The 144179-nt window shown below is 45.6% G+C and overlaps 3 protein-coding genes, 4 non-coding genes and 1 pseudogene across 7 annotated transcripts; 5 read left to right on the top strand and 3 right to left on the bottom strand.

Moving 5' to 3' along the window:
• The first annotated feature begins 21042 nt into the window (after positions 1-21042).
• trnar-ccu (transfer RNA arginine (anticodon CCU)) lies at positions 21043-21114 on the top strand. The gene has a single exon. It is a non-coding gene; the product is annotated as a tRNA-Arg (tRNA).
• Positions 21115-34591: 13477 nt separating this feature from the next.
• trnai-uau (transfer RNA isoleucine (anticodon UAU)) lies at positions 34592-34676 on the top strand. Its single transcript has one exon. It is a non-coding gene; the product is annotated as a tRNA-Ile (tRNA).
• Positions 34677-43027: 8351 nt separating this feature from the next.
• On the bottom strand, positions 43028-43417 carry LOC137364045 (histone H2A-like). The gene has a single exon (XM_068027509.1). It carries the CDS (start codon positions 43415-43417, stop codon positions 43028-43030), a length of 390 nt encoding a protein of 129 aa, XP_067883610.1.
• Positions 43418-43487: 70 nt separating this feature from the next.
• Positions 43488-43570, top strand: trnal-cag (transfer RNA leucine (anticodon CAG)). Its single transcript has one exon. It is a non-coding gene; the product is annotated as a tRNA-Leu (tRNA).
• Positions 43571-50644: 7074 nt separating this feature from the next.
• On the top strand, positions 50645-51034 carry LOC137364046 (histone H2A.J-like). Its single transcript, XM_068027510.1, has one exon. The coding sequence runs from the start codon at positions 50645-50647 to the stop codon at positions 51032-51034; it is 390 nt and encodes a 129-aa protein (XP_067883611.1).
• A 15421-nt stretch (positions 51035-66455) lies between these two features.
• On the top strand, positions 66456-66599 carry LOC137364057 (U2 spliceosomal RNA; annotated as a pseudogene).
• Positions 66600-100134: 33535 nt separating this feature from the next.
• Positions 100135-100515, bottom strand: LOC137364047 (histone H2AX-like; the record flags this gene model as incomplete). Its single annotated transcript, XM_068027511.1, has 1 exon — positions 100135-100515. A coding segment is annotated over exon 1 (381 nt), but the record flags the coding sequence as incomplete, so codon positions are not given.
• A 3967-nt stretch (positions 100516-104482) lies between these two features.
• On the bottom strand, positions 104483-104556 carry trnat-ugu (transfer RNA threonine (anticodon UGU)). Its single transcript has one exon. It is a non-coding gene; the product is annotated as a tRNA-Thr (tRNA).
• Positions 104557-144179: the final 39623 nt, after the last annotated feature.

Below are 144179 nucleotides of genomic sequence, written 5' to 3'. Positions count from 1 at the left end.
ACATGACTGATTAATTAATGTGTGAAAGATCCTGGGTTCAAATCCTGGACAAGCCCTTCTTCTTTGGTATTTTTAGTTTCAGGTCATTGATTGGTTTCAGCCTTGCAGAAGGCGGAATTGATTTCCATATGGAGCCTGCTTGAGGACCAGAGAGCTGGATTCAAAGAGCTTGATTAACTAAATGTGCAGATAGCCAAGTGGGAATATAAAGTTGTTGCAGTAATTGTGACCTGACTCCAAAAACAACAGGACTGGGTTCTGGACTGGAATGGAATGGAATTCTTCAGTGTTTCTGTTGTTTGGCTTGCATTGACTCATCGATTTTCTTGTTTTTCACTTTGTCGATGCCTTTGAATAATTGTGGATCCTTCTTCAGAGTGTCTTCTTTCACCAAGTAGTTCTGACCTCTGATGATGATGATCGTAATGAGCTTCAATTCGCTGATAGTTTGGAACTGAACAGATTTCCTTGGCTTGAGTCGACAACATGGAACTCAGTCTGACATGTGGACCCATGGGAGGATTTGAATGCCACCCCTGCGTTGAAGAATACAGTTGCATCCTTCCAATAAGAGACCGAGGAGAAGTGACAGTTCAGTCAGTCAAACATTAAACTTTTAATTTCAGGGTGGTGAGTTTGAGTGCCATTTTGTTTTTCCCTTTTTTAAGGCTTCATTAGCAGAGAGTACAAGGAGTGTTTGAAATGAAATTCAGCAAAAGTATGAGAAAGTCTCACTTTGATTCGGGACTCTTATCTCTCTGCAGCATCTCGCTGTGAAAGATTGAACTTCATCTCATTTCATTCCCAGCTCGGGGTCAGTGCGGCTCAATGGGACTTCTGGCTGTCTCCTGCTTCACAATCGATCAGTGCTGAGAAAGCAATGGGGAATATTATTCACGACTCTGTAACCAGAGGACACCGATTTAAGGTGAATGGCAAAAGAACCAAAGGCAACATGAGGAAAAACTTCTTTTGCACAGCGAGTGGTTAAGATCTGAAATGCACTGCTTGAGAGTGTGATGGAGGCTGATTCAACCATGGCTTTCAAAATGGTATAAGATAATTATCTGAAGTGAAAAAAATTGCATGTTTTCATGGAATACATGAGTCTGTGGCATGAGCTGAGTTGCTCGTGCAGAGAAGCAGCACAAGCACAATGAGCTGAATGGCTTCCATTTGTTCTGTAACTATTGTATGATCTATGATTCTTTTCAGAGTGAAATCAACAGTCACATACAAGAAGCTGACAGGTACAATATAAACCCCACACTAACATACCAGCGAATGCTCGGGACAGAGTAAAACCAACTCAGTCCCAGACTAGAAACTGACAGGTGCACTGTAAACTTCGCATTACCAGACAAGAAATTGACAGATACAGTGTGAAACCCACAGTCACGTAGCAGCAGTTGGCAGGTAACGTGTAAAAATCTTTCTTTCATATCCCAACTGCAAGGTACAAAGGAAATTAGGTACAAGCCCAGGCTCACACTTCAAAGACTGAGAGATACAAAGCAAAACACATACTCACCTACAAGTACAGAGACGAAGACACACTCAGAGGAGGTGCAGATTAAAGACACATGCATGCAACAGAAACTGATAGGGATAAAATCAAACCCTTTCTCACTACTCAGAAACTGATAGATCTAGACAAAAGCTGATGCTCACATGCAAGTTGTGGAAAGATATGTGGTGAAACTCACATAGCAATAGCAGTAACATACAGGTACTGAATAATACCCACAGTCACAGACCAAAAACTGAAATATACTGAGTTAAACACCAGTTTCTCACACCAGAAACTCATGGCTCCAAAGTGAAGCTGACTCTCTCCTCCCAGGCATTGACAGGTGCAAAAGAAAACACTCACGACGATTCCGGGTCATGAAATGTACGCAACAAAACCGATCAGCTGAAAGAATAGCATTAATGACAGGTGTGGTACCCAGAATGCTTAGCGGCCTAGAATTCGCCCGATCTGTGACAGGAGCGGGGCGCGCAGGCGCAGTAGAGACAGCTTTGTCAGCAGCTGGAGCTGCGGGTTCGGAGTTGGAGCGGGATATTCACAAAGTGCGAGAAGACTTTGTGGGCTCACACAGCTGGAGCAGGGCCTCAGGGCCACAATAACATGGAACAATCCCATCTGTATCCCTGCGGATGGCGGTGGTGAAGCTTTTCCCGGTGAGGCTTCCCGAAACCGCGTCGATAAATGGATAAGAATTGGAGACTGGGCAGGGAGCGTCTCTAAATGAATAAAATTTGGGTTCCAGTCAGGGAGCGTCTATAAATGGATAAGAATTGGGGACTGGGGGGCAGCGAGCGTCTCCAAATGAATAAAATTTGGGGACTGGTCAGGGAGCGTCTTTAAATGAATAAGAATTGGGGACTGGGCAGGGAGTGTCCATAATTGAATAAGAATTGGAGACTGGGCAGGGAGCGTTTCTAAATGAATAAGATTTGGGGACTGGGCAAGGAGCGTCGATAAATGCTTAAGAATTGGGGACTGGTTAGGGAGCGTTTTTTTATTCGTTCGTGGGATGTGGGCGTCACTGGCTCGATCTCAGCTCAAGTAATGCGTCCAGTTCTGGGCACCAGGCTTTAGAAAGGACATCAAAGCTTCTGACACAGTTCAGAGGAGATTTACTGGAATGATACCAGAGATGAGGTGTTTCAGTTCTCTGGACAGGCTGGTGAAGCTGGGATTGTTCTCTCCAAAGTAGAGAAGGTTAAGGGAAGATTTAATAGAGGTGTTCAGAATCATGAAGGATTTTCATAGGGGAGAGAGGGAGAAACTGTTTCCACTGACCTGGGGGTCAGTAACCAGAGGACACAGATTTAAAATAATTGGCCAAAAATGTCAAGGGGAGGTGAGGAGAGATCTTTTTACCCAGTAACTGATTCGGATTTGGAATCAATTGTCTGACAGGGTGGTGGAAACAGATTCAATTATAACTTTCATAAAGGAATTGGACAAATATTTCAAAGTGAAATTCTCCAGGATTATGGGGAAATATGTAGGGGGTTGGACTAATTGCATCTTCTTGTCAGAGAGTCAGCAGAGGCACAATGGGGCCGAATGGCCTCCTTCTGTGCTGTATGATTCTACGAACATAAGAACTGGGAGCAGGAGTCGGCAAGTCAGCCCCTCGAGCCTGCTCTGCCATTCAATACAATCATGGCTGATCTCATCACGGCAGTTCTTGTTTCTTGCCAGTAGATGTCACTTCACTCCAATACAGTGAAGTTTACAAATCTGAGAAAGAAACAACAGGAAAGAATTGTTCACATTATAGTGAATGTGTGGGATTTAGAAATACTAGGAGTAGAGACGAGTTATTACTTGTCTGCTCGATCCCCATTGCCCTGTAAATTATTTCCTTCAAGTGCCCATCCAAATTCCTTTTGTAATCATCGATTGTCTCCATTATCACCGCCCTCGTGGGCAGCGAGTTACAGATCATCATCAATCACTGTGTAAAAAGGTTCATCAACACATTCCCCCTGTATCTCCTGTCCAAAACCTTCAGTCTGCGTCCCGTAGTCCTTGTACCAATAGTTAACGGGAACAATGTTTCCTTGCCAACTTATTTAAAACTGTCATAGCCTAAAACACATCTATCAATTCTCCCCTCACTCTCCTTTGAGACAGGCAGAACAACCCCAACTTTTCCAACCTAACCTTGTAACTAAAATCCTCCATCCCTGGATCCATTCTGGTGAATTTCCTCTGCATCCTCTCAAGGATCCTCACATTCTTTCTGAAGTGTGGTAAGCAAAACTGGAAGCAACACGCCAACTGGGGCCTAACCAGAGCTTTATAATGGTTCAGCATAACTTCCCTGCTTTGTAATCAATGCCTCTATTTATAAAGCCCAAGATCCCATATGCTTTGCTAACCACTCTCGCAATATGTCTTGCCACCTTCAAAGATTGATGCACATGAACCCCAAGTCCCTCTATTCCAACACACTCTTTAGAACTGTGCCATTAAGTAAATATTGCCTCTCCCTATTCCTTATGCCAAAATACATCACCTCACACTTGTCACTATTAAATTCCATCTGCCACCTGTCTGCCCATTCTGCTAGACTATCATTGTCCTGTTGCACGCAGTTCATATCATCCTCACTGTTTGCCGCTCCTCCACGTTTGGTGTCATCGGCATATTTTGAGATTCTGCTCTGTATTCCAAGATCCAAGATGCTTTAGCAAAAAATGCAGTGGTTCTTGCACTGACCCTTGGGGAACACTACTGTCGACGATCCTCCAGTCTGACAAAGAATCATTTCATCAGACTCGCTGTTTTCTGTCCTTAAACCAATTTTCTATCCAATTGGACACTGACCCTCCTACACCACGAACCTCAATTTTGGAAACCATCCTTTTATGTGGTACCTTGTCAAACTCTTTCGTAAAATCCATACAAACAACATCCACTGCATTCCCTTCATCAAGCTGCTCTGTTAGTTCATCAAAAAATGCAGTTAGATTAGTCAAGCATGAACTCCCATTTATAAATCCATGCTCACTCTCCTTAATTAACTCAAACCTCTCCAAGTGACTGTTGATTTTTTACCCTGATTATTCTTTCTAAAACCTTACCCACCACTGCTGTTAACCTAACTGGCCTGCAGTTAGCCGGACTGACCTTACACCCTTTCTTGAATGAGGGCGTCGCATTTGCCACTGTTTACTCCTGGCACCTCCCCCGTATCCAGGGAAGATTGGAAGATTATAGCAAACACTTCCTTTATCCGCATCCGCATTTCCTTTCGCAACCTGGGATGCAAGCCTTCCAGACCAGGTGATTTATCTACCCTAAGCACAGCCAGCCTTTTTAGTACCTCCCTCTCTCAATTTGTACCCTATCCATTGCCTCTACTCTCTTCACTTCGACTGATATTTTGTCAAATTCCACTTCCTTAGTGATCACTGATACAAAGTACTCATTAAGTAGATTAACATTGCTCTGCAGCTCGAAACATACATTATCCTCTTTGTCCCTAATAGGCCCTACTCAGCCTCTTGCGACCCACTGATCATTTACATGCTGCTCGAAGATTTTTGGGTTTCCTTTCATGTTGACTGCCAGTCTATTCTCATAGAAATAGAGAATAAGCAAATATAGAAGACATAAGTATTTCCCATCCTTGATGAGGTGGAACTTTTTTATGCTGTGGGTAGTAATGTCTTGGCCCACGAGTGTGATGAAAGCAGAGACAATCAATGATTTGAAAAGGAAATTAGATGGATACTTGAAGGAAAGAAACTTGCAGGAGGAAAGGGATCGAGCTGGTGAGTGGAACTGACTAGATTGCTCCGGGGAGAGCCAGCATGGACGTGATAGGCCAAACGACCACCTTCTATGCTGTAAATGACTCTGTGTTGTTTCTCAAATTCAATCCACTGGTGCTTGGTAAATAATTTCAAAGTAAGTTGTACAACCGGAAAATCAGAACCAAGGCAAGGGACGTATAAGGAAGCAAAATTGCTGAAACCCGGGATTGTTAGATCTTCAGTCTAATGCTCGCCCAACTGAGCTATTTCAGCCCTAAATTAACAGTGGTTTGGTGTCCTTGTTTTGGAAGAAAATACATACATTCAAGTTTTCCAAAAAATTAAAGAACACAACATGTCAGTCATATTCCCCATTGCTTTCTCAGTACTGATGGATTGTGAAGCGGGAGACAGCCAGAAGTGCCACTGAGCCACACAGACCCCGAGCTGAGAATGAAATGAGATCAAATTCAATCTTTCATAGTGAGATGCTGCTGAGAGGTAAGAGTCCTGAATCAAAGCGAGACTTGCTCATTTCAAACACTCCCTGTACTCTCTGCTCATGAAGCCTTAAAAAGGGGAAAAACAGAATGGCACTCAAACTCACAACCCTGCCATTAAAAGTCTCATGTTCGACTGACAGAACTGTCACTTCTACTCGGTCTCTTATTGGATGGATGCAACTCCAACCCAGGGGTGGCACTCAAATCCTCCCATGTGTCCACATGTCAGACTGAGTTCCATGTTGTAGACTCAAGCCAAGGAAATCTGCTCAGTTCCAAAACTATCAGCGAATTGAAGCTGATTACAATCAACATCATCAGAGGTCAGAACTACCTGGTGAAAGAAGACACTCTGAAGAAGAATCCACAATTATTCAAAGGCATCGACAAAGTGAAAAACAAGAAAATCGATGAGTCAATGCAAGCCAAACAACAGAAACACTGAAGAATTCCATTCCATTCCAGTCCAGAACCCAGTCCTGTTGTTTTTGGAGACAGGTCTCAATTACTGCAACAACTTTATATTCCCAGTTGGTTATCTGTACATTTAGTTAATTACAATTTTGTCGACAAGCTCTTTGAATCCAGTTGTCTGGTCCTCAAGCCAGCTCCGATTGGAAGTCAATTCCACCTTCTGCAAGGCTGAAACCAATAGATAAACTTTATCTAAAAAAGGCCAGCAGATCCGGGCTTATCCGGGACTTGAACCCGGGATTTCTCGCACGTTCATTAACCATAGACCCAAAGCGAGAATCACACCACTGGACCAACGAGCCACCGACAGGTCAGGTTTTATTAGCTGCTGTTGAATTTCACTGGCACCCCCCCAGCCAATCATCCATTTTTTTTCAGATCAAAGCAGCATCCTGCAAATGCTGAAATAAAAACAGAAAGTGCTGGAAATGCTCAGCAGCTCTGGCAGCATCTGTTCTGAGAGAAACACAGTTAACGTTTCAGGGCGCTTGCCTTTTGTTTCAACCATCCTTTCAGACTGCTTCTGTCCATCCAATCTCACTTTCTATTCTATCCACATTCTAACCATTCACTACGTTCATACATTTTTCATGAATTCCTCATTTCTTTTATTAATGACAATTTTGTATTTCTGGCCTTTGCTTCAGACACCACCACAAGTGGAATCATGTCTCCATCTACCCAATCAAACCACTTCGCTGTATCCTCACATTGCAATGTTTCTTTCACCCTGACAGACTGTGGAGTTCCTGCTGCTTGATTGCAGTTCTTGCTTCCCGCCAGTAGATGTCACCTCACTCCAATACAGTGAAGTTTACAAATCTGAGAGAGACACAACAGGAAATAATTGTTCACATTGTAGTGAATGTGTGGGATTTAGAAATACTAGGAGTGGAGACGAGTTATTATTGCACTCTGCTATTACATCGTTTATAATGGACTCCAGCATTTTCCCCACGACTGATGTCAGGCTAACCGGTATATAATTGGCTGTTTTCTTTCTGCCTCTTTTTTTAAATAATGGAGTTACATTAACTACCGTCCAATCCATTGGAACTGTTCCAGAGTCGATAGAATTTTGAAAAAAGACCAGAAATGCATCTGCTATTTCAAGGGCCACATCCTTAAGTACCCTGGGATGTAGATTATCAGGCCCTGGGGATTTATCGGCCTTCAATCCGATCAATTTCCCAAACATTCCGTACAAATACTGATTTCATACAGATCCTCCGTCTCACTAGACCCTATGTTCCCCAACGTTTCTGGGAGATAATTTGTATCCTCCTTTGTGAAGACAGATCCAAAGTGTGTATTTAATTGGTCTACCATTTCTTTGTTTCCCATTATAAATTCCCCTGTTTCTGACTGTAAGGGGCCCACATTTGTCTTCACTAATCTTTTTCTCTACACATATCTATAGAAGCTTTTACAGTCAGTTTTTATGTTCTCTGCTAGCTTACTCTCATACTCTATTTCCCCCTTCTTAATCAATCCTTTTGTCCTCCTCTGCTAAATTCCAAACTGCTCACAATCTTCAGGTTTGCTGCTTGTTCTGACCATTTTATATTTCTCCTCCTTGGATCTAATGCTTTCCTTAATTTCTTTTGTAAGCCACAGTTGAGCCACCCTTCCTGTTTTACTTTTGCACAGACAGGAATGAACGATTGTTGTAATTCATCCATGCGCTCTTTAAATGCTAGCCATTGCCTATCCACTGTCAACCCTTTCAGTAACGTTCCCCAATCTATCATAGCCAAATCCCGCCTCATACCTTCATAGTTTCCTTTGTTTAGATTCAGGACACAAGTCTCGGAATCAACTCTCTCACTCTCCATCTTAATGAAGAATTTTATCATATTATGGGCGCACTTCCCCAAGGGACCCCACACAACAAGATTGTTAACTAATCCTTTCTCATTACACAATACCCAGTCCAGGATGGCCTGTTCTCCAGAGGTGTTATGCACCTCTATCAATTCTCCACTCAATCTGCTTTGATATAGGCAGAATAATCCTCGCTTTTCCAACCTAACCTTGTAACTAAAATCCCCCATCCCTGGATCCATTCTGGTATATCGCCTCTGCATCCTCTCAAGGACCCTCACAATCTTTCTAAAGTCTGCTGAGCAGAACTGGAAGCAACACTCCAATTGGGGCCTAACCAGAGTGTTATAATGGTTCAGCATAACTTCCCTGCTTTTGTACTCAACGCCTCTATTTATAAAGACCAAGATCCCATATGCTTTGCGAACCACTCTCGCAATATGTCTTGCCACCTTCAAAGATTGATGCACATGAACCCCAAGTCCCTCTATTCCAGCACACTCTTTAGAACTGTGCCATTAAGTATATATTGCCTCTCCCTATTTCTTCTGCCAAAATGCATCACCTCACACTTGTCACTATTAAATTCCATCTGCCACCTGTCTGCCCATTCTGCGAGCCTATCACTGTCCTGTTGCACGCAGTTCATATCATCCTCACTGTTTGCCACTCCTCCAAGTTTCTTGTCATCGGCATATTTTGAGATTCTACTCTGTATTCCAAGATCCAAGTCACTTACCTTTCGCAAAAAAAGCAGTTGTTCTCGCACTGACCCTTGGGGAACACCACTGTCGACGATCCTCCGGTCTGACCAAGAACCATTGAATATGACTCGCTGTTTTCAGTCTTTCAAACAATTTACTATTCAAATGGACACTGACCCTCCTAATCCATGAACCTCAATTTTGTTGACAACCCTTTTATGTGGTACTTTATAAAATGCTTTCGTAACATCCATATAAACAACATCCACTGCATTCCCTTCATCAGCATTCTCAGATAGTTTATCAACAAATACAGTTAGATTCGTCAAGCATGAACTCCCATTTATAAATCCATGCCCACTCTCTTGAATTAACTCAAACCGCTCCAAAGGACTTGATTTTTTTCCCTGACCTGTTGGTCTCGTGCTGATAGCAAGCTCACCATCCAGCATGTATTTGGTAATGTGACCGTCATCCATTTGGCCCAATCAACAGAGTCACCGCTGACTCAAGAGGGCAAACATGCTGTGGATCCCTGCACGCTGGTGTACTTCCGCATTCGACACTCTGTCCTGCCAGGAGATGCCCAGTATCCATTTGAGGCAGTGGAGGTGGAAGCTGTTCAGCCGTTTCTTTTGGCTTGTATAAGTTGTTGATGCTTCTCTACTCTAAATGAGGGTGCTGAGAACACAAGCCTGGTACACGTGGAGCTTTGTATTTTCGGTCAATTTGCTGTCGGTTCACACTTGTCTTCCCAACTTTGACATGACAGCTGCAGCATTGGCAATCCTGGTGCTGATTTCAGCATCAAGGAACAGATTGCTGGTGATTGTTGATTGAAGGTATGTGAAGCTGTTGACAACCTCCAAAGTGAGGTTATCGATGTTGATGGAAAGTGGAGTCTCTACGTCCTGGCCCATAACTTTCATCTTCCTGATGCTGATCGTCAGTCCAAACTCTTTGCAGGCCAGGGAGAACCGATCTACAAGCTGCTGTGACTGAACTTCATTATGGGATGTCAGCACAGCATCATCAGCAAACAGCAACTCACAGACTAGGAATTTACCCACTTTGGTCTTGGCGCACAGTCTTGCCAAGTTGAACGGCTTGTCGTCAGCTCTGATGTGCAGGTGCACACCCCCATCTGAGTCATTGAAAGTGTACAATAGCAGCATGGAGAAGAATATGCCAATTATAAAGGATGTGATAACTGGACAGTTCGAAAATGATGATATGATTGGGCAGAGTCAACATAGATTTATGAAAAGGAAAACAGGTTTGAAAAACCTTTTGAGTTTTTTGAGGATGTTACCTATGGAACAGATAAAGGAGAACCAGCGGATGTGTGGTATTTGTATTTTCCTTTGGTAAGGTCCCACACAGGAGGTGAGTAAACAAAATTAGAGCACATAGGCTTGGGGATAATATACTGATATGGATTGAGAATTGGTTAACAGACCGAAAACAGAGAGTAGGGATAACGGGTCCTTCTCAGGATGGCAGGCTGTTACTATTGGGGTACTGCAAGGATCAGTGTTGGAGCCACAGCTGTTAACAACCTATATAAATGATTTGGATGTGGGGATTAAATGTAATATTTCCAAGTTTGCAGATGACACAAAGCTCGGTGAAGTGTGAGTTGTGAGGAGGATGCAGAGAGGCTTCCAGGGGACCTGGAGAGGCTAAGTGAATGGGCAAGAACATGGAATATAATGTGAATAAGTGTTAAGTTATCCACTTTGCTAGAATAAACAGAAAGACAGAGTATTTCTTAAATGGTGAGAGGTTGGGAAGTGTCGATGTCCAAAGGGACCTGGGTGTCCTTGTTCTTGAGACACTAAAAGCTCTTGTGCAGGTGCAGCAATCAATTAGGAAGGCAAATGGTATGTTGTACCCACACGAGGGGTCATGAGTACAGGAGTAAAGATGTCTTGCTGCAATTGGATAGAGCCTTGGTGAATCCGCACTGGAGTATTGTGTACAGTTTAGTCCCCTCATCTGATGAAAGATACACTTGCCATAGAGGGGGTGAAACAGAGGGTCAACAGACTAATCTTTTTTTTGCATTTATTTCATTTCATCTCAGTTTGTTCAGTTTGCTTACCTAGTGTTTTTTTTTCAGGTTTGTACTTTCTGCTGCTCAATATTCAGCCCGTTAACACCTAATCTGTACTAATGCTTTGTCTTTCAACACACCATTAACATATTGTTTGCCTTTGCGGCGTGACCTTTTGGTCAGCTATGTGGCCTTGTCGAATCTACACCTTCTCCTTTGTTATCTCTTGCCCCACCCCCACCTCACTTGCTTATCACCTGTGACTTTTCTAATGTATGTCAGTTCCGAAGAAGGGTCACTGACCTGAAACGTTTACTCTGCTTCTCTTTTCACAGATGCTGCCAGACCTGCTGAGTGGTTCCAGCATTTCTTGTTTTCATGTCACCAGACTAATCCCTGGGATGGTGGGATTGTCTTCTGAGGAAACTGGGCCTGTATTCCTTAACGTTTCGAAGAATGAGAGGTGATCTGATTGAAACTGACAAAATTCTTACAGGGCGTGACAGTGTGGATGTAGACAGGATGTTTGCCCTGGTTGGTGAGTCTAAAACCAAAGGACATCATCTCAGAATAAGGAGTAGGCCATTTAAAACTGAGATGGGTGGAATTTCTTCACTCAGACGGTGGTGAATCATTAGAATACTGTGCCCCAGAGGGCTGCGGCAGTTCAATCATTGAGCATGTTCAAGACAGAAATTGATAGAAATCTTGATACTCATGACATCAAGGGATATGGGGAGAGCATGGGAAAGGGGCTTTGAGGTCGGTGATCAGCCATGATCGAATTGAATGACACAGCAGGCTCGACGGGCTGAATAGCTAACTCCTATGTTCCTCTGTTCCAAAGAGAGTTGGCGCCAGCGTGCAGCCCTGCTTATCTTGAAAGCGTCTGATGTTGCTCCATTGTAACTGATGGAACTGTGCATGTTCTCGTGGAAAGAAGAGATGATGCCCAAGAGGTCAGGAGGGCAGCCCATGTTCCATCGCAGTTTGAAGAGGCCGTCTCTGCTGACAAGATCAAAGGCCTTAGTGATGTTGATAAAAATGCGCGAGGCTCTGTGGCAGAATGGATAGCGTGTTGGACTTCTAATTAATGACGATGAAGATATTTAAAGATTGTGGGTTTAAGTCCCACCGGAGTCAGATTTTGGATCAGAAACAGAGGAGCACATCGGAACAACAAATGAAGAAATGCGCCAAAAGCACAAACTCGGAGACAGAGCGAGAGAGAGAGGAGAACGGCAGGAGCAGAGCAGGGCGAAAAAAATCGAGGAGTGACCTCACAATGGAGAGTGAGAGCAGGGAAACAGAGAGCCGCTGGGGTGAGTATACAGGATTTGGTTCTTTCTTCGGTGCAGTGGAAGGAGCTGTTTGTTGAGGATCTGGTAAGCTGTGACATCACAGGCAAGCAGGTAGTTGATTGGTTTGGAAGAACCGACCTGCTTGATGCGCATCTGGTCAGTGATTAAAGTCCATTTCGGACCTAACGCTTAAAATAGTAAACAAACTAGTGGTAAGTTTAATAAAATATGCAATAAAATGAATAATTGAATAAAATATTTAAGTAGTTAATTGAAACACGTTAAGGATGACAGGACAGGTGAAGTGTCACAGCTGCAGCATGTGGGAGCTCCTGGATGCCAGTGTGATCCAGGGCAAACACATCTGCAGTAAGTGTTTGCGGCTCAAAGAGGGAGAAAAAAGGAATGTAGTGGTAGTAGGGGACAGTATAGTAAGGTGGATTGACTCTGTTCTCTGCAGCAAAAGCAAGAGTCCAGACGGCTGTGTTGCCTGCCGGTGCCAGGATTCAGGACATCTGCTCAGGGCTGGAGTGAAACATACAATGGGAGGGGGAGGATCCAGTCATCGTGGTCCATGTCGGTACCAACGACATAGGCAGGACAAGGATAGACGTTCTGCTAAGTCAGTATGAGGAACTAGGCTCCATATTAAGAAGCAGAACCTCAAAGTTAATCATCTCTGGATTATTACCAGAGCCAAGTGCAAATTGGCAGAGGACAAATAAGATTAGAGAAAGTAATTTGCGGCTGAAAGACTGGTGTGGTAGTAGTGGGTTCTGGTTCGTGGGGCATTGGCACCAGTACTGGGGAAAGAGGTGGCTGTACCGTTGGGACGGTCTACATCTGAACCGTGCTGGTGCCGGTGTTCCAGTAAGCCACATAACGAGGGACGTAGAGACGGTTTTAAACTGAATAGTGGGGGCAAGGGATCAAATTTGGGAAGATATGGTGAATCAAGGAGGAGAGACAAGGCAAGAGAGAAAGGTATAAATATGGGAAATGATAAACAGACTGGGACAGGAAGGGACAGATTGTACAAATCTAAGAGTAAATCGACAGATAAGGCTGAAGGTGAAGAAAATAACAAAAAGGACAAAACTAAATGTTCTGTATCTGAATGCATGGAGCATTCGAAACAAAACCGATGAACTGAGAGCACAAATAGAATAAATAAGTACGATCTGATAGTCATTACAGAGACATGGCTGCAGGGCGACATAGATTGGGATGTGAATATTGGAGGTGACATGGCATTTTGGAAGGACAGGAAGCTAGGAAAAGGTGGCGGGGTAGCTCTGTTAATTAATGATGGTATTAGCGCAATAGAGAGGGATGACCTGAGTTCTGGAGATCAGGATGCAGAAGCAGTTTGTGTAGAGATGAGAAATCAAAAATGCACGAAGTCACTTGTGGGAGTGGTGCACAGGCCACCTAACATTAACCACACTGTCGGATGGGATATCAAGGAAGAAATAGTGGCAGCTTGTCAGAAAGGTACTGTGATAATTATGGGGGATTTTAATCTACATATAGACTGGAAAATTCAGATGGGCAGAGGCAGCCTGGATGAGGAGTACATAGAATGTTCTTGGGATAATTTCTTGGAACAATACATTCTGGAGCCAACCAGAGAGCAGGCTATACTAGACCTGGCATTGTGCAACGAGATAGGATTAATTAATGACCTCATAGTTCAGGTGCCCCTAGGTAGTAGCAATTATAATATGATTGAATTTTACATTCCGTTTGAGGGAGAGGAGAGTGGGTCCCAGACTAGTATTTTAAATTTAAATAAGGGCAATTATAAGGTCATGAAAGCAGAGCTAGCTAAAGTGAACTGGCAAATTAGGTTAAGGGATAAGTCAATAGAGATGCAGTGGCAGACATTTCAGGGGATATTTCAGAATACACAGAATAGATACATTTCAACGAGAAAGAAAAGTTCCAAAGGTGGGACTCAACCATCCATGGTTCACGAAAACAGTTAAAGAAACTACCAAACTTAAAGAAAAAGCCTATAATTGTGCAAAGGTGGGAGCCAGGTCAGAAGATTGGACAGAATATAAAAAAACAGCAAAGAATTACTAAAAGATTGATAAGGAAGGTAAAATTAGAGTATGAGAGAAAGCTCGCAAGAAATTTCAAGACAACTAGTAAGAGTTTCGATAGATATTTTAAAAAGAAAAGAGTTAACAAAGCGACTGTTGGTCCTGGGGAATTAATAATGGATAATTAAGAGATGGCAGATGAATTGAACAGATACTTGGCATCGGTCTTCACTATTGAGGATACAAATAACATCCCAGTATTAGCCGTATATCAGGAAATTGAAGGGAGGGAGGAACTCAGGAAAATTACAATCACCAGGGAAGTGGTACTAAACAAATTGTTGGAGCTGCGGGTTGACAAGTCGCCAGGTCCTGAATTGGCTAGTGAGATAGTTGATGCGCTGGTTTTAATATTCCAAAATTCCCTAGATTCGGGAAGGTTCCGTTAGATTGGAAAAGAGTGAATGTAACTCATTTATTCAAAAAGGGAGGGAGACAGAAAGCAGGAAATGACAGGCCAGTTAGCTTAACATTTGTCTTAGGGAAAATGTTTGGAGCTATTACAGAGGATGTTATAGCAGGGCATTTAGAAAAAATTAAGGTAATCAGGCAGAGTCAACATGGTTTTTTGAAAGGGAAATCATGTTTAACCAATTTATTGGAGTTCTTTGAGGGAGTTACATGTGCTGTGGATAAAGGGGAACCAATGGATGCATTGTATTTCGATTTCCGGAAGGATAAGGTGCCATATCAAAGGTTATTGCAGAAAATAAAAGCTCATGGTGTCGGGGGTAACATATTGGCATGGATAGAAGATTGGCTAGCTGACAGGAAACAGAGAGTCAGCATAAATCGGTCATTTTCTGGTTGGCAAGAAGTAACGAGTGGTGTGCCACAGGGATCTGTGCTGGGGCCTCAACTTTTTACAATTTATATAAATGACGGAGATGAAGGGACTGAAGGTATTGTTGCTAAATTTGCTGATCACAAATATAGGTAGGAATGTAAGTTGTGAAAAGGACATAAGGGGGCTACAAAGGGATATAGATAGGTTAAGTGATTGGGCAAAGACCTGGCAAATGGTGTATAATGTGGGAAAGTCGGAAATTGGCCACTGTGGCAGGAAGAATAAAAAAGCATATTATCTAAATGGTGAGAGATTGCAGAGCTCTGAGATGCAGAGGGATCTGGGTGTCCGAGGGCATAAATTGCAAAAGGTTAGTATGCAGGTCCAGCACGTAATTAGGAAAGCTAATAGAATGTTATCATTTATCACCATGGGAATTGAATACAATAGTAGGGAGGTTATGCTTCAGCTATACAGGACATTGGTGAGACCTATTCTGCAGTACTGAGTACAGTACTGGTCTCCTTATTTGCGGAAGGATGTAAATGCATTGGAGGTAGCACAGAGAAAGTTTACTGGACTAATACATGGAATGGGTGGGCTGTCTTACGAGGAAAGATTGGACAAGCTAGGCTTGTCTCCGCCAGAGTTTAGAAGAGAAAGAGGCGACATGATTTGTTATTTAATTTATGAATTAACAAATTAGCTATCCTCCAGTCTTCCAGTACCTCACCCGTGGCTAACGATGATACAAAAATCTCTGCCAGTGCCCCAGCAATCTCCTCCCTTGCTTCCCATAGCATCCTCGGATACATCAGATCAGGCCCTGGGGATTTATCCACCTTAATGCGCTTCAAAACCTCCAACACCTCCTCCTTTGTAATGTTGATATGCTGCAGGATATCGCTGTTCCCTCCCTTGAACTCACTAGCTTCCATGACCTTCTCCACCGTAAATACAGACGAGAAATATTCATTTAAGACATCGCCCATTTCGCGTGGCTTCACACATAGATTGCCACACTGATCCTTAAGGGGACCTACTCTCTCCCTAGCTACCCTTTTACTCTTAATATACGTATAGAATCTTTTAGGATTCTCCTTTATCTGCCAGGGAAATCTCATGGCCCCTTTTCGCCCTCCTAATTTCCTTCTTAAGTGTACTCCTACATCCCCTATACTTCTCGAGGGACTCGCTCGATCCCAGCTGCCTATACCTGACGTATGCCTCCTTCTTTGTCCTGACCAGACCCTCAAAATCCCTCGTCAGCCAAGGTTCCCTCAACTTGCCAGACTTGCCCTTCCATCTAACAGGAACATGCTGGCCCTGAACTCTTCCTATCTCACTTTTAAAAGCCTCCCACTTGCCAGACGTCCCTTGACCTGTAAACAGCCTCTCCCATTCATCTTTTGAGAGTTCCTGTCTGATGCCATGGAAATTAACGTTCCCCCAATTTAGGACTTCAACCTGAGGACCAGTCCTTTCCTTTTTCATAACTATCTTGAAGCTAATAGAGATATGGTCACGGGTCCCAAAGTGCTCCCCCACTGACACATCAACCACCTGCCCATCCTCATTTCCTAAGAGGAGGTCGAGTGTAGCCCCTTCTCTAGTAGGGCCATCCGCATACAGCTTCAGAAAACTATCCTGGACACACTTAACAAATTCTTCCCCATGTGATCCCTCAGCACTAAGGCAGTCCCAGTCAATATTAGGGAAGTTAAAATCACCTACTATTACAACCCTATAATTCCTACACCTATCTGTGATTTCCCTACATATATGCTCCTCCACTTCCCTCTGACTATTGGGGGGCCTATAGTATAATCCCATCAAAGTGATCACCCCTTTCTTATTTCTCAGTTCTACCAGTATGGCCTCACTGGACATTCACCCCGGGATATCCTCTCTCAGTACTGATGTCCTCCCTAATCAATAGTGCAACTCCCCCTCCTATCTAACCTCCACCTCTGTCACGCTGGAAGGATTGGTACCCCGGAACATTGAGCTGCCAGTCCTGCCCATCCCTCAACCACGTTTCCGTAATAGCTACAATATCACAATCCCATGTACCGATCCATGCTCTGAGTTCATCTGCCTTACCTGGAAGGATACTTGCATTAAAGTAAATGCAGTTTAGCCTACCAGACCTTCCACGCTCCCTGCTCCTGCCTGGCCTGCCTACTGGACTTGCTTGCTTTAACCTCTCCATTTGCCTCAACTATCTCATTGGAGAAACTAATACTTTGGGTCCCACCCCCGCTGCAAGACTAGCTTAAACCCTCCCGTGTATTACTATAGAATCTCCCTCCAAGGATATTGGTCCCCTTCCAGTTCAGATGCAACCCGTCCCTCTTGTACAGGTCACCTCTGCACCAGAAGAGATCCCAATGATCCAAGTACCTGAAGCCCTCCCGCCTTCGCCAGTCTTCAGCAACGCATTCATTTGCCTAATCCTCCTATTCCTACCCGCACTAGCACATGTCACAGGGAGTAATCCTGAGATTACAACTCGAGAGGTCCTGCTTTTTAACCTTCTGCCAAACTGCCTATATTCACTTTGCAGAGCTTCATCTCTCTTCCAGCCTATGTCGTTCGTACCAATGTGGACCACGATCTCTGGCTGCTCAGCCTCCCCTTTCAGAATGTCCTGCAGCTGCTCTGAAACATCCTTGACCCTAGTATTAGGGAGGCAACATACCATCCTGGAGTCACGTTTGAGGCCACAGAAACGCCTATCTGCACCCCTTATGATAGAATCCCCTATCACAATAGCTCTTCCACTCCTTTTCCTCCCCTGCTGTGCAGCAGAGCCCTCCGTGGTGCCACGGACCGCTTTTCCCCTGGGAGGTCTTCCCCCCAACAGTAACCAAAGCAGTGTATCTGTTTGAGAGGGGGATGGCCACAGGGTACTCCTGCACTACCTGCCTGCTCCTACTATTCCATCTGGTGGTCACCCATCCCTTTTCTGCCTGTGCATCCATTACCTGCGGTGCGACCACCTCACTAAACATGCTATCCATGACATCTTCAGCTTCGCGGACGCTCCACAGTGAATCCACCCGCAGCTCCAGCTCCATAATGCGAGTAGCCAGCAGCTGCAGCTGGATACACTTCCTGCACACATGGTCGTCATGGAGACTGGGAGGGTTCCTGAATCCCCACATAGCGCAGGAGGAGCATATCATGGGGCTGAGTTCTCCTGCTATGACTTACCCTTAGATTAATTAGTTACTCCCTTAATTAAAAAATACTAATGACACTAGGGGCCTTCTTCTACCCACTACAATCTAAAGTCCTTCATAAGCAACACTGAATTAAAAAAACACATTAGTAGTACTCAACTTATCACCAGAGGTTTTATTTTCAACTAAAAAACTTTGCCCTTTTCTTCAAGATATTGAACAACACGAACAGCAGTGCCTCACCAACCAATCAACTTGCAGCTCTCCTCTGACGTCACAGTTGGCTTCTTTTTTTTCAAAATTCCAGCACACTGGAAGAGCTCCACCCCGCTCCAGGAAGATAAGAGACTGGGCCTCGATCCTCCGATTGGATTTATAGGCTCTGCTCTCAATGTTCTCCTCATATCGGTCCATAAAGGTCTGCTCCGCTCCTCTCCGCTCCCGGAAGGTAATTCACCAGCTTTTGCAGAAAAGTAGGTCTTAAGCTGTTGCAGTCCCTGTTAGAAAGATAGTCTAAGTTATTCTGAAGCCATCTTCCAATGTCATCTACATGTAAGCAGGATTTTAAAGGATAAGATGCAGTTTTTAAAAGTCACTTCAATCTTGCTCAAGAGTCTTTACAAAGAAGCCAAGTAAATCTTGATAAAAAGTCATATACATTTCGAGATCTTTTAAAAGCACTTCAATCTTTTTAATAAAAAGTCTGATGTAAATTTAAGAACTCTGCTGAGGCCATGCTAAAAACTTACATCCAATTAAGAAATAAAATACAACATTTAAAATGTCCGAACTCCTTTCTGAAAGTTGACCACTGCTGCTGCTGGTGTCTTCCTGGAATAGTGGAGCTGTTGTGTCAACAGAAAAGTCCTTCCCGAGCAGCCCTGAGCCTGTTCGTACCGGCTTTAATCCAACCCAGGTAAAAATCAGGGTACATTGTGGGCAATGAGCCCAAATTGCTGAACTGCAGGTCCCTGTCACTTTAAAGAGTGGGCTGGTGCGATTATGATCAGAGGCTCCTTCGAAGCACATTTCTCACCACGACAACTTCCAGATGCTGGTGTTAGTGTGTGCATGTACCGGCAGTTGCAGTGCTGTTCAGAATCTCAATAGCAGTGAAAGTCTCAGAGTTCACCGCTATTGGGGCTGTAAAATCCAGGCCAATATCTCACAGTCCTGTTAGATTTGCTCTCCCTCTGTACAAAATCAAACTCTACACATTGTCTTTCACTCACTCCTGTTTCCAGCCCTGATGGTGCAGAAATCCCCTCTCAAAGGTACACAATCCAGTTGATTTCTGATCAAATACCTCCTTCCTCCTTCAATAGAGGAAACAGAGACATGAACAGGAGTCAGGTGCAAGAAAGTTTCACCAACAGAGCAAAGAAAGGCACCAACAAAAGTCACACCTACTTTCCAAATCATTTCACTGGAATATTCTTTCACTTGTTTTGTCGGATGACTGCAATAAATATGAAAATGAGCACCATGAGGTTTGTGTTCACTAGTCACTTGTTCTCCTGTGTTTGTCTGTCAGGTTTGTAATTCAATTTGTATTGGATATTGAAGAGAATCTCTTTTCAAGATGATTGCTCATCGTACTGTGTTTAAAGCAACCAACTTGAAAAATGGCAGAAAATGAATGTTTCAATACCTGTGTGACCAGATTCTTCCAATGCTTTTCAACAGCTAGATTGATGATGCTTGTAATCTGTATCCTGTGGAGAATGGGAGAGGAGAATAAAAACATGGTGCATGAACAGGACAGACTGTGTAAAATGGGAGCACAGAAATACTGCCACCTCATTGAAAGTTAATGAGATTTATTCGAAGTCAGATACCTGTCCACAATGAACAAGTGAATACATTAATTGTCCACTTTCAATCTAAATGGGACTGAGGTTCCAACAGAGAAGTTTTCTGGAAAATACCTGCTGCAGTTTTAAAATTGATGAACTGGAACATCTTATACTAACTTTCAAATAACTGTCGTGATTGTATAGTTCTCATACTGGAGAGAAGGAGTTGTTTATAAATATAAGCAGAAAGACACATTTGTGGATTGGTGAATGAGCTTTAACTTTCTGAAATGTATTTGCCCATTGGTTGCAGGTCACTGGAAATTCTTTTTTACATTTCAATTGTAGCAGCAGCAGTTAGCAGCAAAATGTCTGATTAATCAGAGTAGTGGGTCTGGGAAACACTTAAACAGCCGAGACCCAGTATAGCAGAACTCCAAGTAATAGTTTAAATAAGGCACTGAACTGACAGAGCGGGAAAGGCCTGCTCAGGTCAGGAAAAAAAAACCCGACCCGAACCCAACAGAACCACATTGGACCCGAGCCAGACCCGGCCCGAGTATCTCCATTTATTCCCACGCCCAAACTAACCCGAGCCTTACCCGACCACCAGAATGTTCACTTTACCTACCTCCCTATTCCGAATCTGCAGGAAGCTGCAGCATGAGCGCAATGACATCATCGAGATGCTCCCTTGCTCACTGAGCAGACTCAGAGTTTCCCTCCTTGATGACCCGGACTCCCAGCTTAGGTTAGCTTTTCAACTTTTGACACTTATTAAACTCAACTTCCCAGCAGAGTTAAATGTAATACTCGAACCTGGCCCGACCTGACCCGAGCCCAAAAGCCAGACCCGGACGAGCGATCCGACACGACCCGAACCCGACACGTCGGGTCCCGTCGGGTTCAGGTCGGGGAGCAGGCCTTTGCAGAGCGGAGGTCAGATGAGGATTGAATTAATTTCAATCACTGAGTCTAAACAAGAAGTAAATCTGCCAGGAATGGAAGAGCGCGCTTTACCTGTGAGCTTGTGGCGCAATGGTAGCGCGTCTGACTCCTGATCAGAAGGTTGTGTGTTCAAATCACATCAGGCTCAGTTATGTTTTACAGCAGCTCAAGTTCCTGGATTTTATTTCAGAAGAGAGTTCGTTCTCTTGGAATGTTCGTTCATAGTAGAATTTCAAGATCAACTTTAATAGATTAAAGTCCTGATTTCTGGTTCCGTCCCATTTCCATGCTCAGTTCTTATTTCACACTGTTTTATATCAGAACAATGTTTCAGGGATGTGATGTGTCCATTGTTTGTACAATCGCTCTGTCATCCAGTGTGAGAAATAAAACCCAAACCGCCCAGCATGCGGCTCAAACCCATACCTGGCTCTTTCTATAGGCCGCTTAGTTCAGTTGGTTAGGACGCAGTGTTGATAACAACAAGGCTGTGGATTTGATCCCCATGTGCGCTGTCACATGGTCAGTCATTAATTTGACACATTTTTGTAACACTTAAAATCCAGCTTTCAGATGCAAACAAGTTTACATAAAATGTCAAATGGAATTTATTTCGAATAACATCCATTGCATCTTTGTCACTGGTCTGGAGTAACACAGAATTCTTTCCAATTATCTTCCGTTTGCTGATAAACATTGAACTCGTGGCCTGTTCTCGTGAATGGTCAAGAGCAGCAAAAACAGACAGAGCGAGTCTGACCGCCCAGAGATGTGGAAAAGGCTTCAGTTTGGGACATATGCAGCAAATCAAATGTTCACCCGGCCCCGAAAGATTCAAAAACTGGGGAAAAGGACACAAGGAGATAGAGAATAAGCTAAAGCAGACAATGTAAATATTTCCCATCCTTGATATCTCTGTATTCCAATCCAACCTTCAGAGTTGGGTAAATAATTTCAGTGTAAATTGTGCAGCTCAGGAGTCAAAACCAAAGGGCAATGCAGAATAAAGGATAACTGCCAAAACCCCAGATTGAACCAGGGATCTTCAGTCTAACACACTCCCAACTGAGCTATTTCAGTCTCACAAGCTTGGGATGAAAAGTGGCAAGTAACATTCGCAACACACAAGTGCCAGGCAATGACCATCTCCAACAAGAGAGAATCTAACTATCTCCCCTTGACATTCAATAGCCTTACAATCACTGAATCCCCCACCATCAACATCATGGAGGTTACCATGGGTAGCCATACAAATAACGTGACTACAAGAGCAGGTCAGAGACTTGGAATCCTGAGGTGAGTAATTACAGTGCAGCTGTTGGCTCCACCCCAGGGGCTGTATTTGTTCTGTAAACCATGAAGCAGCTTCCTCTAAAATGCCAACTTTATCAATAAATCCTCTTACAAAAGTCCCAAAGTGTGATATATTCCTCTCACTCATCCATGACTCCTGTCTCCCCAAAGCCTGTCCACCATCTGCAATTCACAAGTCAAGAGTGTGATGGAATACTCTCCACTTGCCTGGATGGGTGCAATTCCAACTCAAGAATCTCAACACCGTCCAGGACAAAGCAGCCCACTTGATTGGCACCCCATCTACAAACATTCACTCCCTCCACCATCGGCACACAGTGGCAGCAGTGTGTACCGTCTACAAGATGCACTGCAGCAATGCACCAAGACTCCTTCGACAGCACCTTCCAAACCCAGCGACGTTTACCACCGAGAAGGGCAAGGGCAGCAAATGCAGGGGATACCACCACCTGCAAGTTCCCCTCCAAGCCACACATCATTCTGACTTGGAACTATATCGCCGTTCCTTCACTGTCGCTGGGTCAAAATCCTGGAACTCCCTTCCTCACAGCACTGTGGGTGTACCTACCCCACATGGACTGCAGCGGTTCAAGAAAGCAGCTCACCACCACCTTCTCATGGGCAGTACATGTTGGCCTAGCCAGCGATGCCCACATCGCATGAATGAATGAATAAAAAAGTGAAGTATCCCTTGTGTCATTGTTTTGGTAGAAAATATAACCCTGGTGGAATTGTCCCTCCCAATCACACCTCACTTCATAGAACATAGAAAATGGAGAAAATTGATGGCACAGAATGAGACCATTTAGCAATCGTGTCTGTGCCAGCTGAAAAAGAGCGATCCAGCCCAATCCCACTTTCCAGGTCTTGGGAATGGGATCTGAACATTATGTGAAAGTTCTGTTGAAGTATTGGTGAGCTGATATACCAGGGGAGATTCACACTGTTAGACACAGTGTGAAATACATTCAAGTACTTATAAAACATTACAACATGTGAGTAATATTCCCCATTGATTTCTCAGCACTGATGGATTGTGAAGTGGGAGACAGCCAGAAGTCCCAGTGATCCACACTGACCCTGAACCGAGAATGAAATGAGAAAAAGTTCAATCTTCAGCAGTGAGATGCTGCAGAGAGGTAAGAGTCCTTGAATCAAGGAGGGACTTTCTCATACTGCTGTTGAATCTCATTTCAAACACTCCTTGAACACTCTGCCGAGGAATTCAGAGCTGGATAACGCCTGTAAAATCAGCCTAAAAAGGAAATAGAAAACACCCACCGTGGGCTCAAACTCAAAAACTTGAGATTCAGAGTTTCATGCTTTCATCGACCGAGCTCACCTGGCCTGAGACAGTGTCCCCGTCCAGTCTGTTATTGGACGGTGCAGCTGTTGGCTCCACCCCAGGGGCTGAATTTGTTCTGTAAACCATGAACCAGCTTCCTCTCAAATCCCAGGTTCATCAATAAATCCTCTTACAAAAGCCCCAAAGTGTGATATATTCCTCTTACTCATCCAGAATAAAAGCTACATCTTTTGCTCTTTTTACCTTCCGAACATTGACTTCTATTTTACTCAGCATTTATTTCTCTCTCCTTTTTATGTTGTGCATTTCCTAATAAACATTTCATTTCAATTATATATGAGGGATGAAATGAACAGAAGAGATTTTCTGCAATGGTACCGGAGTGTGGGACAGAGCGAGTGGTTCGGATCTGGAATACACTGCCTGAGAGTGTGCTGGAGGCAGATTCAATCGTGGCTTTCAAAAGGGAACTGGATAAACACCTGAAAAGAGACAATTTGCAGGGTTGCAATGAAAGGGCAGAGGAGTGGAATTAGCTGATCTGCTCTTGCAAAGAGCTGTCATGGACATGATGGACTGAATGGTCTCCTTCTGTACTGTAACCATTTGATTCCTTGATTCTAACTCTGTCAAAGTTGTTCTGAACTTGCACTGCTCCAAGGAGCACAACCCCAGCTTTTCCAGTGTCTGCACATAATTGAAGTTATGAGGAACCATGGGGAACCCACTGTAAACCTTCCTCCAGACAGAAATACAACTGTTCACCACCACACTGTGAACCAGCTGTTCACATGATTTGGATGTGGGGACCAAATGTAGTATTTCCAAGTTTGCAGATGACACAAAACTAGGTGGGAATGTGTGTTGTGAGGAAGATGTAAAGCGGCTTCAGGGGAATTTGGACAGACTTAGTGAGTGGACAAGAAAGTGGCACATGAAATATAATGTGTAAAAATGTGAGGTTATCCACTTTGGTAGGAGAAACAGATGTGCAGATTATTTGTTAAATGGTAAGAGTGTGAATGTACAAAGGGGCCTGGGTGACCTTGTCAATAAGTGACTGAAAGCTAACATGCAGGTGCAGCAAGCAAGTAGGAAGGCTAATGATATGTTAGCCTCCATCACAAGAGGATTTGAGTACAGGAGTAGTGAAGTCTTGCTTCAATTGTATATAACCTTGGTTGGTCTGCAGTTTGGAATACTGTGTGAAGTTTTGTTCCCCTTACCTTAGGAAGGATATCATTGCCATCGAGGGAATGCAACGAAGGTTCACCAGACTTGTTCCCGGGATGGCGGGACTGTCAAATGAAGAGAGATTGGGGAAACTGGGCCTGTATTCTCTCAAGTTTTGAAGAATGAGAGGTGATCTCATTGAAACTTACAAAATATTGAAAGGGATAGACAGGTAGATGAAGCTCAGATGTTTCCCCCGGTTGAGGAGTCTAGAAAGAGGGGACACAATTTCAACGTCAGGGGAAAACCACTTTGGACAGCGATGAGGAGAAATTTCTTTACTCAGAGGGTTGTGAATCTTTGGAATTCTCTACCCCAGAGAGCTGTGGAAGCTCAGTCATTGAGTATGTTTAAAGCAGAGATTGACAGATTTCTAAATACAAATGACATAGGGCATATGGAGATAGTGTGGGAAAAAGACATTGAAGTGGATTATCAGTCATCATCATATTGAATGGCAGGGTGGGCTCGACGGGCTGAATGGCCTACTCCTGCTCCTATGTTCCTATCAGTCTGCAAACTTCATATGCATGCTGTCATTGTCCCTTTTATTCCATGGGCTTCAGTTTTACTGGCAGTCTAGTATGTGACATCATCAAGAAGGTTTTCAATAAGTTAAATAAGGAGAAATTGTTTCCAGTGGCAAAAGGGTCAGTAACCAGAGGATGTATTTATCAGGTGATTGAGAAAGGAACCAGAGGCGAAATGAGGAATCATTTTTTATACAGTGATGTGTTGTGATCTGGAATGCACTGTCTGATCAGGACTTGAAAGCAGATTCAGTAGTAACTTTGAAAAGCAATTGGGATAAATACTGGAAGGAAAAATGTACAGATTACAGGAGACAGCACTGACACAATGGACCAAATGGTCTCCTTCTTTGGGTATCATTCTTTGGTTTTATGAACATAATGTTGATACAATTCGCTGAGTTGGAAGGGAAGTGAACCCAGATTCCGGGTATTCTAAACACCAGACCCAAACCAAATGAACAAGCCCGTTGTTTAATCTTTGTTTTTCACACCAGCTTCTCCTCGCTCTTTCTGTGTTTCCTGCCTGGTCTGTTCCTCTGACCTTCATTCCTGACACTCTATTGAGAATGGCCAACTCACTGCGCCTCTCACTCACACCGTCACTCCACCCCTTCACCCACTTCCAAACCTCTCTGTTCAACAGTACCTCACATCTGCTCCTCTGCTCCATTAATATAACAGGAAAACATTTTCAAACAGACATTTCCAGACAGTGAACGTGCCAGTAAGACAAGGTAAAGATCAGATTCATTCACTTTAAACACAGAGAGAGCAGCTCTCCCTGTTCAGTCGAAGGAGCAGATGTAGTTTCTCTCCCATTAGTCTTAGAGACATGGGCCAGAATTTTAAGGGACCGTTGGAGACGGGAATGGAGGCCGGGGAGGGGGAGGGGGGTGTATAAAATAGGGATGGAAGACGTTGGACCGGATTTTTCTGTCGGCGGCTGACGTGGAGGGCAGAATTCGCACATCCACACCGCAAGAAGGCATTTAACGTATGTATGAGTCCAATTGTCAGCAATTTTATTCACTGGATCCAATTGAACTAATAGCACACGGGAGCCACGGGGCTTCAGAGCCTCGCCTGGTTAAAGGAGGTGACTGGGAGGTGGGAGCTGAGTGTTGGCTTCACTGGGAAGCTATCGGGTGAGGCAGCAAAACTTGGCAGCAAGGGTAGAGGGGGAAAGGGCATCGGAAAACACTGTCAGGAGTGGGGGCCAACGTGCCAGCTGTGCAGGGTGAGCCACACCAGGGTGTCATTGTGGCAGTGCCACTTCATTGAGGGTGACAAGTGAGGTAAATGTGGCTGGGTGTTGTTGACTGTGAAGGCCTTGCACTCAGGGAAGGGCAACCTGTCATGGGACTCATTCGAGGCTCTCATTGGATTCGAGGCTCCCATTGAGGAGGAGGCGGAGGAGTTGAGAGGAATGGACGGAGGCGCAGGCACCAGCAGGGGCACCACAGCAGCTTCGGGGCCCACAGGAAGGCCAGCCTCGAACAGGAGGCTGGAGAAGGAGGCAGAGGAACACGTCAGCCGAGTTTCAACTACCTGCAGATGTCCGAGTGACAGTGTCTCCGCAGACTGCGCCTCTCCACGGAGGTCGTCACTGATCTCTCTGCCATGATGCAGCTGTGCCCCATGCGACTTGGTGGGCACCTGATGCCAGTGTCACTGAAGGTCACCGTGCCACTGAACTTCTTCACCACCAGATCATTGCGGGGAACAACTGGAGATATGTGTGGAATCTCATTGTCTGTAGTGAATCAGTGCATCAAGGAGGTCACCAATGTCCTATTCAGGAGGGCCGGTGATTATGTGCACATTAATCCAAACAGTCAAGCTGAGAGATCTATCGGATTCGGGGCCATCGCTGGATTCCACCAGGTGGAGGGTGTCATTGACTGCAGCCATGTGACCATCAAGGCTCCTGCAGACCAGCCAGCAGCCTGCAACAGGAAGGGCTTCCACTTGCTTAGTGTGCAATTGTTCTGCGACCACTGCAAATGGATCCCATAGGTGTGTGCACAAATCCTGGGAAGCAGCCACAACGCCTGAATGCCAAGGCACTCCCAGGTGCCAGAACCTTTCCGCGGCCCCATCCGCTTTCAGAGATGGATCCTTGGAGACAAGGGTTACCCACTGAGGACATGACTACTGACGTCTGTGAGGAACCCACGCACGGATGCAGAGGAGAGGTACAACACCTGCTGCGGGTCAACCCGAGCGACCATCAAGGAGGCCATTGGTCTCCTGAAGATGAGATTCAGGTGCCTAGATCGATCCAGTGGAGCCCTTCAGTATGTCCCGGCGACGGGCTCGCATATCGTGGTGGTTTGCTGTGCACAGCACAATCTGGCATTACAGAGGGGTGAGGTGTTGACTGGTGAGGATATTGTGGAGTGTGATGTCTCCTCTGATGATGAGGATGTGGAGGAGGTTGCTGCCCAAGCAGTGCCAGATGAAGAACCTCAGGCACAGCAGGAAAAGGGCCATGAGATACACACAAGGGAGACATGAGACACCCTTATACATTCAAGTTTCCTTTGAGCCTTACCACCTTCTGGAACCACAGCAATAAAGTCTTAGCTTGAAGCAGCCCTGTTGTCGCCTCCTTCCTTCTGCACTGCAGCGTCCAGGTACACATCGCACAGTGACAAGGCCGAAGCATTGGGAACTCAGGGCTTGGTCACTCACTTCCAGCCCCTTGGGAGGAAGGGTTTAAATGAAGTCCCAAAAGGCATCAACAATAGGAAGGAGACATAGTGAGAGGACATCATTTCTTTCTTCCGTGTGACAGCAAACACAACCCTATTCATCTGGAATGTACATTCACCCGTGAACCCAAGTGAATCTAGGTGCTCTTCTTAAATCTTTTCTGGGTGCTCCGACGTGGTGCTCCCCCTGCTCTGGCAGCTGAGATGGAGACAGGCTGCTGACCTTGCTGCCCCATGGCTTGGGATGACATTGGTGGTGGTCCTCTTGCTGCCTGAGGCTTGGAGGGACCCGACACACTGAGGGCCTCCTGCACAGGTACAGGGACCCCACTCTGTCATCGAGGGTGATGGAGGCAGGCACTGGCATCACTGGTGTCACTGGCAGAGGGGCTTTAGAGCTACTGTCCACACCAGGAGCACCCAGAGAGGAGACCCCAGATGTAGCAGCCAGCTGCTCCTCCCCAGTTGTAAGACACACTTGTACCTCCCTGCTGACCTGAGAGGGACGTGGACCTGGTGGAGAGTTCAGCTGCCTCGTCCCCCCTCTCGCCTTGTCACCACTGGATGGAGCTCATGGACAAAGTGATGGAGTGCTAGTCTGCGCACATCTCCGGCAGCCACTGATTGGTCGGCTGGATCTGGCTCTCCATCAGAGTCACCAATCTCTCAAGGAAGGAAGCCAGACACACCCCCATAGGAGACAGTACAGCATGCAAGGCCTGGATGGACTCCTCCATCATCCGAGCTTGGTTACACATAACCTCCGGCAACTCTGCCAGATGTTGCTTGACCTCTTGCTACAGCTGCAGCATTTCCCGTGTTGCCGGTGACACCAGAGGCACGTCATCAGCCTGGGACTCAGCATGGGCCTGGCCTCCCACAGACTCCCAACTGCTAGTGGCCTCGGCTGTCACAGCCTCCGTCAGCTGCCCGGGCCTGTCTGTGACGTGCTCACCAGCTTGTGTGCCCAAATCTAACAGCGAGTGGATACCCACCGACGGAGGGTTTCTGTGCTGGTGGAGGGTGCAGGGGAATGATGTGACGGTGCACCCTCTGAGGCTCCCACCTCCTCCTCAGAGGTGTCCGGCTGTCCCCCAGTCTCTCCAGCTCTTCACGCTTGTCGTTCATCCCAGCCTGTATGAGCAAACAGTGACATTGAAGGGTTAGGGTCTGCCCATCATGACATTCCAACCACCTCTACTGTGCAGCTCCATTGATGCAGTGGTGAACAGCTGTGCAGTGTGGTTCCTTTGCAGCGGATGCTCCCTTGTGCCCCAGGAGATGTTCTGTCACTCTCTTGGGTAGGTGTCCCTGTCTCTCCATCAGCTATGGAGCAGCTGCCTTGCTGCCCGGCCTGTTCCATGGCCTCCTCCTCCATCGGGATGAGGACGCGGAGATAGGGCACTCCACCGCCAGTCTTGACACGCTCATTCCGATTGTGGGCTCTCTTCTCCTGCAGCCACTATGATGAACAAAGTTCGTCTCCCATCGGGGACAAGCCCAACATCTCTGATGGTGATTGTCCAGCAGTCCATGATGGGGACACACGTATTCCTCCTGCATGTGACCCCCTCTCGAGGGACTGTGTGAGTTTATACAATGACTGACGTGCAACCCCCACCGAGATGCAGCCAAGCCTCAGGCGGGATGTCCTGCTCCCCTTCCCCAATACACATGACTGGGTGGTCACTCCCTTTCCACCAAACACTCCCTCTCACTCTGCCACACGCAACGTCCAAAGGGTCCAAAGTGTTTGGAGTTCTCACCTGAGCAGCCTGGATCAGGTCATTGACCCGCTTCCTGCACTGGATCCATGTCCTGCGGGTGAACCCACAGCTGCTGACTTCACCTACTATCTCCAGCCATCTTTACTTGGTCAGGTGGGCAGGTCTTCACCTCACATCCCTGGGAAAGAGGATCTTCCACCTTTCTCTTGCCACCTGGAGGCGAACCTGCAGGAAGGCATCGCTAAACTGTGGGACCATGGTCACTGCAGGCTCGAATTCAGCTCCTTACCTATCAGGCGGCAGATACAGCAGAACAGATCCTGGGGCATCAGAGGCAGCAGAACGGATCCTGGGGCAGCAGAATGGGTCCTGGGGCAGCAGAACGGATCCTGGGGCAGTAGAGGCAGCAGAACGGATCTTGGGGCAGCAGAATGGGTCCTGGGACAGCAGAACGGATCCTGGGGCAGCAGAGGCAGCAGAACGGATCCTGGGGCAGCAGAATGTGTCCTGGGACAGCAGAACGGGTCCTGGGGCAGGAGAGGCAGCAAAACGGGTCCTGGGGCAGCAGAACGGGTCCTGGGGCAGCAGAGGCAGCAGAACGGGTCCTGGGACAGCAGAGGCAGCAGAACGGGTCCTGGGACAGCAGAGGGCTCTCAGGAAGACACTCCTTTAAACCAGGCAGCAGTGAATGCAGGCCTGGCAGCCCTTTCAATATGGTGCCAGCACCTGCCGTTGTGTCAGATGCCGGTGCCATCGGTGCCTCGTTCCCTGCCTCTGGTCCTTGTTTTCATGGGCCCCACGCCTCCCCTTCATTAATTGGTCGGCTGCTCCTTGATCGGGGTCGGTCGGCCACATTTCACTCGTGTGGTGATGACACCCGCTTCCGGTGTCTCTGCCGAGAGCCGCAGCGTTAGTTTAAACTTCAGCCCATGGGGTCAAGAGTGGAAAATCTCCCCTCTGATTCTCTCTACCTAAACTGATGTAGACACCAAATTAGAACTGATGAAACCAGGGATTGTATCCTGGTTCTTCAATCTAGTGTTCTCCCAACTGAGCTATTCCATCCTCACTGTGAACTCATCTTCATTGGAGACAAATATAACTCCAGGCGGAATTTTCCCACCCGTTCATTCCTCACTTCAGGGGAATGGGACCCGACCAGATCGCGGAACTCAGATTATGTTAATGTTCTGCTCTTGATATCTTAATATTATCTTGCGTTTGAGCCACTTTTAATCAGGTTCACGGACAAATTCTTCCATCATCCCTTCTCCCACATTCTCTCTCTCATTCATTCATTCTTTATTCCTCACAGTCCAGAAAGAGTTAAGAATCAGAGCTCACTCCCAAACCCTCTGCACACAGACCTCTGTCTGTTACCCTGTTTGATCCAAGAGAGCAGTCAATAATTTATACTCTTTAGAAACACAGAAAGCTGCCTCAGAGTGTTGGACAGAGTTAAATACACTGAAGTCTTTTGAAAAAAGTTCATCTTAAGGGTTGTTACTGAGCCCACAGAGCAGGACGGGCCCAGGCTCCAGCCCCAGCCCCAGCCTGTGCTGTGTTAGCTGATGCCACCTGGTGTGATACTGGGTCACATGGAGCAGGAAAGTGCCTGGTTGTATTCATGGCCTGTGTTGAGTTAACTGATCCCACTCAGTGTGGTCGGTGCCACACAGAACAGAATGGGCCCAGGCTCCTTCCTCAGCCTGAGGAATGATAGTTCTTCTCACACGTTGTTGTACAGAGCCCCACACAGAACAGGGAAATCTCAGGCTCCATCCCCGGCCTGTGGTATTTTACTTCATCGCACCTGGTATGGTATGGAGTCCCCAGAGAAGGAAAGATCCAGCTTCCGTCTCCGGCCTGTGCTGAATTAGCTGATCTGACCTGGTTGGCACTGAACCGCAATCAGGGAAGGATGGGCCGAGGCTCCATGGCCTGTGGTGTGTTAGTTATTCTCATTTGGTGAGGTACTGAGCACGGTATAGAGCAGGAAGGGCCTGTGCTCAGTGAGCTGATCTCACCTTGTGTGGTCCTGAGACCCACTCACAAAGCAGGACGGGCCTAGGCCTCATCCCCGGCCTGTGTTCAATTAGCAGATCTCTGCCAAAAGATTTTGATAAGGTTCCACACAAGAGGCTTCTCTATCGGATTAAAGTCCCTGGTATCAGTGGTAATATATTGATCTGGATTGGGAACTGACTGGCAGGACGTAGGCAGAAAGTAGTTCCAGATGGATCTGGATCTGTTTGGAGACCAGTTACCAGTGGTATCTCGCAGGGATCGGTGTTGGGACTGTTGCTCTTTACTATTTTTATTAATGATCTGGATGTAGGTGTAGGGGGCACCATCTGTAAATTTCCAGATGATTTGAAGATCTTTGCGAGTGTTCAGACTGTAGACGATACTCGACTGTTTCAGGCTGATCTTAATGTGTTGGGAGATTGGGTTCATGACTGGTAAATGATGTTTAATTTGGGTAAGTGCAGTGTTATTCATGTGGACAGGGCGAATGCTCAACATTCATACACCCTTCAGGGAAAAACATTAAAGTAGGTGGAAAAAAGAAAATAATTTTGAGCAGAGATCTGGATGTTCCAGTGCACAGATCTCTAAAGGTACAGCAGCAATGCTGTGAAGTGATAGTTGGAGCAAATAGAGGGTTGGGCTGCATTCAGAGGACAATTGAGTATAAAATGAGGCATATTCTTTCATGGGATGTGAGCGACACTGGCAAGTCCAGAATTTGTTACCCATCCCTAATTGTCCTTGACAAGGTGGCGGTGAGCTGCCTTCTTGAATTGCTGCACTCCATGTGGTGTAGGTTCACCCACAGTGCTGTTAGGAAGGGAGATCCAGGATTTTGACCCAGCATCAGTGAAGGAACAGCGATATATTTGCAGATCAGATGGTGTGTGACTTGGAGGGGAGCTTGCACATGGTGGTGTTTCCATGCATCTGCAGCCCTTGTCCTTCAAGGTGGTGGAGGTCTTCGGTTTGGAAGGTGCTGTCTGCGGAGCATTGGTGAGTTGCAGCAGTGCATCTGGTAGATGGTACACACTACTGCCACCGTGCATCAGTGGTGAAGGGAGTGAATGTTTAAGGTGGTAAATGGGGTGATAATCAAGGTGGCTGCTTTGTCCTGAATGGTGTTGAGTTTCTAGAGTATTGTTGGAGCTGCACTCATCTTGGCTTGTGCCTTGTAGATGGTTGACAAGTTTTGGAGAGTCAAAAATCACAATATTATTACAGTGCAGAAGGAGGCCATTCGGTCCATTGTGTCTGCATAGAATCATAGAACATAGAAAGTTTACAGCACAGGCAGGCCAAAAAACGAGCCACCCAGCTGAATCTTATTGTCCAGCATTTGGACCGTAGCCCTGCAGGTTCAGGTACTTGAGGTGCACATCCAGACTCCTTTTAAATGAGTTGAGGGTTTCTGCCTCAGCTACCCTTGCAGGCAGTGAGTTCCAGACTCCCACAGCCCTTTGGGTTAAAAAACCTTTCCTCATCTCCCCTCTAATTGTTCAACACATCACTTTAAATCTATGCCGCCTAGTCACTGACCTCCCTACTAAGGTAAATAGACTCTTCCCATCCATTCTAACCAGACACCTCACAATTTTGTACATTTCAATCAAATCTCCCCTCAGCCTCTTCTATTCCAAGGAGAACAACCCCAGTCTATCCAATCTTTCCTCATAGCTGCATTTTTCCAGTCCTGGCAACATCCTCGTAAATCTCCTCTGTAACCTCTCCAGTGCAATTACATCCTTTCTGGAATGAGGTGACCAGAACTGCACACAGAACTCAAGTTGTGGCCTAACTAATGATTTATACAGTTCCAGCATAACCTCCCTGCTCTTATATTCCATACATCGGCTAATAAAGAAAAGGATTCCATAAGCCTTCTTATCCAACTTATCAACCTGTCCTGCTACTTTCAGGGATCTGTGGACGTTCACTTCAATGTCCCTCACTTCATCTACACCTCTCAGCATTCACCCATTAATTGTGTATTCCTTTGCTGTGTTTGACCTCACCAAAGGCATCACCTCACACTTCTCCAAGTTGAATTCCATTTGCCACTTTTCTGCCCACCTGACCAGTCCATTTCTCCAGCTCTCCTAATGAGCAGCTGACCTAGTGCCTTGAGCTGAGTTACTCATCACAGAAGTCCCACTATCTGATTTACCCTTGTCGCCAGAGTATGTATATGAATAGTCCAGTTAAGCTTTTGTCAATGGTAACCCCCAGGATGTTGATGGTGGGGGGATTCAGCGATGGTAATGCTGTTGATCGTCAAAGGGAGATGGTTACATTCTCTCTTGTTGGAGATGGTCATTGCCTGGTACTTATGTGGTGTGAATGTTACTTGCCACTTTGCAGCCCAAGTCTGAATGTTGTCCAGGTCTTGCTGCTTCTGGACACGGACTCCTTCGGTACCTGAGATGTACCGAATTTGTCCTTTTATGAAACCTTGGTCAGGACTCACTTGGAATATTGCATCCAGTCTTGGTCTCCTCACATGATGGGTGATATTGAGGCTTTGGAAAGGGTACAGAGGAGAGACATTCGACGAATTCCCTGTATAAGACATCTTGGTTATCAAGTTAAACTAAAAGAGTTGGGACCCTACACCTCAGAGAAACCTAGACTGAGGGGTGATCCGATTGAGGTTCATAAATAATGAAGGGTCCAATTTAGCATGGGAGAGGAGTCATAACTTTCTCTTGTGAAAGGCCAGATGGCACCCGGATCACATTAAATTTCATTTTCAGTGTTGGGTCAATGTGCCAGGATGGCCGAGTGGTTAAGGCGTTGGATTTATGATCCAATAGACATGCGTCTGCGTGGGTTCAAGCCCCCAACTACTGGTATCTGTGCTTACAAAAGGTTGCTTATTTTTTCCCTTACTTTTGCCTTGCACCATCATCTCGTCTGTCATTTGATCACTCTTGCCTTCCAACTGATCACAGCTTCCTCTGATTTGATCTGCCCCAGCACCGTTCACTGGCTCTGCGCTTGCTTATAAACTTGTAAATCTTTAACTTAATCTCCTCTGTAAGATGACAATGACCTTCTCATCCTTCCTGGATTGTGGTTCCTCACAGGATCCGATGCCTCTCCGACTCCCCTCCAGTTAACTGAAGGCCCTGAGCCTTGGTCTCGCTTTATACGCCAGCTGGTAGTTGATTCTTTGCAGGTCTGCCACCGCTCAGGAGAAGCTCAAGACCCAGATCAAGCAAAGTATCAAGAGGAATGTGAGCAAAGGCTCCCTGGTGCGAAGCAAGGGACAGGGAGCCTCCGGCTCCTTCAAAATCAGCAAGAAGGAAAACCCAGGGAAAAGTGGGAAAGAAGGTGAAGAAACCAGTAGACAAGAAATCTTCAGTGAAGAAACCAGCAGACAAGAAATCTTTAGTGAAGAAACCAGCAGACAAGAAAGTGACAACAAAGAGAGTCACAGCCAAGAAAACGAGCAGCAAGGCGGCGGCAACGCCAAATAAAGCGGTGAAGAAAGCAACGCTTCAGAAAAAGTCTCCTGCGAAGAAGGTCAAAAAAGGCAAGAGTGCGGCGGGCGGAAAGGCGCTGAAGAAAGTGCAGACATGGAAGAGCAAGGTCAAGCCGAAAGCAGCGAAGGCTCAGAAAGCAGGGTCTGGAAAGAAGTGAAAGAGCACGGGAAACTTGTAAACATCTGAACACAAAGGCTCTTCTCAGAGACACCCACATTTCTCAGGAAAGAGCTGATCCCCTGATCAAATGATCCCTGTCCCGGCACCGCCTGCAGATTCCACATGGAAATGATTTGGAGTAAATCCAGGATCCCTGGTGACTCGCTGACATCCCCTACACCCAGCCCTTTCCCCACTCTCTGTAATAAAACAGAGGGATATACGGCCCTCACTCTAACTGGGGATGTGTTCGGTGCAGTCTCAGTTCACAAATTCAGGGGGAGAGTTTGTAAGACAGTAACACTGGTGGAGAAAACCCACCTCACAACTCAAACCCCAACACATGAGTTTCTCCAATGCAGCTGGAGTCGGGTGACAACAGGAGCTGGGATAGGCTGTGATTGGGAATGTTAGGAATGGATTTGCTCATGGAGAAATGTACCTGGAATCTCAGAATATTATAGTTCCTTATTTCCCCAGATGACACATTCTGCAGTGAGAGTGAAAAGTCTCTTCACTGCTTCACATTTACTCATTGTTTGGTTCTAGATGAATAATGAGTCAGAGAGTAATGACAGGATCTGAAACTTCTTTTTTTTATTTTACAAAATATACTTTATTCATAAAAATCTGTAAAAACTACATTGCCAAACAGTTTCCAAACAGCACCAAAAAAGACAAACATTGCAAGGGAGATCAGTTTCCTTCAATACTGTCATGAGTTTCTTCCCAACCCTTCCGTTTCACAATTGTCATGTCAATTACAGTTTTACATTTACAGCAACTGAGAATATTAACGATACAGTTCGAGGAGTTTCCCATGGGTCCAGCCCCTCAGTCCAGCTTGGTGGGGGAACCTTACACTGTGGTCTTTCCCCATTGAGCCTTTGCTGCGGCTGCCCCAAGCTTTAGTGCTTCCCTCAGCACGTAGTCCTGGACCTTGGAATGTGCCAGTCTGCAACATTCGGTGGTGGACAACTCTTTGCGCTGGAAGACCAGCAAGTTTCGGGCAGACCAAAGGGCGTCTTTCACTGAATTGATAGTCCTCCAGCAGCAGTTGATGTTTGTCTCGGTGTGCGCCCCTGGGAACAGCCCGCAGAGCACAGACTCCTGTGTTACAGAGCTGCTTGGGATGAACCTTGACAAAAACCACTGCATCTCTTTCCACACCTGCTTTGCAATGGCACATTCCAGGAGGAGGTGGACGACCGTCTCTTCCCCACCACAGCCAACGCGGGGGCACTGGGCGGATGGGGCGAGACTTCTTGTGTGCATGAAGGATCTGACGGGGAGGGCCCTTCTCACCACCAGCCGAGCTACGTCTTGGTGCTTGTTTGAAAGTTCTGCTGATGAGGCATTCCGCCAAATGACTTTGATGGTCTGCTCGGGAAACCATCTGACAGGATCCACCGTTTCCTTTCCCATAGGGCCTTGAGGACATTCCGTGCAGACCACTGCCTGATGGACCAGTGGTCAAAGGTGTTTTCCCGCAGAAACTACTCCACGAAGGATCGGTCGGACGGCACCGCCCAACTGCATGGATCGTTCCGCGGCAATGTGACCAGGCCCATCCTTCGCAACACCGGGGACAGATAGAACCTCAGCACGTAGTGACACTTGGAGTTTGCGTACTGGGGATCTACACACAGCTTGATGCAGCCGCACACGAAGGTGGTCATCAGGATGAGGGCCACGTTGGGTACATTTTTCCCGCCCTTGTCCAGAGATTTGAACATCGTGTCCCTCCGGACCCGGTCCATTTTAGATCCCCAGACGAAGCGGAAAATGGCTTGGGTGACTGCCACGGCGCAGGAGTGGGGTATGGGCCAGACTTGCGCCATGTAGAGCAACAACGAGAGCGCCTCGCACCTGATGACCAGGTTCTTACCCACAATGGAGAGAGATCGCTGCCCCCACATGCCCAACATTTGTCGTACCTTGGCTACTCGCTCCTCCCATGTTTTGCTGCACGCCCCGGCCCTTCCGAACCATATCCCCAGCACCTTCAGGTAATCTGACTTGACGGTGAAGGGGACAAAGGATCGGTCAGCCCAGTTGCCAAAGAACATGGCCTCGCTCTTGCCGTGGTTAACTTTGACTCCCGAGGCCAGTTCGAACTGGTCGCAGATGCTCATCAGTCTGCGCACGGACAGCGGATCGAGCAGAAGACGGCGACGTCATTCATGTACAGGGAGGTTTTGACCTGAGTGCCTCCGCTGCCTGGGATTGTCACCCCTCTTATGCTCGCATCCTTCCGAATAGACTCAGCAAAGGGTTCAATACAGCAAACAAACAAGACCGGGGAGATAGGACAGCCCTGTCTGACTCCAGATTTAATCGGGAAACTTTCAGATTCCCACCCGTTGATTGAGACTGCGCTACTGATGTTTGTGTAGAGCAGTTGGATCCAATTGCAGATTCCCTCCCCAAACCCCAATTTGGAAAGCACGTCCATCATGTTGGTGTGCGATATCCTGTCAAAAGCCTTCTCCTGGTCCAGGCTGATGAGGCAGGTGTCCACCCTCCTGTCCCGTACGTAGGCGATCGTATCCCTGAGTAGCGCCAGACTATCAGAGATCTTCCTGCCGGGTACAGTACAGGTCTGATCGGGGTGAATCACCAACTCCAGAGCAGACCTGACTCGACTGGCTATGACTTTGGACAGAATCTTGTGATCAACATTAAGCAGTGAGATGGGCCGCCAATTTCTGATTTCTGCCCTCTCCCCCTTCTGCTTGTAAATGAGGGTGATGATGCCTTTTCTCATGGATTCTGACATGCTGCCAGCCAGGAGCATACTCTCGTATACTTCCAGCAGGTCCTGGCCGACCCAGTCCCACAGGGCCGAGTACAACTCGACCGGTAAGCCGTCGCTCCTGGAAGTTTTACTCGTCTCGAAAGACGCGACGGCCTTTGTCAGCTCGTCCAGAGTTAGCGGCTTGTCCAGTCCCTCCCTCCTGCTGTCATCTGAGACATCTGTGATAGATGACAAGAAGGACTGGGAGGCTCTGCTGTCTGTGGGCTTCGCGTCAGACAGCCCAGCATCAAAGGATTTGCTGATCCTTAGTATGTCGGACTGCGAAGACGTTACCGAGCCATCTTCTTCCTTCAGGCTGCTGATAACAGAGCTCTCTCTGTGTACCTTTTGGAAGAAGTAACGCGAGCACGTCTCATCCTGCTCGATGGAGCGGACTCTGGACCGGAAGATGATCTTGGAGGCCTCCTTGGCAAAGAGCGAGGCCTGCTGGCTCTTCACCTCTTGGAGGTCCTCCTTGACCTCGACCCCCATTGACTGCAACCGGAGTAGATTTTGCATAATTTTCTGGAGTCGGGACAGTTCCCTCTGTCTCTCTCTCGCCTTCTGAACACCTTTGCGGATGAAGAACCTCTTGATGTTCTCCTTAATCGCTTCCCACCAGTGAACTGGAGACTCAAAGAGGGGTTTCACGGTCCTCCAACCTTTGTAATCCATTTTGAGTTCCTCAACGTTCTCTGGGGTCAGCAGTGTTGCATTGAGCTTCCACGTCCCTCTGCCAACCCGCTGGTCGTCCTGTAAGTGACAGTCGGCCAGTAAGAGGCAGTGGTCGGAGAAGAACACCGGCTTGACGTCGGTGGATCCGACCGTGACAGCACGGGACACAAACAGGAAGTCAATCCTGGAACGGGCAGACTCGTCCGATCTTGACCATGTGTATCTGCGCTGCGCTCCGTCTGCAGGTTTGCTGAAGACGTCGTGCAGTTTGGCATCTTTAACTGTTTCCATTAGGAATCTGGACGTAGCGTCCAGTTTGCACTCGTCACTGCCGGATCGTCCAGCCGCATCGATGATGCAGTTGAAGTCACCGCCTAGGATGACCGGCCTGGATGTCGCCAGCAGCAGTGGGAGCTGCTGGAAGACGGTCAGCCGCTCGCTGCGTTGTACCGGGGCGTACACGTGGATCAACCGGAGCGGAGCGTTGTTGTACATCACGTCTGCTGCGAGGAGGCGGTCGCCCACCACCTCCTTAACTTCGGAGATGGTGAAGTTACCTCCCCGCAGCAGAATACCCAGGCCGGAGGAACGGCAGTCATTACCCCCCGACCAGATCGATGTCCCGTGGGACCACCATCGTGACCACTGCCTGTAGGTGCTGAGGTGTGGTATTCCACACTCCTGCAGAAACAGTAGGTCAGCTTTGACCTTGGCAAGGTAATCCAAGGTTGAAACACATCGCGTAGTAGATTTAATGCTACACACATTAATGCAAGCAATTCTTACACCCATTTTTTCCTAAAAATTAGTTGTTGCTTCCCATACCATTTGTCCTCGCTAGTCCCAGTCCTTCCCCTTCGGGATGTTCCTGCATACCCATCGTGTGCGCAAGCAGTTTCACGTTGGTTGGGCTCAGAAACCCCTCCTGATCTTTCATGCAGGGTTTGTGCCGCTCGGGTGACATCGGGGGGGGGGGGGGTGGGGGGTCTTGTAGGCAGAGAGGACTGGGTTGTCCTCAGCTGCTTCCATCTGTTCCTCCTCGAAAACATCACAGCTCCCGGTCTCCCGGACCTCAGGTGCGCCAGACGTGTCTTTGCTCCCGGTGTCCCGGAGCTGAGATGCGTTGGCCACATCGTTACGTGTGCGGCATTGGGGTTGGGGCAAGCCGGGCCCATCACAGCTTCCAGTGCCCGGGGGCTGGGATGCTTTATCATCCATCTCGGAGTTCTGCCACCTCTTTTGAAGGGGCTGTCGTTCTATCATTTCCCCGTCCAGTGAAGAGGAGTTGTTGCAGTCTGATTCAGAAGAGAGCCTCCTCTTGCCACTGGTTTGGGTGGTGGCTTTGGGATGTTTTTTCTTTGTGGTTTTCCTCTGGACCACTTGCCACTGACGTGTTTGTCCAACTGCTGCCACCTCCTCCATTGAATCTGTCTGTGGTGGAGGGGTTTCCGGGCGCTGGGTAGGTGCTGGGTCGTTGGTTTCAGCCACCTCCCCTTCCTTCTCAGGTTGAAGTTCCTCACTGCGGAGAAGGTTGCTGGTCTCCTTTCGAACAGCGGACGCCTTCGTCGAACCTTCTCCCCTCCTTTCCTTGGACCTTGCCGCCTGAGCATAGCTGAGGCAACGTTTGGGGCAGGTCTTGTAGAGATGGCCTGCCGCACCACACAAGTTGCAACACTTAGTCTGCTTACAGTCCTTGGTCTGATGGCCTTCCTCCTTGCAGTTCTTGCAAACAACCATGCTGCAGTTGGCTGCCATGTGACCAGATTTGCCACAGGTGCGGCAAACTCTGGGCTGCCCAGCGTAGACCAAGAAGCCTCGACTTCCCCCGATAGTGAAGCTGGAGGGAGGGTGGATGATGGCTCCACTGGGATCTACCTTCAAGGTCACCTTGACCTGCCGCTTGCTGGTCCAAATCCCAAATGGATCCTTGACATCAGTGCTGCTGCCGGCCACCTCGACGTACCTGGCGAGAAAGGTGAGTACATCCACCACCGGAACATGGGGGTTGCAGAGGTGAATCGTCACCACCCGGTCCCGTTGTGACGGAAGCGTGAAGAGCGGCTCCGCTGTGAGGATCGAAAGTGGCGCCCGATCCCCTTTCTCCTTGAACGCCTTCAGGAACTTGATGCATCCCGCCACGTTCCAGAACGTCACGTCGAAGTATCCACTGCTGGGGAAATCCTGCAGGCAGAAGACGTCCGTCGCTTGAAATCCTTCTCTCACACCAGCCCTTGAATGACTCAGTGTGAAGTGTCCAATGTGTGAAACCACTGCCAGGGTTTGTCAATCTGTACAGTTTCAGCTCAGTTACTGGGGGCCTGGAATCCCCGCAGTTTGACTCTGTCTCTTATTGGTCACCCGCTTCTCAATCCAATTATTAACCAATAGGAGAATCGCATAGAAGTAAATAGTAGTTCTCATTGCCTTAGATTTTCCAATTGGAAAAAGCCCGGCAATTCCAGAGCAGGAAGGAATTGAAGTGATGGAAAATTTCAATTTTCAGGCAACAATTTTAAAATCTCTCATTTTATGTTCTGTTTTACTGTATTTACCGTCACAAAATCCTGACGCGATTTTAGGAATCGTTTTCATTTGTCAATCTGTTAACTGTAAGCTGCGGGAGGAAGGTCCGGTTCAGCAATTTAAAACGGGACAAATATCAGCTTCCTCTCTGTAAAAGGAACAAATTAGTGACTAACCGCTTCTCACAGACAGACAGAAACGAGCGGTTTCTGATCTTTTCTCCTGAAAGAGGCGGATAATGCTGCAGGGAGCAATGACCTGCCCTTCACTTTCTGGCTGCTAATACACCCCTGACTTCAAACAGTTCAGACAGCGACTGATGCTTTTGCCGGAAAATGAGCAGATTCACCAGAATGATCCCGGTCCATCATGGCCAAAGACATCCAGCTGGCCGGCCGCATCCGCGGGGAACGCACCTAAAACCCAGCTTCAGTAACAAGTGTAACAAGGGCTCTTTTCAGAGCCACCAAATCAGCAAAGGAAAGAGCTGCCATCTCTGTTCATCATCAAACCCATTAGATTGGAGGGGCGGCCACATGGTTTCTGTTTTGTCACATCACTTTCCCGAAAGGCCTGTGGGACTGAGAGCTGATCTGGAATTTAGAAAGCAGCATTACGGGAGACTCATTGCTGCTCAGCACAATCTCAACCCGCTCCTGGGATCCGTTAGCTGGCATTTGGGGAAAAGAAATGGATCCCAGTTTTATTTGGAAGGCATTAATGGAGCCGGGTCCGTTCACATGAGGGTTATTTACAAACATTACCCAATGAGTTCACTAATATTTGAATCCGTTGGAGATCAGTACACAGGATATGTAAGGCAGCTCGGTCACTCTGACTGAAACCGCCAGTTCCCCGGGGCTGCAGACCCTGACACTGCGGGGACAGTATCTCCGACTCTATCCCGCCGCCGGGGGGAACAGACAGCTCTGTGTCCGGAGAATAGGGAGGGCCGGGGGGAAGGCACATATTAAAGCGCTGCAATGGACTCAGCTCCTGTGTGTGCACAACTCTCACTGATTCCGTGCTCTGGGAACAGTGCGGTCGAAACAGATCAGGTTAGGAGAGAAACACACAGCCCGAGAATGGCCTCTTCCTTCCTGCATTTACTCTGTTCCGGGAGCAGATTCTCATTGAGAAGCGGTGCTCAGATCACCGGAGAGAAATAAAAAACACAATTCAAACTGTCCAAATAAAAATCAAAGAATTAACCTGGACACTTCCGTTATTAAATTAATTCATCAGCTCCGAACCAGTTCCCGTTGATGGCCCGGGATGGTCTCGGGATTTATAAAATCGAAGGCAGCGGGATTGATTACATTGTTGATTCTGGCACCCTGTAGTTCACTTCTTCACTTAACCAGAGGGGGAGATGTGTGAGCAGAGAAACAGAGCGAAATCCAGAGAGGGAACTGAAAAGACAACTGGACAGATGTGAAACAGGTCAATCCACTGTTCCAATAACTCCATCTCTGATTCCCTCCTGACAGTAACCAGCCCTTCACAGAGACTGTGGGTGGCTCTGAAAAGAGCCTTTGGCTTATTAGATGACATTTTGGCCGCTTTACTTTTTCTGGGAGCTCTGAGCGCTGGTTTTCTTGGGCAGCAGCACGGCATGGATATTAGGCAGCACCCCGCCCTGAGCGATGGTTACCCCTCCCAGAAGCTTGATGAGCTCCTCGTCATTGCGGACGGCCAGATGCAGGTGTCTGGGGAAGATGCGGCTCTTCTTGTCATCCCGGGCCGCGCTCCCGGCCAGCTCGAGGATTTCAGCGGTCAGATACTCGAGCACAGCAGCCAGATAGACCGGGGCTCTGGCACCCACACGCTGAGCATAGTTACCCTTTCTCAGGAGCCGGTGAACCCGGCCCACCGGGATTTGCAGTCCTGCCCGGGAGGAGTGAGACTTGGCCTTGGCCCGAGCTTTCCCACCAGTCTTTCCTCTTCCAGACATTTCCACAATCTCACAAATACTTTCACAAAGAATGAATAATTTCCTTAGCATTGATAGCGTTCTGCAGGTAGTCAGGATGGCCGAGCGGTCTAAGGCGCTGCGTTCAGGTCGCAGTCTCCATTGGAGACGTGGGTTCGAATGCCACTTTTGACAAGTTGTGTTTTTAACTGCACTGGAGGCGTTTGGGAGCAGCGGTGAAGAGCAAAGAGAAAGCAGGAAAGAACATGGACAAGCAAAATAACAATGGACCCAAAGATGTTGCAACAAAACATTGGCGGACGAGGCAACGAAGCAAACAGCAGGGCACATAAAAGATCAAAAATGTAACCTTTGTATCGGGGTGGAAGATGTTGCCATATATCCTTAATGAATACTTTACTGTTTTCACGAATGAAAGTGTGATGCAGATATTGTTATTAAGGAGGAGGAGTGTGAAGTATTGGACGTGATAACTTAACGAGAGAGGAAGTCTTAATGGGATGAGCATCCTTGAATGTGGATAAATCATCAGGACCAGATGAAATGTACCCCAGGCTGTTGAAAGAAGCCAGGGAAGAAATAGTGCAAGGTCTGACCATCATTTTCCAATACCTCACTGGATACAGGTTTGGTGCCAGAGGATTGGAGGTCTTGTAACGTTGCAATAAAAGCAAAATAAGAGGCAGATCAAGCATGGCTGATCCTTTCGAGTAGAGAAACAGGGCTGAATTCCCTGAACCAGTGCTACAGCTTTCAGAATAGAAGGTGCCCATACAAACCTGATGGGTTCCACTTAAACAAAAGAGCTGGAGGTGTTGACAGTCAGAACAGATAAAATGTGGAGGAGTGTTTGAAGCAGATGCTGTGTGGTTACTGTAGTTGTACTATGGAGTTATTTCAAGGAGGTGATTCTGAATGTAATGGATCAACGTGGACCCATCCAAGGCAAAGGTTCTAAGCTTCCCTGTGGTCCAGCCTGGTTGAATGGAACTGAAGCAAACAAATCATCCAGAAGAGGAAAATAATTTGTAAGGCCATGAAAGCACAGAATTCAGATGGATGCAATACCAGATGGTATGGCAAGAGTGTAAAACAGCAACAAACTGGTGAATAAAACTTTCCCATTGAATGAGACAAGAGAAAAGTAGGGTAATAATAGTGTCAGGTGAGTTGTGACACTATTCACATTCCACCTTGATCTGAATAGGACTGTTGAAGGGAGTGATTGAGAAGAATAGAGGAGAAATGAAAAGAAAGGAGAAATAAACAAAAGGTCTTTTGATTTTAGAATGCTTGTTTTTGGAAATGACAGACTGTAAAGTGTGCGTGTCAGAAGATATAGAGCGAAGTTGGGTATGACAAGATCACAGGAAAGTTGTGCCCTGAGACAAGGTGCGTGTTGACAGGAAAGCTGCTTTCTTTTGCACAAAATGTAATTTATTCATATAATTTGTGCAATTACATTGCAAAGCAGTTCAAATTTTATATTACATAAGGTACAATACAGATCAGTTTCCTTCAATAATGTACATGATGTATCTCACTATCCCTGCCTGCACAGGTTATATTTACAGTATTTACATAACACATCAAACATTCTCTGGTGCAAACAGCCCGAGGGGTTTTACACGGGTTCCAGCCCCTCACTGCACTATGGCCGACCAGGGCCTCAGACTGCAGCCTTTCCCCATTGAGTCTCCCTGGAGGCTTCCCCAAGCTTTAATGCCGTCCCACAGCACATAGTCTTGGACGTTGCAATGTGCCAGTCTGCAACACTCGGTCATGGACAGCTCTTTGCACTGGAATACCTGTCCCACGGCCGGGCTCGTTCTCAATAGAGATCATTTCAAATGAACATTTCCTAAATCCGTGCTTTCTCTCTCGCAATAAAGAGAACAGGATGTCTAGCAGATTCAGTGTGAGACAATAACACTGCCGGGTAAAGGCCGCTTTCCAACTCCAATCTTAACACAGGAGATTCCCCAAACAGCTGCAGTAAGGTGCTGTAAACTGCTGGAAGCGGATGTGTGTGGAAATGTTGATATTACTGAGGAGGTTTCTTGTTATGGAATGGACTGTGTTTTGGTGGGAATATTACTGAGTGTTAATTGCATCGGGACCATATTTAAAAGCTCCGGCTTTCTGGAAAGCCTTGACTATGAAGGCCGAGTCTGGAAGGGTTTGTGTGGAGAGCTGGGTTTCGGTTGTACTGTTGATAAAGGGTTTGAAATTGGCAGCCCGGAGGAAACTGGAGGTGGAGCTGAAAGATGAGGGCCGTTCTCTCTCTGTCTGTCACTCTGGTTGTCTCCTCCAACTAGCTCTCTGTTTAATCTTCACTCTTGTCTCCTCCCCTCCCTGCTCTCACTCTTCCTTTCTCAGCCAGGTCCGGGTGGCCTGCACAAAAAGGAGCCTGACGGAAGCAGTCTCTTTTATTGTGAACTGATTTGAGGCAAGAATCAACATGTCTGGCAGTAAACAAGAGTATGCTCCAGGCTGGCAGCATGTGAGAATCCATGAGGAAAGGCATCATCACCCTCATCACAGGCGGAAGGGGGAGAGGACAGAAATCAGAAATTGGTGGCCCAATTTCTGCTTAATGCTGTCTGCAAGATTCTGTCAAAAGTCATAGCCAGTCGATTCAAGTCTGCTCTGGAGTTGGTGATTCACCCTGATCAGACCGATACTATACCAGGCAGGACAATCTCTGATAGCTTTGCGCTACTCAGGGATATGATCACCGATGTACGGGACAGGAGGGTGGATACCTGCCTCATCAGCCTGGACCAGGAGAAGGCTTTTGACAGGATATCGCACACTTACATGATGGATGTGCATTCCAAAATGGGGTTTGGGGAGGGAATCTGCAATTGGATCAAACTACTCGACACAAACATCAGTAGTGCAGTCTCAATCAATGGGTGGGAATCAGAAAGTTTCCCGATCCAATCTGGAGTCAGGCAGGGCTGTCTTCTCTCCCCTGTCTTGTTTGTTTGCAGTATTGAACCCTTTGCTGAGTCTATTGGGAAGAATGCGAGCATCAGAGGTTTGACAATCCCAGGCAGCGGAGGCACTCAGGTTAAAACCTCCCTGTACATGGATGACGTCGCCGTTTTATGCACGGATCCACTGTCTGTGCACAGACTGATGAGCACCTGCGACCAGCTCGAACTGGCCTTGGGTGCCAATGTTAAACACGGCAAGAGCGAGGCCATGTTCTTTGGGAACTCGGCTGACCGATCCTTTGTCCCCTTCACCGTTCCGTCAGACTACCTGAAGGTGCTGGGGATATGGTTTGGAAGGGCTGGGACGTGCACCAAAACCTGGAAGGAACGAGTAGCCAGGGTACAACATAAGCTGAGCAGCGATCTCTCTCCATTATGGGTAAGAACCTGGTCATCAGGTGCGAGGTGCTCACATTGCTGTACGTGGTGAAGGTCTGGCCCATACCGCATTCCTGCGCTGTGGCGATCACCTGAGCCATTTTCCGCTTCATCTGGGGATCCAAAATGGTCCGAGTCCGGAGGGACACGATGTTCAAACCTCTGGATAAGGGCGGGAAAAATGTACCCAACGTCGCCTTCATCCTTATGGCTACCTTTGTGTGCGGCTGCATCAAGCTGTGTGTAGATCCCCAGTTTGCAAACTTCAAGTGTCACTTCGTGCTGAGGTTCTATCTGTCGCCGGTGTTGCAAAGGATGGGACTGGTCATATTGCTGCGGAATGCTCCATCCAGTTGGACTGTGCCATCCTACCTATCTTTCATGGAAAAGTTTCTGTGGAAAAACACCTTTGACCACCAATCCATCAGGCAGTGGTCTGCACGGAATATCCTCAAGGCACGACGGGAAAAGGAGATGGTGGATCCTGTCGGATGGTCCCCTGAGCAGAAGTCCAAAGTCATTTGGCAGAATGCCTCATCACCAGAACTTTCAAACAAGCACCAAGATGTAGCCTGGCTGATGATGAGAAGAGCCCTCCCCGTCAGATCCTTCCTGCACACCTGAAGTCTCACCCCATCCACACGCGGCCATCGAGGTGGCTGTGGTGGAAAAGAGATGTTGCCCACCTCTTTCTGGAATGTGTCTTTGCAAAGCAGGTGTGGAAAGAGATGCAGTGGTTCTTGTCGAGGTTCATCCCAAGCAGCTCTGCAACACAGGAGTCTGTGCTCGATGGGCTGTTCCCAGGGACGCACACCGAGATAAACTATCAATTCGTTGAAAGACGCTCTTTTGTCTCCCGAAACTTGCTGGTCTTCCAGTGCAAAGAGTTGTCCATGACCGAATGTTGCAGACTGACACATTCCAAGGTCCAGGACTACGTGCTGAGGGACGCACTAAAACTTGGGGCAGCCGCAGCAAAAGTTCAATGGGGAAAGACCTCTGTGTAAGGTCCCCTCACCAAGCTGAACTGAGGAGCTGGATCCATGGGAAACCACTCGAACTGTAGCCATAAAATATTTGTTTGCTGTAAAATGTACATGGCATGACAATGAAATGGAAGGGTTGTGAGGCAACTCACTCCTGTATTGAAGGAAACTGATCTCCTTTGCACTCTTTGTATTGTTTGCCTTGGTGCTTTTTGGAACTGTTTTGTAAGGTATTTTTTTTTTACAGATTTTTATGAATAAAGTATATTTTGGAAGTTAATAAAAGAAAGTCTGGCAGAGGTAAAGGAGGGAAAGGACTGGGCAAAGCCGGAGCAAAGCGGCACCGCAAAGTGCTCACTGATCATATCCAGGGCATCACCAAACCAGCAATCCGCCGCCTGGCTCACCGTGGCGGGGTCAAGCGGATCTCGGGTTTGATCTATGAGGAGACTCGCGGGGTGTTGAAGGTTTACCTGGTGAATGTGATCAGGGATGCGGTCACCTGCACTGAACACGCCAAGCGCAAGAAGGTCACTGCCACGGATGTGGTGTACGCTCTGAAACGGCAGGGCCGCACTCTCTACGACTTCAGCGGCTGAACAATTCGAACCTTTCCAGCAAACAAACAAAGGCTCTTCGAAGAGCCACCCACCGCCTCACAGAGAGAGCAGTGACCGAGAAATGGGAGCTGGGATAGGCTGTTTAGAACTGTCTGGAATAAATCTGTGCTGTGTTCGAGATACAAAACTAGAATCCCCAAATTTGACATTTCAGTTGCAGCAAGGATGTGCAGTGGATTTGATTTTCTAAACGGGCTGTGGAAACAGTGCCCGAGGCTCTGCAGTTCGTTATGTCCCCCGTCGACACATGCCGTCAGTGAAAAGCCACATCACTCGTGCGGCACAGTGGCGCAGTGGTTGGCACCGCAGCCTCACCGCTTCAGCAACGTGGGTTCATTTCTAGGTACTGCCTGTGTCGAGTTTACAAGTTCTCCCTGTGTCTGCGTGGGTTTCTTCCGGGTGCTCCGGTTGCCTCCCACATGCCAAAGACTTTGCAGGTTGATAGGTAAATTGGCCATTAGAAATTGCCCCTAGTATAGGTAGGTGGCAGGGAAAAAATGAAGGGACAGGTGGAGATGTGGTAGGAATATGGAATTAGTGTAGGATTAGTATAAAATGGGTGGTTGATTGTCGGCACCGAGTTGGTGGGTCAAAGGGCCTGTTTCAGTGCTGTATCTCTGAACTAAAACTAAACTCCTCCAGAATCACTCATTGTTTTCGTAGAATTTCAAAATGATTTCGCTGAAATGAGGGAATCCGGCAGTTTTGCAGTAGCCATCACTGGAACCAGACCCACTTGTGATGTTATTTCTCCCGAGACGGTGTTTCCTGCACTGAAACTGACAGTGTTTGTGAAACTGATCCGTTTCAGCTCAATCATTCAGGGACCTGGAATTCCCGCAGTTTGAGCCCGCGCTCACTTCTGATTGGTCACCCTCTTCCCATTCGCATGTCTTAACCAATTGCTGAGCCTCGAATTAGAAAATACAGCAAATCATTGGCTTAAATTGTCGTCCTGGCAGAAAGTTTGAATTCAAAAAAGCCGCCAATTTCAGTGTTGGGCAGAATCGAATTACTCAACGAATCTCAATAACGAATTGGCAGCACATTTTATACTTTCCCCGATTTTCCTTTCCATCGATTGGGGTGCTAATTCACTCGAGTGCATTTGCGAATACTAACTGTAATGCTCAGATCCATTTAACATTTCAGTAATCCTATTAAATACAAAAGGAATTTTATGATTGAATTTCCATTGGAAGATAGTGAATTAGCACCCCGATCGATGGAAAGGAAAATCGGGCAGAGGATAAAATGTGCTGCCAATTCGTTATTGTGATTTGTTTATATAACTGACCAGGACTGACTTCACCCGAACGCAGCGACTAGCTCCCACCCCACTGACCGCTCTCACCCCTCTGCAACTCGCTTTCTCCCCCTCCTCCCGACTGGCGAAATTCCGCACTCTGGCTGTTCGCTCTCTGCTCCCCCACCCCGCCACCCTGTCCCAGCCCAGCCCACAGCTGCTAGCTCTGGCCGTGACACTCGCTCCCAAATTTCTTCACCAGGCGCCACCTGTAGAAGCAGGAGGTCCGCAAGGGGTAACGGGGCGACGTAGGAGTGAGTGGCTGAGAGGAGGGAAGCGGCCCGGCCTGGAGCGAGTGGCCAGAGAGTGGGGTGGTGCGAAGCGAGGAACAACTGGCCAGGGGAGTGGGGGGGGGGGGGGTGGGGAAGCATCGAGGTCTGCAGCGAGCGGCTGAGGGGGGGGATTCTTTGAGGCCTGGAGTGAGTTGCCGAGGGGGGAGAGCTACAGCTTCAAAATCTCCCATTCAGCCACTTCCTCCAGCCAAGTGGTGGGGGGATGGGGTGGTTAGATATCCAATGACGCTTTATCAAGCATGCACGAAAATGGATTTGTTGCGGAAATGTGATGACGTTGGCGCTGCAAAATGACATCATCCCGTGCACGTGCCACTCAGTCCTGGCAAGATGTCAAAAATCACTGTGATTTTTTGGTCTTTTCTGTGCACTCCTCTTTCTTTCGTTGCCTCTTGCTCTAATGTTTTGAAGAAACATCTTTGGGTCCATTTTCATTTTACTTGCCAATATTCTTCCATGTTCTCCCTTCACCGCTGCTCCCAAATCCTTCCAGTTCAGTCAAAACACAACTTGGCAGAAGTGGGATTTGAACACACGCTTCCAGAAAACACTACGACCTGAACACAGCCCCTTCGATCACTCGGCCATACTAACTGCTTCATTCTTCAGACAAAAGCTGAGAAATTATCCATTCTTTGTGAAAGTATTTGTGCGATTGTGGAAATGTCTGGAAGAGGAAAGACAGGCAGGAAAGCTCGGTCCAAGGCCAAGTCTCGCTCATCCCGGGCTGGACTGCAGTTCCTGGTGGGCCATGATCACAGGCTCCTGAGAAAGGACAACTATGCTGAGCGTGTGGGTGCTGGAGCCCCGGTCTATCTGGCTGCTGTGCTCGAGTATCTGAACGCTGAAATCCTCGAGCTGGCCGGTAATGCGGCCCGGGACAACAAGAAGACCCGCATCATCCCCAGACACCTGCAGCTGGCCGTCCGCAACAACGAGAAGCTCATCAAGCTGCTGGGAGAAGTGACCATCGCTCTGGGCGGGGTGCTGCCTCATATCCAGGCCTTGCTGCTGCCCAAGAAAACCAGCGCTCAGAGCTCCCAGAAAAAGTAAAGCGGCCGAAATGACATCTAATAAACCAAAGGCTCTTTTCAGAGCCACCCACAGTCTCTGTGAAAGGGCTGGTTACTGTCAGGAGGGAGTCAGTGATGGAGTTATTGTAACAGTGGATTGACCTGTTGCACATCTGTCCAGCTGTGTTTTTTAATTTGCTCTGTTTTTCTGCTCACACATCTCCCCCTCTAGTTCAGTGAAGAACTGAACTACAGGGTGTAGAATCAACAATTCCAGGAGCGGGGGTTGAGATTGTGCTGAGCAGCAATGAGCCTCCAGTAATGCTGCTTTCTAAATTCCAGATCAGCTCTCAGTCCAACAGGCCTTTTGTATTTTAAATATCACAACAGAGCTGAGCGGGGGCGAGCGCAGCCTCAGCTGCATCGAGTCTCAGGGGCTCTCAGGACCCCAATCAGAGCCGCCAGGCCTGGCGGGCGTGCAGCAAGGACCCGGGGGAGGGAGGGTGCACCGTTAAAGTGATGGTGCAGCACCTCCCCCATCCTCGCCGCCACTTCCCGGTTTCTTCTCCGATTTATCTCAACATTAAGAAGACTCTTTTGCTCTGGACTACACTGGTTTTAAAGTAAGACCCAACTTTGTCTCTGAAAGTGATGAATAGCAGCAACAACAGCAGAATCCAACCCCTGCAGTTACATGTGAACTTGCTGATGTTGCAGCAGATTGGATGACTGAGTGAATCCCTTCCCACACACATGGCAGGGGAACGGCCTCTCCCCAGAGTGAGTGTGTTGGTGTTTCAGCAGATCATTACTGCTTTTAAAGCTCTTCTCACAGTCAGGACATTGAAAAGGTCTCTGATCAGTGTGAACAAGTTGATGTTCAGTGAGGTTGGATGACTGAGTGAATCCCTTCCCACACACGGAGCAGGTGAATGATCTCTCCCCAGTGTAAACTCACTGGTGTTTCAGCAGGTTGATTCTGGCTGGGTTCAGTTCTACACTCACTGGTTCCTCTCTCTCTCTTCCCCTGAAGGTGCTGATTCTGACTATGTACGTGCTCTCTCCCCCTCCGACCCTCCCTGTCCAATGTAGTATCTCCCAGTTTTGGTGATGTGCTCTCCCTGACCTGTCTCCATTTCTCCTTCTTCTGCAGACTTGCCCTGACTGTCACTATTTCATAGAATCATACAGCACAGAAGGAGGCCAATCGGTCTTTTGTGCCTGTGCTGAATCTGTGAAAAAAATGATGCAATTAGTCCAACCCCCTGCCTATTTCCCCATAGTCCTGGAGAAATTCACTTTGAAATATTTGTCCAATTCCTTTATGAAAGTTATAATTGAATCTGTTTCCAGCACCCTGTCAGACAATTCATTCCAAATCCGAATCAGTTACTGAGCAAAAAGATCTCTCCTCACCTCCCCTTGACATTTTTGGCCAACAATCCCAGCTTCACCACCCTGTCCAGAGAACTGAAACCCCTCATCTCTGGTATCATTCTCGTAAATTTCCTCCGAACTGTCTCAAAAGCTTTGATGTCCTTTCTGAAACCTGGTGCCCAGAACTGGACACATTACTGCAGCTGAGATCGAGCCAGCGACGCCCACATCCCACGAACGGATAAAAAAACGCTCCCTGCCAAATCCCCAATTCTTATCCATTTACAGACGCCCCTTGCCCAGTCCCCAAATCTTATTCATTTAGAGACGCTCCCTGCCCAATCCCCAATTCCTATCCATTTACAGACGCTCTCTGACCAATTGACCTTGCTGGCGGGCAGTTTCGGGAAGCCTCACAGGGAAAAGCTTCACCGCCACCCGCAGGGACACAAACGGGATTGTTCCATCCTATTGTGGCCTTGACGCCCTGCTCCAGCTGTGTGCACCCGCTACAGGCGCGGTCTCCCTGCACTTTGTGAATAGTCAGCTCCAGATGGAGCTCAGCCACTACCGCGCCTGCTCCTGATCAGAGACAAGGCAAATTCTGGAGCGCAGAGCATTCTGGGCACCACAACTGTCATTAATGCCAATCTCTGACATGATAATCAGGTTTTATTTCCTACATTTCATTTCCTGGTATGTTAGTGCGTGTTTTCTTTTGTACCTGTCAGTGCCTGGGAGGAGAGAGTCAGCTTCACTTTGTAGCCGTGAATTTCTGGTGTGAGAATGTGGGTTTTTACTCTGTATGTTTCAGTTTTTGGTTTGTGACTGTTTCTGCTATTGCTATGTGAGTTAACTTTGTGGAAAGAGATGCAATGGTTTTTGTCGATGTTCATCCCAAGCAGCTCTGTAACACAGGAGTCTGTGCTCTACGGGCTATTCCCAGGGATGCACACCGAGAAAAACATCAACTGCTGCTGGAGGACTATCAATTCGGTGAAAGACGCCCTTTGGTCTGCCCGAAACTTGCTGGTCTTCCAGCGAAAAGAGTTGTCCACCACCGAATGTTGCAGACTGGCACATTCCAAGGTCCAGGACAACGTGCTGAGGGACGCACCAAAGCTTGGGGCAGCCGCAGCAAAGGCTCAATGGGAAAGACCACAGTGTAAGGTCCCCCCACCAAGCTGAACTGAGCGGCTGGATCCATGGGAAATCCCTCGAACTGTATCGGATAAATTTTGTGTGCTGCAAATGTAAAAATGTATATGGCATGACAATGAAATGGAAGGGTTGTGAGGCAACTCATGATTGTACAGAAGGTAGCTGATCACCTTTGCACTGTTTGTATTCTTTGACTTGATGCTGTTTTAAACTGTTTGGGAATGTAATTTTCACAGATTTTTATGAATGGAGTATATTTTGGAAATTAAAAATAAGTGAGTTTCACCACATATCTTTCAACAACTTGTATGTGAACACCAGCTTTTGTCCAGATCTATCAGTTTCTGATATGGAGTCATAGAGTTATACAGCACAGAAACAGGCCCTTCGGCCCATTGTGTCTGTGATGGCCATCAAGCACCTAACTATTCTAATCCCATTTTCCAGTATTTGGCCTGTAGCCTTGTATGCTATAGCATTTCAAGTGCTCATCTAAATACTTCTTAAATGTTGTGAGGGTTCCGGCCTCTACCACCTCTTCAGGGAGTGCGTTCCAGATTCCAACCACCCTCTGGGTAAATTTTTTTTCCTCAAATCCCATATAAACCTCCTGCCCCTTACCTTAAATCTATGCCACCTGGTTATTGACCCCTCCGCTAAGGTAAAATGTTTCTTCCCATCGAACCCATAAATGCCCCTCATAATGTTGTAAACCTCAATCTTATCTCCCCTCAGCCTTCTCTGCTCTAAGGAAAACAACGCTAGCCTTTTCAGTCTCTCTTCATAGCTGAAATGCTCCAGCCCAGGCAACATCCTGGTGAATCTCTTCTGCACCCTCTCCAGTGCAATCACATCCTTCCTATATTGTGGTGCCCAGAACAGTACACAGTACTCCAGCTGTGGCCTAACTAGCATTTTATACAGCTCCGTCATAACCTCCCTGCTCTTATATTCTCTGCCTCGGACGATCTATATTGGACTGTAATCGAAGGCTTTCCTCCTCACTATTTATGACACCACCAATTTTCGTGTCATGTGTGAGAAAGGGTTTGATTCTATCCCTATCAGTAACCGTTACATGCATGTGTTTTTAATCTGCACCCCCTCTGTTTTATTCTCTGTACTTGTCAGCCTCTTGTAGGTGAGTCTGTGTTTTGCTCTTTATCTCTCAGTCTTCGAAGTATGAGCCTGGGTTTGCACCTAATTTTCTTTGTACCTTGCAGTATGGATATTGAAGAGAGGTTTTTACACATTAACTGCCAAATCCTGATAAGTGATTTTTGGGTTTCACACAGTATCTGTCAGTTTCTTGTCTAGGACTGTTGGTTTTACTCTGTCCCTGGCATTTGCTGGTTTGTTGGTGTGGGGTTTACACTGTACCTGTCAGTTTCTCATACGTGAGTGTTGGTTTCACTTTGTATAGAATCATAGATCACAGAATACTTACAGCACAAAAGGAGGGATTCAGCTCATCGTGCTTGTGCTGCCTCTCTGCACAAGCAACTCAGCTCATGCCACATCCTCATGTATTCCATGAAAACCTGATTTTTTTTTCCATTCAGATAATTATCATATATCCTTTTGAAAGCTATGGTTGAATCTTCCTCCGTCACACTCTCAGGCAGTACATATCAGATCTTAACCATTTGCTGCATAAAAAAGGTTTTTCCTCATGTTGCCTTTGGTTATTTTCCCATTCGCCTGAAATCGGTGTCCTCTGCTTACTCAGCCATGAGTAACATTTCCCATTGCTTTCTCAGCACTGATGGATTGTGAGGTGGGAGACAGCCAGAAGTCCCACTGAGCCGCACTGACTCCCAGCTGAAAAAAAAAATGAGATAAAGTTCAATCTTTCACAGCGAGATGCTGCAGAGAGTTAAGAGTCCCGAATGAAAGAGAGCGTTTCTCATACTGTTGTTGAATTTCATTTCAAACACTCCTTGTACTCTCTGCTAATGCAGCCTAAAAAATGGAAAAACTAAATGGCGCTCAAACTCACAACCCTGAGATTAAAAGTCCCATGATCGACAGACTGAAGTGAATATGTCACTTCTACTGTACCTCTGTTTCGATGGATGCAACTGTATGCTCCAATGCAAGGGCAGCTTTCAAATCCACCCATGGGTCCACACGTCAGACTAAGTTCCATGTTGTGAACTAAAGCAAAGGAAATCTGCTCACTTCCAAAACTAACAGCAAATTGAAGCTGATCACGATCAACATCATCAGAGGTCAGAACTACCTGGTGAAAGAAGACACCCTGAAGAAGAATCCACAATTATTCAAAGGCATCGACAAAGTGAAAAACAAGAAAATCGATGAGTCAATCCAAGCTAAACAGAAACAATGAAGAATTCCATTCCAGACCAGAACACAATTAGAGGCATTTTTTGTATTCAAAGCTGGGCATTAGTATTTAATAGTTGATATATAATTTTGAATATATTTGAATTTCTTGATTCATTTGGCACTGATGAACATGAAGCGGTCTTAAATCATTTAATTTTTTTTTGTAAAATCTGACTTACCAGATTAAAATATGAGATCAAGGGAGAAATTTCAAAGATTACTGGACCAGTAATCCAGAGGCCTGGACTCAAGATCCAGTGACAGCCAGGACGTCAAGGTGGGAAACACTCTGCACTAGTCTGCAGTGAGCGATTCCATCGAAGGTAGAGCACAATCTCTTTAATATAAGAATGTATATTTTATAATAATTAATCACTCAAGAACTTCCTGGTCTCTGCATCTCAGCTGCTCTCTGGATAAACTTGCAGAAAGTATTTCAACCTGAAAAGCAGGAGTCTAGGGAATGTAAAATGATATTTTCTCCCCTTCGGGCAATATTTTAATCAGTGCAGTGTGGGACAACCTGACTGGGCACAACTCCATGACTTTCTCTTCAACCAGTGACCTAACAATCACTAACTTCTATGGTAACAATCTTCAGCTCATCACTTCCGGTACGTAGCTCTAATCTTAATGTCCATTTAAACAACCTTCCAAGTCCAGTTACAGTTTTTGTTGCCTTACCTGCACAAGCTTAAAAAGTGAAAAACGGAAGCAAGTTTAACTGAACATTCTGGTGGTCAGTTCGGGCACGGGAAAAAATGAAAGGACTCGGACCAGGTCGGATGTGGTGCTGTCAGGCTTGGGTCGGGTTTCATTTGCCGACCCGAGCGGACCTTTAGTTACTGTTGCAACCTTATATTCCCACTTGACAATCTGTATATTTTGTTCATTTCAATTTTGTCGACAAGCTCTTTGAATCCAGTTCCCCGGTCCTCAAGCAGGCTCAGTTTGGAAATCGATTCCGCTTTCTGGAAGGCTGAAAGCAATCGATGACCAAAACTAAAAATGGCAACAGAGAAGGGCTTATCTGGGTTTTGAACCCAGGACCTCTCACATATTAATCATTTATGTACCCAAAGCGAGAATCATACCCCTAGACCAACAAGCCGCCGTTGGCATGGTTTTTATTCGCTCCTGTGGAATTTCACTGGCACCCACAGCCGATCATGCATTTTTTTCAGATCAAAACAATATCCTGCAAAGCTGAAATAAAAACAGAAAGTGCTGGAAATACTCAGCAACTCTGACAGCATCTGTGAAGAGAGAAACAGAGTTAACATTTCAGGGTTTTCACCTTTTGTTTGAGCCATCTTTTCAGACTGCTTCTGTCCATCCAATCTCACTTTTTACTCGATCCACATTCTAAGGGTGGTGCAGTGGTGAGCACTGTCGCTTCACAATCTCAATGACCCCGATTCAGTTCTGTATACTGCCTGTGTGGAGTTTGCAAGTTGTTTATGTGGGCTTCCACCAGGTCCTCTGGTTTCCTCCCACAACGAAAGACTTGCGGATTGATAGATAAATTGACTGTTGTAAATTGGCCCAAGGGTAGGTGATCGGAGAAATGTGGGGATGTGGTAGGGAATTCTAGGTTAACATAGGATTAGTATAAATGGGTGTTTGATGGTCAGTGCAGACTCAGTGGGCCAAAGGGCCTATATAAGTGCTGTATATGTCTGTTACCATTCTCTAAGCAAATGCATTTTTCATGAATTCCTCATTTCTTTTATTAACGACAATTTTATATTTCCGGCCCTTGCTTCATACAATACCACAAGTGGAATCATGTTTCCATCAACCCGATCAAACCCCTTCACTCTTTGCTCATATTGCAATGTTTCTTGAACCCTGACAGACTGTGGAGTTTCTGCTGCTTGATTGCGGTTCTTGCTTCCCGCCAGTAGATGTCACCTCACTCCAATATCGTGAAGTTTACAAATTTGAGAGAGACACAACAGGAAACAATTGTTCACATTATAGTGAATGTGTGGGATTTAGAAATACTAGGAGTGGAGACGAGTTATTATTGAATTTGTCAAACCAAACATATGTTATAATGTTGTGTTAAATCTGTCACTCTGTTGTCTTGATTCTGAGAGTGACATAGACTCATCGAGTCATTGGGTCATTTGTGGGATAGAAGGAGGCCATTTGCCCCATCGAGTACAGGCCAGCTCTCCATGGAGCGATCCAGTCAGTCCCACTCGTCTGCTCGATCCCCCTAGCCCTATAAATTTATTTCCTTCAAATGCCCATCGAAATTCCTTTTGTAACCAACGATTGTCTCCACTTCCTCCGCCCTCGGGGGCAGCGAGTAACAGACCATTACCAACCACTGTGTAAAAAAGTTCTTCCGCACATTCCCCCTGCGTCTCTTGTCCAAAACCTTCAATCTGAATCCCCTAGTCCTTGTACCAATAGTTAATGGGAACAATTTTTCCTTGCCAACTTATCTAAAACTGTCATAGCCTTCGACACCTCTATCAATTCTCCCCTCAATCTCCTTTGATACAGGCAGAAAAAACCCTGTTTTTCGAACCTAACCTTGAAACTAAAACCCTCCATCCCTGGAACTATTCTGGTAAATCTCCTCTGCATCCTCTTAAGAATCCGCACATCCTTTCTAAAGATTGGTGAGCAGAACTGGACACAACAGTCCAGTTGGGGCCAAACCAGAGTTCAGCATAACAACCCTGCTTTTGGACTCAATGTCTCTATTTACAAAGCCCAAGATCCCACATGCTTTGCTAATCACTCTCGCAAAATGTCTTGCCAACTTCAAAGAATGATGGACATGTACTCCAGGTCCCTCTATTCCAGCACACTCTTCAGAACTGTGCTATTAAGTATATATTGCCTCTTCCTATTCCTTCTGCTAAAATGCATCACCTCACACTTGTCACTATTAAATTCCATCTGCCACCTGTCTGCCCATCCTACTAGCTGATAACTATCCTGTTTCAGGCAGTTCATTTTCCAAGATCCAAGTCATTAATCTGCATTAAAAAAAACAGTGGTTCTAGCACTGACCCTTGGGGAACACCACTGTCGACTATCCTCCGGTCTGACCAAGAAACATTTAATATGACTCGCTGTTTTCTGTCCTTAAACCAATTTACCATCCAAATGGACACTGACCCTCCTAATCCATGAACCACCCTTTTATGTGGTACTTTATAAAATTCTTTCGTAAAATCCATATAAACAACACCCACTGCATTCCCTTCATCAACGTTCTCAGATAGTTTATCAAAAAATGCAGTTAGATTCATCAAGCATGAACTTCCATTTATAAATCCATGCCCACTCTCCTTAATTAACTCAAACCTCTCCAAATGACTTGATTTTTTCCCTGACCTGTTAGTCTCGTGCTGACAGCAAGCTCACCACAGAGCATGTATTTGGCAATGTGACTGTCATTCATTTGGCCCAGTCAACAGAGCCGCCTCTGACTCAAGAGGGCAAACATGCTGCGGATCCCTGCACGCTGGTGTACTTCCTCATTCAGCACTCTGTCCTGCCAGGAGATGCCCAATATCCATCTGAGGCAGTGGAGGTGGAAGCTGTTCAGCTGCTTTTCTTGGCTTGTATAAGTTGTTGATGATTCTCTCCTATAAAGGAGGGTGCTGAGAACACAAGCCTGGTACACGCGGAGCTTTGTATTTTCGGTCAGTTTGCTGTCGGTTCAAACCCGTCTTCTCAACTTTGACATGACAGCTGCAGCATTGGCAATCCTGGTGCTGATTTCAGTATCAAGCGACAGATTGCTGGTGATTGTTGATCCAAGGTATGTGAAGCTGTTGACAACCTCCAAAGTGATGTTGTCAATGTTGATGGAAAGTGGAGTCTCACCGTCCAAGACTCTACGTCCAAGTGGAGTCTTGCCAAGATGAACTGCTTGTCGTCAGCTCTGATATCCAGATGAACACCCCCATCTGAGTCACTGAAAGTGTTCAATAGCAGCATGGAGAAGAATGCACCAATTTTAAAGGATGTGATAGCTAGACAGTTAGAAAATAATGATATGATTGGGCAGAGTCAACATGGATTTATTAAAAGTAAACAGGTTTGAAAAAACCTGTTGAGTTTTTTGAGGATGTTACCTGTAGAACAGATAAAGGAGAACCAGTGGATGCTTTGGTAATGTCCCACACAGGAGGTGAGTAAACAAAATTAGAGCACATAGGATTGGGGATAATATACTGGGATGGATTGAGAATTGTTTAACAGACCGAAAACAGAGAGCAGGAATAACGGGTCCTCCTCAGGATGGCAGGCTGTTACAATTGGGGTACTGCAAGGATCAGTGTTGGAGCCACAGCTGTTAACAACCGAAATAAATGATTTGGATGTAGGGATTAAATGTAATATTTCCAAGTTTGCAGATGACACAAAGCTCGGTGAAGTGTGAGCTGTGAGAAGGATGCAGAGAGGCTTCCAGGGAACCTGGAGAGGCTAAGTGAATGGGAAAGAACATGGCAGATGGAAAAAAATGTGAATAAGTGTGAAGTTATCCACTTTGGTGGAATAAACAGAAAGGCAGAGTATTTCTTAAATGGTGAGAGTTTGGGAAGTGTTGGTGTCCAAAGGGACCTGGGTGTCCTTGTTCCTGAGACACTAAAAGCTCTTGTGCAGGTGCAGCAATCAATTAGGAAGGCAAATAGTATGTTGGCCTTCACACGAGGGTCGAGGGGTCTTGAGTACGGGAGTAAAGATGTCTTGTTGCAATTGTATAGAGACTTGGTGAAACCGCGCTGGAGTATTGTGTATAGTTTGGTCTCCTCATCTAATCAAGTGTTGGAGAAAATCCAGATTGTGCCCAATTGTTGAACAAATTCTCCGGACTCAGACGTTGAGAACAAACACTTTATTGCATGATATCAAGGGAAATAACACCTTACCTAAATGCGGTCCAGCACTACTCCCAAAGAGCTACAGATCGCCGTGGACTTATATAGTATAAAAAAGATGGAGCTAACAATTTCACAATAAGATAAGCACCCACAAGACTGCCTACGTAACGGTGCACCATGCAGGGTCCGAGGTCAGCAAAACATCAGTTTCAACAGTAACAAGCTAGTTCCTTAATTCAATGCCCACTCCAGACACCGTATCTGACCGTAACGTCTGATTGTGGTTAGCTGCTCTGTCTACAATTTATGACCGTTGGTTGTGGTTAGATTAGCTACAAGCTGTCTCCTGCTTTTCTGCTTCTACAAAGTAAGTAATAATTAGCAAAGCTAAGAAAAATTCTCCAACAGGAAGGATATGCTTGCCATAGAGAGAGTGAAACAGAGGGTCAGCAGACTAATCCCTGGGATGGTGGGATTGCCTTATGAGGAAACTGGGCCTATATTCCTTAAAGTTTCGAAGAATGAGAGGTGATCTCATTGAAACTGATAAAATTCTTACAGGGCGTGACAGTGTGGACGTAGATGGGATGTTTGCCCTGGTTGGTGAGTCTAAAGTCAGGGGACCAAGTCTCAGAATAAGGAGTAGGCCATTTAAAACTGAGATAGAGTTGAATTTCTACACTCAGACGGTGGTGAATCATTGGAATTCTCTGCCCCAGAGAGCTGTGGCAGTTCAATCATTGAGCATGTTCAAGACAGAAATTGTTAGAAATCTTGATACTCATGACATCAAGGGATATGGGGATAGCACGGGAAAGGGGCGTTGAGGTAGATGACCAGCCATGATCGAATTGAATGGCAGAACAGGTTCGACGGGCTGAATGGCCTTCTCCTATGTTCCTCTGTTCCTAAGAGAGGTGACGCCAGCGTGCAGCCCTGCTTTACCCCACTGCTGATCTTGAAAGTGTCTGATGTTGCTCCATTGGAACGGATGGAACTGTGCATGTTCTCGTGGAAAGAAGAGATGATGCCCAAGAGTGAAGGAGGGTAGCCGAGTTTCCATCGCAGTTTGAAGAGTCCGTCTCTGCTGACAAGATCAAAGGCCTTGGTGATGTTCATCGACGTCTGTGTGGCTCTGTGGCGCAATGGATAGCGTGTTGGAATTCTAAATAATGATAAAATAAAGCATTCAAAGGTTGTGGGCTCAAATCCCACCTGAGACAGGATTTTGGACCAGAGACAGAAGAGCATGACGGAACAGAGAGTAAACAAGTGTGTCAAAAGCACCGACTCAGAGACAGAGCAAGACAGAGAGGAGCACAGCAGGAGTGACATCACAATGGAGAGTGAGAGCAGGGAAACAGAGAGCCGCTGGGGTGAGTTGACAGGATTTGGTTCTTGCTTCGGTGCAGTGGAAGGAGCTGTTTGGTGAGGATCTGGTAAGCTATGACATCACAGGCAAGCAGGTAGTTGATTGGTTTGGAAGAAGCTGCATGTTTGATGAGGATCTGGCAAGTGATTAAGGTCCATTTTCGTCCGAATGTTTAAAATAGTAAACAAACTAGTAGTAAGCTTAATAAAATAAACAATTGAATAAAATAATTAAGTAATTAATTGAAACACGTTCAGGATGACAGGACAGGTGATGTGTCACAGTTGCAGCATGTGGGAGCTCCTGGATGCCAGTGTGATCCAGGGCAAGCACATCTGCAGTAAGTGTTATTCTCAATTGCTGTAAATGTAAAACTGTAATTGACATGACAATGGTGAAACGGAAGGGTTGGGAAGAAACTCATGACAGTATTGAAGGAAACTGATCTCCCTTGCGATGTTTGTATTTTTTGGTGCTGTTTGGAAACTGTTTGGCAATGTAATTTTTACAGATTTTTATGAATAAAGTATATTTTGGAAATAAAAAAAAGTGTTTAAGGCTCAAAGAGCCTGCATGAAAAAATCAGGAAGGGGTTTCTGAGCCCAACCAACGTGAAACTGCTTGCGCACACGATGTGTATGCAGGAACATCCCGAAGGACTGGGACGAGCGAGGACAAATGGTATGGGAAGCAACAACTAATTTTTAGAAAAAAATGGGTGTAAGAATTGCATCCATTAATGTGCGGAGCATTAAATCCACTACGCGATGTGTTTCAACCTTGGATTACCTTGCCAAGGTCAAAGCTGACCTACTGTTTCTGCAGGAGTGTGGAATACCACACCTCAGCACCTACAGGCAGTGGTCGCGGTGGTGGTCCCACGGGCCATCGATCTGGTTGGGGGGTAATGATTGCCGTTCCGCCGGCCTGGGTATTCTGCTGCGGGGAGGTAACTTCACAATCTCCGAAGTTAAGCAGGTGGTGGGCGGTCGCCTCATCGTAGCAGACGTGATGTACAACAACGCTCCGCTCTGGTTGATCAACGTGTACGCCCCGGTACAACGCAGCGAGCGGCTGACCGTTTTCCAGCAGCTCCCACTGCTGCTGGCGACGTCCAGGCCGGTCATCCTAGGCGGTGACTTCAACTGCATCATCGATGCGGCTGGACGATCCGACAGTGACGACAGCAAACTGGACGCGACGTCCAGATTCCTAATAGAAACACTTAAAGATGCCAAACTGCACGACGTCTTCAGTAAGCCTGCAGACGGAGCGCAGCGCAGATACACATGGTCAAGATCGGACGGGTCTGCCCGTTCCAGGATTGACTTCCTGTTTGTGTCCCGTGCTGTCACAGTGGGATCCACCGACGTCAAGCCGTCCTCTTACTGGCCGACTGTCACTGACAGGACGACCAGCGGGTTGGCAGAGGGACGTGGAAGCTCAATGCTACACTGCTGACCCCAGAGAACGTTGAGGAACTCAAAATTGATTACAAAGGTTGGAGGACCGTGAAACCCCTCTTTGAGTCTCCAGTTCACTGGTGGGACGCGATCAAGGAGAACATCAAGAGGTTCTTCATCCACAAAGGTGTTCAGAGGGCGAGAGAGAGACAGAGGGAAATGTCCCGACTCCAGAAAATTATGCAAAATCTACTCCTTTTGCAGTCAATGGGGCTCGAGGTCAAAGAGGACTTCCAAGAGGTGAAGAGCCAGCAGGCCTCGCTCTTTGCCAAGGAGGCTTCCAAGATCATCTTCCGGTCCAGAGTCCGCTCCATCGAGCAGGATGAGACGTGCTCGCGTTACTTCTTCCAAAAGGTACACAGAAAGAGCTCTGTTATCAGCAGCCTGAAGGAAGAAGATGGCTTGGTAACGTCTTCGCAGTCCGACATACTAAGGATCAGCAAATCCTTTTCTGCTGGGCTGTATGACGTGAAGCAAACAGACAGCAGAAGATCCCAGTCCTTCCTGTCATCTATCACAGAGGTCTTCGATGACAGCAGGAGGGAGAGATTGGACAAGCCGCTAACTCTGGACGAGCTGACAAAGGCCGTCGAGTCCTTCGAGACGAGTAAAACACCCGGGAGCGACGGCTTCCCGGTCGAGTTGTACTCGGCCCTGTGGGACTGGGTCGGCCCGGACCAGCTGGAAGTATACGAGACTATGCTCCTGGCCGGCAGCATGTCAGAATCCATGAGGAAAGGCATCATCACCCTCATTTACAAGCAGAAGGGGGAGAGGGCAGAAATCAGAAATTGGCGGCCCATCTCACTGCTTAATGTTGATCACAAGATTCTGTCCAAAGTCATAGCCAGACGAGTCAAGTCTGCTCTGGAGTTGGTGATTCACCCCGATCAGACCTGTACTGTACCCGGCAGGAAGATCTCTGATAGTCTCGCGCTACTCAGTGATTCGATCGCCTGCGCACGGGACAGGAGGGTGGACACCTGCCTCATCAGCCTGGACCAGGAGAAGGCTTTTGAAAGGATATCGCACACCTATATGATGGACGTGCTTTCCAAAATGGGGTTTTGGGAGTGAATCTGCAATTGGATCCAACTACTCTGCACAAACATCAGTAGCGCAGTTTCTATCAACGGGTGGCAATCGGAAAGTTTCCCGATCAAATCTGGAGTCAGACAGGGCTGTCCTCTCTCCTCGGTCTTGTTTGTCTGCTGTATTGAACCCTTTGCTGAGTCTATTAGGAAGGATGCGAGCATCGGAGGGGTGACAATCTCAGGCAGTGGAGGCACTCAGGTTAAAACCTCCCTGTACATGGATGACGTTGCGGTCTTCTGCTCGAATCCGCTGTGGTGCGCAGACTGATGAGCATCTGCGACCAGTTCGAACTGACCTCGGGAGCCAAAGTTAACCACGGCAAGAGCGAGGCCATGTTCTTTGGGAACTGGGCTGACCGATCCTTTGTCCCCTTCATCGTCAGGTCATATTACCTGAAGGTGCTGGGGATATGGTTCGGAAGGGCCGGGGCGTGCACCAAAACATGGGAGGAGCGAGTAGCCAAGGTACGACAAAAGTTGGGCATGTGGGGGCAGCGATCTCTCTCCATTGTGGGTAAGAACCTGGTCATCAGGTGCGAGGCGCTCACGTTGTTGCTGTACGTGGCGCAGGTCAGGCCCATACCCCACTCCTGCGCCGTGGCAGTCATCCGAGCCATTTTCCGCTTCATCTGGGGATCTAAAATGGACAGGGTCCGGAGGGACACTATGTTCAAATCTCTGGACAAGGGCGGGAAAAATATACCCAACGTGGCCCTCATCCTGAAGACCACCTTCGTGTGCGGCTGCATCAAGCTGTGTGTAGACCTCCAGTACGCAAACTCCAAGTGTCACTACGTGCTGAGGTCCTATCTGTCCCCGGTGTTGCGAAGGATGGGCTTGGCCACATTGCCGCGGAACGCTTCATGCAGTTGGGCCATGCCGTACCACCTATCCTTCGTGGAGCAGTTTCTGCGGGAAAACACCTTTGACCACTGGTCCGTCAGGCAGTGGTCTGCACGGAATATCCTCAAGGCCCTACGGGAAAAGGAGATGGTGGATCCTGTCAGATGGTTCCCCGAGCAGACCGTCAAAGTCATTTGGCGGAATGCCTCATCAGCAGAACTTTCAAACAAGCACCAAGATGTAGCTTGGCTTGTGGTGAGAAGGGCCCTTCCCATCAGATCCTTCATGCCCACCCGAAGTCTCGCCCCATCCGCACAGTGCCCCCATGTTGGCTGTGGTGGGGAAGAAACGGTCGCCCACCTCCTCCTGGAATGTGTCTTTGCAAAGCAGGTGTGGAAAGAGATGCAGTGGTTTTTGTCAAGGTTCATCCCAAGCAGCTCTGTAACACAGGAGTCTGTGCTCTTCGGGCAGTTCCCAGGGACGCACACCGAGACAAACATCAACTGCTGCTGGAGGACTATCAATTCGGCGAAAGACGCCCTTTGGTCTGCCCGAAACGTGCTGGTCGTCCAGTGCAAAGACTTGTCCACCACTGAATGTTGCAGACTGGCACATTCCAAGGTCCAGGACTCCGTGCTGAGGCAGGCACTAAAGCTTGGGGCAGCCGCAGCAAAGGCTCAATGGGGAAAGACTACAGTGTAAGGTCCCCCCACCAAGCTGAACAGAGGGGCTGGATCCATGGGAAACCCCTCGAACTGTATCGTTGATATTTTCATTTACTGTAAATATGAAACTGTAATTGGCATTACAAGAGTGAAATGGAAGGGTTGTGAAGAAAATAATGATCGTATTGAAGGAAACTGATCTCCCTTGCAATGTTTGTATTTTTTGGTGCTGTTTGAAACTGTCTGGCAATGTAATTTTTGCAGATTTTTATGAATAAAGTATATTTTGGAAATAAAAATAAAATATATCTGTTCTTATCAGTTTAATATCTGATGCGTCCCCCATCTGGGGATCAAATATTAAATTGATTTTTGGGACAGGGAAATGGAACAGGGGCTTGCCCCGTCCACTCCATGCATCCACCTGGTAAAAAAAAAATTAATAAAAAAGTTTGCGGCTCAAAGAGTGAGAAAAAAGGAATGTCGTGGTAGTAGGAGACAGCATAGTAAGGTGGATTGACTCTGTTCTCTGCAGCAAAGAGCAAGAGTCCAGACGGCTGTGTTGCCTGCCGGTGCCAGGATTCAGGACGTCTGCTCAGGGCTGGAGAGAAACATACAATGGGAGGGGGAGGAGCCAGTTGTCGTGGTCCATGTCGGTACCAACGACATAGTCAGGACAAGGATAGAGGTTCTGCATAGTCAGTATGAGGAACGAGGCAGCAAATTAAGTAGGAGAACCTCAAAGGTCATCATCTCTGGATTATTACCTGAGCCATGTGCAAATTGGCATAGGACAAATAAGATTAGAAAAATTAATGCGTGGCTCAAAGACTGGTGTGGTAGTAGTGGGTTCTGGTTCGTGGGGCATTGGCACCAGTACTGGGGAAAGAGATGGCTGTACCATTGGGACGGTCTGCACCTGAACCGTGCTGGGACCGGTGTTCCAGCGAGCCACATAACGAGGGAAGTCGAGACAGTTTGAAACTGAATAGTGGGGGCAAGGGATCAAAATTGGGTAGATCTGGTGAATCAAGGAGGAGAGACAAGGCAAGAGAGAAAGGTATAAATATGGGAAATGATAAACAGACTGTGACAGGAAGGGACAGAGCATACAAATCAAAGAGTAAATCAACAGATAAGGCTAGAGGTTACAAAAAGAATAAAAGGACAAAACTAAATGTTCCGTATCTGAATGCATGGAGCATTCGAAACAAAACAGATGAACTGAGAGCACAAATAGAATAAATAAGTACGATCTGATAGTCATTACAGAGACATGGCTGCAGGGCGACATAGATTGGGATGTGAATATTGGAGGTTACATGGGATTTAGGAAGGACAGGAAGCTTGGAAAAGGTGGCGGGGTAGCTCTGTTAATTAATGATGGTATTAGCGCAATAGAGAGGGATGACCTGAGTTCTGGAGATCAGGATGTAGAAGCAGTTTGGGTTGAGATGAGAAATAATACAGGCAAGAAGTCACTTGTGGGAATGGTGTACAGGCCACCTATCATTAATCACACTGTAGGATGGGGTATAAAAAAAGAAATAATGGTAGCCTGTCAGAAAGGTACAGCAATAATTATGTGGGATTTTGATCTCCATATAGACTGGAAAATTCTGATGGGCAGAGGTAGCCTGGATGAGGAGTACAGAGAATGTTTTTGGGATAATTTCTTGGAAAAATAAGTTCTGGAGCCAACCAGAGAGCAGGCTCTACTAGACCTGGCATTGTGCAACGAGATAGGATTAATTAATGACCTCATAGTGAAGGTGCCCCAAAGTAGTAGCGATCATAATATGATTGAATTTTACATTCAGTTTGAGGGAGAGGAGAGTGGGTCCCAGACTGGTATTTTAAACTGAAATAAGGGTAATGAAAGGGACATGAAAGCAGAGCTAGCTAAAGTGAACTGGCAAATTAGGTTAAGGGATAAGTCAATAGAGATTCAGTGGCAGACATTTAAGGAAAATTTCAGAATACACAGAATAGATACATTTCAACGAGAAAGAAAAATTCCAAAGGTGGGACTCACCATCCGTGGTGAACAAAAACAGTTAAAGATACTATCAAACTTAAAGAAAAAGCCTATAATTGTGCAAAGATGGGAGGCAGGTCAGAAGACTGGACAGAACATAAAAAACAGCAAAGAATGACTGAAAGATTGATAAGGAAAGTAAAATTAGAGTACGAGAGAAAGCGAGCGCGCAATAGAAAGACAGCTAGTAAGAGTTTCGAAAGATATTTTAAAAAGAAAAGAGTTAACAAAGTGAGTGTTGGTCCTATGGACAGTGTGTCTGGGGAATTAATAATGGATAATTAAGAGATGGCAGATGAATTGAACAGATACTTTGGATTGGTCTTTACTATTGAGGATACAAATAACATCCCAGTATTCGCTGTAAGTCAGGAAATGGAAGGGAGGGAGGAACTCAAGAAAATTACGATCACCAGGGAAGTGGTACTAAACAAATTGTTGGAGCTGCGGGCTGACAAGTCGCCAGGTCCTGAAGTGGCTAGTGAGATAGTTGATGCGCTGGCTTTAATTTTCCAAAATTCCCTCGCTTCGGGAAGGTTCTGTTAGATTGGAAAGTAGCGAATGTAATTCATTTATTCAAAAAGGGAGGGAGACAGAAAGGAGGAAACGACAGGCCAGTTAGCTTTACATCTGTCTTCGGGAAAATGTTAGGAGCGATTAATGAAGATGTTATAGCAGGGCATTTAGAAAAAATTAAGGTAACCAGGCAGAGGCACATGGTTTTGTGAAAGGGAAACCATGTTTAACCAATTTATTGGAGTTCTTTGAGGGAGTTATATGTGCTGTGGATAACGGGGTACCGGTGGATGTATTGTACTTCGATTTCCAGAAGAATAAGGTGCCATATCAAAGGTTATTGCAGAAAATAAAAGCTCATGGTGTCGGGGGTAACATATTGGCATGGATAGAAGATTGGCTAGCTGACAGGAAATAGAGAGTCAACATAAATGGGTCATTTTCTGGTTGGCAAGAAGTAACGAGTGGTGTGTCACAAGGATCTGTGCTGGGGCCTCAACATTCTACAATTCTCGAAATGACTTTGATGAAGGGACCAAAAGTATGGTTGCTAAATTTTCTGATGACAAAGATAGGGAGGAAAGTAGGTTGTGAAGAGGACATAAGGGGGCTACAAAGGGATATAGATAGGTTAAATGAATGGGCAAAGACCTGGCAAATGGAGTATAATGTGGGAAAGTGGGAAATTGTCCACTATGGCAGGAAGAATAAAAAAGCATATTATCTAAACGGTGAGAGATTGCAGAGATCTGAGATGCAGAGGGATCTGGGTGTCCTAGTGCACGAATCGCAAAAGATTAGTCTGCAGGTACAGCACGTAATTAGGAAAGCCAGTAGAATGTTATCATTTATCGCCAGGGGAATTGAATACAATATTAGCGAGGTTATGCTTCAGCTATATAGGGCATTGGTGAGACCTCTTCTGCAGTACTGAGTACAGTATTGGTCTCCTTATTTATGGAAGGATGTAAATACATTGAGGTAGTACAGAGAAGGTTTACTAGACTAATACATGGAATGGGCGGGCTGTCTTACGAGGAAAGATTGGACAGGCTAGGTTTGTATCCACTAGAGTTTAGAAGAGAAAGAGGCGACATGATTGAAACATACAAGATCCTGAGGGGTTTTGACAGGGTGGATGTGGAAAGGATGTTTCCCCTTGTGGGAGAATCTAGAGCTAGGGGGTCACTGTTTAAAAATAAGGGGTCACCCATTTAAGACAGAGATGAGGAGCAATTTTCCCCCTCAGAGGGTCGTGAGTCTTTGGAATTTTCTTCCTCAAAAGGCGGTGCAAGCAGAGTCTTTGAATATTTTTAAGGGAGAGATGGATAGATTCTTTATCTGCAAGGGGGTGAAAGGTTATCGGAGGGAGATGGAAATGTGAAGTAATCAGTTTAGCCATGAGCTTATTGAATGGTGAAGCAGGCTCGAAGGGACGAGCGGCCCACTCCTCCTCCTAATTCGTATGTTCATATGTAAAGACAATGTAGAGTGGTCTGTACTGTTCACAGTACTTCTCCTGTAACTGCCGAAGTGAGCAAATCATGTCGACTGTCGATCTACCAGATCTGAAGCTGCACTGAGACTCAGGATAGATGTGTGATGCCAGGGTCTGCAATCTGCTCAGAGCAATGTGAGCAAAGACCTTCCCCACAATACTTAGCAAGGAGATGCCTCGGTAATTGCTGCAGTCCCTGCGATTCCCCCTTATTGTTGTACAAGGTGACAATGTTTGCATCATGCATGTTTTGAGGTGCAGATCTTTCCTTCCAACAGAGACACAGAAGTTCATGGTGATGCTGCAGCAGAGCCGCTTTTCCACTTTTGATGATTCCAGGTGGAATAACATCATTTCCCGGGGCTTTACCACTGGCAAGACGGTCAATGGCCTTATTGAGCTCTACTATGGTGGGGTCATTGTCCAGCTCCTCCATGACAGGGAAGTCTGGAATGGCGCTGAGAGCCACTTCAATGACAATATTCTCTGTTATGTAGAGTTTAAGGTAATGCTCTACTCACCTTTCCATCTGCTTGATAACAGATGATTCCACTTTGACATTGCACTGAGGCCTTGAGCATTGTTGTCTGAAAGAGCCTGATTGAGGATGTTGAGGAACTCCTGTGTCCTTTCTGGATCAGTGGTTCGGCAAGTGTTGATCAGAAGACGAGCTTTCTTCATGGATGGATGAAGCTTCCTTGGCTGAAGCCTGACCTTGTTACACACCAGGGAATGGTCAGTGTCACAGTCAGCGCTGTAATAGCTGCGAGTGATGAGGACACTGCTGAGGGTGGTATGTCTGGTGATGATAAGGTCTAGCTGGTGCCAGTGGCGAGATCTTGGATGGCTCCAGGACACCCTGTGGCACAGCTTGACCTGGAAGTAGCTGTTCATCACACAGAGTCCATGGTGACAGCATAGCTCCAGCAACCTCTGTCCATTTTCATTCATCTTGGAAATCCCCTTGTGCCCTTTGCTCGTTGGCCAAGCTGTAGTCAGTACCCAAGCTTGCGTTGAAGTCTCCAAGAAGGTACAGTCCCTCAGTGCTGGGAATTCTACTGATGGCAGTGTCAAGAGTCACATAGAATTGATCATTGACATCTGGGGTGGAGGTGACTGTCAGGACATAGATGCACATGAGATTAACTGGGCCCACGCTTATTGACAAGTGAAGAGTAAGAAGTCTCTCTGAGCCTACTGTGGGTGGTTCACTCATCTCAAGTGGCGTGTATTTTCCTGTGAAACCCACTCCATGCTCACGAGTTGCCTCTTGGGCTTTCCCCTGCCAGATGAAAGTGTAGTGTTTCTCTTTGAGGGATCCACTTTGAACGAGTCTAGTTTCTTGCAGCACAGCAATGTCCACATTGAGCCTTGTGAGTTATTTGTCTATCACAGCTGTCTTGTGTGTGTCATCAACCTGCAGAAAGTTGTCAGTAAGGCCAGGACACATGGTCCTTAGATTCCAGCTTGTGATGCGAAGGACTGGTGTCTTCTTTGTTGAGCTTGTTTTTCTTGGTGTATTGATTATCGATCCGCCTGTTGAGAGATGACTCTCTAAGCTCCAAGCACCCATTGAAGCATGCAGGTCGTGGCAGGACAGCACCTAACTGATTGGTGGATGCCCAGCTTGCAGTGGGTGGTAGCTATCCAATGAGATGCCATGTTATCTTCCACTGTCAGAAGTAACCCCTGGTGCTCATATTCTGCACCAATTGAGTGAGAGCTTATAATCGGTAACCATTTCTTCCCGCGTTGTGTTAATGTTTAAGCACAAATAGTGTCCTCTGCACGGCACATTAGTACTGAACACAAAATGGCTCATTTGGTCATGTGTTAATTATAAAATAGCTTTCTTGACCTTGTTAGTCATTACAATGAATTGAAAGATTGTGGTTCGAGTCTCTGATATTTCCACCCTTACTTCCCTCAGCAACCCAGGATGCAGCCCATTCAAACTGGGTGACTTTTCTACTGTGAGTGCTGCCAACCTTGTAATTGTCTCCTCTTTATCTATTTTCATCCTGTCCAATTTCTTCACTTCCTCCTCCTTTACTGTGACATTTGCAGCATCCGCTTATTTTGTGATACTTAATTAGTATCTCAGCCACACCCTCTGCCTCCACAGGATCTCCTAAATTAGCCACCCTTTCATTGACTGTCCATATGTTGGTAAAAGAATTCAGAGTTCCCAGTTATGTGACTCGCTAATCTTTTCTCATACATCCTCTTGCTGATCTCATTTCCTTTTTCAGCTCTCCTCTGTACTTTCTTTATTCTGCTTGTTTCTCTACTGCATATAAATCCTCACATGATTTCGATATTAATGATTTTTGAACTATTTTGTTGAAGGATTGAGTTTTGCAAATTTCTCCCTAGCTCCCCTCATGGTCAGGCAGAAAGTTTACCTGCTGTGTTTTCAAACAACAACAGCTTTATTTGAAAAGCCATTTTGACAGGCTTCCGGGTTTTAATCCAGTCACAAATTTGGTTCTGATGTCTTGTGGCTCCAGCTGTCACATGACCTGTCAGAGGATGACCTCATAATTGACCCAGTCATGGAGCTGTGGGTTGATGTTTAAATTGTTTCAAAATAATTTTCCAGAAGGACAATTAAAATGAATCGATATATAAAAGGTAGATTTTGTGCATTTGTGCTCCCAGTGGAAATTCCTGCAAGTCTGCTGGTTTTCAGAACCCCAATTCCCACGGGAAGCTCTGTGTCGGAATATGTATTCATTATATCAATATTATACAGAATCATTTCATGGGAGACCCCAGTGTGAATTGTAGACAGGTGGGTCAGTTTTAACTTTCAAATTAACACAGAAGCAAAATACTGCAGATGCTGGAAATCTGAAGTAAAAACAGAAAATGCTGGAAATACTCAGCAGGTCTGGCAGCATCTGTGGAGAGAGAAACAGAGTTAACGTTTTAGATCTGTGACCTTTCATCAGAACAGGGCTGAAATTGTTTGCGGAACAGACACGATGGGCCAAGTGGCCTCTTTCTGTGCCTTAAACTTTCTATGAGTCTAAGATTCTATGAGATTCTGGAATCAATTTCAGGGTCGACGACATTACACTCTGTAAGGATAGTAAGATGGAGATTATTAAGTACAGTGCAAGAATATAGATGCTTTTACATTATTTTAATCGAAATTGATTTAAATTTTGTGTTCACGAATCCGATCTTTTGATCACAATGACACTGATAACAATGGAAAAAGCAAGACTTGCATTTCACGACCACAGGACGTTGCAAAGCCTTTTACAGCCAATGAAGGACTTTCCAAGTGTAGTCACTGGAGTCATGTAGGAAACATGGTGGCCAATGTGTGCACAGCAAGCTCCCAGAAATAACAATGTGATAAGAACCAGATAATCTGTTTTTAAGTGATGTTGATTCAGGGTTATACAATGACCAGCATCCCAGAAATAATTCCCCTTCCATTCTCTGAAATAGTGCCATGGTACCTTTCACATCCGACTGAGAGGGCAGAGGGATCCTCAGTTTTCTGTCTCACCTGAAAAACAGCATTTCTGATAGTGCAGCACTGCCTTCGTACTGGACTGGAGTGTCAGCCATTTTTAAAGGCTGTTAGTCCCACTGGAAAATATTTAAAGGAAGATTAAATGAAATGAAATAAATACATTGCTTTTGCGTCTCTCCCATCCCCCCAATAACAGTTAAATTAATTATTTGCCCTTTCCCTCCCAAAACCTACCTTTACCATCTGACCTTCCGCCCAAAACTGCACAAACTGTAAACTATAACCCTTCCCACCATCCCCTACACCCATGACATTAATTTGACTCCGTCCCCCCACCCCCACACTGAGAAATTTAACTTCTCCCCCCTCCCCACCAGTGTTGCACCTCATTTCCCCGGATGGGGCTCCGAAGGCACGGCAGTGCCGGCCACTGGGCTGAAGATCGCAGCTGGATATCAGGAAGTGATGGGATAATAATGAAAGCAGGTTTGTGGTCCCGTTGACGAGCGGTGGGGTGTCCCCCACAAGGCCTCGCCGTCGCCGGCAATATCGAGCCAGGCCCTGCCGGCGTTGATGTCCGTGGCGGGCCTCATCCGGGGCCATCTTCAGGCGGCTCCCACCCCACCCCCACCACAGATCTCGACGTCGAAGGCTCTATAGAATCCAGCCCATTGTTTCTGTCAATCTCAACTCCACAAGGATTTGCCTGTTAATTGTAGAAAAATTAAAGCTCTATAACCTTTTGATAAAAGGGGGTTCAAATCCATTTCCAAACAAATGATCGTTCTCATTGTATCGAGAACATGTTTTCTTACATGCAAACATACCAATTAGGAGCAGGAGTAGACCACTTGGCCCCTCGAGCCTGCTCCACCATTCAATAAGATCATGGCTGATCTGATTGTAACCTCAACTCCACATTCCCACCTGCCCCCGATAACCTTTCATCCCCTTGTTTATCAAGAATCTATCTACCAAAGCCTTAAAATATTTCAGAATTTCTGCCGTCCAGCAACTCTCACTTTATTTCCTGGATTTCACCGAAAAAATGTATTTCCACACTTTAGATATCCTGTACTTCATTACTGTTTTTGCTCTCTGGGGATTTCCCTTTAATTATATTCAGCGCTGGTATTTTACTGCCACACACTGACTGAAAGTGTCCCATCTTTCTGCAGGAAAAACACTCAGCTTCTTTGGCGAGGCAGTTTTCCCACTTGTGTCTCTCTCGGCCACACCTACTGCAATTGGTTGCAGCTACCACGAGATGCTCTTCCCGTCTTTCTTGTCTTTTACCCCTAATATTTCCTTTTGTTTTCTGAACAAATTCAATTGAGTCTGCAACTCTCGAGATCAGACTCTCCCTGTCCCCTCGAACAACGGATTGGTTAAACTTTCTAACCTCTGTTTGTCTGCTCAATTGAAACTCTTTCGTTAATGTGAGATCAGCCCTGGACTGCAGATGATCTGAAAGGGTGTTGTCTAATGCCCTGAACACAATCCTGTCTCCATTCAGCTCTTCCCTTAAGTTGCGCTATTCACAATCCTCCGTGAGATTGTACAAGTCATTGATAAATGAATGAATACTCTCCCCTTTCTGTTTTGTACGCTTATTAAATTCAAAGTGATCTCTGACAATGCAGCAGCCAGCCGACGTCATCAGAGCGCTCCAAGCTGCGCACATGCACAAACAGTCTCCTGCGCTCTGAGATGCTGCGCATGCTCAGCCTACGTCTTCCAGGACGAAGTGGCGCATGCGCGGGAAAACACTCCACGCCCTCTCAGCCACTCACTCCAGGCCGCTCACTGCCCGCTCCTCGCTCCCCCGCTCCCCCGCCCTCCGGCCGCTTGATACACCCCCACCCCCGCTCTGCCCTCTCTCCGTCCACTCACGCCCCACTTCCCCCCCACGTCCCTCCAGACACTAGCTCGAAGTCATGCTGCTTCCCTCCTCTCGGCCTCTCGCTCCAACATTCGATCATTCTTCACCGCACCACCCGATAAAGCAAGGCGATCCTCGAGGGGTGATGGGGCAATGTTGGAGCGAGTGGCCGAGAGGAGGGAAGCGGCAGAGCCCATGGCCTGGAGTGTGAGCGGCCAGAGAGCAGGATGGGGGTGGTGGTGGGCGAAGCGGGGAGTGAGCAGTCAGAGAGTGGGATGGGGGGAAGCGGGGAATGATCGACCGGAGAATGGGATGGCGCTGTTTAGAGGGGATTTGAGGAAAAAATGTTTCATCTCGAGGGTGGTTGGAATCTGGAACACATTGCCTCAAGGAGTGGGAGAGGCAGGATCCCTCACAACATTTAAGAAGTATCTGGATGAGCACTCAAAACGCCACAAAATACAAGGCTACGGCCACGTGCTGGCAAATGGAATTAGAATAGATAGGTACTTGATGGCTGGCACGGACCTGATGGCCGAAGGGCCTGTTTCTGTGCTGTATAACTCTCTGACTCTATGAAACCTCACTGAATTACAGAGGGTGTGCAGCACTGTCAGAGGTGCTGTCCTTCTGATGAGACTTCAAACAGTGCAACGTTCTCCGAGTATCAACCAAAACATGTCCATTGTGTAGATATGTGCCAAATTTGCTTTTGAAATGACAGTCACTGCTCCGAAAGTAATTCACTTCAGGTGAATTAAGATGACTTGGTACTATATAACTGGTGAATGCACAAGAAGGAGCGGGGGACTGCTGGGGGTGGGACGGAGGCGGCGATGGCAACCTTTGAGGGGATTTTTGGGTCGACATTGTTTTCTGTGAGAAATTGAGTAGCTCCATATTTAATCCTGGCAGCTGCCTGAATGTCACAGACAGTGACATTTCAGTGGAAGAGGCTGCATTTGCGCATGTGCTAGTACAGCGTCACCTGGTGGTTGCGTTGTCAGCAAACGCAGCGTTTTAACTTTGGCTCCACGATGACATATTTTTCAATAGGTCTTGAGTGCCTTAATAACTTCTTCACACTTAGCCTTCTGTTCTTCATGAGGATGTTGCATACACACTCCCTCCATTGCAGACAATAGCGTACTGACCTGTTCCATGTCTGGCTTCTGCACGAGACCCGATGCACTACGATACCTTGCAAACCTCTGGAACCATCTGGGCCACTCCTCGGCTTGGTTCAGTCCAGTGACCTTTTCAAAGGTACAGGCAAAGATTTCTCCATCTTCACTTTGGTTTACTGTGGCCCCCATATAATATTCTGATATCTGTCAACAATTTATAAGAGTCTGACGGTTAAAATAACCTGAGTTTACTCTGCACACCTTGCATTGAATGTTTCATCCACAACTCTCCATGAGGTGCCGTCCAGATTATATTAAGTCACTTCCTGTGATGATGCACATAGTCTATTTATATAATCTGCCCAGTTACAACCCAATGTCCACTCTTATATGATTGTACAGATGTGAGAAAAGCTGAGGATGGGAATGGAACGTCTGAATGAAGATTTCATGATGCTGATGATGTAAATGAGGCTGATCTGTTACCCATTCCACAATCCCTCTTCATTTCTGTGCATGTTTCTCGATGTTGTTTCAACCAAATTGAAAAAGAATCACAAATCCTCCTCTGGAGCCTCAGATATTCATTAACAAAAGGCATGGTGGCCAAGTGGTAAGACGTCAGTCTCGTAAACTGAAGATCACTGGCTCAATCCCTGCTCATGCCTTATGATTAGTTTCTCACTTTAAATGTGATGTTTTCCTGAAGGATGCCCATTGCGTTTGCTTTCCCCTGATTGTTTTGACCATCTGGAAATCCGTGTCATGTCGCACTTCATCCTGGACACTGGGAAGAACATGAGGAGTAGCCACATGGTCCCTCGAACCTTCTCTGCCAGTTCACAATGCTTCCAATTTTTGTATCATCCATAAAATTTGAAATTCTGCCCTGAACACCAAGGTATTAATACACATCAGGAAAGGCAAGCGTCCCAACACTGACTCCTGGGGAACTCCACTACAAACCTTCCTCTAGCCCGAAGAACATCCATTGCTCACTACTCTTTGTTTCCTGTCACTCAGCCAATTCCATATCCATGTTACGACTGTCCTTTTTATTCCAGGAGTTATAACTTTGCTCACAAGTCTGTTGTGTTGCATTGTATCAAACTCCTTTTGAAAGTCGATAAAAGCAAAATACTGCAGATGCTATAAATCTGAAATATAAATAAAAAGTACTGGAAATACTCAGCAGATCTGGCAGCATCTGTGGAGAGAGAAACAGAGTTAATGATTCAGGTCAGTGAACTTTCAGATGCTGCCAGACCTTTTGAAAGTCCATGTACACCACATCAACAGCATTGCCCTCATCATCCCTCTCTGTTACCTCATCCAAAAACTCCAGCAGGACAGTTAAACATGATTTTCCCTTAAGAAATCCATGCTGGCTTTCTTGAATTAACCCACATTTATCCATGGGACTATTAATTTTGTCCCGAATTATTCTTTCGCGAAGTTTTCCCACCTCCGAAATTGAACTGACTGGGGAGTGAGACGAGGTGAGTTGCTCTAACAGAGAGCCAGCACGGGTTCGACAGGCCGAATGGCCTCCTTCTGTGCTGTAGCCATTCTATGATTGTATGATTCTAGCAACAACTGTTGGTGGAGAGGCAGTGATGCAGGAATGGGTTGACAGAAAGGGGAAAGTCTGGGCTGGTGTGTGTTCGGGTTTGTGAATAAAGGTGATTTGGAAGCTGTGTTCCAAATTGAAGTGTTCATTGGAAGCAAGACGTTGATGTAAAAAATAAAGAGTAAAACGTGTCAAGATGAAGCGTGGTGTGATTGAGGATAGCAGTAAATATTGTGTTGGTGAATTATTTGTGTTAATAAACTTCCACTGCGCCCTTTGCTGCAGGCTGCTGTTTATATCCAGCTGTGTATTAATGCCTTGTATTAGCGAGAAAAATGTTTGTTTCAACGCTGTTTATAAAACAATAGCATTGCACTCAAACCGTCCCAGACATAGCAACACACGTACAAAAGCAAAATACTGCAGATGCTGGAAATCTGAAACATAAACAGAAAATGCTTGAAATAGTCAGCAGGTCTGGCGGCATCTGTGGAGAAAGAAACAAAGTTAATGTGAGCTGACGAAACAGACCTGAACTGTTAACTGTTTCTTTCTCCACAGATGCTGCCAGACCAACTGAGCATTTCCAGCATTTTCTGTTTTTATTACAGCAACACATGTGTTGGGAGGCTCAGCCTGGCTACACAATGTTACAAGGACGCTGAGTAACACCATCGACAACGGGACAGAGAGAAAAACACACAGAAAACCAACAGACTGTGAGGAAGCAAAAGTGAGGGACAGATAGAGAGAGATAGACAACGAGACTGAGATGGAGAAACAAGGCATTTGTATGATTGTATTCTCCCTGTTGTCTAAAGGTATTTCCTGTTGTGTAAATATGTTTTCTGTTGTGTAAAGATGTACCCTGTTGTTGCGTAAAGGTTTCCCCTGTTATTGTTTTATTTTCTGTTCCTGACCGTCTACTCACTGTGACCATTTGTCCTGGTTTTATTGTGGCCAACATCACCATCTGGTGGTGGAAAGGAGGCTCTGCAGGAAGGGGTTGACAAAGTGGGAGAGACTCAGCTGGTCCGTGTTTGCAGCTTGTGTTCGTGTGAGCAAAAGTGATTTGTTACTGATTGATGTGTTCACTGGAAGGAAAAAGCTCATCGCAATAGAGTGCCTTTGGAAGCATCTTGTTATTATGGGTAAACACTTGATGTTTTGAAAGTGAACGGTTTGTATTATTACGAAGCATAAATAGCAGAGAACGGTTTCCATCCATCGACATCTGGGTTATGGGCCCAGCACGCTTCTGCTGCGCCACTCTGCGAACTGCTGTTTTAGATTTTAGCTGCCCATTAGTGAACTATGTTCTTTTCCCCAATGTTTTTATAAAAATAGGATTGTAGTCGGATTTCTCTAGAATCCCGGACTCAGCAACACACGTGCTGACGGACTCACCCTCACTGCACAATGACACAAGGACACTGAGTAACAGCACCGACAATGAGGCAGGCAGAGAAAGACACACAGGAAATCAGGAAGATATTATCAGGATCCAAAAAGGAACAGACAGAGAAAGGTACTGAGCAAACCAGCAAGAGACAGCGAAAGACCAATGATTTATGTAATCATGTTCTCTGTTGTGTAAAGATGTCCCCTGTGTTCTTTTAAAGATATTTCCTGCTGTGTAAAATGTGCTGACGGACACACCCTCACCGCGCAATGACACAATCTTTGGCCTCCTTGTCTCGAGAGACAATGGGAAAGCGCCTGGAGGTGGTCAGTGGTTTGTGAAGCAGCACCTGGAGTGGCGATCAAGGCCAATTCTAGAGTGACAGACTCTTCCACAGGTGCTGCAGATAAAATTCGTTGTCGGGGCTGTTACACAGTTGGCTCTCTCCTTGCGCTTCTGTCTTTTTTCCTCCCAACTGCTTCGATTCACCACACTTTAGCCCCGCCTTTCTGGTCGCCCGCCAGCTCTGGCGATCGCTGGCAACTGACTCCCACGACTTGTGATCAATGTCACAGGACTTCATGTCGTGTTTGCAGACGTCTTCAAAGCGGAGCCATGGACGGCCGGTGGGTCTGGTACCAGTGACGAGCTCGCTGTACAATGTGTCCTTGGGGATCCTGCCATCTTCCACGCGGCTCACATGGTCAAGGCATCTCAGGCGCCGCTGGCTTAGTAGTGTGTATATGCTGGGGATGTTGGCCGCCTCGAGGACCTCTGTGTTGGAGATACGGTCCTGCCACCTGATGACACACAAGGACACTGAGTAACAGCACCGAAAATGAGGCAGGCAGAGAAAGACACACAGAAAACCAGGCCGAGAACATGAGGACCCAGAAAGGAACAGACAGAGAAAGACACACAGAAAACCAGGAAGAGATTATCAGGATCCAGAAAGGAACAGGCAGAGAAAGGTACTGAGCAAACCAGCAAGAGACAGCGCAAGACCGATGATTTATGGAATCATGTTCTCTGTTGTGTAAAGATGTCCCCTGTGTTCTTTTATAGATATTTCCTGCTGTGTAATATGTTCTCTGTTGTGTAACTATATTCGCTGTTGTGTAAAGATGTTCTCTGTTATTGTGTAAAATGGTTCCCTGTTGTGTAAAGATCTTCTCAGTTGTGTAAATATGATCCGTCTTGTGTAAAAGTGTTCCCGGTTGTTTAAATAATGTAATGTAGAGCTGAGTCTGCACTAATGGAATTGCTACAGTATCTTCCAGTCTGATACTGTATGAGGGCTCGAATGTGATCCAAAGCACAGTCTATACAAATTAAATTGCTATTGTATCTTTCAGTTTCACAATCCGGGGGAGTTTAAACTGAATTCTCAGTTTGTATCTCAGGTTATACTATCTTTCAGATTCTCTCAATCTGATATCGCACTTGAGATTTAGGTTTAAGAAAGGATATACTGGCATTGGAGGCAACTCAAAAGAGATTCACTCAGCTGATTCCTGGGATGAAGGGGTTGACTTATGAAGAACGGCTAAACAGGTTATTCATTACAGTTTAGAAAAATGAGGGGTGATCTTATTGAAACGTACAAGATTCTGAGGGGGCTTAACAGGGTGAAGAAGGGTCTCTGATCTGAAACATTAACTCTGCTTCTCTCTTCAAGGATACTGCCAGACCTGCTGAGTATTTCCAGCATTTCCTGTTTTTATTAACAGGGTAGATGTTGAGAAGATGTTTCCACTAGTGGGGGAATCTCAAACGAGGCGACATAGTTACAGAATAAGGGGACACGCATTTAAAACTGAGATGCAAAGGAATTTATTCTCTCAGAGGGTAGTGAATGTCTGGAATTATCTACCCCAGACAGTTGTGGAGACTAGATCACTGAAAGTATTTAAAGAGGAAGTAGATAGATCTTTGAAATATTGGGGAGTTGAGGGCTATGAAGAGCTGGCATGAAAGAGGAGTTGAGGTCTGGGATAGAACAGCCATGATCTTACTGAATGACGGGGCAGGCTTGAGGGACCGAATGGCCTACTCCTGCTCCTATTTCTTATGTTATGTTATGTCTAATGTATATGTCAGGATGCACTATGGGAATTAATACTGAAACTTACAAACTCATAACGTGTGTAAATATTGGGCTGATATTTAACTTGAATCTCAGAGTACATTATTGTGGTTAATTCTGTAACTTTCAAATCGGAACTATATGCTATAATGAAAACAAGAAATGCTGGAAATACTCAGCAGGTCTGGCAGCATCTGTGGAGAGAGAAGCAGAGTTAACTTTTCAGGTCAGTGACCTTTCATCAGATGAGAAACTGATCAATCCACTGCTACAATAACTCCATCTCTGACTCCCTCCTGACAGTAACTAGTCCTTTCACAGAGACTGTGGGTGGTTCTGAAAAGAGCCTTTGGGTTATGAAATTATATTTTTCCACTTTACTTTTTCTGGGAGTTCTGAGCGCTGAGAATGATTCTCACTGATATGTACAGGGCAACAGACCGACTGATTTGGCATAACGGTGTAAGTAATGTTTGGGCTAACTCATGGCATCAGGTCAAACATGGGCAAGGAAACCTCCTGCTGATTACCACCTACCATCCCCTCCCAACCACCCCCTCTCCCCGCCCCTCAGCTGATGAGTCAGTACTTCTCTATGTTGATCACCACTTGGAGGGAGCACTGAGGTGGAACAGGGCACAGAATGTAATCTGGCTGGGGGATTTCAATGTCCATCACCATGAGTGGCTCGGTAGCACCACTACTGACCATGCTGGCCGAGTCCTAAAGGACATAGCTGCTCGACTGGGTCTGCAGTAGGTGGTGAGGGAACTAACAAGAGGGAAAAATATACTTGACCTCATCCTCACCAATCTGCCTGCCGCAGATGCATCTGTCCATGACAGTATTGGTAGGAGTAACCACTGCACAGTCCTTGTGGAGATGAAGTCCCGTCTTCACATTGAGGATACCCTGCATTGTGTTGTGTGCCACCACCACTGTGCTGAATGGGATAGATTTTGAACAGATCTAGCAATGCGTATCTGGGCATCTCTGAAGCATTGTGGACCATCAGCAGCGGCAGAATTGTACTCAACCACAATATGTAACCTCATGGCCCGGCATATTCCCCCACTCTAACATTACCAACAAGCTGGGGACCAACCCTAATTCAATGAAGATTGCAGGAGTGCATGCCAGGAGCAGCACCAGGCATACCTTGAAATGAGGCGTCAGCCTGATGAAGCTGCAGCCCAGGACTACTTTCATGCCAAACAGCAGAAGCAGCATGTAATAGACAGGGCTAAGTGATCCCACAACCAACGGATCAGATCTACACGCTGCCACATCCAATGATGAATGGTGGTGGACAATTAAACAACGAACAGGAGAAGGTGTCTCCACAAATATCCCCATCCTCAATGATGGAGGAGCCCAGCACATCAGTGCAAAAGACAAGGATGAAGAATTTGAAACAATCTTCAGCCAGAAGTGCCGAGTGGATTATCCACCTCGGCCTCCTTCTGAAGTCCCCAGCATCACAGATGCCAGTCTTCAGCCAATTCAATTCACTCCAGGTGATATCAAGAAATGAATGAAGGCATTGGATACAGCAAAGGCTACGGGTCCTGGCAATATTCTGGCAATGGTACTGAAGACCTGTGTTCCAGAACTTGCTGCACCCCTAGCCAAGCTGTTCCAGTACAGCTACAACACTGGCATCTACTCGGCAATGTGGAAAATTGCCCAGGTATGTCCTGTACACAAACAGCAGGACAATTCCAACCCAGCCAATTTCTGCCTCATCAGTCAACTCTCAATCATCAGCATAGTGATGGAAGATGTCATCGACGGGGCACTTGCTTTGCAATAACCTGTTCAGTGACGCTCAGTTGGATTCCGCCAGGGCCATTCAGCTCCTGACGTCATTACAGCCTTGGTTCAAACAAGGACAAAAGAGCTGAACTCAAGAGGTGAGGTGAGAGTGTCTGCCCTTGACATCAAGGTAGCATTTGACTGAGTATGGCATCGAGGAGCCAGAGCAAAACTGGAGTCAATTGGAATCAGGAGGAAAACTCTCCACTGGTTGGAATCGTACCTAGCACAAAGGAAGATGGTTGTGATTGTTGGAGGACAATCATCTGAGCTCCAGGACATCACTGCTGGGGTTCCTCAGGGGAGTATCCTCGGCCCAACCTTCTTCAGCTACTTCATCAGTGACCTTGCTTCAGTCATAAAATCAGAAGTGGGGATGTTCACTGATGATTGCACAAGGTTCAGCACCATTCGCAACTCCTCAGATACTGAAGAAGTTTGTGCAGAAATGCAGCAAGACCTGGACAATATCCAGGCTTGGGCTGATAAGTGGCAAGTAACATTCGTGCCACACAAGTGCCAGGCAATGACCATCTCGAACAAGAGAGAATCTAACCATCTCCCATTGACATTCAACGGCATTGCGATCGCTGAATCCCCCACTATCAACTTCCTGGGGGTTCCCATTGACCAGAAACTGAACGGGAGTAGCCTTATAAATAGTGTGACTACAAGAACTGGTCAGAGGGTAGGAATCATGCGGTGAGTAGCTCACCTCCTGACTCCCCAAGCCTGTCCACCATTTCCAAGGCACAAGTCTGGAGTGTGATGGAATACTATCCACTTGCCCGGATGGGTGCATCTCCAACAGCATTCAAGAAGCTCGACACCATCCAGGACAAAGCAACACGCTTGATTGGCACCCAGTCCATAACATTCACTCCCGCCACCACTGACGTACAGTAGCAGCAGTGTGTACCATCTGCATGATGCACTGCAACAATGCACCAAGGCTACTCAGGCAGCACCTTCCAAACCTGCATCCTCTACCGCCTAGAAGGATAAGGGCAGCAGATGCATGGAAACACCACCACCTGAAAGTTCTCCTCCAAGCTACACATCATCCTGACTTGGAAATATATCGCCATTCCTTCACTGGCGCTGGGTCAAAATACTGGAACTCCCTTCCTAATAGCACTGTCGGTGTACCTACTCCACATGGACTGCAATGGTTCAAGAAGGAAGCTCACCACCACCTTCTCATGGGCAATTAGAGATGGGCAATAAATGCTGGCCTGGCTGGCGACGTCCACATCCCATGAAACAAATAATTAAATACAATAACAGCTCATCTCAATTCCTAGTATTTCTAAATCCCACCAGACCAACATAAGCTGAACAATTATTGCATGTTGTGATTGACGGTCTGGTCTGTAAACTGCACTGTATCACAGATTGCTGACATTTGCTAACTGGAAGTGAGAACTGCAAAATCGGGACAGTAGTTCACATAGTCTGTCAGTGTGAAAGAATCAGGCAATGTGAGGTAATAGAATTTGTCTGTAAATGTTACACTCATATTGCTTTATATTTTTATATTGAAAATAAAAGTAATCATTTCATGAAAATAGTGACATGTTGTCCAAACTTTGGTAGCCAGTTGTTTTCCTCTTGCACTCAGTAGGGCAATCCACAAGAATACCAATTTAAGGGAAAACAACAACTTTCTTCTGTATGAGAAGAGAGTGCTGATTGGTTGGCAAGTGAACTCTGATTGGTAGAGGCATTGCCATTCAGAATGCAACAGTTTATGGTGACTGACAGATAACTGCCCAGCTTTGTTTGAAATTTAAACCAGGCAGCTTGACTCTGATTGGTCAAGGCATTGCCCTGAGGAATGAGCCAGTGAATGGCTTTCACTTATTTTGTTTAGCTGAAACTGGCACAATGTGTGTGCATGTTCTTTCTGTCTGCAAAGAACAGGGACCTGTGTTTTAATATATGTAGCTTACAGTACACCCCAGTGCACCACACTGCGAGCCCTACTGACAGTCTTAAACTGATTGTCTGTAATTCTTAGCACACTGAGAATTATTTAGCAAATGTTGTCCGATTGTGGAATCACATCTCATGTTGGATACTGTGTTTTGAGTTTTGCAAGCACGGGTTGGTTGGGTAGGGCCCATTGCGAACAGCGGAAGGGGCATGTTATTTGATACAATCCGCCAGTTTTGGGATGTACGGTCTAGAAACCTAGCATCACACTGGTATTGAAATTCATATATCACGTTACTTATTTGTGTGATGGGCAGGACGTCTCTTTTGCTTGACAGCAGCATCCTGTTAGTGGCGAACACCACACTTGTTGCCACTGCATAGTAACAGCAGGAAACAGCTCGCTTCACCTGTTACTCAAATACTGGGGATATATTACCTTTCCAGGGTAATTTGAGGGAGACTGGGCACTTTTCAGGGCTCAAAATTACGTCCTTCAGCCCTTTTATAGGTTTGTGTGATATACAGTGAGAAATGATCTGATCAGTGTAGCCATTGTAATGCAGGAAGTCTTTGAATCGTCCTATTTCAGCATCAAGCTTGCATGGTGAGCAAATGGCTCAGCCCTATTTATGAGGTTGTCGATAAGACCAATCTTATAGCGCGTGGAACTGTAATAATCCCAACGCGTGTATTGACCAGTGAAGGTAGGTTTGCGGTCGACCGTGGTAGAAAACCCCTTAGCAGATTTCTCAACTAGTACGTCAAGGAAAGGGAGCTCTTTGACTGCTCCATTCCAAAGGTGAATTTAAGTGTAGGATGGAGCCCATGAAGTTGTGCAAGGAAATTATTTCATGCAGCTGCGGATTCAAATATAGCAAATGTATCATCTACATATTGGAAATATGCAAGAGGTAGGAGGTTAGATGTCGTTCCCTTGAAAACAGGTTTGTCATGGAATCCAACAAAGATGTTTGTGAGAGCTGGGCCGAGAGGGGATCCCATGGCAACACCAGCGATACATGGTGTCAATAAAACTGAACTCAACTGTGCAAGTTGCCGAGTTCATAAGTTCAATGAACACGGATTTACACAATGGTGACGGGTCTAGATCACCATGATATAGCACTGCAGTGCAAATATCTATGGCTTCCTGAAGTGGTACATTGGTGAATAGGCTAGCAATGTCAAATGAGCACATGGACACGGCATTGCTATCGATATGCAAGTCCTGTATGGTCTTCACAAATGTGAAGTAATCCTTCACCGTGTATGTGGAGAACTTGCTCAAAAACTGGTTGTAGCAATTCGCCCAACCATTTGGCAAATTCATTTCAGGATACTATTTGCATTACTTCAAATAAAGAAAACACAACGACACAAAGAATTGAGCACAACGCTGAAAGTTTCACAGCAAATAGTCAAATGGGAAAAGGATGAAATACAGAAAGAAAAAGCCTAAAATACTGAAAACACTCAGCCAGTCCGGAAACAACTGTGGAGAAGAGAAGCTCGGGTTAGTGGTCCAGTTCTGTGACCCTTCAATAGACCTGAAGCATTGCTCCTACCTTCCTCTCTCCACAGATACTGCTGGAACTGCTGAGTGTTTCCAGAATCTTCTGTTGTTATTTAGATTTCCAGTGTGTGCAGTATTTCTCTTTTTGAAAATGAAATATTCCCTGAGAGGAATGGAACTTAACATAAAAAAATAGGAGCAGGCCATTCGGCCCATCGAAATAGCTCTGCCATTCAATAAGATCACAGCTGATCTCCTGCATCAACTCCATGTTACCACACTAGCACAGATCCCTTGATTCCCTTAGTATCCAAAAACCTATCGATCTCTCTCTTGGATATACCCAATGATTGAGCATCCACAGCTCTGGAGTCATAGAGAGATACAGCACTGAAACAGGCCCTTCAGCCCACCGAGTCTGTGCCGACCAACAACCACCCATTTATACTAATCCTACATTCATCCCATATTCCCTACCACATCCCCACCATTCTCCTACCACCTGTCTACACTCGGGGCAATTTACAATGGCCAATTTACCTATCAACCTGCAAGTCTTTGGCTGTGGGAGGAAACCGGAGCACCCGGCGGAAACCCACGCCGTCACAGAGAGAACTTGCAAACTCCGCACAGGCAATACCCTGAACGGAACCGAGGTCACTGGAGCTGTGAGGCTGCGGTGATAAACACTGCGCGCAGAGAATATCCAAAGATTCACAATGCTTTGAGTGAAAAAAAAATTCTCCTCTTCTCAGTCCGAAATGATTGAGCCATTTATACTGAGACAGTGATCCCTAGTTCTAGATTCCCCAGCCAGAGGAAACATCCTCCCAGCATTTACCCTGTTAAATCCCTTAAGATTTTTAGGTGCCAGTAAGATTACCTCTCAGTCTTCTAAATTCTGAGGAATATTTTTTTTTTATTTCCAAAATATACTTTATTCATAAAAATCTGTAAAAATTACATTGCCAAACAGTTTCAAAACAGCACCAAAAAATACAAACATTGCAAGGGAGATCAGTTTCCTTCTATACTATCATGAGTTTCTTCACAACCCTTCCGTTTCACAACTGTCATGCCAATTACAGTTTTACATTTACAGCAATTGAAAATATTAACGATACAGTTCGAGGGGTTTCCCATGGATCCAGCCCCTCAGTTCAGCTTGGTGGGGGAGACCTTACACTGTGGTCTTTCCCCATTGAGCCTTTGCTGCGGCTGCCCCAAGCTTTAGTGCGTCCCTAAGCACGTAGTCCTGGACCTTGGAATGTGCCAGTCTGCAACATTCGGTGGTGGACAACTCTTTGCGCTGGAAGACCAGCAAGTTTCGGGCAGACCAAAGGGCGTCTTTCACCGAATTGATAGTCCTCCAGCAGCAGTTGATGTTTGTCTCGGTGTTCGTCCCTGGGAACAGCCCGTAGAGCACAGACTCCTGTGTTGCAGAGCTGCTTGGGATGAACCTCGACAAAAACCACTGCATCTCTTTCCACACCTGCTTTGCGAAAACACATTCCAGGAGGAGGTGGGCGACCGTCTCTTCCCCATCACAGCCAACGCGGGGGCAATGTGCGGCGGGGGCCAGACGTCGGGTGTGCATGAACGATCTGACGGGGAGGGCCCTTCTCACCACCAGCCAAGCTACATCTTGGTGCTTGTTTGAAAGTTCTGGTGATGAGGCATTCCGCCAAATGACTTTGACGGTCTGCTCGGGGACCCATCCGACAGGATCCACCGTCTCCTTTTCCCGTAGGGCCTTGAGGACATTCCGTGCAGACCACTGCCTGATGGACCAGTGGTCAAAGGTGTTTTCCGGCAGAAACTGCTCTACGAATGATAGGTGGTACGGCACGGTCCAACTGCATGGAGCGTTCCGCGGCAATGTGGCCAAGCCCATCCTTCACAACACCGGGGACAGATAGAACCTCAGCACGTAGTGACACTTGGAGTTTGCGTACTGGAGGTCTACACACAGCTTGATGCAGCCGCACATGAAGGTGGTCATCAGGATGAGGGCCACGTAGGGAACATTTTTCCCGCCCTTGTCCAGAGATTTGAACATCGTGTCCATCCGGACCCGGTCCATTTTAGATCCCCAGATGAAGCAGGAAATGGCTCGGGTGACTGCCACAGCGCAGGAGTGGGGTACGGGCCAGACCTGCGCCACGCAGAGCAACAACGCGAGCGGCTCGCACCTGATGACCAGGTTCTTACCCACAATGGAGAGAGATCGCTGCCCCCACATGCCCAACTTTTTTCGTACCTTGGCTACCCGCTCCTCCCATGTTTTGGTGCACGCCCCGGCATTTCCGAACCATATCCCCAGCACCTTCAGGTAGTCTGACCTGACGGTGAAGGGGACAATGGATCGGTCAGCCCAGATCCCAAAGAACATGGCCTCACTCTTGCCGTGGTTAACTTTGGCTCCCGAGGCCAGTTCGAGCTGGTCGCAGATGCTCATCAGTCTGTGCACAGACAGCGGATCCGAGCAGAAGACGGCGACGTCATCCATGTGCAGGGAGGTTTTATCCTGAGTGCCTCCGCTACCTGGGATTGTCACCCTTCTTATGCTCGCATCCTTCCTAATAGACTCAGCAAAGGGTTCAATACAACAAACACTCATTCCCACCCGTTGATTGAGACTGCGCTGCTGATGTTTGTGTAGAGCAGTTGGTTCCAATTGCAGATTCCCTCCCCAAACCCCATTTTGGAAAGCACGTCCAGCATGTTGGTGTGCGATATCCTGTCAAAAGCCTTCTCCTGGTCCAGGCTGATGAGGCAGGTGTCCACCCTCCTGTCCCGTACGTAGGCGATCGTATCCCTGAGTAGCACGAGACTATCAGAGATCTTCCTGCCAGGTACAGTACAGGTCTGGTCAGGGTGAATCACCAACTCCAGAGCAGACTTGACTCGACTGGCTATGACTTTGGACAGAATCTTGTAGTCAACATTAAGCAGTGAGATGGGCGCCAATTTCTGATTTCTGCCCTCTACCCCTTTCGCTTGTCGATGAGGGTGATGATGCCTTTCCTCATGGATTCTGACATGCTGCCGGCCAGGAGCGTACTCTCGTATACTTCCAGCAGGTCCGGGCCGACCCAGTCCCACAGGGCCGAGTACGAGGAATATCGGCCTTGTCGACTCAATCTCTTCTCATGGGACAATTCCCTCATCCCAGGATGCAATCGAGTGACACTTTGTTACACTTCCTTTAAGGCAAGAATGTCCTTCGTTAGGTCAGGGGAACCAAAACTGTACACAGTGCTCCAGGTGTGATCTCACCAAGGCTCTGTCTAATTGTAGTCAAACTTCTTTGTTCTTATAAAATCTCTTCACAATGTTGAACACAACTATTAACTGCCTCATTAACATCTCTGCTCTAAGAAGATGGACCCCAGCTTCACACACCCCAGACCCCTATTCTTTCCATATTAGCTGAATTCCTGCATCTCTGATACCATTCCAGTAAATCTCCTCTGCACCCTCTCTGAGGCCTTGACATTCCTGCTAAAGTGTGGAACATGGAATTAGACACAATGCTCTAGCTGAGGCCGATAACCAGTGAGATTTATAAAGGTTCAGCCTCAATTCCTTGCCTGTGTCCCGTACTCCCATTTCTGGTTTCTGACTCAATGTCGGCTCTGAGCTGTTGAAACTGCCTGAATAAATAGTTCCACCCAACAAAGCGCTCGGAATGTGAGAAGGGACAAAGTGAGTGACCAAGTACATCAACTCCAAGTAAAACTCCACCATGTAGTGAAAACACTCAAAACACAACGGCTCTTTTAAGAGCCACCCACAATCTCTCTGAAAAAGCTGCACCAACATCTCTCTAGAATTGGTTTATTTAATTGGTTTTAATGCTCAGTAACTCTCTGGAACTTTCTCACTGTCTTTGTGTTTTCTGTTTCAATCTGGTATGGAGATTCTGGGAAGGTGAGTTTCACTGCCTGGGAGGATCTTTGTGGTTTTCCTGCAGAAACACAAAACAAAGTCTCTTTTCAGAGTCACCCACCGCCTCATAGGGACAGCAGTGACATGGGAACGGGAGCTGGGGTGTGTTTTATGCCGGAAATATCAGTTAATGATTTATGTTGTGCTCTCGTTATATTCCAATCTCTGAATTGAGCCGTTCCACCGCACCAGGGTTATGGGGAGAGTTTTCATCGTTTCTTTTCCAAACGTACAAACGATGTTATAATTTATCCAGATTGCGGATTCTCCCCTCACAGTGAAAAGTAACATCGCACCGTCACATCTGCCGTTTGTCTTATAATTGAATAATTAGTCAAATGGAATTATTTGTGATGTTATTTCCCCCGAGATGGTGTTTCCTGCAGTGAAACTGACAGGGTTTGTGAAACTGATCAGTTTCAGCTCAATCATTCAGGGACCTGGAATTGCAGCAGTTTGAACCTGCTGTAACACCAGCCCACTTCTGATTGGTCACCCTCTTCTCATAAAGTCAGTGACAGCACTTTTTCGTAATTTCCAAAATATACTTTATTCATAAAAATCTGCAAAAATTATATTGACAAACAGTTTCAAACAGCACCAAAAAATACAAACATTGCAAGGGAGATCAGTTTCCTTCTATACTATCATGAGTTTCTTCACAATCCTTCCATTTCACTATTGTAATGCCAATTACAGTTTCACATTTACAGCAAATGAAAATATCAACAATACAGTTCGAGGGGTTTCCCATGGATCCAGCCCCTCAGTTCAGCTTGGTGGGGGGTCCTTACACTGTGGTCTTTCCCCATTGAGCCTTTGCTGCGGCTGCCCCAAGCTTTAGTGCGTCCCGAAGCACGTAGTCCTGGACCTTGGAATGTGCCAGTCTGCAACATTCGGTCGTGGACAACTCTTTGCGCTGGAAGACCAGCAAGTTTCGGGCAGACCAAAGGGCGTCTTTCACCGAATTGATAGTCCTCCAGCAGCAGTTGATGTTTATCTCGGTGTGCAACCCTGGGAACAGCCTGCAGAGCACAGACTCCTGTGTTCCAGAGTTGCTTGGGATGAACCTCGACAAAAACCACTGCATCTCTTTCCACATGAGGAGGCCTTTCGCCCCATCAAGTCCATGTCGGGTTTCCAATCTGTTCTGTCCCCGACTCGATCCCCAAAGCCCTGCATAACCCCTTTGGGTCAAAATGACCGTGGCAGAACTCGAACCGACAATCTTCCAATAACTTCATAAAATACACTGAAGTTAAACGCCTTATCCATTCGGCCACACGGCCATTAGATAAAATGAACGATCCAATCGGAGAACCTCGAAGTACAAAATACAGCAAATCATTGGCTGAACCTGTCAACCTGGCAGAATATTTGAATTCGTGAAAGCCGCCAATTTCACTGTGGAAAAGAAGTGATCGACTGGAAAAGTACATAAAAATCTATTTTCCCATCACGATTTAAAAAAAAAAGCTTTTAAAACACAATTCTGCTTTTACCGACTCAAATTGCTGGCGCTATTTTATGAACAGCTTTATTTTGCTAATTTTTGTCAACTTCTCATCCGTAACTGACAGTAAAAGATTCCGTTCAGCAATTTTCACGCGACAAATAACTCAAACTCGGTGTGGAAGTAATAAATTACAGACTATTGGTTATTCCCCTTCACACAGGCTTCAGGGGGACAGTGAGAAGCCACTGAAATAGTTGCTTCATCCTTTTAGAAGGTTCCCATTCTGTCCTGTTGCTGACATGTTGGAATCAGATTTGTATTTAACAAGTTATTTCTGTGAAAGCAAAATCCTCAACGGACCAGCTGGGAATCTGGGAATCACTGAAGTAAAATAAAAGGCTTTTGATTGAGAAGACGGGACCTTCTCACCAGCTGCCGGGTTACATTCCCCTCACATCCTTGCACAGTGAGCAGCTCTTTCCCTCGAGAAATAGACAGCAGCAGTTGGAAGTTCAGTAAAAGGATCGGTTCATTGAGACAAGTTTCTGAGTGACAGGTGGTGCTGAATATTAATACAAGAATGTCCTGGAAAGGGAAACAAGTGTCCAGAGTGGTGTCTGAAATCAGGACGGGGAAATGGCCAGCACTGACACAGATCATTTCATTATTACATTGATATCTGACTGTCTATAAGGAGAAGCGAGTTAAACACATGATGGTGAAAGGAATGGAAGATGACGCTGGTTGTTCTCGATGAAGAGGGATAGACAGAGGTATGGGTACAGCAGACTTCAGACAGTAATCAGCCCTTTCAGATACTGTGGGTGGATCTGAAAAGAGCCTTTGGGTATTTGATAAAATCCTGGCAGATTGACTTGGTTTTGGTGCCCAGAGCGGTGGTTTTCTTGGGCAGCAGCACGGCCTGGGTATTCGGCAGCACCCTGCCCTCAGCGTCCTGGATCGGAGTTTTCAGGAGGTTGTCACCACGGAGCTGAAGAAAGCACAGGCAGAGAGGGATTGGGAGTTTGCCAGACAGACAAGAAGGTCAAGGCAGGTAGTGCAGGAGTCCCTGAAGGGCATCCCACTTTCCAACAGGTATTCAGTTCTGAGTACTGATGGGAGAGAGAGTTCCTCTGGAGAGTGCAGTGAGAGTCATGAGCAGCACTCCATGGATGGCTCAGCTGTGCAGTGAGGGAGTAGAAAATACAAGCGAGCAATACTGGTAGGGGATTGTATAGTTAGGGGAACAGATAGGTATTTGAGTGCTCGCAAACCAAGTTTCCTCCTTGGTGCAAGGATCACGGATATCACTGAGTGGCGACAGAGCATTCTCGAGGGCAAGGATGCACAGCCAGAGGTCGTGGTCCACATTGGTACCAACGATATAGGAAGAAAGAGGGATGAGATCCTTCAGGCTGAGTTTAGGGAGTTAGGAAAGAGATTAGCAAGCAGGACCTCAAAGGTAGTGATCTCCAAATTACTCCCAAGGCCGCATGCTCGTGAGTATAGAAATAGGAGAATACACCAGATGAATGCATGGCTGAAGAGATGGTGCAGGAAGGAGGGCTTCCGATTTCTGGGGAATTGGGACCAGTTCGGGGGAAGGTAGGACCTATATAAATCGAACGGTCGACATCTGAACAGGACCAGGATGAATATCCTTGCAGGTGCTGTTCGGGATTGTTTAAACTAATTTGGCAGCTTGATGGGAACCTGAGGGCAGTTTCAGACAGGGCAATTTCAGGGCAGGGAACGGGAGGCAGAACATTAGCGAATGACTCTGAAAGACAGAAGCAGCAAAGTTTAAAAAGTGTGCAGCAGAGGAATTTGGCAGTGTTAAAGGATATTTATTTATTTAAAGAGGCAACTTGATTGAAACATATCAGATCCTGAGGAGTCTTGACAGGGTGGATGTGGAAAGGATGTTTCCCCTTGTGGGAGAATCTGGAATTAGGGGCCACTGTTAAAGAATAAGGGGTCACCCATTTAAGGCAGAGATGAGGAGAATTTTTTTCCCTCAGAGGGTCGTGAGTTTTTGGAACTCTCTTCCTCAATAAGCGGTGGAAGCAGAGACTTTGAATATTTTTAAGGCAGAGGGACATCGATTCTTGATAAGCAAAGGGGTGAATGGTTATCGGGGGTAGGGGGGAATGTGGAGTAATCAGTTCAGCCGTGAACTTATTGAATGGGGAAGCAGGGTCTCGGGGTCGAATGGCCTACTCCTGCTACTAATTTTTCTTCTTGTATGTATATTCATATAGTAAATAAAGCTGATAAGCTGAGGGCACAGATAGACTCATGGAACAATACAGCACAGGAACAGGCCATTCGGCCCTCCAAGCCTGCGCTGATAAAGTAACATCACATTTTTTATTTTTATTTAGAGATACAGCACTGAAACAGGCCCTTTGGCCCACTGAGTCTGTGCTGACCAACAACCACCCATTTATACTAACCCTACAGTAATCCCATATTCCCTACCACCTACTTACACTAGGTGCAATTTACAATGGCCAATTTACCTCTCAACCTGCAAGTCTTTGGCTGTGGGAGGAAACCGGAGCACCCGGCGAAAATCCACAGGGAGAACTTGCAAACTCCACACAGGCAGTACCCAGAATCGAACCCGGGTTCCTGGAGCTGTGGTGCTAACCACTGCGCCATTGTGCCCACACATGGTAACACAATATCATTGCAATAAGGGAAAATTGGCTTCAAGAGGGCAAGAATGGCAGCTCAACATCTCTGGATATAGAGTTTTCATGTGGCATAGGGATAAAAAAGGTGGGAGTGCAGCATTATTAGTTAAGGAAGGCATACAGCTTTGAGGAGGGATTATATTATATGCTAAATGAATCATCAAATGAGGCCATATGGGTGGAGCTCAGAAATAAAAAAGGAGCAGCCACACTACTAGGAGTGTACTGTAGACCCCCAAATAGTGGGAGAGAGATAGAAGAACAAATATGTAGGCAAATTGCTGAGTGCAAAACTATAGGGAAATAATAGTTGGGGATTTCAACTATCCCAATATCAACTGGGACACAAACAGTGTGAAGGGCACAGAGGGCACAAAATTCTTGAACTGCATTCAAGAGAACTTTAATAGCCAGCACATCACAAGCCCAATGAGAGGGGGCACAATTCTAGAACGAGTCTTCAGTAATAAAGCTGGGCAAGTAGCAGTGGGTGACCATTTTGGAGATAGCTTTTTTTTATTCATTCATGGGATTTTGGGCATCGCTGGCCAGGTCAGCATTTATTACCCATCCCTAATTGCCCTTGGGAAGGTGGTGGTGAGCTGCCTTCTTGAACCGCTGCAGTCCATTTGGGGTAGGTCTACCCACAGTGCTATTCAGAATGGAGTTCCAGGATTTTGACCCAGTGACAGTGAAGGATCAGCGAAATAGTTCCAAGTCAGGATGGTGTGTGTCCTGGTGGGGAACTTGCAGGTGGTGGTGTTCCCATGCATTTTCTGCCGTTGTACTTCTAGTTGGTAGAGGTCACAGGTTTGGAAGGTGCTGTTCAAGGAGCCTTGGTGCATTGCTGCAGTGCATCTTGTAGATGGTACACACTGCTGCCACTGTGCGTCGGTGGTGGATTGAGTGAATGTTTGTAGATGGGGTGCCAATCAAGTGGGCTGCTTTGTCCTGGATGGTGATGAGCTTCTTGAGTGTTGTTGGAGCTGCACCTATCCAGGCAAGTGGAGACTATTCCAACAAACTCCTGACTTGTGCCTTGTAGATGGTGGACAGGCTTTGGGGAGTCAGGAGGTGAGTTACTCGCCTCAGTATCCCTAGCCTCCGACCTGCTCTTGTAGCCACGGTATTTATATGGCTACTCCAGTACAGCTTCTGGTCAATGGTGCCCCTAGGATGTTGATAGTGGGGGATTCAGCAATGGTAATGCCATTGAATGTCAAGGGGAGTTAGTTCGATTCTCTCTTGTTGGTGATGGTCATTGCCTGGCACTTGTGCGGCCCGAATGTTACTTGCCACTTATCAGCCCAAGCCTGGATATTGTCCATGTCTTGCTGCATTTCTACACGGACTGCTTCAGTATCTGAGGAGTCATGAATGGTGCTGAACTTTGTGCAATCATCAGCGAACATCCCCACTTCTGACCTTATGATTGAATTAAGGTCATTGATGAAGCAGCTGAAGATGGTTGGGCCGAGGACATTACCCTGAGGAGCGCCTGCAGTGATGTCCTGGAGCTCAGATGATTGACCTCCAACAACCACAACCATCTTCCTTTGCGCTAGGTATGACTCCAGCCAGTGGAGGGTTTTCCCATTGACCTCAGTTTTGCTCGGGCTCCTTGATGCCATACTCGGTCAAATACAGCCTTGATGTCAAAGGCAATCACTCACACCTCACCTCTTTTGTCCATGTTTGAACCAAGGCTGTCATGAGGTCAGGAGCTGAATGGCCCTGGCAGAACCCAAACTGAGTGTCACTGAGGCAGGTTATTGTTAAGCGAGTGCCGCTTGATGGCACCTTCCATCATTTTACTGATGATTGAGATAGACTGATGGGGCCGAAAGTGATGGAAGGTGTCATCAACATTGCCATCAAGCAGCACTAGCAGATATGTCCTTTCGGATTCGGCCAGCAGAGATGCTCCCGAGGCACTGTTGGTGATGGACATTGAAGTCCCCCACCCAGAGTACATTCTGTGCTCTTGCCACCCTCAGTGCTTCCTCCAAGTTCTTTTCAACATGGAGGCGTACTGACTCATCAGCTGAGGGAGGGCAGTAGGTGGTAATCAGCAGGAGGTTAACTTGTCCATTGTTTGATCTGATGCCATGAGACCTCATGGGGTCCAGAGTCGATGTTGAGGACTTCCAGGGCAATTCCCTTTCTACTGTATCGATACCTCTGGTGAGTCTGTCCTGCCCGTGGGACAGGACATACCCAGGGATGGTGATGGCAGTGTCTGCGACATTGCCTGTAAGGTATGATTCTGTGAGTATGACGACGTCAGGCTGTTGCTCTCCCAACTTAACACAAGCCACCAGATGTTACTAAGGAGGACTTTGCAGGGTCGACAGCGCTGGGTTTGCCATTGTCATTTCGGGTGCGCAGGTCGACGCCGGGTGGTCCGTCTGGTTTCATTCCTTTTTATTGACTTCGTAGTGTTTAGTTTCAACTGAGTGGCTCGCTCGGCCATTTCAGAGGGCATTTAAGAGTCAACCACATTGCTGTGGGTCTGCAGTCGCATGCAGGCCAGACAAGAACAGCAGATTTCCTTCCCTAAAGGGCATTAGTAAACCAGATGGGTTTTTACAACCATCAACAATGGTTTCATGGCCATCATTAGACTTGCTTTTTAATTGCAGATTTATTATTTGGATTTAAATTTCAATGGTGGGATTTGAACCCACGTCCCCTGAGCAATACCCGAGGTGTCTGGGTTACTAATCCACTGACAAGTCCACTGACAAGACCACTACGCCACCACCACCCCTAGTAACCATACTGCAATTAGTTTTGGCATAATCATGTCAAAGGACAAAGATACAACAGAAGTAAAAGTTCTAAATTGGGGGAAGGCAAATTTTACAAAACTGAGAGGTGACTTGGTGGATGTGGACTGGATACAACTACTTGAAGGAAACACCAAAAATGTTCTTTCAGGACATTAAGAGCAAGAAGATAACTAAGGAAAGGGTACGGCCTATCAGAGATGTACAAGGGAACGTATGAGTGGATGCAGAAGATGTGTGTGGGGTTCTTAATGAGTTTTTGTCTCTGCCTTCACAAAGGAGAGGGATGATGCAGACAAAGAAGAGGAGTGTGAAATATTAGATACGATAAGCATAATGAGAGTGGAAGTACTGGAGGGTCTGACATCCTTCAAAATGAATAAATCACCAGGGCCAGATGGTTTGCATCTGACGTTGTTAAAGGAAGCCAGGGAGGAAATAGTTGATGCGCTGAGGATCATCTTCAAATGCTCACTGGATATGGGGGAGGTGCCGGAGGATTGGAGGTCTGCGAACGTTGTACTAGTATTTAAAAAGGATGTGAGGGATAGGCCCAATAATTATAGGCCGGTCAGTCTGACCTCGGTGGTGGGTAAGTTATTAGAATCAATTCTGAGGGACAGGATAAACTGCCACTTAGAAAGGCACAGTTTAATCAGGGATAGTCAGCATGGATTTGTTAAGGGAAGGTCATGTCTCACGAACTTGATTGAGTTTTTTGAGGAAGTAACAAGGAACATTGATGAGGATAGTGTGGTGGATGTGGTCTACATGGATTTTAGTAAAGTCCCACATGACAGACTGGTCAGTAAAATGAAAGCCCATGGAATACAGGGGAATGTGGCAGGTTGGATCCAAAATTGACTCACAGACAGGAAACAAAGGATAGTTATCGACGGATGTTTTTGCGAATGGAAAGCAGTTTTCAGTGGCATTCCACAGGGATCAGTGTTGGGTCCCTTGCTGTTTGTGATATATATTAATGATTTGGAATTAAATGTGGGAGGTATGATTGGGAAATTTGCTGATGTCACAAAGATTGGCCGTATAATTGATAGTGAGGAGGATAGCTGTAGACTTCAGAATGAGATGAATGGATTGGTTGAGTGGGCGGAAAAATGGCAAATGGAATTCAATCTGGAGAAGTGTGAGGTAATGCATTTGGGGAGGGCAAACAAATCACGGGAATACACAATAAACAGGAACATATTGAGAGGGGTAGAAGAAGTGAGAGACTTTGGAGTGCATGTCCACAGGTCCCTGAAAGTGGCAGGACAGGTAGATAGAGTGGTGAATAAGGCATATAGAATGCTTTCCTTTATTGGCCAAGGGATAGAATAGAAAAGCAGGGATGTAGTGCTAGAACTGTATAAAACTGCAGTTCGGCCACAGCTGGAGTATTGCGTACAGTTCTGGTCATCACATTACAGAAAGGACATAATTGCTCTGGAGAGAGTACAGAGGAGATTTACAAGAACGTTGCCAGGGCTTGAAAGTTACAGCTATGAGCAAATATTGGAGCGGCTCGGGTTGTTTTCCTGAGAACAGAGGAGTCTGAGGGGTGACTTGAATGAGGTGTACAACATTATGAGGCGCCTAGACAAGTGGACAGTAAGGACCTGTTTCCCCTGGTGGGGAGGTCAGTTACCAGGGGGCACAGATTTAAGGTGATTGGTAGAAGGATTAGAGGGGACATGAGGGGAAACGTTTTTACCCAGAGGGTGGTGGGTGTCTGGAATTCGCTGCCAGGAATGGTGGTGGAGGCAGAAACCCTCAACTCATTTAAAAATACCTGGACATGCACCTGAAGTGCTGAAACCTGCAAGTCTACGGATCAGGTGCTGGAAGGTGGGAATAGATTGGGTGGCTAGATTTTTCGGCCAGAGCAAACGCGATGGGCTGAATGGGCTCCTTCTGTGCCCTAGTTTTTCTATAATTCTATGGAAATTGCCAGCACTGACACAGATCATTTCATTATTACATTGATATTGGACTGACTAAAAGGAGAAGCAAGCTAAACACATAATGGTGAAAGGAATGGAAGATGACGCTGGTTGTTCCAGATGAAGAGGGATAGACAGAGGTGTGGGTGCAGCAGACTTCAGACAGTAATCAGCCCTTTCAAATACTGTGGGTGGCTCTGAAAAGAGCCTTTGAGTATTTGAAAAAATCCTGGCAGATTGACTTGGTTTTGGTGCCCGGAGCGCTGGTTTTCTTGGGCAGCAACACGGCCTGGATATTAGGCAGCACCCTACCCTGAACGATGGTCACCCCTCCCAGCAGCTTGTTGAGCTCCTCGTCATTGAGGACGGCCAGCTGTAGGTGTCTGGGGATGATGCGGGTCTTCTTGTTGTCCCGGGCCGCGTTACCACCCAGCTCGAGGATTTCAGCGGTCAGATACTCGAGCACAGCAGCCAGATAGACCTGGGCTCTGGCCCCCACACGCTCAGCATAGTTACCCTTTCTCAGGAGCCTGTGAACACGGCCCACCGGGAACTGCAGTCCAGCCCGGGAGGAACGAGACTTGGCCTTGGACCGAGCTTTCCCGCTGGTCTTTCCTCTTCCAGACATTTCCACAATCTCACAAATACTTTCACAATGAATGGATAATTTCGTCAGCATTAAACATACACATGGGGTAGTCAGGATGGTCGAGCAGTCTGAGACGGTTCATTCAGATCACAATTCTCTCTGCAGGGGTGGGTTCAAATTCCCCTTCTGATAAGTTGTGTTTGGACATGACTAGAGGTATTTGGGAGCAGCAATGAAGAACAAACAGAGATCATGAAAGAATATTGACAAGCAAAATCAAAACAAATCCAAAGATGTTTCATCAATACATTGCAGTCAGAGGCAACTGAGGAAAGAGTAGGGCCCATCAAAGACCTAAAAATGTAACCTATGTGTCAGGGTGGAAGATGTTGGTATGTTTATTAATGAATATTTTATTGTCTTCACAAATGAGGGGGGTGATGCAGATATTGTAATTAAGGAGAAGGAGTGTGAAGTATTGGACATGATAAACTGAGGGAGAGAAGAAGTATAAATGGGATTAGCATCCTTGAAAGTGGATAAATCATCAGGGCCGGATGAAATGTACCCCAGGCTGTTAAAAGAAGTCAGGGAGGAAATAGTGGAAGGTCTGACCATCAGTTTCCAATCCCTCACTGGATACAGGTGTGATGTCAGAGGATTGGAGGTCTCGTAACACTGCAATAAAAGCAAAATTCTGCAGATGCTGCAAATCTGAAATAAAAACTAGTTGCATTGGAAATACACAGCAGATCTGGCAGCAACTGTGGAGAGAGAAGCAAAGTTAACGTTTCTGTTCTGATGAAAGGTCACTGACCTGAAATGTTAACTTTGCTTCTCTCTCCACAGATGCTGCCAGACCTGCTGTGTATGTCCAGCACTTTTTGTTTTTATTGCTAACATTGCACCATTCTTGAAAAAATAAGCGAGTGATCGACCAGATAATTAAAGGCCAGTCAGCCTAACCTCAATAGTGGGCGAATTATTGGAATTAATTCTGAGAGACAGGATAAACTGTCACTTAGAAAGGCACAGATTAATCAAGTTTCGTCAGCATGGATTTGTTAAGGGAAGCTCCTGTCTGACTATCTTGATTGAATGTTTTTGAAGAAGTAACAAGGAGGATTGATGAGGATAGTGCAGTTGATCTGATCTACATGGATTTTAGCAAGACTTTTGACAAGGTCCCACATGGCAAACTGGTTAAAAAAAATAAAAGCACATGGGATCCAGGGGAATGTAGCAAGCTGAACACAAAATTGGTTCAGTGGCAGGAAACAAAAAGGAATTGGTTACAGGTGTTTTTGCAACTGGACGACTGTTTCCAGTGGTGTTCCACAGGGCTCAGAACTAGGTCCCCTGCTTTTTGTGGCATATATTAATGATATGGACATAAATGTAGAGGGCACAATCAAGTTGTTTGCAGATAACACAAAAATTGTCCGTGTTGTTGATAGGGAGGAGGAAAGCGGTGCACTGCAGGAAGATATCAATTGACTGGTCAGGTGGGCAGAGAAGTGGTAAATGGAATTCAAATTTCACAAGGGTGAGGTGACGCATTTGGGAGGTCAAAAAGGCAAAGGAATACACAATTAATGGGAGAACACTGAACGGTGCAGAGGAAGTGAGAGACGTTGGAGTGAATGTCCACAGATCCCTGAAGGTAGCAGGACAGGTCAATAAGGTGGTTCAGCAGGTATATGGAATCCTTTCCTTTATTAGCTGAGGTATAGAATATAAGGGTGACCTGGTATCCAAGTCAATAAGTCACTGACAGCTAACATTCAGGTGCAGCAGGCAATTAGGAAGGCGAATAGTATGTTAGCCTTGATCACAAGAGGATTTGAGTACAGGAAAAGCGAATTCTTGCTTCAATTGTATAGAACCTTGGTTAGACCGCACTTGGAGTACTGTGTGCAGTTTTGGTCTCCTTACCTTAGGAAGGATATTATTGCCATGGAGGGAGTTCAACGAAGGTTCATCAGACTTGTTCCTGGGATGGTGGGACTGTTCTATGAAGAGAGATTGGGAAACTGGGGCTGTATTCTCTGGAGTTTCAAAGAATGAGAGGTGATCTCATTGAAACCTACAAAATACTTAAAGGACAGTCAGGGTAGATGCAGCTAAGATGTTTCATCTGGATGGGGAGTCGAGAACCAGAGGCTCAATTTCAAAATAAGGGGGAAGCTCCTTCGGACAGAGATGAGGAGAAATTTCTTTACTCGGAGGGTTGTGAATCTTTGGAATTCTGTAACCCAGAGGGCTGTGGAAGCTCAGTCGTTGAGTATGTTTAAAGCAGAGATTGACAGATTTCTAAATACAAATGACATAAGGGAATATGAGGAAAGTGTGGGGAAAAGGGCATTGAAGCGGATGATCAGCCATGATCATATTGAATGGTGGGGCAGGCTCGATGGGCTGAATGGCCGACTCCTGCTCCGATGTTGCTATGTTCCTAACTCCACATGATCGGCGAGGCAAAGCCTCAGGCCGACTTGTCGGGTGGTGTAAACAGATATCACTGCTTCTGATCTTCACCAGAACAGAGAGTGAGATGCAACATTGATCATCAAACAGACTGTGAGAGAATACAACAGAATAAAACACATGGAGAGACACTGTGGAATAACAAATAGATTTGATTGGAACTTTGACTTTGATTGGAATGGATAAAACACCAGAAACAGCAGATTAAATTGGGATTCTCATCATTGTATTGATCTGGGACAGAAAAGAGAAACTGATGGAAAGAAGGGAAGAAGGAAGAAAAGAAAGGATGGAACTGTTCAGTTTTTTCAGTTTTTTCACTTGCCCATCAAAGCTGGATAAAAAAAAGTTGCAAATAACAGAGAATTTCACCAAAAAGGGAGATTAAATGCTGCCGAAACCTTGGATCGAAGGATGCCCCAACAGATCACCTGTTTAACTGTCTCCACACTGGGGGATTTCAATCAGTGAGCAATATTATTCTCTACCTTTTTTTGTCAAATGAACCCAGAACTGTCACTTGGAATTAATATCTGTGTTCCGACTCCTGAATAATAAAATTGTGAGTTTCTCGATATTTTCGGGACACATTTCCTGCTGAAAGAACTAAGAACTCTTTTCTAATTTGCACAATACTATATACACATTCATCAAGCCTCCTAAACTAGCATCCTTGGTGCTGCTCTCTCCTCCCAAACCTCATCTCATGTGACTGTTACATCATCACTTTGACAGTGGGAGTGATTGATCCCAATGTCTTCAGCATTAACGCTTTACATCCTTATACTACACTGTCTGTCCAAAAAAATGGGTAGAGGGAACTTGATTTATCGAAACACCAACAGCTGCCAGTTGAAAATAAACTCAAACCCATCAGCGAGAGAGAGAGAGAGACTGTCAGAGAACTTCCTGCATCCAGTCCTGACCCTGTCACACTCAGCAGAGGCTCACCCAGACCCCACTCTCATCAACACTGAACATTGTTACCGAGACACTTCAAATACTGTTTATAAAAGGCAGGAAAGGTCAAAGTTCACACAGCTTTAATGAACAGAACAAAGTTTAATATCTTCTGACCGTTTCTCGGTAACCACATGAGACATAGGCTTTCTTATTTGGTTCCTTTGATTTTACTTGTTCCTGACTGACAAATGTTCCAAACCTCAGATCAACCCTCCCACTTGCATCATGCCCCTGTCTCAGTCACAAGCAACAGATAACAACACAAACACTCTGAAACATACAACGCAGTCACACTTTCCTTCAGTGACATTAATGTCGAGCTGTTTTCCAGGTTGAATGCAACTGTGAACAAATTTGGATCAAAGAAGTTGCCTTTGAAATATCAGCACTGAATTTCTGTACAAGGAGGAACAGCCATTCCAAACTCACATCCTACACAAAGGCTGTTTTCTCCTGTGATGAAAATTCATCATGTAATTTGAATTCTCACTTAAAGTTCAGAAGACACAGATGGAAGTGATTGACAAGGTAACTTCTCCATCACAAATGAGAAGCAAGGCTCCACTGGAAATTGAACCCAGGCTCTCCTGTTTACAAGGCAGGTGCTTTAACCAACTAAGCTACAGAGCCAGATGTCGATACAATTAAAATCAGAGGAGTACACTATTTATTTTCATATAATATCAATATCAAAGCAAAATGCAGCAGATGCTGGAAATCTCAAATAAAAACAAGAAATGCTGGAAATACTCATCAGGTCTGGCAGCATCTGTGGAGAGAGAAGCAGAGTTAACGTTTCAGGTCAATGACCCTTCTTCAGACCCTTCTATATATTCTCATCCCACTTCTCCACAGGTCACAACATATATTTTATCTTTTCCCACTTCCTGAAACAGTCAATCATATACTCTATTCTTCCCAGAATAGAAGACACTGACCAGGTTTCTTTAATGAACAGCAAAATTATGAGTTTATTACAGAACAAGTTTTAACTAGTCATGAAATAAAGCATAAATACACAGGTAGAAATTTTAAAAGTTCCCTTTTTACCTTAACCAACAATTAAAGCCCCTTTCTTCCCACAGCCCCACACAGGCACACACATATACACCGGTTAACTGAAAAAAAAAGAATTATTTTTTACTATTCTGAGTTCTGTTCAAGACAAAAACAACACTTGGGCTGATTACTTGTTCATTCCTGAAGAAAACAGCAGATGAGATATGTTGTTCCAAAACTGGTATCTAGTCTAACTTCTGAGTTTGCGTAGACAGGTCACGAGGGTCTTTTAGAACAGTTTTTTAGAGGCAGTGTTGAGAATTAATTTTAGCAGGCTTTCTTCAAAGACAGGCGAAGAGATGAATTGACACAGTGAAGTTCTCAGGGTCTTTTAAAGAATTGCAGCAAAACAACGTGGGTTGTGATCTTCTCTCCTTCCTTGACACTTCTTCAGGCTAACTTTATCAGCTGCTCACCCCAGAAGGTAAAACACAATGACTGCTACAAATAAAAGCTTGTGATTTTTCTGCCCTCTTCGGTGTGTGCTGCTGCTGCCGGGTTTGTCCAATCAAGAGGCGCAACTGACTACTCTGTCCACATTTCCCCCTGTTACCAGGGTTTCTGTTCCACATTTAACTTGAGTCATGTGACAACCAGTAAACATAGTTGCCAAATTAGTACTTTCAGTACCCTCTTGAAAAAGAACTGGTCTGACATTTATTAAGTTTGACGATGAATTCCTCAAAAAAAATTTCACAAAAAAATGTTTTTAAATCACTTCCATTACATCATGTACTTTCCCTAAGCTACAGGTTATCGCAAGTCTCTCTGGCTGTGTTTATTTTTGTTGATTTTGCACTCAGGTTCTTTCTGAATCCATGTGTTTGCAGAACTTTGTCAGTGAGAAACATGGAGATATGCTTAAAGATTTCCCTGCAAATTATTCATATCTCCATCTTTCTCCGAACTTTGTAGAAACACATTAATGTGGGAATCACACACATCAGGCCGTCAAATCTCTCCGGTAAACATTGGAAGGTGACAGTGTTTATTGTGACGGGGTTCCATTTATTCAGACACATCTGGTATAAAAGTGCTCAAGAAATGATTCACACATGTAATGTATTTGTATATTATGTACATGACATAATGACCCAAATAAACAATTCCTTGCACTTGCCACGCTTGGTGTATATTTTCTCTGCTGATGCCCCCTGAATATATTAGAGAAAATGGTGAAGAGGATGAGATAAAAGTCTGTAAATATAGGCAGCAAACAGCAGCAGGGACAGCAGTGAACAGGATCAGCTAGCTCCTGGCGACCTACCTGCTCGGATGGTGGAGATTTTAGGTGGATTGTGTGAAGCCTGGGCCACAGAATGTCTCTTCAGTTGAATGAGATTCCGCAGGGTCTATCTGTGCATCTGATTCAAATTGCTTATTTGGGACAATATGGCTGCACACATATGGGATACATCAGAAGGTGAGGAACTTCTGAGAGGGCTTGAGAACCATTCAGTTCATATATTGAAAGAATGGACATGTTTGTCAGAGCTAATAACATTTTGGAATTTGAAGGTGAAAGTGCAGAGGTCAAGACTCAGAATAAGGCAATTCTTGAGGGCAAGAAAGCAATTTTGCCAATGGAAATTAGCCTGGAAGTGTATGACCAGCTAACAAAGCTTCCTGCTCCCATCAAGGCAAAAGATGTGCCATTCAAAACAATCATCACCAAGTTGGAGGAACATTTCAACCCGAAGCCACTAGAGATCACGGCAAGCTAGAAATTTGGAAGCAGAAATCAGAAAAGTAGTGAAACTGTTGGTGAGTACATTGTGGCATGAAGAATTTATCACTACATTGCAACTTTGGCATATTCTTAGACCGTGCATTAGGAGACAGATTTGTGCTTCTATTGGTGGATGAGAAAAGATACTAAACACACAAAATCTCACATTCGAGCTCGCATGTAAGATTGCTCTTTCCATGGAGATTGCATCAAAGAATGCTCGAGAATTTCATCCTGTGCCAGTGATTGTAACAAACTTCAGGGGAGCTTAAAAAAACTGGTAAAATGCGCTTTCACATGGCAGATAAAATTTACACAGAGAATTGTGAAGAGATACAATTTGGGAGGAAGAATAAGGAGAGGCCATATAAATGAAATGTTACAATTATAAAGTGGGTGCCGGAACAGAGATACAATGTACACCAATCTTAGAAGGTTTGAAAAGGCGTCAAAGAGCAAACACGACACTTGGCTTTATTAATAGAGACATATAGTAAAAGCAAATAAGTTATGATAAACCTTTATAAAATACTGGGTCTGAATGGCCTACTCCTGTACCTCCACAGAAAGCTTCCATTCCAGGTTTGCACACACTCGTCAGGATCACTCTCCACAGATCCCGCCACTCCAGGCTCGGACATCAGGATCACTTTCCATAGATCCCACTACTCCATGCATGGATATTTCCCACATGATCAGATCACAGGTCCTTAGTCCTGCCACATCCAGTCATGAATGATGGTGGACAATTAAATAACTAACCAGATGAAGAGGCTCCAAAAAATCCCCATCCTCAATGATGGTGGAGCCAAAGCTGAATCATTTACAACCATCTTCCATCAGAAATTGCTCAGTGGATGATTCATCTCGGCCTCCTGACGTCCCCAGCATCACAGTTTCCAGTCTTCAGCCAATTCGATTCACTCCACATGATCGCAAGAAACAACTGAAGTCACTCGATACAGCAACGACAATACGCCCCAACAACATCCCGGCTCTAGTACTGAAGACTTGTGCTCCAGAACTAGCTGCGCCCTCAGCCACACTGTTCCAGTAGAGCTGCAACACTGGCATCTACCCGACAATGTGGAAAATTGCCCAAGTGTGCCCACTCCATAAAAAAAAAAGCAGGACAAATCCAATCTGACCAATTACCACCCCATCAGTCTACTATCAATCATCAGCAAAGTGATGGAAGATGTCATCAACAGTGCTATCAAGCACCAGACACTTAGCAATAATCTGCTCATCGATGCACAGTTTAGGTTCTGCCAGGGTTCCTCGACTCCAGGCAAATACTTGGCAGGTAGAGTATAATGTGGGAAAATGTGAGGTTATCCACTTTGGTAAGAAGAATGGAAAAGCAAAATATTATTTAAATTGCGAGAGACTACAGAATGCTGCCGTATAGAAGGATCTGGGTGCCCTCGTACATGAATCACAAAAAGTTACCATGCAGGTAGAGCAAATAATTAGGAAGGTAAAAGGAATGTTGCCCTTTATTTCAAGGGGGATGGAGTATAAAAGAAGAGAAGTCTTGCTGCAAATGTACAGGGTGTTGGTGAAACCACACCTGGAGTACTGTGTACAGTTTTGGTCTCCTTATTTAAGGAGGGATATACTTGCATTGGAGGCAGTTCAGAGAAGGTTCACTGGATTGATTCCTGTAATGAAGTGGTTGTCTTATGTGGAGAGTTGATCAGGTTGGACCTATACTCATTGGAGTTAAGTAAAATGATAGGTGATCGTATTGAGACATATAAGATGTTGAGGGGGCTTGACAGGGTGAATGCTGAGAGGATGTTTCCCTTTATGGTGGAATTTAGAACTAGGGGACACAGTTTCAGAATAATGGTCTTCCATTTAAGAAGGAAATGAGGAGGAATTTCTTCTCTCAGAGTGTCATTAATCTTTGGAATTCTCTACCACAGAGAGTAGTGGAGGCTGGGTCATTGAATGTCTACAAGACTGAGTTTGACAGAATTTTATCGACAAGGAAGTCAAGGGTTATGGGTGGCAGGCAAGAAAGTGGGGTTGAGGCCATGATCAGGTCAGCCATGATCCTATTGAATGGTGGAGCAGGCTCGAGGGGCCAAATGGCCTGCTCCTGCTAATATTTCTTCTTTTCTTATTTTTTATTGCAGCTTGGTTAAAACAGACACTAAAGAGTGGAGTTCTAGAGGAGAGGTGACAGTGATTGCCCTTGAGTGAGTGTTGCATCAAGGATCCCGAGCAAAATTGAAGTCAATGGGAATCAGGGGGAAAACTCTCCACTTGGTGGAGTCATACTTCGCACAAAGCAAGATGTTGTGGTTAGTGGAGGCCAATCATCTCAGCCCAGGACATTGCCTCAGGAGTTTCTCAGGGTAGTGTCCTCGGCCCAAACATCCTCAGCTGTTTCATTGATCACTTTCCCTTCAACATAAGTCAGACATGGGAATGTTCGCTGATGACTCACAACTCTTCAGATACTGATGCAGTCTGTGCCCACAAGCTGCGAGACCTGTACAAACTTCAGGCTTGAGCTGATAAGTGACAAGCAACCTTCTGGCCACACAAGTACTAAGCAGTGAACATCTCGATTGAGAGAGAATCAAACCATCTACCTTTTGATATTCAGCAGCACAATCATCGCTGAATCCCCCACCATCAACATCTTGGGTGTTACCATTGACCAGAATCTAAACTGGACCAGTCACATCTATGCTGCAGCTATAAGTGCAGGTCAGAGATTAGGAATTCTGCAGCAAGTATCTCGCCTCCTGCCACCTCAAATCCTGTCCACCATGTACAAGGCACAAGTCAGGAGTGGGATGGAATACATCCCACTCAACAACACTCAAGAAGCTCAAAACCATCCAGGAGAAAGCAGCCCACTTGATCGGCACCTAACCCACCACCTTAAACATTCACTTCCTCCACCACCAGTACACAGTGGCTGCAGTGTGTGCCATCTCCATATGCACTGCTGCAATTCGCCAAGTATCCTTCAACAGCACCTTCCAAATCCGTGACCACTACCACCTCGAAGGACAAGGGCAGCAGATGCATGGGAACTCACTACCTGCAGGTTCCCCTCCAAGTCACTCACCATCCTGACATGGAACTGTATCGCCATTTCTTCACTGTTGTTGGGTCACAATCCTGGAACTCCCTCCCCAATAGCACTGTGCGTGTTCCTGCACCACATTGACTGCAGCAGTTCAAGAAGGCAGCTCACCACCACATTCTCAAGGGCAATTAGGGATGGCTAACAAATGCCAGCCTTATCAGCGATACTCGCGCCCATTAATGAATAAAAAACAAATCACTCTCCACAGATTCCCCACAATCTGGGCTTGGACATTTACTTCAGGAGCACAGAGCTTTATATAACTGCAACATGAGTTCCAATCTTCATATTCCATTCACTTTTCACATTATTTTCTACCAGTCCACTCGCTTTTAGTGATTCAGTACTCGGGTCTCTGCACCTCCGCAGTTTCTATCATCTCACCATTTAACAAAAAACACTCTGCTCTATGTTTCTTATGTATTAGATGACCCCTCATTTTAAACTCCATCTTCCAAAACACTGCTCACTCACTTAATCTATCAAGAAGATTTGAAAATAAATTTCTTGCCAAAGGATAATGTTCTGCTTCTGCTCCCTCGCCATTTGCTTTTCCCGTTAGTCTTTCACTTGGTGTAAATCCAGAGAAAGTATCCGTGGAAGGAAGGGAGGGAGGGAAAATCCTGCTCCATTTCGTGATCCCTATTTGACCTTCATTCCAGTCCAATTTGGGTGAAGACTTCCAATTGTCTGTCTCAATTTTAATAAAGTGTAAACAACTCTGGAATCACCGTCAAGATACTGACAAGAACAAGTTTTCAGGCCGACTTCACATCGAAGCTGCAAACAAGAATGCAACAGGCAACTGATAAACTAACGACAAGGATGGGATTCGATCCCACGCGTGCACATCATGACAGATTAATAATCCATTGTCTTAATCTCTCAGCCACCTCGCCACCCAACAAATAATTAATGCACAATCATCACCTTCAGCTCAGTTCCTGACTGTGCAGCCAGATGTGCAATGATGGAAATGTGGCTTCTGTAAGTAAATGAAATTTCCATCACATCAGGTCATGGCCTGTTGGGAATGGAGCGGTGTGAAACATTTCCAGACCATGTCCAACACGTTTCGACTCAGTGTGAAAATCCACCACGGAAACACTGGAACATACAATCATTTGATCACATCATGATTAACATCACTCAGACACGTGAACCATTAGGTCACTGACGAAGTCATGATGACTTCGAATTTCTCATGAAATGACAACTGAGAAAACTGACTGGAAGAATTGCTTCAACTCCACGTGATCAGCGAGGCACAGCCTCAGCCGACTTGTCAGGTGGTGGAAACAAATATTACTGCTTCTGATCTTCACCAGAGCAGAGAGTGAGATGTAACATCGATCATTAAACAGACTGTGAGAAAATACAACAGAATGAAACACATGGAGAGACACTGTGGAATAACAAATAGATTTGATTGGAATGTTGAATTCTGATTGGAATGGATAAAACACCAGAAACAGCAGATTAAATTGGGATTCTCATCATGATATTGATCTGGGACAGAAAAGAGAAACTGATGGAAAGAAGAGAAGAAGGAAGAATTGAACTGTTCAGTTTTTTCAGTTTTTTCACTCGTCCATCAAAGCTGGAGAAAAAAAAGTTGCAAAAATTAAAAATGCTGCCAAAACCTTGGATCGAAGGATGTCCCAACTGTTTAACTGTCTCCTCAATGGGGGATTTCAATCAGTAAGCAATATTATTCTCTATTATTTTTGTTGAATGAACCCAGAACTGTCACTTGGAGTTAATATCTGTGTTCCGAATCCTGAATAATAAAATTGTGAGTTTCTAGATATTATCTGGACACATTTCCTGCTGAAAGAACTAAGAACTCTTTTCTAATTTACACAGTACTATATATACACTCATCAAGCCTCCTAAGCTGGCATCCTTGGTGCTGCTCTCCTCCCAAGCCTCATCTCATGTGACTGTTACATCATCACTCTGACAGTGGGAAAGGTTGATCCCACTGTCTTCAGCATTAACCCTTTACATCCTTATACTACTCTGTTAATCAAAAAAAAATGGTTAGAGGGAACTTCCTTCATTTATCGAAACACCAAACAGCTGCCAGTTGTCAACCAACTCAAACCCCTCAGAGAGAGAGAGAGAGAGTGTCAGAGAACTTCCTGCATCCAGTCCTGACCCTGACACGCTCAGCAGTTGCTCACCCAGACCCCACTCTCATCAATATTGAACATTGTCACTGAGACCCTTCAAATAATGTTTATAAAAGGCAGAAAAATTCAAAGTTCATCGCAGCTGGATTGATTGAAACTAAGTTTAATATCTTCTTACCACTAGGTAACCACATGAGAAAGTCCTTCAATCATTAGCATGAATTATCGGCTGTAAGAATGTTTGTCATTGGGTTGAATAATTTCTGTGCGAGGAATGTTCCAGCATCATAAACCAGGGGAACATGCTGACTGAGTTGTGTCTTCATCTCTTCTGGGCAGTCGGACAGTTCACCCCTCATTCTGCTCTGATTCACTTTCCCAAAGCGGATCTACAGATTCTCAAATCTGGAGACTGGGTTTTCTTATTTGGTTCCTTTTGATTTTTCTTGCTCCTGAATGATAATATATTCCAACCTTGGATCAACCTTGCCCTGTGTCCCAGTCTCGGTTAAAGGCGACACATAATGGCACCAACACTCTGAAACATACAACATGGTCACACTCTGCTTCAGTGAGATTACTGTTGAGGCGGTTTCACGTCAAATGCAATTGTGAACAAATTTCTCTCGTGGAAATTGTGGGTGATTTGAGTATTTGCACTGAATTTCTGTGCAAGGAGGGACACTTTCAAACAGCCATTCCCAAATCACTTCTTTCACAAAGACAAAGACTGTGCTGTCTTAACGTGTCCCTCAACTTCACAAACAAATTTAAACTCGAAGTTCAGGGGAAGACAGAGATGTGACTGATTGACAGAGTAATCTTTCAATCATAACTTTCCATTTCTTTACTGCAGTAAGGGTTTGTTGGGGTTTGAAATTAGGTTTTTCTGTTTATTGGACAGAGGCTTTAACCAACTAAGCTACAGGGCAAAACCTCAAACACATCCTTTGCTGGAGTTACAGGTTATTGCAGGACTATCTGTCTCTGGGTTCTTTCTGAATCCATAAGTTTGCAGATCTTTGTGAGTGAGAGACATGGGGATATGCTTCAAAGATTTCCCTGTAAATTATTCATATCTCCATCTTTTCCTGAACTTTGAACAAACACATTACTGTGGGAATCACACGCATCTGGCCCTCACACTCGTCCGCTGAACATTGAAAGGTTACAGTGTTTGGGGATCCATTTATTCAGATACATCTTGATCAGGACATGATTCACACATGTAATGTTTTTGTATATTATGTTTATGATGTAATATTGCAAATAAACATTTCCTTGCACTTGTCACATTTGGTCTCCATTTTCTCTGCTGACGCCCCCTGAATATATTGGAGAAAATGGTGATGAGGATGAGATAAAAGTCTGTAAATATAGGCAGCAAACAGCAGCAGGGACTGCAGTGAACAAGAACAGCCAGCTCCTGGTGACCTACCTGCTCGGATGGTGGAGATTTTGGGTGGATTCTGTGAAGCCTGTACTACAGACTGTCTCCTCAGTTGAATGAGATGCCCGAGGGTAAAGCATGGCTACCCGAGCCGACTCCGACCAGACCCGATGACATGTCAGGTTCGGGTCGGGTCTCTCTTCCAAGTCCGGCATTCGGGCTCGGGATGGGTCAGGCTGGAGGCGGACACAGTGCTGCCTTGCTCAGGGAGGGAACTTCTGCATGATTCCGCAGGAATAGCCAGCTTTCGGAATGGAGGATCACAACATTTGGACAAGGTATGTTTGATATAATTAACTTTATTATGGTAATCGGGTCGGGTCGGGTCGGGTCGGGTCGGGTCGGGTCGGGTGCGGGAAAAAAATCAAAGGACTCGGGCCCGGGTTCAGTTCAGGTTGGATGTGGTCAGGTCGGGCCGGATCGGGTTTCAATTTCATAAATGAGCAGGCCTTTACCACATGGTCTTCGTGTGCATCTGATTCAAAGTGATTATTTGGGACAATATGGCTGCACCCAAGGGATACATTGGAAGGCGAGGAACATATGAGAGGGCTCGAGACCCATTCAGTTCATATTTTGAAAGAATGGACATGTTTTTCAGAGATAATAACATTTTGGAACTTGAAGGTGAAAGTGAAGAGGTCGAGACTCAGAATAAGGCAATTCTTGAGTGCAAGAAAGTAATTTTGCGAATGGAAATTATCCTGGAAGTGTATGACATGCGAACAAATCTTCCTGCTCCCATCAAGGCAAAAGATGTGAATTCAAAACAATCATCACCAAGTTGGAGGAACATTTCAACCCGAAGCCACTAGAGATCGGAGAAAGCGAGAAATTTGGAACCAGAAAGCAGAAAAGTAGTGAAACAGTTGGTGAGTACATTGTGGCGCTGAAGAATTCATTACTACATTGCGACTTTGGCATATTCTTAGACCGTGCATTATGAGACAGATTTGTGCTTATATTGGCGGATGAGAAAAGATACTAAACACGCAAAATCCTACATTTCAGCTGGCGTGTAAGATTGCTCTTTCCATGGAGATAGCATCAAAGAATGCTGGGGAATTTCGTCTTCTGCCAGTGACAGTAACAAACTTCAGGAGAAGATTAAAAAACTGTCAAAATGGGCTTTCACATGGCAGATTAAATTTTCCACAGAGAAGTGTAAAGTGATAAAGTTTGGGAGGAAGAATGAGACAATGTGCACGAATCTTAGAAGGTTTGAAAATGTTGCTTAAAGCAAACAGGACACTTGGCTTTGTTACTAGAGACATAGAGTAGAAGCAAATAACTTATACTAAACCTTTATAAAACACTGGGGTTGAATGGCCTACTCCTGCACCTTCACGGAAAGCTTCCACTCCAGGCTCGGACACCCTCTTCAAGATCACTGTCCATACATCCCGCCACTCCACGCACGGATATCTCCCTCAGGATCAGATCACAGCTCCACAGTCCTGCCACATCCAGTCGAGAATGGTGGTGGATAATTTAATAACTAACAGGATGAGGAGGCTCCAAAAACATCCCCATCCTCAATGATGGTGGAGCCGAGCACGTCAGTGCAAAAGGCAAAACTGAATCATTTGCAACCATCTTCAGTCAGAAATATTAAGTTGTTTCGATCTGTGCTAATTTCAGCTCCTCATGCTCGCTGGTGCCTTGGTTCTCTTGTGCTAATTTCAGAGTAAATCATGCAGCTTGACAATTGGAGTCAAAGAAAAAGACAGGAGAGGTTGAAAGTGCCAAAACCTGGGATTGAACCAAGAACTGTGATTTTTAGTACTATGCAAATCCAGCTGAACTATTTCAGCCACACACCAAAACCAGCCTTCGCTCATTGCTTTGGAAGACAATGTTTACATTCAAGTGTTTGTCAAAATTTACAGAACACAACATGAGTAATATTTCCCATTGTTTTCTCAGCACTGATGGATTGTGAAGCGGGAGACAGCCAGGAGTCCCACTGATCCACACTGACCCAGAGCTGAGAGTGAAATGAGATAAAGTTCAATCTTTAGCAGTGAGACGCTGGAGAGACGGAAGAGTCCTGAATCAAGGAGAGACTTTCTGATATAGTAAAAGCAAAATACTGCATATGCTGGAAATCTGAAATAAAAACAAAGGTGCTGGAAATACTCAGCAGGTCTGGCAGCATCTGTGGAGAGAGAAACAGAGTTAAAGTTTCAAGTCTGTGACCTTTCATCAGAACTGGCAAATGTTAGAAAAGAATTAGGTTTTATACAAGTGAAGGAGAGGGGCGTGTGGGAGAGAACAAAGGGGAAGGTGTTTGATGGGGCAGAGGGCAGGAAAGATTAAATAACAAAGTTGTCCTGGGACAAAGGCAAAGAGTCCGTTAATGCTTGTGGTCAAAGACAAAGCATTTGTCCAGAGAGAGTGTTAATAGCAGAATAATGAGCAGCTCCGACTACATGAAAAACAGGCACATGGTTTCAAACACACTGTGTTTTGTCCTCCCCCTTTTGTGAATCCTTGTTCACAGCTTTCCAATTATAATGCAAAGAAATGAACATAAACAGGCTTTCTTTGGTTTAAAGAAGAAAAGTGAAACTTATTAAACTTGCTTAAACTTTAATACGGTTCATGCCTACAAATATACCATGCACCCATGCTAGCATGCACACGTGATATACAGATGCAGCTAGGGACAGAAAAAATAAAAGATAAAGTGGAGCAGTTTGAGGCAATATCTTGTTCCTGTGCTTCGAGCTCACAGTGTAGCTCTTTTGTAGGCAATTCTTGCATTTCGTGGGGCCCAGTATTCTACTTAAACCTTGTACATGTTGGAGAGTTTTGTCTATTTGAGATTCACATGTTTTCACAAGGTTCAGTTCTGTGGGAAAGAGATGGAGGCAGGCAGGACTGGAGAGGGTCAGCCCCATTCGGGAGCACACAGTGTTCTGAGTTCAAATCTGTGGCAAGTTCAAAAAACCAACAGCCAATTAGTCATGTGACTAAAACCGGTCTGACCACTTCTGCTGTGTATTGGGGAAGCAAAAGACTGCATCCCTTTGTTTCAATACTGTTTGTTACTATGCAAATTTCTTTCCAGTCAGGCGCTTGCAATTTTAAGTTTTAATGTTCATGTGGCAAAATTCATGTGTGCCTCAGTCTTGGCAGGTGGGGTGGGGGGGTTTGCCTGACACCAGCCATGTTCTGAAGTTATTGAACTCAAGGTTCAGTCCACAAGGCTGCAGAGTGCCGAATCGAAAGTTCAGGTGCTGTTCCTCGAGCTTGCGTTGATATTCACTGGAACACTGGAGCAGGCCAAAGACAGAAATGTTGACATGAGAGCAGGGGGGAATGTTGAAATGGCAAGCAACCAGAAGCTCAGGGCCATGATTTCGGACTGAGTGGAGGTGTTCTACAAAGCGGTCAGCAAATCTGCGTTTGGTCTCCCCAGTTTAGAGAAGACCGCATTGTGAACAGAAAATACAGTCCGCTAAATTGAAAGAAGTACAAGTAAATCGCTGCTTCACCTGAAAGGGGTGTTTGGGGCCTTGGATGGTGAGGACAGAGGAGGTAAAAGGGAAGCTATTACACTTCCTGCGATTGAATTGGAAGATGCCGTGGGAAGGGGACGAGGTATTGGGGATAATGGAGGAGTGGACCAGAGTGTTGCGGAGGGAATGATCCTTTCGGAATGCTGACAGGTGAGGGGAAGATGCATTTGGTGGTGGCATCACGCTGGAGGTGGTGGAAATGGCGGAGGATAATCCTTTGGATGTGGAGACAGGTGGGGTGGAGGTAAGGACAAGGGGAAACCTGTGGCGTTTCTGGGAGGGAGCGGAAGAGGGGAGGGCAGATGTGTGGGAAATGGACCAGACACACTCCTTGAACTCTCTGCTGACGAAGTCTGAAAAAGGGAAGAACAACCACACAACATGGGTCTCAAATCCAAGACCCTGAGATTAAAAGTCTCATGCTCTACCAACTGAGCTAACAAGGCCTGATACAGTACTTCTACTCTGTCTGTTATTGGACGGAAGCATCTGTTGGCCCCACCCCAAGGGCGGGCGTTTGTTCCACCAACCATGAAGCAGCTTCCTATCAATTCCCAAAATTATCATCTCCAACAAGAGAGAATCTAACTATCTCCCCTTGACATTCAATGGCATTATCATTGCTGAATCCCTCACATTCAACATCCTGGGGGTTACCAATGAGCAGAAACTGAATTGGAACAGCCATGGAAATGCCATAGCTTCAAGAGCAGGTCAGAGGCTGGGAATTCCACTGTGAATCACTCACCTCCTGTCCACCATCTCCAAGGCACAAGACAGGAGTGTGATGAAAGGCTCCTCACTTGCCTGGATGAGTGCAGCTCCAACAACACCAAAGAAGCTCAACACCATCCAGGACAAAGCAGCTCACTGGATCAGCAATTTATTGACCACCACCTCGACCACCTAGAAGGACATTGGATGAATGGCAACACCACCATCTGCAAGTTCCCCTCCAAGCTACACACCATCCTGACTTGGAACAATATCATGGTTCCTTCACTGTCACTGGATCAACATCCTGGAACTCCCTTCCTAACAGCACATATTACAACGGCTCAAAAAGGCGGCTCACCACCACCTTCCCAATGGCTATTAGGGATGGGCAATAAATGCTGGCTTTGCCAGCAATGCCCACATCCCATGAAAGAATAAAAAAGAGATTTACCACAATGGTAGCAGGGTGTGGGACTTCAGTTATGTGGAGAGATTGGAGAAGCTGGGGTTGTTCTCCTTGCAGCAGAGAAAGTTCAGAAGAGATTTGACACATTTGTTCAAAATCATGAAGGTTTTCAATAGTTTAAATAAGGAGAAACTGTTTCCAGTGGTGAAAGTATCAGTAAGAAGAGGACACAGATATCAGGTGATTGGCAGAAGAACCAGAGGTGACATGAGGAACCATTTTTTACACAGCAATGTGTTGTGATAAAGAAAGAAAAGACTTGCATTTATATAGCACCTTTCAAGACCACTGGACATATCAAAGCACTTTGCAGACAATGAAATACTTTTGAAGTGCAATCACTGTTGCAATGTCAGAAATGCAGCAGCTAATACCCACAAACAGCAATGTGATAATGTCTAACTCATCTGATTGAGGGGCAAATATTGATCACAACACCAGGGATAATTGCTCTTCACTTGTTTGAAATTGCAGCATGGGATCTTTTACATTCACCCAAACATGCAGACCGGGTCTTGGTTTAATGGCACAGTGGTGCAGTGGTTAGCACCGCAACCTCACAGCTCCAGCGACCCAGGTTCAAATCTGGGTACTGCCTGTGTGGAGTTTGTAAGTTCTCCCTGTGTCTGCGTGGGTTTTCTCCGGGTGCTCCGGTTTCCTCCCACATGCCAAAGACTTGCAGGTTGATAGGTAAATTGGCCATTAGACATTGCCCCTAGTATAGGGAGGTGGTCGGGAAAATATAGGGACAGGTGGGGATGTGGTAGGAATATGGGATTAGTGTAGGATTAGTATAAATGGGTGGTTGATTGTCGGCACAGACTCGGTGGGCCGAAGGGCCTGTTTCAGTGCTGTATCTCTAAACTAAACTATCACACCTGAAAGGCAGCACCTTCAACACCCTCAGTGCTGCACTGGAGTGTCAGCTGTGAAATCTGAACCCAGAAGCTTGTGATTTCGAGGTGAGTGTGACCAACTGAGCTACAGCTTTTACTGATTCTCAAACCTTCTACCAACAGTTTCTCTATATCGGGTCTGTCACGACCCCTCATGATTGTGAACACCTCTATCAAATCTCCTCTCTAAGGAGAACAACCCCAGCTTCTCCAATCTATCCACATAACTGAAATCCTAACCGAAAGGAATTTTTCCTCAAGTTCCTTCTGGTTTTGTGAGTCACCTTAAATCTGTAACCTTCTGTTATTGACCGTTCAGCAGTTAGAAACAGTTCCTCAGTATTTACTCTACCTCAAACCTTCAAGGAAGCTCTGCAAAGTAACTGAACATCAAGTTGTCAGAAGTGGGATTGAAACACATGCCTCCAGTGAAAGCTGCAACATGAACAGAGAAGCTGAAACCGCTCAGTCACCTCAACTGTTCAGACCTTTTTGACCTCGTCATCACTTCTGTACTTTGAAAGGTTCACTCAGTTCAGGAACTTGTTCAATGTTGCTGGAATGCTTAGTGATTGGGATATTAACTCCCCCGGGTTTTCCTGAGCTTGTTCTCGGTGTATGGGGATGTTTGTCCTGGGCCGTGGAATCTTGCATCCCTGTAATGGACATTAACCCACTGATTGAATCTGTATTCAATGCTTTCCGCTGGTGCCGGGTAATTGCAGAGCGTGGGGCCGGAATGTTGCTGCTTGTCCCGGCCTCACTCACTCTGGGAAAGAGTGAATAATTGATGCGTCTGTTTCTGTATCTGAAATGTGACTTAGATCTGCTGTTATTAACCGAGGCAGCGCTGCAGAAGGATACGTTAATAATATCTCACTAATCAACTGCAAACAGTCAGAATGTGAAACTTTGAGCAGCGCTTTCTGCACCATCAGGGCTGGAGAGTTGATGGAGGGAGAGACGCTGTCAGTATCTGAGTGTGTACAGCACTGTACAGAGAAGGAGGCAATATACCGGGGCTGAGACACAGTGCATCTTTTCACATTTAATCACCATAATATCCACAGTCAGGAACTGAAAATGATGAAAAACCGAATAGCAAGAGCAAAAGTAAGAAAACTAAGCAATTGTAGATGAACTGATCAGCTTTCTCTGTGTTACCTGGTAGTCTACTGTTTTATATTCAATGCTCTCTCCACTGTGGCCAGGGAATGATTTCTTCTCAAGGGCTGAATATTAACAAAACTTCTTAGAATTTAAATCTTTTAAAAGTAATTCCATGGAGCTAATGGGGAAAAGTCAAATAACTGCATCAATTATCGGAGAGCTGGTTGGTGATGACGTGGATGTGTCTGCAGTGTGCAGGACCAGACTGTTTCTATAGATTCACAATGAATGTTCCACCCTTTATCTGCAACAGTAAAACTGATAGTGGACAATGGCTATTCTGGTTGCAGCAACCTAAAGATTTAACTCATTGACACCCTGCTTTAGGGTAATATAGAAAGAACATCACCCAGCTCTGTCAGTTAGTGTGCTTGTTTGTTAACCCACAATTTGTTGGTTTAAGCACATAAAAGGATGAGGCTTTATTAACTTAAACTCTTCTACATCTGCTATATTACTCTTGCTGTTGATTCTTCAAAGTTAAGGTTAATCAAGTCTTTCTTTGTGAAATCAATGCTGACTGTGCTTTATTATATTTTCATTTTCATATGTCTGCTTTCATATGCTTTTGGGGATTACAGGATATTGTCATTTTTTGTTGATTTTATTTTTATTTATTGCATTTATTGCCCATCCCTAATTCCCTCGAGAAGGTGGTGGTGAGCTGCCTTCTTGAACCACTGCAGTCGATGTGGTGCTGTTAGGAAGGGAGTTCCAGGATTTTGACCCAGCAACAGTAAGGGAACAGTGATATATTTCCAATTCAGGATGTTGTCTGGCTGAGAGGGGAACTTGCAGGTGGTGGTGTTCCCATGCATCTGCTGCCCTTGTCCTTCGAGGTAGTAGAAGTCACGGGTTTGGAAGGTGCTGTCGAAGGAGGCTTGCTGCAATGCATCTTGTGGATGGTGCACACTGCTACCACAGTGCATCGGTGATGGAGAGAGTGAATATAGTGAATGAGGTGCCAATCAAGTGGGCTGCTTTGTCCTCGATGGCATCGAGCTTCTTAAGTGTTGTTGGAGCTGCACCTATCCAGGCAAGTGGAGAGTATTCTATCATACTCCTGACTTGTGCCTTGTAGATAGTGGACAGGCTTTGCGGAGCTGGGGAGAAATTTACAAAACTCAATCCTTCAACAAAATAGTTCGAAAACCATTAATATAGAAATCATGTGAGGATTCAAATGCAGGAGAAACAAGCAAAATACAGAAAGTACAGAGGACAGCAGAAAAGGGAAATTAGATCAGCAAGAGAGTGTGTGAGAAATGATTAGCGGGTCACATAACTGGGAACACTGAAGTCTTTTACCAACATATGGACAGTCAATGAAAGGGGGGATCAATTAGGAGATCCTGTGGAGGCAGAGAGTGTGACTGAGGTACTAATTAAGTGCATTGCATCTATCACAAAACAAGCAGATTGTGCAAATGTCACAGGAAAGGAGGAGGTTGTGGAGAAATTGGAGGGTATGAAAATAGATTAAGAGGAGATAATTACAAGGTTAGCAGTGCTCACAGTAGAAAAGTCACCCGGTCTGGATGGGCTGCATCCTGGGTTGCTGAGGGAAGTAAGGGTGGAAATAGTGGAGACTTGAACCACAATCTTCAATCCTCCTTGAATATAGGAATGATGCCAAAGGACTGGAGGATGGAGGTAAGCTTACATAGTTCGATCTCAGTTTAACTTGACCATTTTTATAATGTATCCATTGTAATAACTAATAAGGTCAAGGAAGCCATTTTATAATTAACACATGACCAAAGGAGCCATTTTGTGTTCAGTCCTAATGTTTATATCCTGTATAATTAATGAGTAGCGACCCATCATGAAACAGAGGATTGTAAAGGGAATGAACCCTGATTGAGTTATAATTAATGAAGCAATAATAATTTTAGAGAGAATGGGTTTTCATTTAAAGTTTGTTCAATCTAATTACTTTGAGTTTCTGTGTCTGTGTGGGAAAGGGCAGTTTCAGCTAAATGTATAGAAACAATGGACCTTTCTAGGACCCCTGATAAAACCCATGGTATGGCACATCGTGACTTCAAGAGTCTCGATTTGATGAATAGGAAACTTGTTTCAGATCAGATTGGGAGACAGTGTGAAACCACTCCATTGTACTCATGTCTGAGATTCTGAGGACAGGGGACTGTTAGTGGAAGACATCATTAATTAAATGTACCTAGCAACAGCTCGGACCAATTATTATTTTGCAAGGTGGTGTGATGGCCATCCAGGGGTCAAAAATAGGGATCTTGTAAGGTTTCAGTGTGCAGGAACACTAGAAGACCTCAGGGGTAAAGGCTCAGATCATCAACCAGGTTCTCCACCTGACGAGGGATCTAGACTGGACAAAGAGGACCGTGACACTCTGAGACCAAGCTCGACCAGTCCACACACCTGCTAGAGCTGTAAAGTTATATTCCCCAAGTTTGTTAAAGATAATTTTACTTTCAATTATGAAGCACTATTTTACTCTCAATAAAAGTTCTGGACATATTAATCAAATATCCTGTTGCTTTAATTGGTTAAAGTCATGCCCAAAGAGATTGTCCACAATAGACTTTCCAGAACTAAAAGATAAGTCTGCAAGGATTGCTAATTTTACAGCCCTGTTTAAAAAGAGAGATAAACCCAGGAACGAAAGACCAGTTAGTCTAGTGTCGGTGGTGGGGAAACTTTTAGAGACAAATATCCAGGAGGAAATTAACTGTCACTTGGTAGAACATGGCCGAATAAATGACAGCCAGTACAGATTGGTTAACAGAAGATTGTGTCTGAAATAATTAATTAATTTCTTTGATGAAGTTTCACAGAGAGTTGACCAGGGTAGTGAGGTTGATGGTGTGTGTCTGGACTTCAAAATTGTGTTTGAAAAAGTACCATAAAATAGACTTGTTAACAAAATTCGAGCAGATGGGATTAAAGGGGCAGTGGCAGCATAGACACAAAATTGGCTGAGGGACAGAAAGCATAAAGCAGGATGAATGCTTGTTTTTCAGAATGGAGGAACTAATACAGTAATGTCACTGTTGTTGCAGTGTGTGCAGTGTCTGACCCTGAGCTGTCCGAGGGTGGAGGCTGTTTGTGATGTTCCTGTGGTGTGCATTATCATCAGGCTATCTCTCTGAGCTGTCACAGGGATGGGGCAGAGTGTGATATCCTTGTGCATGTCATGCAGGCCCACTGGCTTGTGGTTCCATCCTGATGCCAGGAAACAGAGCCCCATCTATGGGCAAAAAGTCTCACTTCCCTGTGGGTGTCTTGAGAGAAAAGCAGGGTTAGGGAGTAAACCTGGACAGTAAATCCGGAATGGAGTCCCATAGGCGGTTACCTGTTCCTTATCAGGTAGTTTTCCAGCAACTCCTGTAGCAGAGCTGGTACCAAACAGGACTGTTTTTTTTTCCTTTCCTTTGGACAATACTAGCAATGCTGAGAGGGGGGTCCTGATGCTCAGGGTCTCCATACTATTTGCGCAGGCCTGTGCCCTGGAGAGGACACTCCAGCTTTGTGCTTAAACATTAGCACAACATGGGAATAAACAGTTACCGATTGTAAGCTCTCACTCAATTGGTGTAGAGTATGATCGCCAGGAGTTACTTCTGGCAGTGGGAGAGATCTTAATGTCTCATTGGATAGCGACCACCCACTCAGTTAACTGCTGTCCTGCCACGACCTACTTGCTTCAATGGTTACTTGGAGCTTAGAGAGATATCTCTCAACAGGTGGATCGATAATCTATGCACCAGGCAAGACAAACTTAACAAAGAAGACATCAGTCCTTCGCATCACAAGCTGGAATGTGAGGACCATGTGTCCTGGCCTTACCGACAACCTTCTGCAGGTTGATGACACACACAAGACAGCTGTGATGGACAAAGAACTCACAAGGCTCAATGTGGACATTGCTGTGCTGCAAGAAACTAGACTCGTTCAAAGTGGATCCCTCAAAGAGAAACACTACACCTTCTTCTGGCAGGGGATAGCCCAAGAGGCAACTCGTGAGCATGGAGTGGGTTTCACAGTAAAATACACGCTACTTGCGATGCGTGAACCACCCACAGTTGGCTCAGAGAGACTTCTTACTCTTCACTTGTCAACAAGCGCGGGCCCAGTTGATCTCATGTGCATCTATGTCCCGACACTCACCTCCACCCCAGATGTCAAGGATGAATTCTGTGAAACACTTGACGCTGCCATCAGTAGAATTCCCAGCACCGAGGGACTGTATCTTGTAGGGGATTTCAACGCAAGTGTGGGTCCTGACTACAGCTTGGCCAATGAGCATAGGGCACCAGGGGATTGGGAAGATGAACAAACATGGACAGAGGTTTCTGGAGCTATGCTGTCACCATGGACTCTGTGTCACAAACAGCTACTTCCAGTTCAAGCTGCGCCACAAGGTGCCCTGGAGCCATCCGTGATCACGCCACTGGCACCAGCTAGACCTTATCATCACCAGACGTACCACCCTCAGCATTGTCCTCATCACACGCAGCAATCACAGTGCTGACTGTGACACTGACCACTCCCTGGTGTGTAGCAAGCTCAGGCTTCAGCCAAGGAAGCTTCACCCATCCATGAAGAAAGGTCGTTCTCGGATCAACACTTGCCAAACCACGGATCCAGAAAGGACCCAGGAGTTCCTCAACATCCTTGATCAGGCTCTTTCAGAAAACACCCAAGGCCTCAGTGCGGTGTCAAAGTGGAATCATCTGCACGCCACCATCTGTAACTCTGCACGGGAAAAGAGATAAGAGGAATGCTAACTGGTTTGAGGCTTATTGGACTGAAATGGAGTCAGTTACTGCAACTAAGAAGAGAGCCCTCATGAACTACAAACAAGTCCCCAGCAAACAAACTCTAGATGCTCTCAGAGCTGACAGAAACAAGTCTCTGCAGACTGCTCGGCACTGCACCAATCAATACTGGTTAAAACTCTGCAAAAGCATACAATCTGCCGCTGAATCTGGGGGATGCTAGAGGGACATATGAAGGAATTCAACACACCAAGGTTCCTCAGACAGCACCTTCCATACCTGCAACCTTTACCAACTAGAAGGACAAGGGCAGCAAATTCATGGGATCATCACCAACTGCAAGTTCCCCTCCAAGCCACACACTATCGTGAATTGGAACTATATCGCCTTTACTTCACTGTCGCTGGGTCAAAATCCTGCAACTCCCTTCCTAACAGCACTGTGGGTGTACCTACCTCACTTAGACTGCAGCGGTTCAAGAAGGCAGCTCACCACCACCTTCTCATGGGAAATGAGGGATGGGCAATAAATGCTGGCTTCGCCAGTGATGACCACATCACATGAATGAATAAAAAAAAAAAGAAAGCAATGGGCCCAGCAGTAACTAAATCAGCACCTTTGAAGACAAAGTCAGGGGCGATCATGTTTAGTTTAGAGAAACAGCACTGAAACAGGCCCTTCGGCCCACCGAGTCTGTACCGACCATCAACCACCCATGTATACTCATCCGACACGAATCCCATATTCCTACCACATCCTCACCTGTCCCTATATTTCCCTACCACCTACCCATACGAGGGGCAATTTATAATGGCCAATTTGCCTACCAACCTGCAAGTCTTTTGGCTTGTGGGAGGAAACGGGAGCACCCGGAAGAAACCCACGCAGACACAGAGAGAACCTGCAAACTCCACACAGGTATTACCCAGAATTGCACCCGGGTCGCTGGAGCTGTGAGGCTGCAGTGCTAACCACTGCGCCACTGTGCCGCATCACTGAACCTAGCAAGCAGATGGAAAGGTGAGTGAAGCATTACCTTGAACTCTACATAACGGAGAACATTGGCACTGAAGTAGCTCTCAGCACCATTCCAGACTTCCCTGTCATGCAGGAGCTGGACAGCGACACCACCATAGAGCTCAACAACGCCATTGACCGTCTTGCCAGTGATGAAGCCCCGGGAAATGATGGTATTCCACCTGGAATCATCAAAAGTGGAAAAGCAGCACAGCTGTAGCATCTCCATGAACTTCTGTGTCTCTGTTGGAAGGAGAGATCTGCGCCTCGAAACATGCGTGATGCAAACATTGTCACCTTGTACAAAAATATCGGGGATCACAGTGACTGCAGAAATTACTGAGGCATCTCCTTGCGAAGTATTGTGGGGAAGGTCTTTGCTCACATTGCTCTGACCAGATTGCAGACACTGGCATCACACATCTATCCTGAGTCTCAGTGCAGCTTCAGAGCTGGTAGATCGACAGTCGACATGATTGTCTCACTTCGGCAGTTACAGGAGAAGTACTGTGAACAGTACAGACCACTCGACATTGTCTTTATAGACATCACCAAGGCCTTTAATCTTGTCAGCAGAGACGGACTCTTCAAACTGCGATGGAACATAGGCTGCCCTCCTGAACTCTTGGGCATCATCTCTTCTTTCCACGAGAACATGCACAGTTCCATCAGTTACCATGGAGCAACATCAGATGCTTTCTCGATCAGCAGTGGGGTAAAGCAGGGCTGTGTCCTGGTGACAGCTCTCTCAGAAACAGAGGAACATAGGAGGAGGCCATTTAGCCCGTCGAGCCTGTTCTGCCATTCAATTAGATCATGGATGATCATCTACCTCAACACCACTTGCCCGTGCTATCCCCATATCCCTTGATGTCATGAGTATCAAGGTTTCTATCAATTTCTGTCTTGAACATGCTCAATGATTAAACTTCCACAGACCCCTGGGGTAGAGAATTCCAAAGATTCACCACCCTCTGAAAGAAGAAACTCCACCCTATCTCAGTTTTAAATGGCCTTTTAAATGAAACTTTAAGGAATACAAGCCCAGTTTCTTCATCCCAGGGATTAGTCTGGTGACCGTCCATTGCACTCCCTCTATGGCATGTATATCCTTCCTCAGATGAGGAAACCAAAACTGTACACAATACTCCAGCGCAGTCTCACCAAGGCTCTATACAATTGCAGCAAGACATCTTTACTCCTGTACTCAAGACCCTTTGTGTGAAGGCCAACATACCATTTGCCTTCCTAATTGATTGCTGCACCTGCATGCGAGCTTTTAGTGTCTCATGAACAAGGACACCCAGGTCCCTTTGGACATCAACACTTCCTAAACTCTCACATTTTAGAAATATTCTGTCTTTCTGTTTATTCTACCAAAGTGGATAACTTCACACTTATTCATATTATGTTCCATCTGTCATTTCATTCACTTATCAGATCCAAGTCCCCTGGAAGCCTCCTTATTAACTCCTCACAGCTCACATCCTTTACAATTAGCATACTCTTCTCCATGCTGCAATTGTAAACATTCAGTGACTCAGATGGGGGAGTCCACCTGCATACCAGAGCTGATGACAAGCTGTTCATCTTGGCAAGACTGCGTGCCAAGACTAAAATGTGTCAGTTCCTAGTCTGTGAGATGCTGTTTGCTGATGACGCTGTGCTGACATCCCATAATGAAATTCTCTTGCAGCAGTTTGTATATCGGTTCTCCCTGGCCTGCAAGGAGTTTGGACTGATGATCAGCATCAAGAAGATGAAAGTTATGGGCCAGCACGTCGAGACTCCACCTTCCATCAAAATCGACAACCTCACTTTGGAGGATCAACAATTACCAGCAATCTGTCCCTTGATACTGAAATCAGCACCAGGATTGTCAATGCTGCAGCTGTCATGTCATAGTTGAGAAGACCAATGTGAACCAACAGCAAACTGACCAAAAATACGAAGCTCCACTTGTACCAGGCTTGTGTTCTCAGCACCCTCCTTTATAGTTGAGAAGCATCAACAACTTATGCAAGCCAAGAAAAGCAGCTGAACAGCTTCCACCTCCGCTGCCTCAGATGGATATTGGGCATCTCCTGGCAGGACAGAGTGCCGAATGCGGAGGTACACCAGCGTGCAGGGATCCGCAGCATGTTTGTCCTCTTGCGTCAGCGGTGACTCTGTTGACTGGGTCATGTGTACCGAATGGATGACGGTCGCTTTGCCAAAGACATGCTCTTCGGTGAGCTTGCTATCAGCATGAGACCAACAGGTCACCCACGTCTGTGATGCAAGGACATCTGTCATTATGTGTTGCTTTTAACCGAGACTGGGACATGACGCAATTGGGAGGGTTTATCTGAGGTATGGAATATTTGTCAGTCAGGAACAAGAAAAATCAAAGGAACCAAATAAGAAAACCTATGTCTCGTGGTTACCGAGAAAAGGTCAGAAGATATTAAACTTTGTTCTATTCAATGCAACTGTGTGAACTTTGACCTTTCCTGCCTTTTATAAGCAGTATTTGAAGTGTCTCAGTAAAAATGTTCAGTGTTGATGAGAGTGGGGTCTGGGTGAGCATCTGCTGAGTGTGACAGGGTCAGGACTGGATGCAGTAAGTTCTCTGACAGTCTCTCTCTCTCTGATGGGTTGAGTTGATTTTCAACCGGCAGCTGTTGGTGTTTCGATAAATCAAGTTCCCTCCACTGATTTTTTTGGACAGACAGTGCAGTATAAGGATGTAAAGGGTTAATGCTGAAGACAGTGGGATCAACCCCTCCCACTGTCAGAGTGATGATGTAACAGTCACATGAGATGAGGTTTGGGAGAAGAGAGAGCAGCACCAGGGATGCTAGCTTAGGAGGCTTGTTGAGTGTGTATCTAGTATTGAGTAAATTAGAAAAGAGTTCTTAGCTCTTTCAGCAGGAAATTTGTCCAGAAAATATCGAGAAACTCACAATTTTATTATTCAGGAGTCGGAACACAGATATTAACACCAAGTGACAGTTCTGGGTTCATTAACAAAAAAAAGGTAGCGAATAATATTTCTCACTGATTGAAATCCCCCAGTGAGGAGACAGTTAAACAGGTGATCTGTTGGGACATCCTTCGATCCAAGCTTTCTGCAGCGTTTAATCTCCCTTTTTGGTGAAATTCTCTGTTATTTGCAACTTTTGTTCATCCAGCTTTGATGGGCGAGTGAAAAAACTGAAAAAAATTGAACAGTTCCATTCTTTCTTTTCTTCCTTCTTCCCTTCTTTCCATCAGTTTCGCTTTTCTGTCTCAGATCAATATAGTGATGAAAATCCCAATTTAATTTGTTGTTTCTGGTGTTTTATCCATTCCAATCAGAATTCAACATTCCAATCTAATCTATTTGTTATTCCACAATGTCTCTCCATGTGTTTTATTCTGTTGCATTCTCTCACAGTCTGTTTGATGATCAATGTTATATCTCACTCTCTGTTCTGGTGAAGATCAGAAGCAGTGATATCTGTTTACACCACCCGACAAGTCGGTCTGAGGCTGTGCCTCGCTGATCATGTGGGGTTCGGAACATAGGAACATGAGTCGGCCATTCAACCCATCGAGCCTGCCCCGCCATTCAATATGATCATGGCTGATCATCCAGTTCAATGTCCTTTTCCCCACACTTTCCTCATATTCCCTTATGTCATTTGTATTTAGAAATCTGTCAATCTCTGCTTTAAACATACTCAATGACTGAGCTTCCACAGCCCACTGGGGTACAGAATTCCAAAGATTTACAACCCTCTGAATAACAACATTTTTTCACATGTCTGTCCTAAGCGGCTTCCCGCTTATTTTGAAAATGCATCCCCTGGTTCTCCACTCCCCACCCAGGGGAAACATCTTAGCTGCATCTACCCTGGCTGTCCTTTAAGTATTTTGTAGGTTTCAATGAGTTCACCTCTCATTCTTCGAAACTCTAGAGAATACAGCCCCAGTTTCCCAATCTCTCTTCATAGAACAGTCCCACCATCCCAGGAACAAGTCTGATGAACCTTCGTTGAACTCCCTCCATGTCAATAATATCCTTCCTAAGGTAAGGAGACCAAAACTGCAAACAGTACTCCAAGTGCGGTCGAACCAAGGGTCTATACAATTGAAGCAAGACTTCACTACTCCTGTACTCAAATCATCTTGTGATAAAGGCTAACATACTATTAGCCTTTCTAATTGCTTGCTGCATCTGCATGTTAGCTGTCAGTGACTTATTGACATGGATACCAGGTCACCCTTATACATTATACCTCAGTTAATAAAAGAAAGGATTCCATATACCAGCTGAACCACCTTATTGACCTGTACTGCTACTTCAGGGATCTGTGGACATTCACTCCAACGTCCCTCACTTCCTCTGCACCGTTCAGTGTTCTCCCATTAATTGTGTATTCCTTTGCCTTTTTTGACCTCCCAAATGCATCACCTCACACTTGTCCAATTTGAATTCCATTTACCACTTCTCTGCCCACCTGACCATTCTATTGATATCTTCCTGCACTGTACAGCTATCCTCCTCCCTATCAACAACACGGACACTTTTCGTGTTATCTGCAAACATCTTGATTGTGCCCTCTACATTTATGTCCATGTCATTAATATATGCCACAAAAAGCAGGGGACCAAGTTCTGAGCCCTGTGCAACACCACTGGAAACAGTCCTCCTGTTGCAAAAACACCTGTCACCAATTCCTTCTTGTTTCCTGCCACTGAGCCAATTTTGTATCCAGCTTGCGACATTTCCCTGGATCGCATGCGCTTTTATGTTTTTTTAACCAGTTTGCCATGTGGGACCTTGTCAAAAGCCTTGCTAAAATCCATGTAGACCACATCGACTGCACTATCCTCACAATCCTCATTGTTACTTCTTCAAAAAATTCAATCAAGTTCGTCAGACAGGAGCTTCCCTGAACAAATCCATGCTGATGATATTTGATTAATCTGTGCCTTTCTAAGTGACGGTTTATCCTGTCTCTCAGAATTAATTCCAATAATTCGCCCACTATTGAGGTTAGGCTGACTGGCCTTTAATTGTTCCCTCGCTTCCTTTTTCAAAAATGGTGCAATGTTAGCAATAAAAACAAAAAGTGCTGGACATAAACAGCAGATCTGGCAGCATCTGTGGAGAGAGAAGCAAAGTTAACATTTCAGGTCAGTGACCTTTCATCAGAACAGAAACATTAACTTTGCTTCTCTCTCCACAGATGCTTCCTGACCTGCTGTGTATTTCCAGCGCTAATAGTTTTTATTTCAGATTTCCAGCATCTGCAGAATTTTGCTTTCATTGCAACGTTACGAGACCTCCCATCCTTTGGCATCACACCTGTATCCAGTGAGGGATTGGAAACTGATGGTCAGACCTTCCACTACTTCCTCCCTGGCTTCTTTTAACAGCCTGTGGTACATTTCATCCGGTCCTGATGATTTATCCACTTTCAAGGATGCTAATCCCATTTATACATCTTCTCTCCCTCACTTTATCATGTCCAATACTTCACACTCCTTCTCCTTAATTACAATATATGCATCACCCCCTCATTTGTGAAGACAGTAAAGTAAACATTAACAAACATACCCACATCTTCCACCCTGATGGGCCCTACTCTTTCCTCAGTTGCCTCTTACTCCAATGTATTGATGAAACATCTTTGGATCCATTTTGATTTTGCTTGTCAATATTCTTTCATGCTCTCTGTTTGCTCTTCATCGCTGCTCCCAAATGCCTCTAGTTAAGTCAAAAGACAACTTATCAGAAGTGGGATCACAAGGCCGAAAGTGGGGATGTTCACTGATGATTGCACAATGTTCAGCACCATTCATGACTCCTCAGATACTGAAGCAGCCCGTGTCCAGATGTAGCAAGACCTGGACAACATCCAGGCTCGGGCTGATAAGTGGTTAATAACATTTGCGTCACATAAATGCCATGCAATGACCATCTCAAACAAGAGAGAATCTAATCATTTCCACTTGATGTTCAATGGCATTACCATCACTGAAACCCCCACCATCAACATTGGGGGAGTTACCATTGACCATAAACTGAACTGGACCAGCCACATAAATGCATTTGCTACAAAAGCAGGTCAGAGGCTAGGAATTCTGCAGTGAGCAACTTACCTCCTGTCTCCCCACATCTTTACATCTTTCCACCATTTACGAGGCACCAGTCAGGAGTTTGATGGAATACTCTCCACTTGCCTGGATGAGTGCAGCTCCAACAACACTCAAGTAGCCTGCTTGATTGCCCCCATCCACCAGCTTCAACATTCACTCCGTTCACCATGAATGCACAGTGGCAGCAGTGTGTACAATCTAAATGATGCACTGCAGCAACAAACTAAGGCTCTTTCAACAGTACCTTCCAAACTCTGAACCTCTACTACCGAGAAGGACAAGGGCAGCAGATGCAAGGGAGCACTACCACCAGCAAGTTCCTCTCCAAGCCACACACCATCCTGACTTGGAACTGTATCGCCATTCCTTCATTGTCGTTGGGTAAAAATCCTGGAACTCCATTCCAAACAGCACTGTTGGTATTCCTGCATCGCACGGACTGCAGCGGCTCAAGAAGGCAGCTCACCACCACTTTGTCAAGGGCAATTTGTAATGGGCAATAAATGCTGGCATAGCCAGCGATGCCAATATCCCAGGAACAAAGGAAATAAAGTGAGGAAATAGTGAAGGGCTTTTATAGAATACACGGAGACACGTTTCCACTTGTGGTGGTTTCTGAAATAAGAGCCAAAAATATAAAATCAACATTCATAAAACCAATGAGGAATTCATGAAAAATGTATTTATGCAGTGAATGGATAGAATCTGGAATTTGCTATCACAGGGAGCGGTTGGGGTGAATAGTATTGATGCACTTAAGGGGATGTGGAACAAATGAACAAGTGTATGGGGAGAAATGATTTGAGGGATATACTAATCGGGCTTCACTTTTTACAATTTGTGCATATGAAGCAGGATGGCTGGAAATATGTGAAGAGCATAGAGCAGTTGGGACCATCCCAATGCAGTGTTTTGTCTGGATGGATCTGCCCAGAACACTTGTGATGCAGGAGCTGGGAGCTTCAGTACTTCAGTGGAGGCTGATACTGACACTGGTTTTCATTAGTGGGTGTTCTTAATGATTATTAATTGAGAAATTAAATTCACCTCTTTGATATTTTGCCCCTCACCTGTTCTTGAGTTATAAGATATATTTTTTCTTCATACAGGCAAATATTTGAAGGCATTGTGATGAATGTGATGGTTGCTACACTCGAGGCACAAGGAACAGTGCAGCCAACTCCTCTCACACACAGTAGGTACATTATCACTCAGAGTACAGAGGGATAGACAGTTCATCAGTTCCGTAGTCTCAGACTGCAGAAGTAGTCAGGCCCACATTGATTCCAAGCTCCAGAGACACATTTTCAATCAAACAAAGCAGGAGAAAAAGAAGTTGTTTCCATTTCGCACCAATTCAGTCCCACTGACAGTCAGATGCATCAATCCCAGGTCAAAATCACACCCACTAGCAGATTGAAATGCAATGTGTCAATCTAAATATAATGCAGACTTAGCTAGCAATTAAATATCAGATAGATTTGTCACACGTTACTGATTGAATGGCACAGAATCTAAGCTAATGATGTACCCTGAGATTTAAATTAAATATCATACCCAAAGCTCACACCCATTCATTATAAAGGATGTTTAAACATCCCCATAGTGTACCCTGAGATACAAGTTACATACAAGTCCAACATTCATTGCAGTGAAAGTTTCAAAAATGCTGAAAGATATTGTCAGCTGAGACACAAATTGGATACCAGTTCAGAATTCACGCACGCTGTGAAATTGAAAGATACAGAATCAATTCATTAGTGTAGATTGATCTAAACATTATATACCATTCAAAAAACTCATCCAATATCAAACTGAAATACAGTATCAATTCCATTAGTGTAGATTGATCTAAACATTATATACCATTCAAAAAACTCATCCAATATCAAACTGAAATACAGTATCAATTCCATTAGTGTAGATTGATCTAAACATTATATACCATTCTAAAAACTCATACAATATCAAATTGAAATACAGTATCAATTTTATTAGTGCACATTGACCTAAACATTACATACTATTCCAAAAACTCATACAGTATCAATTCCATTAGTGTAGATTGATCTAATCATTGCCAGTCCAAAAATCACATACAGTATCAGATTGAGCAATGCTGATATGAAGTGTGAACTGTGATGTAAATTAGATGCCTGGACAGAACTCACCCAGACTGCGGAAATAAAAAATACAGTTGTCTATGATACGCATTATTTTCCAGCCAAAAATATCTCATACATGATCAGAGTGAAATAGATTATCAATTCCATTTGTGTCGACTGAACTCCACATTATGGCGGCACAGTGGCACAGTGGTTAGCATTGCAGATTCAAAGCTCCACTGACCTGGGTTCAGTTCTGCGTACTTCCTGTGCGGAGTTTGCAAGTTCTCCCTGTGACCAGGTGGATTTCTGTTGTGTGCTCCAGTTTCCCCCCACAGCCCAAGAATTGCAGGTTGTTAGGTAAATTGCCCCGAGTGTGAAGATGTGGTAGGGAATATGGGATTAATGTGGGATTAGTGTATATGGGTGGTTGCTGGTTGGCACAGACTCGGTGGGTTGAAGGGCCTGTTTCAGTGCCGTATCTGAAAATAAAATTACAAACCTGTAAAAACTCTCATCCAGGGGTATGGTGATTTTGTGGTTACTTTACAGGACGAGTAATCCAAAAGTCTCCACTAATGGACCAGAGACATGAGTTCAAATTCCACTGCAGCAGCTGGGTAATTTATAGAATCAAAGTAAGTTTATGGCACAGGAAGAGGCCACTTGACCCATTGTGTCTGTGCCAGATGAAAACGGTCCACCCATTCTAATCCCACCTTCCAGCATTTGGTGCACAACCCTGCAGATTACGTCATTTGAGGTGTATATCCAGACTCATTTTGAATGAGTTGAGGGTTTCTGTCTCAACTCCCCTATCAGGCAGTGAGTTCCAGACCCACTCCACCCTCTGGCTGAAAAAAAACTTTTCCTCATCTCCTCTGTAATCTTTATACCAATCACTTAAATCTATTCCCCTAGTCACTGACCTCTCTGCTAAGGTGAACAGGCCCTTCAGTTCAACTCTATACAGGCCCCGCAAAATTTTGTCCATTTCAGTCGGATCTCCCCTCAGCCTCCTCTGTTCCAAGGAGAACAGCTCCATCCTCTCCAATCTTTCCCCAGAGCTGCATTTTTCCAGTCCCGGCAACATCCTCGTAAATCTCCTCTGTACCCTATCTCGGGCAATTACATCCTTTCTGTAATGAAGTGATCAGAACTGCACACGGTACTCAAGTTGTGGCCTGACTAATGATTTATACAGTTACAGTACAACCTCCCTGCTCTTGTATTCTATACCTCGGCTGATAAAAGAAAGGATTCCATGTGCCTTTTTACCACCTTATCGATCTGTCCTGCTACCTTCAAGGATCTTTGGACATTTGCTCCAAGGTCCCTCACTTTCTCTGCACCTCTCAGCAGTTTCTTATTAATCGTGTATTCCTTTGCCTTGTTTGCCCTCCCCAAATGCATGACCTCACACTTCTCTGGATTGAATTCCATTTGCCATTTTTCTGCCCATCTGACCAGACCATCAAGATATTCCTGCAGCCTGCAGCTATCCTCCTTGCTATTTACCACACAGCCAATCCTTGTGTCATTTGCAAACTTCTTGATCATGCCCCCTACATTTACATCCATGTAGACTATATCATAAACTGCACTACCCTCATCTATTTTCCTTGTTAATTCTTCAAAATTTCGATCAAGTTGTTCAGACAAGATCTTCCCTTAACAAATCCATGCTGACTATCCTTGATTAATCTGTGCCTTTCTAAGTGACATTTTATCCTGTCTCTCTGAATAGATTCCAATAATTTTCCCACTATTGAGGTTAGACCGACTGGCCTGTAATTATTCGGTCTATCCCTCATTCCCTTTTTAAACAGAGGTACAATGTTAGCAGTCCTCCAATCCTCCAGCACAACACCTGTATCCAGTGAGGTCTGTTAAACGATGGTCAGACCTTCCGCTATTTCCTCTCTTGCTTCTTTTAACAGCCTGAGGTACATTTCATCCATCCCTGGTGATTTATCAACTTTCAAATAAGCTAATTCCATTAGTATGTCCTCTCTCCCTCTGTTGATCATATCCAATACTTCACACCCCTCTCCCTTATCTACAATATCTGCATCGCCCCCCTCTTTTGTGAAGACAGATGCAAAGTATTTATTAAGAACAATGCCAACATCTTCTGCACCGACAGTGTCATAGGTTACCTTTATGGTCTTTTCTGTGCCCTACGCTTTCCTTAGTTATCCTTTTACTTTTAATGTATTGATAAAACATCTTTGTGTTTACCTTGATTTTGATTGCCAATATTCTTTCATGCCTCTCTTAGTTTTCCTAATTTCAACGTTCATTTCCCCCCTCCACATTCTATAGACCTCTTGGCCTTCTGTAGTATTGAGTTCTCTGTGTCGGGCATAATCTTTCCTTTATTGCCATATCGTACCCATAAGCTCCTTGACATCCATGGGGCTCTAGATTTGGCCTTCCCACCCTTTTTCTTTGAGGGAACATGTTGACTCTGAACCCCTGGAATCTCCCCTTGAATTCTTCCCTCTGATCTGACACTGATTTACCTTCAAGTAACTGTTTCCAGTCCACTTTCGCTAAATCACTCCTCAGCTTAGTAAAGTTGGCCTTGCCCCAATTGAGAACACTAACTCTTGTTGTATCCTTGTCCTTTCCATAATTATGTTAAAACTGACTGAATTATGATCACTACCACCAAAATGCTCTCCCACTGCCACTCCTTCCACCTGCCCATCTTCATTTCCTAAAACTGCACCCTCTCTTGTTGGACTTGCTACATATTCGCTAAAAATTTCTCCTGAATGCATCACAAGAATTCTGCTCCCTCAATTCCTTTCACACTAAAACTATCTCAGTTAATGTTTGGGTGGTTAAAATCCCTTTCTATTGCTGCCGCACTGTTGCTTTGACAAAAATTGCCACTCTCCCTCCTTTCTTATCTCCCTCCCTATCGTGTCTGAAAACCCTGTAACCAAGACTGTTGAGCTGCCATTCCTGTCCCTCCTTAAGCCATGTTTCTCTCAGAGCTATGATATCATACTGCCACCTGTCTATCTGTCCTCAGCTCATCTGCTTTATTTGCTATACTCCTTGCATTCAAATAGATACACTTGAGCACTGCCAAACACTTTTTTAAATTTCTAAACTTTGTTTCCTCAGTTTTCCAGACTCATCAATTAATTCTCTGCCTTCCATTTTCATTTCTGATTTTGTCCCATCTGACTCTACCATCCAGTCCCCATCCCCCTGGAAAACTAGTTTAAACCCTCCCCAACAGCACGAGCAAAATGCCCCGCAAGGAACTCCGTCCCAGCTCTGTTGAGGTGCAACCCGTCCGACCAGTCCCAAGAATCTAATGCCATTCCTCCTGGACCATCTTTCCAGCCACACATTCATCTGTCTTATCCTTCTATTCCTGAACTCACTTGCGCTTGGCACTGGGAGCAATCTGGAGATTATTACTTTTGATGTCCCGTTTGCAAATTTCTTACCTCACTCCCCAAATTCTGACTGCAGGACAACATCCTTATTTCTACCTATGTTGTTTGTTCCGATGTGGACCACACCTGCTGGCTGTTCACCCTCCCCTTTCAGGATGCTCTGTAACTGCTCAATGACATCCTTGATCCTGGCACCAGGGAGGCAACATACCATTCCTGGATTCATGTCTGCGGCGACAGAAATGCCTGATTGTTCCCTTGACTATTGAATCACCTATCACTATGGCTTTTCCAGTCTTCCTTGTACCTCCCTTTGCAGCTGAGTCACCCATGGTGCCATGGACTTGGCTCTGGCTGCACTCCCCAGGGAAGCATCACTGTCCTCCATATTCAGAACTGAATACCCGTTGGAGAGTGTCATGCAGTCAGGGTGTCCTGCACTACCTACTCGATTCTTTTTGACTGCCTGTTGATCACCCATTCCCTCTCTCCATGCATACTCTTAAGCTGTGGGGTGACCACATCTATAAACGTGCTATCCATGTAGCTCTCTTCTCACGAATGCACTGCAGTGTCACCAGCTGCCACTCAAGTTCCAAAACCCAGAGCTCAAGCTGCCACAATTGAGAGCACTTCCTGGCACAAATGGTTCTCTAAGATAGTGGAAGCATCCTGGAGCTCCCACATATCACAGGAGGTGCACTCTCAAGGTTGAAACACCCCTGCCATTAGTTGACCCTTTGCTACTGCTAAAAAAACCTTAACAGTACTACAACACATTAGAATTATAAATAAAACTTTACTAGTACTGATAAATCCCACTAAAAATCAATACAGTTCACTAGTTAAGATAAACCTTACTCCCAAAAACTCACCAACGATTCACTTGTCCCTTATCATTAATACTTAATGTATACTCTTTTTATTCTGCCTATTGTTGAAATGCTATAACCCAGCCATTTACACACCCAACCGAACAGTGGTGTACTAACTATTTACTGTTACTCCCGAACAGTCGTTAATCACAACCAGTCACCTTGCAGCTTTCCTGTGATGTCACTATTCACTTTGTTTCCAAACTCCAGCATGCTTGGTCTCCTGTCCACTCCGCTTTCACCGTTTCCTGCTCTCTGAGTGAACCCTTGCTTGCTCTCTCTCTCTCCCCACCCCGGGCTCTTTATGCTCTACTCTGCTCTCACTGTTTCCCGCTCTCTTAATGTATCTATATTTGTTTGTGTTGTGTTTAATTTAAAATATGGATTAACTGTATTTTACAGTTGTAGGTTTTATTTGGTAGTCCTGTACAAGTTGTGGATTGGTATTCAATACTTAGCTCTGTGAAAACGATTGTGAATGAAAACATAACTTTCAATCTTATACATGGGCTGGTCTGCAAGCTCCAAGTCCTTCACTTTGTAGTCATGGAATTGATACTGTATCTTTCAGTCTTAATCTCTGTGGGATTTTTGAACTCGTATGTAATGCATAGCTCGGTCTAACGTCTGATGTACGCTATTGGGATTCAAAGGATGATAGGAAATAGGGGCATTAGGCCAATCAGCCCATTGAGCCTGCTCTGCCATTCAAACAGATCGTGGCTGACCATATCCCTCTTTGCCATTTTTCCCTGCTATCTCCATATCCCTTGATCCCGGTAGTATTTAGAAATCTATTGATGTCTGTCTTGAATATGTTCAGTAATTGAGGCTCCACAGCCCTCTGGGATAAAGAATTCCACAGATTTCCCATCCTCTGAGTAAAGAAATTCCTGCTCATCTCAGTCTCAAATGGCCTGTCCTTATTCTGAGACTGTGTCCCCTTCTTCCAGACTCACTAGACAGAGGAAACATCCTATCCATATCTACCCTGTCACACCCTGTAAGAATGTTGTAAGTTTCAATGAGATCACCTCTCATTCTTTGAAACTCCAGAGAATTTGGGCCCAGTTTCTGCAGTATCTCATCATAAGGGGATTAGTCTGGTGAATCTCCATTTCATTCCCTCTTTGACAAGTCTATCCTTCCTTAGATAAGGGGACGTGATGGCGTAGTGGCATTGTCATGGGCGGTACAGTGGTTAGCACCGCAACCTCACAGCTCCAAAAACCTAGGTTTGATTCTGGCTACTGCCTGTGCAGAGTTTGCAACTTCTCCCTGTGACCATGTGGGTTTTTGCTGGGTGCTTTGGTTTCCTCCCGCAGCCAGAGACTTGCAGGTGATAGGCAAATTGGCTGTTGTAAATTGCTCCTAGTGCAGGTAGGTGGTAGGGAATATGGGATAACTGTAGGGCTAGTAAAAATGGGTGGTTTTTGGTCAGCACAGACTCGGTGGGCTGAAGGGCCTGTTTCAGTGCTGTATCTCTAAATAAATACAAAATAAGGAAACCAAAATTGTACAGAATACAGTGCTCTACCCCAAGGGTCACTGTTGGAACCACTGCTTTTTTTTGCTACAGATAAATGACTTGGATCTTGGAATATCGAGCAGAATCTCAAAATATGCCGATAAAACCAAACTTGGAGGAGTGGCAAACAGTGAGAATGAAATGAACCGCCTGCAACAAGACAATGATAGGCGAGCAGAATGGGCAGACAGGTGGCAGATGGAATTTAATAGTGACTAGTGTGAGGTGATGCATTTTGGCAGAAGATATAGGGAGAGGCAATATATACTTAATGGCACAGTTCTAAAGAGTGTGCAGGAATAGAGGGACTTGTTCACGACAATGTGAACAATTTTTCTAGTTGTGTGGCTCTCAGATTTGTCAACTTCACTGCACTGGAGTTAGGTGACATCTACTGGCAGGAAGCAAGAACTGCAACCAAGCAGCAGATACTCCATCGTCTGTCAGGGTGAAATAAACATTGCAATGTGAGGAAATAGTGAAGGGGTTTGATTGGGTTGATGGAGACATGATTCCACTTGTGGTGTAGTCCAAAGCAAAGGCCAGAAATATAAAATTGTCATTATTAAAAGATATGAGGAATTCATGATAAATGTATTTTGGTAGTGAGTGGGTGGAATCGAGATAGAATAGAAAGTGAGATTGGGTGGACAGAAGCAGTGTGAAAGGATGGCTCAAATAAAAGTGAAACGCCCTGAAAGGTTAACTCTGTTTCTCTCTCCACAGATGCTGCCAGAGTTTCTGAACATTTCCAGCACTTTCTGTTTTTATTTCAGAATTTGCAGGATGTTGCTTTGCTCTGAAAAAAAATGGATGATCGGCTTTGGCTGCCAGTGAAATTCCACAGGAGCTAAAAGGAGGTTCTGATATCAGTGGCATGTTGATCTAGGGGTAGATCTAGGATCTAGAGCCCTTTCCTATCCTGAGTGGTGTGAAACAGGGCTGTGTTCTCGCACCCACACTTTTTGGGATTTTCTTCTCCCTGCTGCTTTCACATGCGTTCAAATCCTCTGAAGAAGGAATTTTCCTCCACACAAGATCAGGGGGCAGGTTGTTCAACCTTGCCCGTCTAAGAGCGAAGTCCAAAGTACGGAAAGTCCTCATCAGAGAACTCCTCTTTGCTGACGATGCTGCTTTAACATCTCACACTGAAGAATGCCTGCAGAGTCTCATCGACAGGTTTGCGTCTGCCTGCAATGAATTTGGCCTAACCATCAGCCTCAAGAAAACGAACATCATGGGGCAGGATGTCAGAAATGCTCCATCCATCAATATTGGCGACCACGCTCTGGAAGTGGTTCAAGAGTTCACCTACCTAGGCTCAACTATCACCAGTAACCTGTCTCTAGATGCAGAAATCAACAAGCGCATGGGTAAGGCTTCCACTGCTATGTTCAGACTGGCCAAGAGAGTGTGGGAAAATGGCGCACTGACACGGAACACAAAAGTCCGAGTGTATCAGGCCTGTGTCCTCAGTACCTTGCTCTACGGCAGCGAGGCCTGGACAACGTATGCCAGCCAAGAGCGACGTCTCAATTCATTCCATCTTCGCTGCCTTCGGAGAATACTTGGCATCAGGTGGCAGGACTATATCTCCAACACAGAAGTCCTTGAAGCGGCCAACATCCCCAGCTTATACACACTACTGAGTCAGCGGCGCTTGAGATGGCTTGGCCATGTGAGCCGCATGGAAGATGGCAGGATCCCCAAAGACACATTGTACAGCGAGCTCGCCACTGGTATCAGACCCACCGGCCGTCCATGTCTCCGTTATAAAGACGTCTGCAAACGCGACATGAAATCGTGTGACATTGATCACAAGTCGTGGGAGTCAGTTGCCAGCATTCGCCAGAGCTGGCGGGCAGCCATAAAGACAGGGCTAAATTGTGGCGAGTCGAAGAGACTTAGTAGTTGGCAGGAAAAAAGACAGAGGCGCAAGGGGAGAGCCAACTGTGCAACAGCCCCAACAAACAAATTTCTCTGCAGCACCTGTGGAAGAGCCTGTCACTCCAGAATTGGCCTTTATAGCCACTCCAGGCGCTGCTTCACAAACCACTGACCACCTCCAGGCGCGTATCCATTGTCTCTCGAGATAAGGAGGCCCAAAAGAATTCTTGCTTAGGGTGAGCGATTAATTAATGTGTGAGAGATCCTGGGTTCAAACGCTGCACAAGCCCTTCTTTTTTGGTGTTTTTAGTTCAAGGTCATCGATTGGATTCAGCCTTGCAGAAGGCGGAATTGATTTCCATATGGAGCCTGCTTGAGGACCAGAGGGCTGGATTCAAAGAGCTTGTCGACAAAATTGGAATGAATGAAATGTACAGAGAGCCAAGTAGGAATATAAAGTTGTAACTTTAACTGAAGCCTGGCTCCAAAAAACAACAGAACTGGGTTCTGGTATGGAAAGGAAACCTTTCCCATTTCTGTTGTTTGGCTTGCATTGACTCATTGATTTTCTTGTTTTTCACTGTGTCGAAGCCTTTGAATAATTGTGGATCCTTCTTCAGGGTGTTTTCTTTCACCACGTAGTTCTGACCTCTGATGATGATGATCGTCATGAGCTTCAACTCACTGATAGTTTTGGAACTGAGAAGATTTCCTTTGCTTGAGTCTACCACATGGAACTCAGTCTGACATGTGGACTCATGGGAGGTTTTGAATGCCACCCCTGCGTTGAAGAACACAGTTGCATCCATCCAATAAGAGACCGAGTAGAAGTGACAGTTCAGTCAGTCGAACATTAAACTTTTAATTTCAGGGTGGTGAGTTGGAGTGCCATTCTGTTTTTCCCTTTTTAAAGTCTTCATTACCAGAGAGTCCAAGGAGTGTTTGAAATGAAATTCAGCAAAAGTATGAGAAAGTCTCACTTTGATTCGGGACTCTTATCTCTCTGCAGCATCTCACTGTGAAAGATTGAACTTCATCTCATTTCATTCCCAGCTCGGCGTCAGTGCGGCTCAGTGGGACTTCTGGCTGTCTCCTGCTTCACAATCCATCAGTGCTGAGAAAGCAATGGGGAATATTATTCACGCTCTGTAACCAGAGGACACCGATTTAAGGTGAATGGCAAAAGAACCAAAGGCAACATGAGGAAAAACTTCTTTTGCACAGCGAGTGGTTAAGACCTGATATGCACTGCTTGAGAGTGTGATGGAGCCTGATTCAACCATGGCTTTCAAAATGGTATAAGATAATTATCTGAAGTGAAAGAAATTGCATGTTTTCATGGAATACATGAGTCTGTGGCATGAGCTGAGTTGCTCGTGCAGAGAAGCAGCACAAGCACAATGAGCTGAATGGCTTCCTTTTGTTCTGTAACTATTCTATGTTCGATGATTCTTTTCAGAGTGAAATCAACACTCACATACAAGAAACTGACAGGTACAATGTAAACCCCACACTAACATACCAGCGAATGCTCAGGACAGAGTAAAACCAACTCAGTCCCAGACTAGAAACTGACAGGTACACTGTAAACTTCACATTACCAGACAAGAAATTGACAGATACAGTGTGAAACCCACAATCACTTAGCAGCAGTTGGCTGGTCACGTGTAAAAATCTTTCTTTCATATCCCAACTGCAAGATACAAAGGAAATTAGGTACAAACCCAGGCTCACACTTCAAAGATTGAGAGATACAAAGCAAAACACATACTCACCTACAAGTACAGAGAAGAAGACACACGCAGAGGAGGTGCAGATTAAAGACACATGCATGTAACAGAAACTGATAGGGATAGAATAAAACCCTTTCTCACTTCTCAGAAACTGATAGAAAGAGACAAAAGCTGATGCTCGCATGCAAGTTGTTGAAAGATATGTGGTGAAACTCACATAGCAATAGCAGAAACAAACAGGTACTGAATAATACCCACAGTCACAGACCAAAAACTGAAATATACTGAGTTAAACACCACTTTCTGACACCAGAAACTCATGGCTACAAAGTGAAGCTGACTCTTTCCTCCCAGGCATTGACAGGTGCAAACGAAAACACACACGACGACCCCAGGTCATGAAATGTACGTAATAAAACCTATCAGCTGAAAGAATAGCATTAATGACAGTTGTGGTACCCAGAATGCTCAGCGGCCTAGAATCCGCCCGATCTGTTATCAGAGCGGGGCGCGCAGGCGCAGTGGAGACAGCTCTGTCAGCA

The sequence above is a fragment of the Heterodontus francisci genome, unplaced genomic scaffold (genome assembly GCF_036365525.1).
Source record: "Heterodontus francisci isolate sHetFra1 unplaced genomic scaffold, sHetFra1.hap1 HAP1_SCAFFOLD_99, whole genome shotgun sequence".
Taxonomy (NCBI): domain Eukaryota; kingdom Metazoa; phylum Chordata; class Chondrichthyes; order Heterodontiformes; family Heterodontidae; genus Heterodontus; species Heterodontus francisci.
Note: the sequence above shows the minus strand (reverse complement) of the source record. Positions and strands in the feature narration are given on the sequence as shown.

Bases quoted from the DNA above. Each gene is read 5' to 3' on its own strand.
- LOC137364045 (XM_068027509.1), bottom strand. From the start codon at position 43,417: ATGTCTGGAAGAGGAAAGACTGGTGGGAAAGCTCGGGCCAAGGCCAAG.
- LOC137364046 (XM_068027510.1), top strand. From the start codon at position 50,645: ATGTCTGGAAGAGGAAAGACAGGCAGGAAAGCTCGGTCCAAGGCCAAG.